We start from the raw sequence: 144179 nt of genomic DNA, 5'->3' as shown, positions 1-144179 counted from the left end.
TATAAAATTAGAATTCACCTCATAGGGGTTGCATGAAATTCATAGCTTGCCACATATTAGTATTAAACTAGTGGAAATTACTATCATAATTATTAACAATCATGTGCTTTTTATTCATTTTATTATTTTTGAAATAGTACTTTTAGACTGTTTTAGATGCAAGATATTCTCTATAATTTCTAAAGTCACATTTATGAAATGTCATGTTGTAACAAAGATTTTTGTAATTGAAAAAGTGGGTTATTTTACGGTTGTTAGCAGAGACTTAAAATGTGACCTAATTCCTTGAATCTTAGTATAGAAATTGTGTTTAGATACATATAAATTTTTTCATATTATTTTGAAAATTTACGTTCAGTGTATTCTTTTATTTCTTTATGCAACATAAAATATTGATTTGATGAATTCATAATTTCCAATTTTTGTTATGACATAAATTTCATTTGATATAAATTCACCCAAAATATTAAGTGAATATCTGTAATACATCCAATAAATACATATGGAACGTTTATCAAATATCAAATAAATTACATTGTAACAATTACAATACTTATTATTGTCATTTAATGTTTATAATTCAAAGAATTTTCCCTCCCTTACCTAGTATGGATACGTTCTAGGTCAGATAAGATCATTTAAATGTTGCTTTGGAAATTTACTTCATAGGAATGGAAAACTTCGTGTTTCACAAGAGGCAATTTGTCATATGTTAACATATGTTTAATTTTTAGAAACTGATCCTCATTATTGATACTACAGGTGCATTTTTTGAGGCAGGAACTAGCAACTGAGCGAAAACTTTTTTTTCCTATCTTAATATTAATATACAGTGGTAGAGCATTCGTGAATCTGATAAACCAATGAGGACATTTGCATGGTGAGATGCAGTATTGCAGAAACAACACCAGGTGTCTCCACACTACACTTTATGGAAAGAACCTCCCTCAGAATCGCTGTTAAAATGAATAAATGGAGAATAACAGTGACACTGCACAAAAATAACGACAAACATAAATATAATTACTTTTCAGAAAAAGAACTGAAGGAAATTGACAATAGGGATGCAACTGGATGGATTTTGTTTTCTCCAAACATCTACAATAGGAAGTGCCTAGGGCCTCGATCGCCATGAATACCGTCCTTCAACAGCAGGGCCTGGAGGGCGAGCTTCCCCGGGGATGGGAGTCCTCAGGGCTGTGGCCGAGTGTTGTGACGCTCAGGGGTGCCGCATGTGACCACGGAGGTCCCACTGAAGCAGGCGGGGAAGAGCAGCCTGATTTCAGGCAGGCATGGATCCTCAAGGGGGTGTTATTAGGGCGTTGGTAGGACATCAGATAGACAATCTCATTTTAAAGAACAAACGCACACTAGGAAGAGTAATGAAACTTTTGTTTGGGGCACATTACCACTCTGTAAATTCCTTATAGAATGTGTAAGCTGATTTGAGGGCAATGTGGTCGCTAAGAAACTTGGTTATCATTTTATTTATTTCATGGTAATCAGTTTATTAAGCATGATGAATCCCAAGTTTCCCTAATCGTATAAAAGGTGTGTTAGTCACACGTTTTGAGCTAAAATTTTTTCTCATACTGGAGGTTGGACATCCCTGAAAATTCTCACAACATAATATTCAAAATCTGAAGGCCTAATTCTTTATTGTATCTGTAAACACGAATTTTAAAATTTGGATTTAAAAAGCCTAACTTTATTTTTATATCAACCTAACCCACAATTTCAAATTTTACCAATAGCCAGAACAATTCGCCAATTGTCAAATGTTTCAAATGTCAAAAAGGAATTATTTTGCTAAAATTGTCCAACTGAAATAGGCCAATCTTATTTTCTCTTTTATGAAAAACATGACTTTTATTTTTAATTGATTTTAATCCCCAAATATCTTTAAAATATTGGACAGGAATCATTTGCTTTTTAGATTAATAAAATGTTTGGCGATCTCAGTGGACACACCTAGAATATCTCCCATGTCTTCCTTCATAAACCACATTACACACCTGACTCTTATTAGATCTATATGATTTATTAGAAAGTAGAAAGATGGGTGTAATTTATAAAACTGAAAAATAACTACTTTTAACCTATTTTCATCTTTACTATGTAGCCTACAACTAAGTGTCTAAGCTGAAATAATTTTGATAACTTGTTTTTCTTCTTTACTTTTTTATTAAAGAGCAAACTTGGGTTCGATGAATGTGTTTTTAAGTCCTAGTGGCTTTGTCACCTGTAATCTGTTTCTATTGAATTCTTATCCCTCGGTTTTCCATGAGGAGGGCGTTCTCAGAAACTGGATGTGCACAAACTGAAAATGGCTGTGATGACAGGGCCGCTGTTCTGCTGACGTGACTGAGGGAAAATCTGAAAATCTCTACCTCCTACTTTCAAGCTCTGCCGAAAAATATTTCTCTTCAGAATAATAGCTAAGGTGGTAATATGTAATAATAGAACAATTACAGAAGAAGTACATTTTTCTGTCTCCCTAGGCAGACATATCTCAACCTTCTAAGCTTCAGTTGAAATATTTCTTTTTCTTTAATATGCACATTCCTGAACCTGCATCCTGAGACATCCTCTGTTTTCATACTGGTCTCAAGCTATCTAAGTCAGTCACTCCTTCTCTTATGTAGGAGTCTTTTATTTTTCTGATCTGGTAAAATCAGCACAAATACTGGCATGGAGGAATGTCCACACATGTCTTAGTTATAGCTGAGATTGTCCTATCTTTTTACTTTGGAAAAAGAAAAACTTTAGGTGATTATATTTGTCACAACTATAACTAAACAGTTGGATGTACAAATCTTAATCACACGGAAATTTAAACCCTTAAAAATCCATAATTAATTTGGTTATAAGTAAAAATATGAGATGCATATGTAACAAAGGACAACTGGATATTTGAATATGATATTATTTCTCTCTGCTGGATTATCTGTTACCAACTTGGAATCATGCCCACCACCCTTCTGTGTTTTTCTCTGCATTGCAGAGAATAAACTAGGGACTTCAGTTCTCAGAATCCCCTTCCCTGTGTGTTCCAGGCTGCAATTTGCCAACACAATAAACGCAGGTGGAATTTGGAAGGTATTCCATCTGCGGGTGGAATTGCAGCCAGACTCTCATGCCAGTAAGAGATTATTTAAATTTTGTGATAGTGTTGGACTTGAGTGGATCACAGGATACTTAGATATCGGGTTAAATCTTATTTCTGGGCATGTCTGCGGGGTATGTTTGGAGGAGTCAGCATTTGAGAAAGGAGACTCAGTAAAGCAGGTGGCCCTCCCCAGCGTGAATGGGCACCATCCGGCGTGCCAGGGACCGGAACAGAGCAACAGCAATGACAAATGGAGGGGCTCTGGGCTTGCTTTCTGTCTAACTGCCGGGCTGGAACATTGATCCCTGCTCTCTGCACTCCTGGTTCTCAGGTCTCTGGGCTCGACCTGGAATCTAGGCCATCAGCTTCCCAACCCTCAGGCCTTCCACCTGCACATGCACAGTGGGCTCTCCTGCATCTCCAGCTGACAGACAGCAGATGGTGGGACCCCGCATCCACGTCACCTGAGCCAGTGCCTGGTCACCTCTCTCCCTCTCTGTGTCCTGTTGCTTGTTTCTCTGGAGAACCCTGAAGGATACAGCTTTCTGATAAGCTGTCAAACTCCTTCCTAATATGATTACTCCATTTTACATTTCACTGTATGAATCTTCTGCTTCCAACACAGCCCTCTCAAACGTGCAGAAATAGATGAGGAAGGAGCACCTCCTAATTAATTCTGTGTTGCCAGTGTTACTCCTTTACCAGAACCAGACGAAGATGCCACCAGAAAACCAGAGACTAGGTCCCTTACGAGCACAGATGCAAAATGTCCTCAACAAAATACTGGCAAAGCGGATGCAGCGGCACATGGGAAGGACAACACCCATGACCACAGGGAATTTATCTCAGAAACGCAAGGGTGCTTCACAAGAAAGTCATTAAAGGAAGGAAGGAATAAAATACACACCCCTCCCAGGGGACACAAGAAAAACATCTTGCAAAATCCAAAACCTCTTCCTGATAAAATCGCTCAGGAAACTAGAAACACGAAGACATTTCCTCAACACAATAAAGGACAGTCATGAAACATCCAGAGCTCACATTTCACTCGATGGGGAAGAACTGAACGCTCTCCCCTCAGGTCAGAAAGAAGTCACTGCTGTTCACCACTACGCACTACGCAGGAAGCTTTGGTCAAGGCAATGAGGCCAGAAGGGGAATGAAAGCCATTCAAGTTAGAACGGAAGGAATAACACTGTTAAGAGTCGCAATATCTGAGTAAACGCGGAAGAGGAAGACGTTCCAGGAAAGGAGCAGGCAGGAATTTTCACTGTGTGGTTGCCTCAAAAACCAGGAACCACAGCCTGAGGGAAGCCACTCCCCTTCCTGACAGACCCCGAACCCTGCTCAGGAACTGGGGTGGGGAAAAAAGGCTCCCTCTTTTCAGCGTTGACTCCCTTGCTGGATAATTATTGTGATTTTCAACTTCGTTGCATCGATGGCTATTTTCTCTCAGTTTCTGGTAAATATTTGACATTTTGGTGTTTGCCGGTGTTCATTTTCCCTCGACATTTTTACAGGGATTATTTTTAGATACTTTTAGGTAGCCCCTCCTTGAAAACAAGCTGGGAAACTGATGACAACGCAGGATAGCAAGTGAAGATGATCAATTCCTCTCATTTTAGTAGGACGCATATAGAATGAGAGATTACAACCTGAAAGTAATTGTAATAATGGAAGATATTTGGTTATTTTAAAAATAATTTTACTAAAATATGAAAAATTAACATTTTGTAGTTTGGGGTGCTTATTAAAGCAATTTTTTTCATTAACATCATGTGGAAAATAACAAGTTTTATATAATTCTTTTAATATATATTACTTATATGATCATGAATTTGCAAGGATGGGGCAGGGCACGAAAAATAAGAGTTAACCGAGAGTTCGTGAACCTCGGGTCTCTATTTCTTGTAAGATAAGCATACAAAGAAAGAGAGTTTGCTTAGAGCTTGAGCCTACGAGTACTGAATTTGAAGTCTACGTTTTTAAAGTGACAATAAACACTGGAGAAACTGCAGAGTCCTGGGGTTCATGGAATGGAGGTATTAGGTACAGGGATTTAAACCAGCCTTAGAAGTGTGTAGCTTTTATAAAAGTAGTTAAGAAGATAAATTGAGTTATTTTCACTTTGTGCTGTGCTTTGATTTGTCGCCGCTTTTCATGCTGACATCGGCTCACTCCATTCAGTTCAGTAGGCTGCATTTAAAACGCGGTACGCTCCTGACAGGTGCAACCTGGGACTAAGGCTCAGCTCCCCTGGCAGCCGAGTCTGTGCTAACTATTTCACACAACAGCACGTTCAGTCAATTCTAAAGTTTAAACACAAGCCTAAAATGGTAAACTCAGACACATTTTCAAAAGACACAAAGCTCATTTTATCAAAAGGTTTGATACATTCCCTAGAGCTAATCACAACAGGGGACTTCTGTGGTGGTTCGCCTACTTTCTCTGGGACCAAATTATTTTTGTTATTTAGGAAACATGCACGACATACTCAGCAACCTGGTAACAGCAGGTGTTTTCTTCAGTGCTCCCAGTATCCTTGATAAACCTTTAAATCTTAAAGTAAACCAAATTCACAGAGTATCTGAAATGTGTGTGTTGCCACCAGAGAGCCAAGACCGCACTCCATCCACCAGCAGGCAGGCACCCCCCTTCCCACCAGGAAGCTGGACAAGCCTCTAGACAGACCAGCCTCACCCACCAGGGGGCAGAGACCAGTAAACTACAGTAATAACACAGTATGGGACTGGCATGAAAACAGACACATGGATCAATGGAACAGGACAGAGAGCCCAGAAAGAAACCCATGCTCTTATGGTCAATTGATTCATGACAAAGAAGGCAAGAATATACAATGGAGAGAAGACAGTCTTCAATACGTGATGCTGGGAAAACTGGCCAGCTGCATGTAAAAGAATGAAATCAGAAAATTCTCTAACACCATATAAAGAAATAAACTCAAAATGGATTAAAGACCTAAATCAGCCTGCCATTATTGGATGGAATCCTTGATTAAACCAAAAATTCTGTGCAGGGTCATTGCTTAGACCGTCTCACAATGAAAACTAACAGTGATTCTGCCAAATTTTTCATTATACCTGTTCTATGACTGCAGCATATCACCTTCATCTTGAAACAATCTTAACTTACCAAACCTTCTCCTAAGTACTTTGAATAAAGTTTTCAGGAATAAATCTTTTAATAGATTACTTACATGGAAAGTCTTGCTGTCACCTTTCACTTTGCAGATTATAAATTACACTTACACGTCTTAGCAGTGACATCAGATGAATGATGTATTACAGAGGCAAGTGATCAGCACAGTATTTCCTTAATAACGCATTCCCTCAAGTCACCAGCACCGTAGCATTACAGAGATGTTACATTGATGGCGGTTCCCACCACCCCATCATCCATGCAACTGTACATCACTCCAGTCATGGGGAAGCTCATACGTCATTTGCTGCCACTTTAGTATAGAATATTAAATTAATGCTGCCATGAGGTAATTGAAGGAGTGGATTTTTCCCTCCTATTACTTACTGTTATTGAGGTGGAACACACTATATGTCTGGCTGCAGCTGAGGTACAGTGAGACTTCTGTTCAAGTGTGATAAACCCCCAGTTTTGAAACTTTTGAAACTTTTGAATTTGCATTGCCTCATCTATTGGTATTTGTATCTCAATCAACAAAATGATTTTTAATTTGACTAAAACCATTTAAAATAATTTACCAAACTAGAAGATGCAAATAGATGCAAGTAATATATAAATATTTTTATAGACAGATATTTCATAGGTGGTTAGATTCTACTGTAACTACACTTGTTTTCAGATTTATTGGTCTGCATGTTTGGTGTCTGATATTATTGCATTCCTATAAATATCCTTGAGCTCTCTCCTGGGATGAAGTTAAGTTGCTTGGAAATAGTTTGATGCTTTCAGTGCTTGTTTTTAAAGATTTATGAGGTGGGACTAGAGCTATGTTTAGGATGGGGCTAGTTGTAAACCTTTCTACCTGTTGCCTTATTAATTATGAGGTTTTACTGTCTGGCTGGGGGAAGGAAGCTCTGTGTGGACCCTGGACCTTGTTCCCTACGTTTATGAAAGGATGCTTCTGCCTCTCCAGATCTTAGGGGTTCTCTGTCCTCTGGGATACAGTCTCCTGTGAATCCTACTGACAGTCCAGGGCGTCCACGAAACTGCTTCTGGCTTTCCCCTCCCTGCACGTCTAACTGAAAATGCCCTTGAAGATGTAAGCTTGAGCATGGATAGGGCTCTCCTCATTTGCTTCCCACCTCTCAGGAATCACTGTCCATTACTGCCTGTTGACTAGTGTCTTGAAACCCATTATTTCAAAAAATATTTTGTCAATTTTTTTCCGGTTGTTTCAAGAATTTAAATCTCTTCTTTGTTGCTCCATTTTGCCCGAGCCTTAAGCAATTTAATTAATACCTCTGTGCCTGTACTTTCTGTCTGTAAATTAGAGACAAGGTTAACCTTTTCCTAAATGCTTTCTGAGATTACTAATTGGTTATTATGTGTAAAGCATGTGCAACTTTATCTGATGCTGAGGAAGGGCCAGATAAGTGTTAGTTTGTATTATCATGATGAAAGAAGTATGTATTGTTTGCATTTGTGGGGTTATATGGACTATTATTTTGTTTCTTCTCGATCTATAACCTTAAAGAAAAAGACACCGCCATAGGAGTAGCATGGATCTGTGCTACAGTGCTGTGGGACATGGTGTCAATTATTTCAGCTTCCTAAGCTTCAGTTTCCTCATTTGTTACATAGACACTGAAGTAGCACCTAACTCATAAGAGCGTCCTGAGGGATACACGTGACATTCAGGGCAAAGCACTTGGCACGGTGACAGGCTTTTGAAAACTGGTCGTGATTCTAACGCTTATCCTTAGAAATGAGCTTGTCAAATAAACACTATGAAGGTGCAAAAAAATGACTAAGAAAATTATTTCATTTATTGCAAATTAAACCTGTTTTAAAAACACATTAGGATATCATCCTGTATGTAGTTTTTTGTCAATGACTGTTTTAAACATAAATATGTTTTATCAATTCTTGAGTGTCCAAAACATGTAAGTATACTTATGTCCAGAAATTTCTGGTCCTGTCACCTCTTTTTATTATCTTTCAGTTAGTTTGAGCATCAGTCTTCCTGATAAAAGATAAAGAATGCTTCTGCTACCAGAATTCTACAGGTTGATCTATTATCTTAGATGGGGTGCATCAACAATCTGTGTGGAGAAATCAGCTGAGAGCCTTATAGGGGTTCCCTTGTAACTTACTCTTTGCTTTTCTCTTGCTGATTTCTCTACACAAACACTACAGGCCAGAAGGGAGTGGCAAGATATATTCAAAGCCCTGAATGAAAAAAAAGATGCAGCCTAGGATCCTTTATCCAGCAAGACTATCCTTGAGGATAGAAGGAGAAATAAAGAGTTTCACAGACAAAAAAAAGCTGCAGGAGTTTAGCAACACTAAACCCATGCTAAAAGAAATATTGAAAGGGCTATTCTAAATAGAAAAGCAGCAGGATGCTACAGAAATGAGAAACACACAACTGGAAAGGTGATAACTCATGAATTACAAATAAAGTAAACATGAAATTATAAAAGAAGACATACAAATCACTGAGAGTGGGAGAGGGAGGCAGGGAAATATAGAATATTTTTTTCTTTCTTTTTTAATTTTTTTAACAGTAGGATGGGTTTGAGATCATGTTACTATCAGTTTAATAAAAACAGTTATAGTAATGGGTTGATAGATTTACAAAAAAGGGTAACCACAAGCCAAAAATTTACAAAGGAGTCACAAAAATTAAATAAAATCCATGATAATACAAAGGAAAATTACCAAACCACAAAAGGAAGAAGAAAAGAACAAAGAGGATATACCAATTCAACTGCAAAGATAAGTTCAAAATGGCAATAAACACACATCTATCATTAATTACTGTAAATGTTAATGGACTAAATGCTCCAGTCAAAAGACACAGAGTGGCAGACTGGATAATAAAGCAAGAACCTTCAATATGCTGCATACAAGAGACCCATTTTAGGGAGAAGGACACATATAGATTGAAAGTGAAAGGATGGAAAAGGATATTCCATGCAAATGGAAAAGCCAAAAAAGCAGGTGTTGCAGTACTGATTTCAGACAAAATAGACTTAAAAACAAAGGCCATAAAGAAAGATAAAGAAGGACATTTTATAATGATTAAAGGAGTGATACATGATGAGGCTATTACACTCGTTAATATATATGCACCCAATATAGGAGCACCTAAGTACATACAAGAATTACTAACAGACATAAAGGGGGATATTGATGGGAATACAATCATAGTTGGAGATTTTAACACTGCATTAACATCACTAGACAGATCTTCCAGACAGAAAATAAACAAGGCAACAGAGAAATTAAATACTACAATAGAAAAACTAGATTTGGTGGATATTTTCAGAGCATTACACCCCCAAAAAATAGGATATACATTCTTTTCAAGTGCACATGGAACATTTTCCAGGATCGATCATGTACTTGGGCACAAAAGAAACCTCAACAATTTTAAGAAGATAGAAATTATCTCAAGCATCTTTACTGACCACAATGCCATGAAACTGGAAATCAACAACAGAGAAATAAAGGAGAAAAAAAGGAAAGCATGGAGATTAAACAATATGTTATTGAAAAAACAATGGATCAATGAGGAAATCAAAGCTGAAATTAAAAAATACCTTGAGACAAATGATAATGAAAGCACAACCACTCAAAACCTATGGGACACAGCAAAGGCAGTGCTAAGAGTGAAGTTTATAGTGATACAGGCCTTCCTCAAAAATGAAGAACAATCTCAAATAAACAATTTAACCCACCACCTGAATGAATTAGAAAAAGAAGAACAAAAAGCCCCAAAAAGCAGCAGAAGGAAGGAAATAATAAAGATCAGAGAGGAATTAAATACAATAGAGATTAACAAGACCATAGAAAAAATCAACCAAACCAAAAGCTGGTTTTTTGAAAAAGTAAATAAAATCGACAAACTTCTGGCCAAACTCACAAAGAAGAAAAAAGAGAGAGCACAAATTAGCAAAATAAGAAAGGAAAATGGAGAAATTACAACAAACAAAATAGAAATACAGAATATCATACGAGAATATTATGAAAAACTATATGGAACCAAACTGGATAACCTAGAGGAGATGGACAAGTTTCTGGAAACATACTGTCCACCAAAACTGAATCAAGAAGAATCTGAACACTTCAACAATCCGATCACTAGAAAGGAAATAGAAATAGCAATTAAAAACCTCCCTACAAATAAAAGTCCAGGACCAGATGGCTTCACCGGGGAATTCTACCAAACATACAAAGAAGAACTCATACCAGTCCTTCTCAAACTCTTCCAGACGATTGAAAAGGAGGGAATACTCCCAAACTCATTCTATGAAGCCACCATCACCCTGATACCAAAACCAGGCAAAGACACTACAAAAAAAGAGAATTATAGGCCAATATCACTGATGAACATAGACGCCAAAATCCTCACCAAAATTTTAGCAAATAGAACCCAACAACACATAAAAAAGATTATACATCATGACCAAGTGGGGTTCATCCCAGGGACACAAGGCTGGTTCAACATATGCAGATCAATCAGTGTAATACATCACATCAACAAGAGAAAGGACAAAAACCACATGATCATCTCAATCGATGCAGAAAAAGCATTTGATAAAATTCAACACCCATTTATGATAAAAACTCTCGCCAAAATGGGTATAGAGGGAACATACCTCAACATAATAAAAGCTATATATGACAAACCTACAGCCAGCATAGTACTCAACAGTGAAAAACTCAAAAGCTTCCCACTAAAATCTGGGACAAGACAAGGATGCCCACTATCACCACTCCTACTCAACATAGTCCTGGAAGTCCTAGCCACAGCAGTCAGGCAAGAGAAAGAAATAAAAGGGATCCAAATTGGAAAAGAAGAGGTAAAAGTGTCATTATATGCTGATGACATGTTACTATATATAGAAAACCCTAAAAGGTCCACACAAAAGCTACTAGAGCTGATTGAAGAATTCAGCAAGGTAGCAGGTTACAAAATTAATGTTCAAAAATCACTTGCATTTCTTTACACTAACGATAAATCAACAGAAGAAGAAAGTAAAGAAACAATCCCCTTTAAAATAGCACCCAAAGTAATAAAATATCTGGGAATAAATCTAACCAAGGAGGTGAAAGAATTATACACAGAAAACTATAAACCACTGATGAAGGAAATTAAAGAAGACTTTAAAAAATGGAAAGATATTCCATGCTCTTGGATTGGAAGAATCAATATTGTTAAAATGGTCACACTGCCCAAGGCAATCTACAGATTTAATGCAATTCCTATCCAATTACCCAGGACATATTTCACAGAACTAGAAAAAATCATAATAAAATTCATATGGAACCATCAAAGACCTAGAATTGCCAAAGCATTACTGAAGAGAAAGAAAGAGGCTGGAGGAATAACTCTCCCAGACTTCAGACAATACTATAGAGCTACAGTCATCAAGACAGCATGGTATTGGTACCAAAACAGACATACAGACCAATGGAACAGAATAGAGAGCCCAGAAATGAACCCACAAACTTTTGGTCAACTCATCTTTGACAAAGGAGGCAAGAATATACATTGGAATAAAGACAGTCTCTTCAGCAAATGGTGTTGGGGAAACTGGACAGCAGCATGTAAAACAATGAAGCTAGAACACTCCCTTACACCATATACAAAAATCAACTCAAAATGGATTAAAGACTTAAACATAAGACAAGATACAATAAACCTCCTAGAGGAAAACATAGGCAAAACATTATCTGACATACATTTAAAAAATTTTCTCCTAGAAGAAATAAAAGCAAGAATAAACAAATGGGACCTAATGAAACTTACAAGCTTCTGCACAGCAAAGGAAACCAGAAATAAAACAAGAAGAAAACCTACGGAATGGGAGAAAATTTTTGCAAGTGAAACCAACAAAGGCTTGATCTCCAGAATATATAAGCAGCTCATACAACTCAATAAGAAAAAAATAAACAACCCAATCCAAAAATGGGCAGAAGACCTAAACAAGCAATTCTCCAAGGAAGACATACAAATGATCAAAAAGCACATGAAAAAATGCTCAATATCACTAATTATCAGAGAAATGCAAATCAAAACTACAATGAGGTATCACCTCACACCAGTCAGAATGGCCGTCATTCAAAAATCCACAAATGACAAATGCTGGAGAGGCTGTGGAGAAAGGGGAACCCTCCTACACTGCTGGTGGGAATGCAGTTTGGTGCAGCCACTATGGAAAACAGTGTGGAGATTCCTCAAAAGACTAGGAATAGACTTACCATGTGACCCAGGAATCCCACTCCTGGGCTTGTATCCAGAAGGAAATCTACTTCAGGATGACACCTGCACCCCAATGTTCATAGCAGCCCTATTTACAATAGCCAAAACTTGGAAACAGCCTAAATGTCCATCAACAGGTGACTGGATAAAGAAGAGGTGGTATATTTATACAATGGAATACTACTCAGCCATAAAAACTGACAACATAATGCCATTTGCAGCAACACGGATGCTCCTGGAGAATGTCATTCTAAATGAAGTAAGCCAGAAAGAGAAAGAAAAATACCATATGAGATCGCTCATATGTGGAATCTAAAAAACAAAAACAAAAACAAACAAACAAAAACAAAGCGTAAATAAAGGACAGAAATAGACTCACAGACAGAGAATACAGACTTGTGGTTACCAGGGGGGTGGAGGGTGGGAAGGGATAGACTGGGATTTCAAAATTGTAGAATAGACTACACTGTATAGCACAGGGAAATATACACAAAATGTTATGATAACTCACAGAGAAAAAAATGTGACAATGAGTGTGTATATGTCCATGAATGACTGAAAAATTGTGCTGAACACTGGAATTTGACACAACATTGTAAAATGATTATAAATCAATAAAAAATGTTAAAAAAAAACAATCTGTATTATTTTATTGGCTTGAGTCTATCGCATCAGATATAAAGCATTTTAATTAAGGTATTTTGTTTAATTGGACCTTCAAATAATTGTGTGCAATATATCAGACATTGAAATTAATTATAAGTGAATCTATTAAATGTTTCTGACCAAGATTGAAATAGCAATGTTATTAAATGACTGAATCATTATTGGATTTAAATGCTTTATGGTTATGACCTACATATTTAAAAAAAAGTTTCAAATTAGCAAGTGCTGCCTTATTTCATCATTTATTAGCCCTTATAATTATTATGTTCTGAGCTTTCAGAAAAGAATAATGGATTGAAATGCACATCTCATAATTTTTACACTTCTTGTCATTAGGAAGCTTTTTAGGAAGTAACGCTCCCCTGTGGAGGACCTCAAAAATCAACCTGTGTAGTTAAAAAGACATTTTTTCTTTTTTTTGGCCAAAACATTAAAATTCTTGAAAGGGGAAGACCAAAAGTTTCAACTCATTTGATTTCAACAGAACGTTGGAAGTCCATCCCTATATAGTATAAAGCTCCTATATACAATCATTGCAATAATTTACTTGACATAAAAAATGTGCCTTGTATGGAAATATAAGATTGCATACATAATTAGAGACTATTCAGTCACAACTAGAGTTTCTCATAATAAGGCCGGTTGCTGATGATTCTAGTGTGTTCTGATTCCTTAACATCTTTTAAGCAGTCTTTGACTTAATCTTTCTTTTATTTCTATAAATAAAGATGCCAGGAAAAAACTTTGAAAACTCAAAAATGACTGAAAACAAATGCTGAAAATCAAGTTATTACCAGACCTTGTGGAAATTTCCACTAAGTGAAATATTTGGAGTAAGACACTGGTGAGATATTAAATTAATTTGGTAAGACATAAAGAAAATCATAGAAAAATGGAGTTTATCCCAACAAAGCCATATTGTCTGAACATTCAATAATTGACCAATATAGTTCACTATTAAGCAAAAATGTAAGAAAAACTCCATATAAATTTCTCATTATATGGAAGGAAAAGAGTGACAAAATCCAACATCTATTCATACTGACTTTTAGTAAAATAGAGATAGGATGCAGCTGTTTATTCTAAGAGGACCTACACAAAATATATAGATTTAACTCATTTCTTCTGTGGTAAAAAGTGAATGTAAGAACATCCATTCACATGTCTTCCATTTAGCATTATATCAGAGGCTCTAAGTGGTCCAACAAGGCAAGGGGAAAAAGAAACTAAAATGAAAAAAAAGAAAAGGAAGAAACAGAAATTACATTATACATGGTTGACAAAATTGTGGACTGGAACAACAGAACATAGAAAAGATTATACAGGGTAAAAGTGAAATTAAAAATTTCTCGATACAATTTTGAAATAAAATTAAAATTAGTCTTGATATATTAACAAAAATTAGAAAATGCAATAAAATCTCTTAAAGACTGCCAAAATCTTCAAATACCTAGGCATAAATATAGTGCAAGATATAAAAGAGTATTTCCCAGAAAACTATAATAATATTGAAGAAATTATAGAAAACTCAAAATTTGTGAGTAGGAAGATTCAAAAGTGTGAAGACATTGTTTTTCTTTAATTTGGTCTCTATATGATGCAATCTCAAAAAATGTGAAAAGAAATTATTTTGTATAATTCAAGAATCTTATCTTAAAATTTGTGAAGATTCAGCAGGTCAAGAATTGGGGGATATAAACAACAATATATCAAGCCATTACAAAGCTGAATATTTTAAAGAGTTGCAATGGCACAACAATAAATAAATAGATAAATGGAACAGATTTCTTAGCCAGACTCACATATATATAATTGAGTATATATAAGACATACTTTTAGTTATTTTTATTATTCAAATTTATTAAGGCATGTTTTATTGCCCAGATGTGATCTATCTTGGTGAATGTTCCACATGAAACCTTGAGAAGAATGTATGTTTAGCTCTTAGATGGAATATTTTTAAAAATTACTTCAGGATGATTGAAAGGGCTGTTGAGGTCAATTACATCACTACTGATTTTCTGCCTATTTGATATCCTTATTAGAGAACTGGTGTCATTTTCATTTTTTGAATAAAGAATTCTGAAAGGTATTCAAATTAATTAATCATGCAGCAAGAAAGTACTAAAACTTTTGGTTTTTCAAGCATGTATCCACAACCCCCCAAACCATTTTCTAGCCAGTGTTCCCTCTCAGTAGTCAGAAATACATGATCCTCAATAAAATGGCTAGAAAGTATAGTCCAACTTAAAAGCAATTCCACTTCTGGGTATATATCCAAAGGAAATGAAAATAAGATATTGAGAATATATCTGCACTCTCATGTTTATTGCAGCATTATTCACAAGTCAAGCTATGGAAATAACCTATGCATTTAGTAACAAATGAATGGATTACGAAGATGTACACGCCACACACACACACTGGAGCATATTCAGCCATAAGAAAGGAAATCCTGCCATTTGTGACCACATGGATGGGTCTTGAGGCCATCAGCTAAGTGAGATAATTCAGACAGAGAAAGACACATACTGCATGATATCAGTTACATACAAAATCTGAAAAAGCCAAACATCAAAGCAGAGGAGAACGGTGGTTTCTAGGGACAGAGGGCAGAGGAACTGGGGAGATGGTAAGAATACAAGCTTGTAACTTTCTCTCACTTCTTTGCATTCTAAAAATAATTTAATCCTGTTCTAGATTTAAAATCTCATCTTTATGTTAGTGATTCCAAAATTTACATTTCCCAATCATACATCATCCATGAAATTCATATTCTTATTTCATTTACAACCGGATTCTACAAGTTGCAGTGAACAAGACAGAACTTTTCTTCCAAACCTACTCATAGCTTCCAGATGTGTGCTGGGGCCAGCTTACAGTGACTTGCAAGAGGCAATTGTAAAAGTTCCAGGAATTTATGAACCATTTGTCATAAGCTGCTTGAAATAAGACATGGTAAGTATATTTACATCACAAAAATTGAGAAACAGTTCCCAGTCAGGGCTCTTTTCATAGAGGCACGTTGGTAAACGTTTACCGTCAAACCTCTGCACCTCCTAGATTTGCCATTTAAAGAAATAACACATTCACCCTTTCTGCTAAAATTTGGGGAAAAAACAAAATAAAACAAAACAGGAGCCTTCTCTCTCATCATCTCTCACATCCATTCCATTTGCATGTCCTGACACTTCTCAGAGCACGACCCATCTGGGACTCGGCCCCTTCTCTCTACTCCCTGGGGGACGATCACACTGATTGAATCATCGTTACTAGTTAAGCAGTTCAACAGCCTCCAATCTGGTCTTCCAGTCTCCACTCTGCTCTCTCCTGCAGCGTAATCCCTTTTCATATTGTAACTGGAATGATTTTTAAAAACTCAAATCAGGTAATAAAACCACCCACATCCCTCTCTCTGGTCTGCCATGGCTGGCGACTGTCCAGCTCTCCAGTTTCTTGTCATGCTCTGTCCTGACTTCCTGTTTCCTCACCAACCACAAAATAGCAACAACATGTGTGCCTGCCTCAGGGCATCCGCAGGAGTTGGGCACTGGCCTAGACGAGTCCCTCCACACTTCCCAGGATCGGCACCTTCCGCCCCCTCTGGTCGTGGCTCCAACGTTAATCTCTTTGTAAACCCCTTTCTTAAAGAGCTGCTGATCACCACCCAGTTCTCATTTACACTCAACCTATTTTACTTACTAACATCTGAGATAATCACGTGTATTACTTTGCATTACTTGTCTTCTCACCACAGAACAGAAGCTCAGTAAAAGCAGAGACAACATCTCCCCTGCTGTCTCACTCCCTGCTCTAACTTCACCTCCTAGAACGGACACTGGCTCTGTAGAGGGCAGCAAATACGCATTACTGAATGAAATCAAACAAAAAAGGTATTTAACATTCTCATTTATGACTACAGATTGAAGAACTCCTGTGTTAAGGAATAGTATCGTGGATTCCACTAACCATGAAAAACAATTATTTGTCATACCACGTAAAGTTTATTTCAGGGCTTTCAAGATTATTAAAATTTGGGAAATCTATTTCTATAATATACTACATCAGTTGGCCTAATCAAGAGAGATATTATTACAATAATAAATATCTATTAAATGTTACACTGTGATAGTCACTATCTTAAGAAATTTACATGAAATGTCCTATTTAGTCCTTTTTACTAGAATGGTATTCTTACCAACTTTATTTGAACAATACAGAAAGTTAGACATGGAGAGATTGTGTAACTTGTAATGAGGTCATTCAGCTGGTGCAGGTGGACCACCAAAACTTACAGCCTGTTCTTTAATGAATTTGCAATATCTCAATTGATCGAAAAATGTAATTGATAGAAACTAAACACAACTTCTTGCGTTTTTTTAAGTTTCTAAAAATTAGTATATAAGAAAGCTTTATTTATATTTTTATCCTGGCCAAAAACTTACAAAATACTTTTTGAATTTTAAAGGTTATTTTTTCTCTTTCCCATCTCTTGCACCTTTCTGTGCGAGCGTATGTGAAATAATGAACATCTGGATTTATACCACCAGCTTGAGGAGTAAAACATAAGTGTTTGTCCCTGTCTTTTTATCTTTCCTTCCTCCTCACTCTCTGACTTGGTTCTGGTCATTCTCAGGCATGCATTTTTAGTTTTACTTTATAGTAGATGTATCTAAAAATCTATAGCTCTGTTTTAAACCTTTGGAACTTTGTGTAAATGAGTTAGTGTCACATGTATATGTCTGAAACTTTTTTTTTTTGCAATCAGTGTCATGTGTGAGCTTTATTTATGTTAACATATAAAATTCAAGTCTCTTTAGTCTTATTGTTACGGTGCTTCATTAAATAACACAGCACTGTGTGTCTATTCTCTTGTTGGTGGTAATTTGTTTCTAAATTTTCCCTATTAAAAAGACACACCGAACACACAGACATAAATTTACTACATGTATGTTTTTTTCTCCTATATTTTCTTAACTTAAAAAATTTTCTTGGAGCATATCAGAATGTTTTGAATTGTTTTCCTCCCTGTTTTCTTCCACTTATTTTCTTGATTTTCTCCAGGGACTTATTTTGTTTATAGCATTAATAACATGGAATATGGTTGACCCCAACACTAAGTCACTTTATGAAATTTACAGCATAATTTAGTATATTCTATTCTAATTAGAAAATATTGTTTATCTTTCTACTTTGAGATGAAATGTAGTCCACATTATTATCATAACGGATCCTGTGTGGTGTGTATATATATATATATATACACACACACATACATATGTTATAGATACTGTTTTTAGGACATATATCCTAAAATCAATATCTGTAACATTATATGTGAGCTTCTTTTTTTAAATGAAGGAGTTTTATGTTTTATAATTAAGAATAACATATACCTCTAGGGTTTATAACTGCCTTCTAAAATAATATGAAAACAATACACATTTATTTATTAAGTATAAGTAAATCTTTCTTACATAGGATAATTCTTCACTTGTTTAAGGTAAATTTAAATATATTGACTAAGTCTTTTCCAGACTAAATATACTTTATTATTTCACTCACTCTGCTTTACCATGATTTCTAGATCTGAAGCTCTCTTGTCGCTCTGCTGAAGTAATTCTTGAGCTCAATAATGTCTTGTCGACAGCAGAACACGGTCCTGGAGTTTTTGCAGTAAGTGTTTGCAATCCCCGTGGAAAACAAGCATTGTTTGTGTTCTTAGTACCAGTTGTCTCACGGTCATATAGACTACAAATACATTTGCTTAAAAGTATTACTGAACTTATGGAAACCTTTGTCATTGTGCTTTTGCTTTTTGCTTTTGATACTGAAAGTTTAACTATATACATGTTGATCCATAAAGTTATTTGAATTGTATAAAGAATCTTTCTGCCTGAGATGATTGGGTATTTCAGCTTTAAAAATCATGCCTGCTTTTGGGATTCCATAGTAGGATTTTCCTGGATGTAGAAAACATGGCCACTCTGACTCTGGCAACTGCCATGTATATCTCTTTTCCGGTCAGCAGAGGTTTGCTAAGAACACTGGGCTTAGGGTGGTAATTGCTGATAACATCTGGGCTTTTTAGTAATAGCTATCATACCACAAAAATAGCTATTTTTAACAAATGTGAACTAAATCAGACCACAAGGATCTCCTGTTTGAGAAATTAACCTAAGGTGCAGAACATAAAATAGAAAATAATGATTAAAATTGAATCATAAGTTCTATTGGTTAAAGCTTGAAACCATGCCACAATTAAATTATTTTTGCCAGAGACATAAAGGGATGTTTGTGACAGACCTTTTAGACTCATCATTTCAGGGTCTCTGATGACGTTTGGAAAACACGTTTTGCCTGTAACCACTGCTTCTCACTGAGGCATATTTGAAATGCAGCAGGATGTTATTTTTCCTTATTCAGTTCACCTGGTTTTCCAATTGCTTTTCATACCTTGTTCCCTGTAGCTTTTCATTTTTCCCCAGTTGAACCCGAGGATGTCTCAGCACGAGAGACGGCTGCTGATTTGCAGGTTCAGCTATTTTCCCTGTTGAAAGTGTTTTTCACTTTGTTTTGTGTTTGGTTCCTCTCGGCTTGATCTGTTGGACTAAGAAATGATGTGTGGCAAAATATTAACATTGCGTATACTGTTACAGCTTAGTTAACGCAATTCAAGTATTTTTAATAGCAGGCTTGATTAACAACCTGGATAATCACTTAAATTATCAGCATAAAGTTATAATTTAGATTACCGTAATATCGTTGTATCTTCTGAGAACTCAGAATATTACACTTAGATCCCCTGCTTTGCCCTTTTGTGTTATAGGCAGTTAGTTAGGCATATAAAGCCTTGCTTAACTGAATGCAGAGCTCCGGAGCACATGGTCTGATTTGTATTTTTGTTAGAATATAAAGCATATTGACTGGCACATTGAAAGTCCTTGATTGAAAACATACACATACACACACAGGCACACACACACACACACGCACACACACACATACACACACAGGCACACACACATACACACACACACACACATGCACACAGGCACAAGACTTAACCATATGCTTCCTATTGGAGGCTTACTTCATATAACAAGACACAAAGAGACTAAAAGGTAAAAGACAGACTATAGTACAATGTGCCTCGTCTCCACAGCCACCCTACACGGCGTACAATGTACTGACACTAATCAGAAGCTCTTAAAATCAGACAAAGTAGGTTCAGAACAAAGAATATTACCAGGAGTAAAGTGGGCATTTCCTGATGATACAGGGGTTCATTCATGAGGAGGACGTAACTACTAGAAGCACTTGTGCACCTAAAAAACAGAGTTTCATTTTATGTGAAGCAAAGATACTGATATAATTTTTAATAAGAGAAATATACATATATAGTCAAAATTTTTAACATATCTCTTTCTCAATAATTGATAGAGCAGGTAGACAGAAAATCTGTGAGAATACAGAAGATTTGAGCAATGCTATAAAACAATTTGGCCAAATTGTTTTGGACAGAACTCTCTTAACAACGTCAGTAGAATAAATGCACATTTTTTCCCCAAGAGCGTATGGAATATTTATCAAAATGGATCATATTTTGGTCCACCAGTTGAGTCCAAATAAATCTAAAAGGAGTCAATTCATACACAATAGGACATCTGACTACAGTGGAATTAAATCACATGACAAAAGCAACATGGTATCATTTAGCACTAAAAGAAATGAGCCATCAATCCAAGAAGAGAAGTAGAAGAAACTTAAATGCATATTACTGAGTGAAAGAATCTGAAACAGCTACACATTGTATGATTTAACTGTATGTCATTCTGGAAAGACAATACTATAGGGACAGTAAAAAGACAAGTGTTTGCCCGGGGTAGAGGGTGTGGGAGGAATAAACAGGCAAGCCACAGAAGATTTTGAGGGCAAAATACTCTGTATGTTATTATAATGATGGGTACATGTCTTTATACATTTGTCCAAATCCACAGAATGTGCAACACCAGGAGTGAAATGTAAGGGTAAACTATGGTCTCTGGGTGATGACAATGTGTCAGATTAGGTTCACCAGTTGTAACAAATGCACCGCTCTGATGGGGGATGTTGACAAGGGGGCAGGTATGCATGTGTAGGGCAGAGGATATACAGGGTATCATTGTACTTTGCCCTCATTTTGGTTGTCAACCTAACTAACCCAGCTCTAAAAAACAGAATATATACAAAATCCAACTCTGTGTGCATGTATAAACACACATGATATATAGGTATTCATTATACTCTTTTCATTTTTAAAAAATATTGAAATTTTTAAAAGAAATACTTCACATATTTTATTTTAATTTATGTATGGGTGATATTAGCATTGATTGCATATATTTATGTATTTGCTTTTCTACTTTTTCTGAAATAAATCCATTTTATTTTCATTACCAGAACAAATTTGAGTAATATAAAATTTGCCTAACATTATTTCCAAACTTAGAAGCATGCAAGTAGATAGTAAATAATAATATGGTGAAAAATTACTGAATAAATTACAGTATTAGATAAAAGTTAGGACTTTGGCCACTATAATTTTCAACATTGTTTATATTTTTATTATTTATAAAAATATTTCTGTTAATTATCTGCAGTGATTTAGTTCATGGTTTAGTATAAAGTAAACATGGGAACTGAATCCAGTTTTAAGAATGATTATGGAAATTAAGAAAGTACAAATATCTTTGCAATTGAGGATGAATATTAGGGGGAATATAAATGCCTGTCAATGTGTGATTCAATTTTGAAAACATTTAGTGTTCATTACTAAACATCTATAATATAATAATACAGAGAAATTTTGTAACTAATTTGAAGTTCAATATTAGTATCAAAAAATAAAAAGTTAAATTACTGTATCCAGACAAAATTAGTTCTACAAAAAGGTTTTTAATGAGAGAATTGTTCTCTGTCTCAGAGTAGTTCTACATACAGTGTTTCACATAAGTGAGAATGGTAGATATCTTTTTATCCTAACTGAAATAGCGATTCTGTCAATGGTCTGATGAATCTTATCACATCTTCTCATTCCCAATAAAATAATTGAATTCATTCAACAGAAACTGACATAGCAATATAGGAAGTCGGGAAACTGGGTTTTCTTCTCTTTCTTTCCTTCTCTCTCTCTTTTTTTTTTTTTTTTTCTCTCTCAAGGAACAGAATCTCATCCCTGTCTTGCCACTAAGAAGCCTGTATGGCCCTGAGTCTCTACATTTCTTAGAAAATAAACAAACTAAATTTCACCATCTGTTCTACTGCTATATACCTGCTTTTGAAGGTAATGGGTGTTTTTTAATCAAGCTCCTCTGCTGATTTACGCTGATGACATAAAATAAAACAAACTGGAGAAAATACAAAACAGCTCTTTGAATGAAGTATAGAGCAATTGAGCTGGACAGAATGAAACAACCCACGATCCTTGAAGAAGGGACATGAATTCAGGCAACTCCATCATTCTCCACAAATTTGCCATTCGAGACAGTTGACCATCCACATGCAAGAAAGGGCTCAGGGTCACACTTTCTGCAGTCTTACAAAAATGGAAGAATGCTGCCGAGAGTTGCTAAGGACCTCTGAACTTGAGTAGCGAAGAATGCGGAGAAAGGGAATCAAAGCCAGGTCAGCCTGATGCTCCGCTTCACACTCCGTCTCAAAGCATCTTCAGGTACCTAACGTGTGTGGAGCAAGGGGCTGGGAAGAGAGCATCAGCTAAAAGGCTCAAGAGACAGGCAGGACTGTCCTCGGCCTCCTAGAGCTGAGAAGGGAAGGGAGCCGCGTAAAGCCAGAACCCGCGGAGGAAGTGGTGGCCTAGTTAACAGCCCAGGGCTTCAAAGGAGACCTCTTGAGGCTAAAACTTTACAGTGGGGCAAATTTAAAAATACTGCAACCAGGTTCAGGATAAAGTTTGATTTGGCCCTAGATTTACAAATTGCTAGAAGGTAATTTTATGCTTAAAGGAAGGAAATACCATTATACTAAACCTCTACAATTTTTCATACACCGTACAATTTTCATACAACATATTAAGCAATTTTCACCTTCTCCCTCAGCCAAAGAGCGTTAAAGCTCATTCTCAAACTCAAGTAAAGGAATAGTAGAGATTAGGAGAATGGTAGAGACTGAGGTAAACAATATTTATATTTACTTTGCAAAGGGCACACCTCTCTTTGTGCCAGGCTTCTCAGCAGGGCAGGGGTGGGGGGTAATTTAATCTGTTATGGCAGGAAGTGTTTTGACTCACACCTACCACACACAATGCTCATTACAATACACACCAGCCTTCACCCACCTTCAAAATCTTCTCCCATAGACATACAGTCATTTAGTTTTTCCTTTACTATTTTAAAAAATCTTACTTTTATTCTGCCTCTAAGAGCACACATACTATACTACCTATTATTAATTATTTGATTCAGAACATGAATTTTTTTAACCAAGCATAGTTCGAACAGTAGAACTGAAGTTTGAACTTTTCTCAGAGTAAAGGATTTAAGTTATGCCAAGGAAATGTCAAGAAATCTCCATTTACAGTGTGACTTACTTTGGCCATTTTATAAACTGGCATATTTTGTACCCTCCATTTGACAAAAAGAAAGCTGCAACTTAACTGGAGTGATGAAAGAGAGAGAAGAGAGAGAGTGAAAAAGAAGGAAGAACAGAACAATATTCTGGAAAAGTATTTTGTGACTTGAAGCATTATTGATACAGTGCCAGCAATTGTCAAATGGAATTATTTTGTGTCATCTTGGCAGTTAAGATGAGTGTTCTGACTTCCAAGGAGAAAATTACTTCCTTATCCTCAACTGAACAGTGACGTATAGGGAAAGTGTTGGGGAAAAATTGAAAGGGAAAAAATAATCCGTCTTTGGGAATCATATTTTACCATTTAGGATCCTGTGTCAGAGCGACAAGACAGACGGATGACCGATTAGGAGATAATAATACAGACACATGACCTAATAGCAAAGATGGACGTTTGCTCGATGAGCGATTTCTCTCCCACTAATGCTGACTTATTACAGGCAGAGGTCCCTCTGTGATTCGCTTCACGATGTTGCCAATTGCCCTGACTTTTCAGATATCATTTATAAATAACAGTTTGACCTTAATATTTCAGCAGCGCTAATGAGACTAAATCAAAGATAATACCAATTCACGAAAGGGTATACAACAGGGAATGTCAGAACAGGGAACTTTCTCTGACATATTCTGTTCAGGAAGAAAAAGTCATGACGAGTATAACAAAAAGTTTCAAGTTATATAAAGGGATGCTGAAAGCTTCTCTGGTGAGCTCTCCCAAGTCAACTTTCCTCAGAGATATGGAGGCTCTGGCTGGAGACACAGCATGATACACATGAACAGTGGTCCAAGGACAGGGTATGCACCAGGTGTCCCTCAGAGTTGGCAACCCGGGGCTGCATTCTCTTCCTCTTACTGCAACACATCCTTCACTTCAAATCTCTGTAGAGTCTTGCGAATCTTCTTAAAAATCTAACTTGGGGGAAAATGCACTAGATATTGTAAAGAAATTAAATATGTAATTAAACCTTTTCAAAAATATCCACGATGCCCAGAAAAGAAATGGACTGCAACAGGACTCCAGATCCAGAAAGATTTGCTTGTGTCGTCTTCCGTGTATGTAAGGAAGACATCATCTCAGTCTCTCTCTCAGAAAAGGGGAGAGAAGAGGAAGAACTTCCCGAATCATTTTCTCGATTCAGCATAACTGTTGTACTAAAACCCGACACAGATGCCAAGGTGCGGGAACCACAGATGTAAAACTCAATAAAAATGTCAACAAATCAAACCAAATCTATAAATATAAAAAACATAAAATACCAAAATATAAAAAAGGCGGCTCTTTTATAACCACATCATGATTATGTTTCGAACTGAAAGGTGAGTTAGCACTTACATTTATCAGCAATGTGATTTCTCACATTAGCAGGCAGTAGAAAAAGCATGAACAACTTAATGGATGCCGAAAAAATTTTTATATAAAACAAACTTTCTTACTGCGATAAAGTGTCTAAAGTAAAGAAACACCACTCATGATGGTAAACAACCGAGAACTTTTCTTCTGAACTAACGCTGTCTGTCTGTAGGAAGCGTTCTGTGTCCTTCGAAGTCGTGCCCACCACACAGCACATGCTCAATAGGTGTTAGCTCTGCAACTATTATTTCTGACGACATGAAGTGATTTTTATTACATGATGGAAGTCAAAATGCCCCATTTTGTGTTATTAGGTCCTTATTACTTCACTTCAGACTTCAATACGCAGGGATAATTCTCTATCTTACTACTCTTCCTGTTTACCAAAATGATCTTGTCCAGAAACTTCCTATGAAATAGAATTCCCCCCCCTTTTTTTTTTTTTTTAGATTTTTGAATTTGGCAATCTTACAAAGTCTTCCCAATCAAATTTTACAAATTCTCTTATACTAATTCACTGCATGAACTTTCTGATCAATTTTTATTTACCCCAGCCCTCCTCCCAAACCCCACAAATTCTGGCCTTTAATGTCTCATGGTATGTCCCTGAAATGCAGTGTCCCCCTGGTCTCCTCTGTTTGATTCTTGTACATTCTTAAAGTTCCAGATCAGGCTCCGTCCACACAATGACACTAGCTCCTCTGAAACACTCGGATCCTGCTATTGTTAGAACTAGAAAATAAATTGTATTTACATTGAACTTGCCATATGCTCGTCCTTACTGTGAATTTGCACACTAATAGTTTATGGACAAAATTTCATTGAAAATTTCTTAAGCCCAAGATCATGAGTCTGATTTTTATTAACCCCCAAGACGCCTATCTGACTTTTGCTTTGTAGATATTGACTGAGTGAATTGTACAGGGTTCTCTAACAACAAATGTCTTCCTCATTTACAGGGCTGGGTCTAGGATGCAGTGAATGTGATACTCACTTTGAGCACAAAATTAAGGGGAAAACCAGAAAAAACACTCTTGTGCATCAAGAGAAATATGAGGGCAGTACATTTTAAAGGTCACAAGTAATGCAAAAATTCATGATGAACAAAATTCAAAATTTTAAATAAATATAGCATTAGTATAACTACTCTTGCCTTGCCTCAGGCCCCAGTATTGGTCAGCAGGACAATGCTTCTTAACAAGCCAAGAGAAACTTACATATCTGGGGTCTTTTCATCGTTCTTTTAGGCTACTGGTAACTATCAGCTCAAAACTGAAATGACAAAATGACACCAGAAATCCTATGGAACATCCAGATGAATTCAATTTGTAAATACTTTTATACTGTTAGAAAATGAGTTGCAGTGGCTGGAGCTCAGATATTGAAGTCATACAGGCTTAATGCATAATTGTGGCCCTTTTAAAAAGTATTATTAACTGGAAATGCTTGAGAAAATACCTAACATTTAAGATATAGTTTCCTGATTTATAAAAAGAAAAAGATATTAATGTCTTTGTAGGGCTATTAGGAAGATTAAGGGAAAGAAGTAATACATATAAAACAATTGCTGGAAGCATTGTAATAATCTCTAAATTATAGCTATTATGGTTACTATAAGCCATTTGTAAGATAAGTTAAAAGGAGTTCTTTTGTGATCTGTGATAAATCTCAAAGTGCAGACGACTCCTGAGGAGAGGGAGGAAAATTGATCTGTGCTTTTTGGAATTTATGAGCAGCTCAAGGTAAACAGAGAAGCCGGAATTCATCAAGAACCCAAGAATTCTCTAAATGGGTCATGGACATCTGTAGGACTCCTTTGTCCCTTTCTGACAAAACCCTTCAAAGTGACAGACTCACTCCTGGAAAGAACAAGCTGCAGTTTGGATAAGACAGGCTTGTGGGGCAGGAAGGACACTGATGCCTGTGGGCGCTGTGGAGAAAATCTGGGTGAGGAAATTCAATTTTACTCTCTGCAGACTTGGAAAAACAAAATACAACATTTTCAAATCCTTGAGGAATGGTGTGGTCTCTTAGGGAATAAATTTTATTTACAATCTTGTTTAACAAGCAATCACTTTTCAGTAAGCACTTATTATGGGTCAAAAATAAAACAAACAGTAACAAATTCAGTAATAAATTTTTTTAATTATAAAATTCTGATAAGAACGTGTCTATACCCAGGGGCTCACAATCCAATGGAGGAACATACAAACATTAATGACTATAACTCAAAGAACACGGGAAAATCATTTAAACTATCATGGGTGTATAAAGAAAGAACCTAAAAAGATGGAGGGTTCCTTTTCTTAATTTCAATAAGCAGAGTTCAGAATAATGTACTTAATATGTGAACATCTGTACTTTAAAAAAGAAAGGAAAGAAGAGGAGGTAGTAGATGTAGTCAGAATATATAAAAATTTACTTTTTTATATTCACATAGAAAACACAGTGACCCTATTATATAACCAAGAAACCAGTATCATTAGTTACCATTAGTAGGTAACTACTGTAGGTGGTCACAAGTTCAAGGGTGAAGGTAAAACAAAATCTCCACATAGTCTTTGCCTTTGAACCAAGTAAATGCACTCATAATTCCAAACGATAACTACAAAAAATCTAAATTATAAAAAGGCCTATAAATGAACACAAATGGAAACAAATCAACCTAATCTTATATCAGCTTCACAGCATTAACACAGAAAAAATAATTTATGTCAAGTAATTTAAGGAAAGGTGTTGACTGCACTTTGCAATTGTACTTTCAGTTGATGCATTTGAAAGAAAAAAAAAGTACAAGGGAATTAAAAATTTCACACTGTAGTGTTATTTTTAGTTATATTTTGCAAGATAAAATGTAAGTAATTATTATGTTAATTACATTACAAATCAAGAATTTTGGGTTAGGAGAAAATATGTACAATTATAAAACGTGACAAAAGCACTAAAATGTTAAAATTAAACTGGAACTTTCAGTATGAATTCATGGACTTTAGATATATGTATATATAAGCATTTAGTAAATATAATGTATATAATTATATATATATAAATAAATACATGTTTAAATGTTTATATTATATGTTTATGTATAAAACTTAAATACATATATACACGTATATGTACATTTTTTGGCTCTGTCTACTGAAATTTCTGGGAAGCAACTTTACCTCAGTAATAATAAGAAATGCAAACATCAAGTGGAGATTTCTAATGCCATTCTACATGAAATAAAGTCAGGGATCCTTGAAGAATGGCTGATTCCAGGAGTAAAACAAGAAGCGCACAAAATGAGCCTGGGATATTATACGTGGTGGGAAAAAAGGGAACCTGGTAACAATTTAGGGAGCTATATAAACAGGATATCTGCTTGAAGGGAATTCCACTATTAAAGTTTGCCAAATAATAATTATTTTATTGGATAAATATCATTGAATTATTAAAAATCCATTAACTCCTAATTATTAATCATGATAGGGAAAGCTAGACAAAACTCAAATGTTATCATTAAAGATAGCTATTAAACCTGTTTACTCCTTGAAAATAAAGAAATTAAACAGAGAAAATTAAACATTGATCCAACTGTCACAGTAGAAAGTCTGTGTCAGGATAACCAAAGGGTATCAGTCAATAAGGGAATAAACTACTTTGAAAATTCATAATTTTATAACTCCATAATTATACATATATGTATATGAGAAAAAGAAATTATTTCAAGTATCAGTAATTGCTTTCAACAGTGTTAAGGCAATGGTTGATCTCAAAGAAATATCTACACTCCCATGTTCACTGCAGCATTTTTTACAGTAGCCACGAGAGAAAAATAATGTACATGTTATTAACAAATGAATATATAAAGAAGATGTGATATATAGCCATAAAAATGAAAAAACATAGTCATAAAAAAGAAAAATCCTGCCATGTGTGACAACATGGATGGGACTTTGAGGGCATTATGCTAAGTGAAATAAACCAGACAGAGAAAGATAAACACTGTACGATCTCACTTACTGGAATCTAAAAAAAGCAAAACCCAGATAAACAGAGAGTAGATTGGTGGCTGCCAGGGGCTCGGCGGGTAGGAGAAATGAGGAAATATAAGTCAAAGGGCATAAACTTCCAGTTATAAAATGAATAAATTCTTGGGATCTAATATTCAGCGTGGTAACGACGGTAAAAAATATTGTATTATATACTTGAAAGTTGCTAAGAAATGCATCTTAAATGTTCTCACCATACAAAAAAAATTGTGGTTATGTGAAGTGATGCATGTGTTCACTAATCTTATTGTGATAATCATTTCACAAAATATATATGTATCAAATCATCACGTTGTATACCTTAAACTTATGAAATGCCATACATCAATTATATCCTCAAAAAAGCTGGAAAAAAACAATGACTATATTTCTGCGTGGAGGTCATCGCTAGTGCATTCCAGCAGATGAAATGACTGCAAAACCAGATCCGGGGCCACTGTGTTCATACTCTGTTGTTTTACTCCTCACAGTGGCAGCCTTTGTTTGCATGCTGATTCTCCTACGAGCTGGTATCTTTTGAGTCTGTGTTCCCATCTTTACACCGTTGATTCCTGTACGCCTAGCACAATGTCTAGCTCATTCCAGGAATTCAGCAAGTATTTGCAGATTGCATTGAAGAATTCTGTAACTAAGCTCCCAGCACTAAAGAGTCTGTTGTGATTAAATGATTGATAAGCTGAGGAGATGCAGGGACAGAAAAGGAGATTCCAGAATCACCACCGTGTGTGCTAGGCGATGCCACATTATTTCCTCTCGCTGGGTTGCCAGAAGGTTGTTTCAGTTGTGATAGAGCTTTGATTCTTCACCCAACTTAGAACCTCTAAATACACTCACTGTGATTATCGTTGAGGTATTAAAAAAATAATCCAAAATACATAAACCCTAACTTGCGCTTTCTCAGACAATTCAAAGAAGCATTGCATCTGCAGATAAAGGAGGCAGGGAATGATGAAGAAAATTCAGAGCACAAATAGAATGTTCTCTATTGTGTGCCTTTCAAATTTGCATATTTACGATTCATCCACTGCGATTTCAAGTGTCACATCTCTTCAAACAAATCTCCACTTCTCTTCGACTCTGATATTAAATTCAGTTCTAGATTTTTGCACGTGTTCCTGTTTGAATTCAGGTTAAAAGGGGAACTCCTATTTTTGTTCTTTTTTTTTTTTCCTCTATTTTGATACATAAAACACACCTGACAGAGCTATACCCTTTAACTGCGAAACAAAAGCATCAACTGCACCCTGTAAATATTTGGACAGATTTCTTAAATAAAAATGCAATTTTATCTTTACATCTGGAGGCTTTATTTAATCCCTTAACTGGAAAAAAGTGAAATTGTCATTGTGTAATGCTGATCAGTATAACACTGACTTGTTAGCTATTTTTACAAGTTGTATTTTCTTCTCTCCTGTGCTCACTGGTGACTGGGAACTGAGATATACTAAAGTGTACAAGACAGAAAAACAAGGGTGTAAATCTTAAGTGCATTTCTGAAGCAGCAACAGAGATGATTTTGCAAGTGTGATACGCATAGAAACAGTAAAGGCCTCAATATGTTCAGAGCTCCTTCATCAAGCAGATACATTTACAAAGCATTGGAGCCAGCGGGTTGGCTCCTTCGATATGAGCTGTCTGAATTATGTTGACAATCTAATAATGCGGCTGAGTAGCTAACGGCTGATGCAGGCCTTCAGGAGTTAGTAATGTTGCTGCAACATTTTACAACATTAATGGCATCATGGAGATAAATGAGACTAATATAGTTTGAAAATGATCATCTCTCTTGTTTTAAAGAAAGATTTAAAATGTATAAATATTATATATTTATATGCCTAGGCCTCATCATTCACATCACGTGTCTTAGCAAACTGAGCATTGCATATAAAGTGGAAGACACCAACAGTGGTAGGGAGTCTCTGTGAAATTCAACTTAACATTTTCCTGAAAAGGGTAATTAAGGTACAATACATAATAAAGACTGATTTCAAATTCAAAGATGATTTCTAAGAGAGAAGAGCATGCACATTTTTTCTGAACATTGGCTATATCCTTGTTTTAAAAAAAACCTCATAAAATAATACATGAAAAAGTAATGAAATGTGGGTGAACATGTCGACAGAAATGATATACACGGTAAGACGCTTTATAACCATATGTGATGGCATTTTAAATACAGTCAAAATACTGCTCTGCATAGCACTTCAAACAAATGGTGGGTGATTTTATTTCATTCAATTTTAAACAGTAACATATTAAACTAAAGGAGACTTGGTATAACAGAAGCTCAAGATGATTTATTATGAACTGTTTTGTATTCAATATTACTTCCTTAACATACTTTTAATACATATTAAGAAAAACATCAGCTAGAAATGAACATAAGTATTTGTCATTTATTCTATTTTAATTAGTTTGTCATATATTCTTTTGCAGAAACAAGCATTTACTCTGAATAATCACTTTAACAATGCATTGGCTGCAAGTGAAAGATTCTAAGAAAAAAAATAGAAAAACATTGTTCAGGCATGAGATAAAGTGACATTTTTGTCTTTCATTTGACACTTAAAGAGTTAATGCGTCCATTCATTTTCAGAATCCCAAGTTTCTTTGTTTCAGAGGCTGGAAAAAATATATGTCCAAGGGAAAATAAAACAGTGAAAGTAATAAATCCCAGTGGTGATTTGATGCTGGTGAAGGAGTCTGTGAAGAGCGAGCAGGACTCCTAGCATAACTTCTCTGAACACCCGCTCACTGCAAGAGTCGGGAAGCAGTTCACAGCACCTAGAGCTCCTTGCGCATTTTGTGAAAACTTGCCGAAATAGCAAGAGCCTTATGATTTACTTTGAGACAAACAGAAAGACATTTACAGAGTCTGGGTCAGCGAGCACTGTCTTATTATCCATGTATGTATCCACTCAGCAACAGGTATTTTGCACCTTCTGTTTGGAAAGCATTTTGATCAGATACAGTGGGGGATTCAGAGATGAATAAGATCAAGTTGATGTTTGAGACAAGCGTGCAAACACCGGCCAGTTCTGTAAGTCAGGCCAGTCCACCAAGCCATGGCCATTCCATGAAAACAAATTAAAACTGAAATTAGTGGTGGTGTTGTTTTTTCCACATCAATCCCTCCCACCCTTTGCTTCTGCTTCACACCTTCTGGGCCTCATTGTCTTGGCACAGGACTCCTACTTTCTGCACTCTTTTTTAATCTACAGGCGACGTGGCTGTCCCTGTGGCTTACCCACCTTCCTCTGGAACACTTAGCATTCTTGCCTCATTTCTGACTTTGTGTGAACCTTAATTTCTGGTGTCCTTTGCTATTTTAATACTGACAAACACTTTGTCTGGATTCTTTTCGGCACTCGCGACCAGCCTGCCCTCACCTAGTTAAAACACCGCCCTACCAACGACCCCCATCGTAAAAGAGGGAATTTGGATTTTTTTTTCAGATAGAATAAAAGTGGATTAAAATAAAATATAATTTGAGGACACAGATGAAAGAGAAACACAACTGTATGTGCACTAAAAGAAACTAAAGTGAATCTTCCAGAGCATAAACTATGTTTATTTATTTAAATTGGAATTACATGCCTTTGTTATGCCATGAATTTTTTATTCTTTACATTTTCTTAACCCTGGTCCATCTACATTAGCTTGGTCATATGGGGAAACTTATTATTTCATATGGAATATAAAAGCAGCATGAGAAATAAGTGGGGATTAAAACAGAGCTGAGTGTGTTTCGGGGAAACACATTTGAGGATTGACAATAAATATTCCAGGAATTTTAGGCAAGTATCAATAACCATAGGCCAAATGTTTGGTTTTAGCATCCAAAAAATGGAAGATCAAATCTAGCAAAATACATATTTGCATCTTCCTAATTCTCTGGAGGATGGAGTTGTTTTTGAAATCTATGAAAACTTAAATAAACCTATAGTTACAGAATTACCACATTTCTTTTTAATTCCCAGGTGTTACTTTTTCCCCCTGACTGTTAACCATTTCCTGGGGGCCTTGATTCTGGCATCATCATTAAGATGTCTTTGTGTCACAGCACATTTTTATGGTGATAACTTGAGGCCGTCAAAAAAAGCCCCTCTCTATTATTTCCCGTGAAATTTTAAATCAGCATTTTTAATTTTATGCTGATATAGAAAAAAACTTGGGAACAGTGTATGAGTCATATAATAATCAACATTTAATTAGTTATCGAATAAATGACTCATCTGGAGAAATACGATATTCATGTTTAAATATATGCTTTTTATTACGACAGCATCTTGGCTGGTCTTATTTTTTCTTGGTAGAAAAATATGACTTGGTACAGTCATTTATCTCATTAACAAGACCCACAGTTTCTGTCTGTACCTTATCTTTCCATTCCGCATAATGAAACTGGCCTCGAGCAAAGTTGGTGACGGAAAATAAGTGAAAGCAACCAAGGAAGCAAACTGCCACTTCCCTCTCAGGCCCAGGCAGCACGTGGCCTCCAGCTGCACGGTGGCCTGTCCCACTGTGGCACCTCTCCCAAAGTTGACAGACTTTCCTCCTCCCCCGTGAATACACATGAAAGTTTTTTAGTGCTGCAGCCATGAGTAAAAAAGTAGTTGCTTCAATTTTCCCTTCCCATTTATTGATGTCATGGCTTCAAGCACAAAGAATCAGCAGGATAAGGAGAAGAAAATAAAATGAACGCAGCAAGGATTTAATCTCCCTAGAGTCCAGGCAAGTCTATCCTTTATTTCTGCCCTTCATTTCTGCATTCACATTTGAATTTTTTTTATTACCCATTACGTCTATTGATACAGTAAACATAAAGCCCATTAAGAAATATTTATGCACAAAATCTAGGAAGACTTTCTGCCTTGGCTTCTCTTGTTGAACATAAAGAATTTTCCAAGAGAAAAACATTAGAATGCTATTATACTGCTCTGCAGACTGGGCCCCAAGCTTTGTATGGTATGAAATGTGTCAACGCCATCTATTTGGGAAAAAAGAGGAAGTATCTAGTAATTTTAGGAAAATAAGCAAAAAATCATTTACTATTTGATATACATGCAAAGCGTATATTGTAAGTATAAATTTTAATAGTTCCAAAAGCTACTTTTTACTATGGATTACTTTAATAATCAGAGGCACTCACTTTGGAAATTTGAATTTCACAAAAAACACATCCTAGACATATGATACATTCTTTTCACTAACTATCCTTTTGAAGTTTAAAAAAAAAAAGAAGGGAAGGAGAAGATAGTTTTCTTTTTTCTTTTTTTTTAAATTCTAACCACAATTCTGTTTATACCTCAATAGGGTTTACAACATCCAAGAAGACTTTCACCTTTTTCTGTAATAATGCTATTGTTTGTTTGCAACAACAAACCTCATTGTCTCTTAAGAACAAATATGGTATTGACTGACTGACTGACCTTTATGGGGGCAAGTGGAGTGGTTCAGGTTTATGATCCATGGTTGGGTTGGGTCCAGGTCTGCTCCATCTGTCTTTGTGATCTGGGACCCCCACTCATCTACAGGATCCCAGAGAGCGAGCAAAAACACGAGCTGTCTCCCAAGACCTACGCTGAGAACAGATACGTCCTTCCCTAGTCTCTGGGCACAATGCAGCCATTAGGCAGCCCAAATCTGTAGGAAGAGGGAGAACATCCCACCTGTTATGGAAGGAGACACAAAGTCAGTGCCAAAGGGCACAGATGCCTAGTTTCAAAAGACTGAAGGAGTGAAAATGTGGAAGCAAGCATCCAACTCACAACCGTTTTCTAGGGATTTCAGAAAGGCCATCATCACAGTGAGACAAATCCACACGGAGTTTATTCAACACATTTCAATCAACGGACTTCTCTTAAACACTCGTGTGAGGCAACGGTTTTCTAATACGTAGATGTTAGAGTTAGGAAGAAGCATATAAATAAGCTTTTTTTGACAGGTTTGTTCTGAGTTGCTTTTGAAAGTTGATATTCAGCTCCTTTCTAAGATTATCAAAATCTTAGCCATGGGCTCATCATTCAAACCAAATTCTCAGGTTGAGCAGATAAGAACTAAGTTCCTTCATATATGCTGAAAGAATTTTTTGTTATTCATCAATATACTTAAATGTTTCAAATGAATGAACTTACTTTCAATCAGAAGAATTATCTTTTTTTTCTTTTATATGGGTAACATTTATAATAGAATTCCCTATGCATAGCTGTTGCTTCATAAGTGTTTATTTAATCCATAACTATCTTCTTGCCAACAGATCAATACATATAAATTTATAATGTAGGGTATATTATAGTATATTTGAATTTAAATATGTGACATTTTATTATGCAAGACTGTTTATGTATATTTTCTTTTTAAATGATTTCAGAGCACAAAATTATATTTGTGTGTCATTATATTATATAATATACAACATAATTACACATTGTTCATATAACATGTATATTTACTGTGAAGAAATAATGTATATATTATACACAATGTATATAAATACTTATGTTTTGTATAGAAAAATTTTTTTTAATATGAAGAAAAAAACTTGATTTCTAACACTATTTAAATTGAAAAGTAACATAGGATGGTAATTGAAAGAGAAAGATATTTATCTGTTTTTTTCATTTTTGAATATCATGATTAAAACTAAGTTTATTAAAATACACACTTTAATATTACCAGCAGTGTTTTAAAGCTTTGTGGAATTTTATATAAACTTTAAATGTATTCACATTCATGCATATAGTAGACAAATTTTTGATTTGAAGTCTAACTTAAGAGGCTAAAATTTGACACTCTTATAACTGTGTTATAACTGAAACACTGTTCCGTGCATAAGTAAAGCTATTCTTTAGCTTTTGCTTACACTACTGTCCACAACTACTAAAGATTTCAGAGTAAATAGAAAAGTGAAAATTATCTCTTTCTTTTTGTACATGATGTTAATTTTTTTGCTACCAGGCAAACATTAATGAATATTCAAAAATTAACTTTATACAGTAAAACAGGTGTCTACATAATAGGGTAAGATATTATAATCAAATTTAGAATGAAATATTTGGATATATCTTTTATGAAGATGGTAAGAAAACCAAGAAAACACACATGGCCAACCTAGGGTTAAGAGTCAAAAACAGATCCACTTTTGATGGAGGAGGAGTTAAAGTTAGTTTTGGAATCTACCCTAGTCTTTGTCCTGTTGCACTCATCAGGTCTGAAAATGCAATCACTTCCATTCAAAGACTTCCAAAAGTATCATCTGATTATGACATCAAAATCCCAGATCACAATTTACATCGCACCCATCACATATATCAGGTTCAGATGGAAAGGAGACTCGTCCAGTGCACTTTTTCCAGTGTGGCACCTCTTAAACTCTTAATCTAAAATCCCCAGTCTTATAAACTAAGGAACAAATGATCTTTTCACACTTGTGAATAGCATGGTGAGACAATTTGTGGATAACTGTAATAAGTCCTCACATTTTAAGAGATGAAGAATGAGATGTACTTAGCAGTTGCTGGTTCACAAAAAAGTCTGAAATTCCACTGGGCATATGGCGCCAGGCCCATCTGGGGAAGCCGCAGTGTACGCCGCTTCACTGAGTTCTAATCTGTGGGACTCGGTCCCTAGTTCACTGTTTTCTTCTTATCTATTGACACCACCATATGGGATCTTTACTCGGCCTCCCAAGATGTGCCACTTTTTGCTTAAGAAATTGCCAACGTCTGTAGCTTAATAGCTTTCTCAGCAAACTTCCTGCTTGCAGAAAGTTGGCAATTCTGAGGGCCTTTTGAAATTTGATCAATCTTAACTCCTTTTGGTCAAAGCTATGCTGTACACCAGAAATTGACACAACATGGTAAACTGACTATATTTCAATAAATATATATATATAAACTTCTGTGATGATATTCTTTTTAACTTTATAATCCATTTATGACAAAGAAAAAGAACTACAATCCTTTCCGAGCCAGACCTCTCTACTCCCTATGTTTCAACTTTGTGTAATGCCTCTTATATTAGGCATTGTATGAGATGTTTTGAAAATATTAATACAAAGCTCTATAGCCACATCTTTGAAATTAACTATGGTGTAAGTCTTCTTCAAGTCAGCCCTTTTACTTCAAGAATCTGTTACTGGGCTTAGAGACTAGAGGTAAGTAAGTTTATTTTCCAACCCAATAATTTATGCTTCCTATGTAACCCTTTTAAATTATTCTTGCAATCTTAACAGTTTCTTCCATAGTTCATCCTTCTCCTAAGGTTCTTCATCATACACAATTAGGAAGATCCAACTGACATTTTCAATATTCTGTCTGGAGATCTCTTTGGAAAACAATCATGTTTATTAGGTAGATTTTCTATCTAAAGAGTTATTGCAGGTTACAGTTCTGCCAACTGTTTTACGACGACATAAATACGTTGTCATTTTTTCCACCCTTCAGAAATAACTTCTGCACCATTTCTCCAGCCTTCTTCAACAGCGTGTTTGGTGATTTTTTATTTTCTGACTATCACCCAGTTCCAAAGCCAACGCCATATGCTTTAAGGTTTATAAAGACAACACCCTTTTATAGGTAATAATTTCTGTGCTGTGCAGGTTTTCTCTTTGTTAAAAAAAAAAACCTCAAAATTTAGTTACTTACAACAGCAATATTATATCACAATTTATTTGGATGAAACAGGCTGCAATGACTCTGGCTTGTCTGCTTTGTTGCTCTCTGCTGGGTTTGCTCATGCCTCCAAGGTGAGTGAGTTAGCTGGAAGCTGCTGTCTGGTGTTTGGCAGACTGGCTGGTTGAACTGGGACAGCTCATTATCAGTTCCACGTGGTCCCTCAGTGTCTAGAAGTCTGGTCTGGCTTTATTAATGTGTTTGTCCTAAGATTTGACAGACCAGCAACTGAGTGAGCGCTCCTGTCCAAACACTTGTCAAGCCTCCGTGTGCATCGCAGCTGGGAAGGCTCTAATTGGCCTTTGAAAGTCATTGCGTGCAAGTCACTGCATGGCCAACCTAGACTCAAGGAGCGGAGCTGTAGGTCTCATGTTTTGATGGGAGGGGAAGAATTTATGATGATTTTTAACTCTAACAATGCGTCTTTCTGCTCTGCCTTGTGCTCCTGCCCTCAGGAGGAGGAAAGCTTCTCCCAGATAGTGACTGGTCAACAGGGTGATGGCAGTGGGCTGTTCCTGGCTCAGTCTTAACAGGGACTGTGGGTTTCCATTTGCCTTCTTGCACTTCTCTCATTACTATAAAAAAAAAAAGCTTTCTCCAGGTAGTTTCTGCCCCCTTGGCTTGGACTCCAGAATATAAAATATGCACAGTATATTTATCCAACATGCAGTGGGAATCAGTCCAGCTGGGTCTGGAACATGAAGTAGAGAGCCCAGCCCAGCCCACTGTAGCTCAGCCAACTGCAACCAGACACACATACGTGTGAGTGAAAATAAATGAGATGCTATCCTACGCCACTGAGTTGGAGGGTTTTCTAATGAATCAGTGGGTGGCTAATACACACGCTTTCACTCTGATGACCTAGGAGAGGCACTGAAGACTCAGCCTGTACTGGTGGCTTTGTGTCCTTAGATGAACTGAGAATGTTCAGAATGCTGACCTAATTATTTATCTATATGAACTAATATATTTTCTTCTTCATGTTTCGATGATAAGAACTGTGTGTTATGTTAGGAACAAATGGAGTCAATCTGTTTTCATTGCTGCAACTCCCCATGATAAACGAGGAAGGAACCTGTGGCCAAATCATTTTTTTTTTTTCTTTTTCTGATGAGCAAGATATCTCCAATGAACTCTAGAAAATATCAGCATAGTATGTGTACAATCAGACACCTGCAATGAAAGCAAGGTCACATCTAAACAACAAAAGGGCAAGTTGGGTCAAGTTTTAAAAAGCTTTTATTTCTTATCCAATTTGTGCATGACGATTTTGCCTAAATAACTGCTCCAGTCTCCCTGTTTGGGTGTTTGTTAACACCGGTTGACAACAATCCTTGAAATCAGGGCTTTTTGATGCAACGAAAGTTTTGTTGAGAAAAAGTTAATGGGAACTATGGAATAAACAAGAATTACCTTCAGGATATGCGAAACAACCTCCTCCACACACACGTGCCACACACACACGTGCACACAGACCATGCACTCACACACCAAGACGTCTCTCCCTGGGCAGTGTTTAACCCCAGGAATTACCAAAGGGCGAGTCTCTGCATCAGCTCTTACGTCGCTTCACCATCTGCTGATTCCCATCTACGGTACAGGATTTTTCCCTTATATTTTTCTGTATCAAGTCACACAAAACTTGGTTACATTCCTGACTCAGTTGTTATATTTACTCAGTGCTCTCCATCCTCGTGTCTACATTTTCTCCAGATACGATCATTAAAACATAGGGAATACATGATTTGCAATAATTATCTCCCTGTTTCCTACTGTAAGGATTGGCATATTTTAAAGGCACTAGGATGCAACCCTTTTCCAGTTTAAAAGGACTCCACTAACAAATTCAACAGACGTTGTTATACAAATTATACTAGACCACACTTGGTGGTGTGCTGAGATGGAGCTCATAAAAGTTGATGGCTTTTGGAACAGAAACGATGCTTTGGGGGTTTGGGCATTGCTAGAGGAACTCCCCACTGTCTTAGAATCAGGCCCTTCAGTGGCTGTTTACAGCTAAGCTTTTGGATTATCTGGCGACCTCAGCCAAATAGATGGTGACCTTTTAAGTATTTCATGGACAGATCGTGGATATGAGAACCCCCCCAAAATTATCCTGGATTCTGTCCATTTGCTTTGGTAGGAAATCCAGAGACTGATAGAGCACTGGGTAAATTTTATTTTCTTTGGATATTTTATTTCTATTTTTCACTTTATTCTTTAGGTCTTGCTCTAGCATTTATTTTTGTGAAATGGGGTGTCAAACTTCAAAAAGGTAGGAGGGAAGGCTAGACAGGCAAATCTCTGAGGTTTCCTAGATGGTCCATGATCCCTGCTGCGCCCTGTAATTCTTGCCTTCATGTAAGTAAAGCTGCAAGTTGCCTTGGTTTAAATACTTGGGTTCAGGAAACTCTCAGGCGTGAATATAAACTTATTGCTCCTGTTTTTCTTTGTGCTCCTCTGACCCACAAAAGACATCTGGCTCAGCTGTACCATTAGGAATAAAGGGGAATAAAGATTGAACAATTGATTCAAATTGTAGTTTTAAAATTTTTTTATCAATCTTCTTCTCAACCGAGAAGAAATACAGGAACCTGGTGTTGATAGCTCTTAAGAGACATAACAGAAAGCCTAAAATAAAACATGTAACAATTCAAAATAACAATTTTAATTTTCAAAATAAAACAGTTACATACTTTTATAAGAAATAAAATGGCACTTTATATGATCTACATGGAATAGAGAGAAATAACCAAAAATGAAATGAAATACTGAAGAATAATCAGAGTAGTAGATTCTTTTTTCTTCCTTTTTCTCCAAAATTGTTTGTAAAGCTGCTACATCAGCAATTTTCAGTTTTAAAAAAGAAAAATATGTTCTAAAGATGACTCTACTTTGAGGTTTGTTGAGTTGTTTATTCTGTATCCATGCCAGTGTTAAAATACACCTAACTAAGAAGGCAGATTATATTTTCTGATGTTGTCAAATGTTCCATTTTTATTTTTAAAACAGCACTTTTTAATGCGATAGCTAACGGTTAATACGAGCAGATGGAAAATCATGTTTATTCTGCAGCAGGTTACTAGGATGGACTGTAATCTCAGATCCTGCATCCAACAATTCAGATACTTAGTATCATTTCCACGCTTTAAAAAACGTGCATTAATATGTTTACATGACTGGCTATCATGTGGCAGGTCTCACACATAGCTTATTGCTGGCTACTGACATAACTACAATTATCTATTTGTTCTGAAGCTTTTTAAACATCTCAATGACTCCCCAGCTTTACTCCATCCTATTATGCAACATACCCATTTAAACCATGTTATTTTGGGCATTCAGAGACAATTATAGAATGTTAACACAAACGGGATAAGATGATGAAGGAATGAGAAGCAATCTTTTGATACCCTGCACTTTGTAACTCTTTTTTCAACCTAACCTCAGGTAGACTATAATGGTTACTTCTGGAGGATTGTCAAGGGCTAAGAAGCAAATTACAAAGGATATAACTAGATGATAAAACTTTTTAGAGCAAGAACATTATTGCCATAAAGTAATAGTGAAAATTTTAGTTTTAATTATAGTTTTGTAAAGAAAATACAGACACACACAAACACAGATGGCTCTATTCCTATATTTGAATGGAACTATTTATCAAGGCAAGAAACTGTTAAAGAATTCAGTAGGCTTTCTGCCACTGTGGGAAGATGAATGATGAATCAGATGCAAGGCAGGATTCCTTAATAATTTATTGGGTCATGAGTTATAGTTTTGTTCAATTGAAAATTATTAGACGGGTTTGCCTCAGGCAAAGAGTATAGTGTATGGAAAAGGAAAACAGATTAAGCAAACATTCCATGGGTTTAATCATTTCAAACAGTGTACCGGATAAAGGCCCTGGTGCATTTGTCATTAATTCAGGGGACAATTTTACCTCCACACAACATAATCACAAGATGGGAGTTGTCAGCAAAGCTCTGTAAATGGGACATTCATAATGAATAGTCAGTACATGTCATTACTTTCATAAATGTTCTTCCTCATGAATTAGAGTAACAAACAGTTCCGAAGCCAAAGCTTGTGATTTTTTTTTTAAATTGCAAGGTTTTTTTTTTTTAAACTCTAGTCACTCATTAAACATTGACTTTTCCATTCATCTAACATTTTTTGAGCCCCAACTTTGTGCCAGAGACACTGTACAGAGCTCATTATAAGAACCACTTTTAAATAAAGTCTTGGTGGCTGGCATTCTGAAGTGAAAACGCCTTTTCCTGGGTTTTCTTAGACTAAGACAGCTGTAAAGTTGCCTAATTTGGCCAAAATAATGAAACCGATGTAAAGGTAAAGTTATAACCCAGTCTTTAACTAATACCCTCTTAATTTTTTGAGAAGTTAGGATATGCGTTTTCTTATATACGACAAAGCAATGCTTTGTTAAACAACTTGGTATACGTAATATTTAGTTCAAGGGTATAAATCAATGTTAAATCAACCTCTAACCAATCAATAAGTAACTGGTTTCAGGATCTGGAGTTTTGCTTTGGGAGATTTTTCATGATGCTCCAAACTGCCGTTCTTTATTGGTAATTCCTCATACAATGCATTGGTTCTGGCAAAAACAAACAGCAATGATAAAATCAGAGCAGTCTCACTAGTTCTATGTCCCTCCCTGATAGTTCTCCAACCTAGGTTTCCATGGACAGGGATGTAGGAATCCCAAAGGAGGAACAGTATGGACATATGTTTTGATTATAATGTTCCTCTGGCAGTGAGTTGTCCAAGAAATGTGTCCCTTGAGGACTGAAGGTCAACCTTCTGCTTGCTTAGAGAGAGACACGACGAATATTTCAGCCACCTGTCACCACTAGGCTTTAGGATAAACTAGTGAGTGACTATCCCGTGTTGGTCAGGAGCAGATGCCTCTTGTCTGGGGCTGTGAGTGGAATCTGGGTGCATTTATTGTCCCAGCCAGAAGGCATCCGCTCATTTTTACAGAGCACTGAGGAGGAAACCCACAAAAGCTCTTATGTAGCATGTTAAATTTTAAAATAATAATTAATTTAAACATTTTTAAAGGTCATCCAATCCCTCTTTTTCTTTCAATTATTTACTACATATTTTGCACAAGAGACTATGACTTGCTAGTGAATCATAACTGAACATACATCCCTCAGGACACGTGCACAGCTTCCTACTGTCAGCATCCCCCACTAGAGTGGTACATTTGCTACAACTGATGAACCTAGATTGATACGGCATAATCACCCAAAGACCACAGTTTACATCGCAGTTCACTCTTGGTGCTGCACTTTCTATGGGTTTGGACAAATGTGTAAAGACATATATCCATCATTATGGTGTCATACAGAGTATTTTCACTGTTCTAAATATCTTCAGTGCTCTGCCTGTTTGTCCCTCTGACCACCCAAAACTGTCAACCACTGATCTTTTTTACTGTCTCCATTCTGTTGCCTTTTCTAGAATGGCACACAGTGGGAATTATGAAGTAGGTAGACTTTTCAATTAGCTACTTTCACTTAGTAATATTCATTTAAGTTTCCTTTATGTCTTTTTGTGGCTTGGTAACTCATTTCTTTTTATTACTGAATAATATTTTATTGGCTGGATGTAACACAGTTTGTTTATCCATTCACCTACTGAAGGACATCTTGATTACTTCCAAGTTTTAGCAATAATGAATAAAGCAGATATGCAGGTTTTTGGGTGGACATAACTTTTCAAATTCTTTAGGTAACTATCAATGGGTACAATTGCTGGATCATGTCGTAAGAGTATGTTTACCTTTGTAAGAAACCACCAAACTGTCTTCAAAAGTGGATTGCCATTTTGCAATTCCAACAGCAATAGACGAGAGACCCCATTGTGCCCCAACTTCACCAGCATTTGCTGTTGTCAGTTTTCCAGATTTTGGCTATTCTTACAGGTATGTCATGGTATCTCATTGTTATTTTAGTTTGCATTTCTCTGGTGACAGATGTGGGGAATGGAGGATGGTAGACAGGTTAGCAAAACTGTCATGAGTACTGTCATTTACTGTACTGGGCTCTGTCTTCATTAAGTACTCCAATGTTTGCTGTACTTTTTTTTTTGATTGCAGAGTTCTAAAAATGTGATTCTGCCAGTGTTTGCCAGCTAAATGCAGCTTCAGTGAGGGCTTGATTTTTGTAACTCCATATTCTACCATGTTCTATCATATCACGCCAATTCTGTTTTAAAAATAAGTTTTTTGAGTTTCAGGACTCTTAAAACTGTAGACTGGAAGAAATGAGACTATGTATCTATATATACAGGGAGTGTGTGTGTGTGTGTGTCTGTGTGTGTGCACACACACAGGTACTACTATCTGAAGGATGTGTAGCTCAGTCATCCTCCTCATTAGTGGCTATTAAGCTCCAGTGTACATAGAACTGCCCTGAGACACTTGTCAGCTCATGCTTGGCCCCATCCCAGAGTTGTTGACCCACCAGTTGTGTGAGTTCACAGGGATCTGCATGACATATAAGAACCTCATTTGATAATAATTCAGGTGATCTGATGAACATGTGTTAAGCTACACTTCTCTAGATGCTATAAACTTTAACTTCAAAATAATGCTTTTCTCTGCCTGGATTTCTAGAAAACCTAGAGTCAGATTTAGTTCAGTCAGGTGTTATAAAATGAAGATAATATGCATATACATACTTATATATATACATATATGTCATTGATGAATATAAACAGATACATAATGTATGTCCCTTTTTCTGAAGAAGGCAATGGATAGAAAATAATTGTATATATACGTATACATATGTATAGGTATATATAAGTGTATACATAAACATTTTATATATATAATGTTTACATATATATGTGGGGGTAAATATATGTGTGTGTGTATATATATCTATATATGCAGTAGAAGGACAGACTGTTTTCTATAACATGTGGCTATAATGTTCAAGAATTGAATTTTTAATTGTATTTTCAGAGGAACTTGTGGGTTCTGGGTGGATTTATGTTTTAAAATTTTAGATACAGTTGGTAAATCATTTGTTAAAGTTGCATGAAGTTAATTTAGAACGTGTGACACAGATAACCTTCCCCACAACAAGTTCACAGGAGGAGAATAAGAAAGTGAAGGCGATTAGTTCCTCTGAGTTCCTGACTCCTGCATGTGTCTAACAAATGAACTAGCCGTAGAACAGTCCACATGCATCCTGACGCATCATGACAGATCTCAGGGATGGCTACGTTAACATTCTCTTTCTGGATCCCTCAGTAACTGTGCTGAAAAATTAAAGGGAAATGTGGAAAAATCATCCCTTCAGGTTGAAAAGCAAAAACCAAAAACGGATCCTGAGCATCACATTAACAAAACTTAACACATTCTTTTTGATTTCAATAACGTTCAAGAAACTAATATTTCTTTAGTGAGTCAGAAAAATTCCCATTCATGTATATTTCAGTTACTTTTCATAATATACCTGACAATCATTTTATATATATATTTATATACTTAATTACCACCTTTTACATCATATTAAACTTACAGTGTTATATATCAATTATATCTCAATAAAATTGAGAAAAAATAATATACTTGAATTCAATCTAAAAGGCTTCTCTAGGTATGGGCATGTGATTGCCCATTACAGAGAACATAATAGAGAACAGAAAAATGACTGTGAGTCTCGAGAAGATTCAGTACAAAGAGGGGGTTGTAATTTATTTTAGTAGATGTTATCTCTATTTTATATTTAAAACTTAAGCATGGAAATACAGTATTCATTTAGTACTTTTTTTTACGATGCCTGAGGCATTTATTTTGATCACTAGGGAGAAAGGTGTACTTCTCAAGGAACATGTAATGTATGATTTCATTCACCATTATGCATTTTCACTTCAGATAAAGCAAAAAGTGTTTATTTCTTTGCAGCCCTACAACCTTGTCCTAAAATCGTCATCATGACATATCTTCCTTCTATGTATTTATTTTCAGCTCAGTGATCTTTACACAAAGGAAAAGCTGCAGAGGAGAGCTGTCCATGGTAAGACGGGCACACAGCCTGTTAGTCTGTACACGATTCTGTGACTGAGCGTGTCATTGTTATTAAGAAAGGAGGAACAAAACTCAAGGAGGGGAATCACACAAACTTGTCAAGTTATAATACATAATTAAACACTTCTTATAAGGAACCAAGACAAACTGTCAAATCTTTCAAGTTTTAAACTTTTTTTTTAAGCCAGAAGAAATTTGATAAGAATATGACAATCTCACTACAATCTTGCTCTAAAATCCCCTCCTTTATGTTTATATATTTTTAAAGAATATAAATTACATCCATGAATTATATTACTTGCGCATTTCTAGACTATAACCAAAGCTGAAAGTGTTTTACTTGAAAATCTCACACTGGCAGGCCCTTTATCACACACGTATGACAGAGTCCTTGACACTTTCAGTCATTTAATGTTGCCTGTATATAGCGCTTTTGATCCTAGTGTATAACATGCAGGAGCATTAAGAACTGATGAAAATGGAGGGGAGGGTATAGCTCAGTGGTAGAGTGTGTGCTTAGCACGCATGAGGTCCTGGGTTCCATCCTCAGTACCTGCATTAAAATAAACAAATAAATAAACCAAATTATCTCCCCACCTCCAAAAAAAAAAAAAAAAAAGAAGTCTAAGGTTCTACTGTGTAGTGCAGGGAACTATATTCCATATCTTGTAATAACTTATAATGAAAAAGAATATTAAAATAAATACATATGTATAAATGAATCACCGTGACGTACATCAGAAACTAACACAACATTGTAAGTCGACTATACTTCAATTAAAAAATACAAAAAAAGAATTGAGGAAAATGTTGATAAAACGTTAGACGAATTTATCCAGAACTGACATTGCGGTATACCTGTGAGCGTCAGACTTCCCTTCCTATGAAATATTCATGTCACTGATTTGCCTTGTTTTGTCACACAGTGGAAGGAAACAGTGCGAAAATGAAAACAACAAAGGAGAACTACTTTTCCCATCGATCAGAGAGGCCAGTGCCAAGGGCCCTGCGCTGCTGGTGGAGCTGCTGCTGCTGGTCGTGACAGCTGCACACCGTACAGCACAGAAAGCTCTGTTCACGTAACTGAGTGACGCACCGCATCTAAGCCTAGGTCTGGCTGTGAGACTTTGTTTACTTCCTAGAGCTGTGTAACTTTTTCTGGTGGTCTGCAGTATTTGATCATGAGAACCATGATATTAAGGACTGTAGTTTAGAGAAAAGTTAAATAAAAACCTTGGGTAGACTTTTAAAGGAGACACTGGTACTGAGGAACAAAATATACATTGATAGTCCCAGCTTACAGTGGCTCGATTTACAACTTTTTGACTTTAAGATGATGGGAAAGTGGCACCCATTCAGTACACACCATACTTCGGATTTTGAATTTTGCTCCTTTCCTGGGCTGGGATCCTCTCTGGTGACGCTGGGCGGTGGCAGTGAATGCAGCCCCCAGTCAGCCTCCCAAACGCAAGGGCCAACAACTAGCACGTAGTCAACCACTCTGTGCCCAGACAGCCGTTCCGTTCCTCACTTGCAGTGCAGTATTCAATAAACTATGTGAGCTGTTCAACACTTTATTATAGAATAGATTTTGCATTAGTTTTGCCCAACTGTAGGCTAATGTAGGTGTTCTGAGCACGTTTAAGGTAGGTGAGGCTAAGCTGTGGTGGTTGGTAGGTTAGATGTGCAGTAGCCCCTCAGGATCCAAGGAAGATTGGTTCTAGAACCTCCCACGAATACCAGAATCTGCAGATGCTCAAGTCCCTTATATAAAATAGGTAGAGTCTGCATATAACCTACGCACATCCTTCTGTAAACTTCAAATCACCTCTAGATTACTTATAATACCTAATACAATGCAAATAGTTATAAACACAAAAGTAAATGTAATGTAAATATGTTACATTGCCTGCATTGTAGAAATTCAAGTTTTGCTTTTTAAAACTTTCTGGACATTTTTTTTCTCAATTTTTGGTTCACCATTGGTTGAATCCGCAGATGTGGACCCATGGATACATCGGGGCAATGGTATTAAATGCATTTTCAATGTATGATATTTTCAACTTACAATGGGTTTAACAGGACATAACCCTATCACAGGAAGATCTGGAGAGTTAATGAAAAGCTTCTGCTCAAGAAAGAAAACCTAAAGGCAGTAAAGATGTGAAGTCATCCTTAGAAAGTTGAACTGGCAAAACAGTCTGTTTTCCAGAGGTCTTTTATTTTAAAGTTACCTGGATCTGTGGATACGGGAAAGAAAAAAGCCAATACAATTGTAAACTGAGAGTTGGCATTTTCCTCAAAGAGTAAACATAATACAAGCAGGGCAGATTTTAAGTTAATATTTAATTTAACATAGGTAGTCAGCTGTAGATACAGCCAGTATTGTGGAGGAAAACGCACTAAAGTGCCAGATGCATGCAGATTCTCGCTCTCTCTCTCTTTTTATTTTTTGTGATGTAAAAAATCTTTGAGAAGCAATATTGTGGAAAATGCTTACAGAGTCTTAATTAGCGATATTAGCAAACAGAGCTCAGCGGTGAAATCAAGGAAGAGCAGAGAAAGAACAAATAACTGAACTATTCCCAGGAGTTAAGTTTGTTTTTAAGCTGTTGTAGTTCTAAATCCTCTCCAGTGTCTAGAACATAGTTTCTGTGACTCGTTGAATGAATTAAGTAAATATGCACTGACAGAAGTGGGGAAAGTGCCCGGCAAGCCAGGGGCATATGGACGCAAGCAAAGGAGGAGAGAAGAGTCAGGCAGCTTGAGGTGGTGGTCGACTACAATGGGTCTGTAACTCAGGAATAAAAACAACAAAAAACACAGGGAAAACTGAGCATTGTGGAAGAGCTAGGACATTCTGGTTGGCTAAGTGTTCACAGCAAATACTATGGAAGAGAAATTTAATTAAATATTTTCTATTTAGGATGACATTAAAAACGTATTTGCTGCAAACCTGTCAACTCGGAGGTTTAAAAAAAAAAAGCTTGGAAACTGTTCTTTAAAATAAATATTCTGTAGAAAATAGACAAAATCAGAAACTGCTTTGTTGAAGTGAAGGTGTGGGTCCCAGAGCCCGCGTGGGGCCCCTGCTCCTTTCTCACAAGTAAGGATTCATCAGACTCTTGTTTAGAATGTTCTGGAACTCTCTTGATCACATTTGGCATATTAGCAATTTCATATGAAAAAATTTAATCCTCCATCAGAAGAGTCCTATTAACTTCTTACCAAACAGCAAAGTTTCAGATGTTGAAAGTATGTTTGAAATGCTGAGCTCATTAGAACTCTTTGTATCCACAGACAGCAGACGTCACACACCAGTTCATCTGTGCTTGTTTCAGAGCCAACACATAAATCTAAGGACCAAGTGTGAAGTACAGTCAGCGAGTCGAGTAATTCATTGTAAACAAGAGGACACTGCCCCTAATCTAAAGGGTTTAATGTCCGTGCATACTTGGTATAAATTACACATTCCATAGAACCTTGGTGTTCACTGACAAAATACTCTGCCCTGTATAAGAACCTAGACGGTGTGAATTCTAGGTTAGGCTTTTGTATTTTCAAGACTAATGCAAAGGGAACTACATATATAGATTATAGTAACATCCCTCCCAGCTCTGAGACCGTAAATCAGAGACTTAATAGCCTATTGCTCTATATTACAATTATACATATAGCATTAATTTACTATTAGCTAAAAGGCTTGCCATATAGCCATGAAGTTAAGGGAAAATTTCATTTATATTTTAATTTTAGGTTTAAATAGATAACTCTGGGAATATTACTTAATCTATATTAACTAAGACAGATAATCAATGCCCTTATTTAAACGTAAATACTAATGCATGCAGCAGAATTAAATCCAATGACTTTGATTTTTTTTTTGTTTTCCTGGAGCTACTGTGAAATTATTTGATCCATCTTTCTTAACATCTAGAATCTGGTCCATTAAGACTTTGAAAAGGCAGAGAAATGCTGCATTAAAATTAAAAGCTCATATTCTGAGAAGCAGCTAGCTAAACTTTGAGACATTAATGTCTACATGTAATATTTTGTTGTCTATGAAGGGAAATAAGCTTCTATTGCTTTTGACCTTCAGAGTTGTGTTATATGTGTAGTTAAACAAACTCCTGTTTGCCAGTCAATAAACGAGGGTTTTTTTTTTTTTTTTTTTTTTTTGGAGTCAGTACAAGTAATTGCGTGTGTACATGAAATTTTAGGATGGTTTAAACTTCGTACCTTACAGCTATTCCACACCGTCCCTTATTATTATTCTACTTTATTCAATTTTAGACAATTACTTATGCATATTTATCCATCTAAACTAATTAACTTCTGCCCTGTTTTTTTAGCTACAAGTTTGCATGACTAGTAGAAAAAAAACCTGCTGCTTTAGGTACTGGTGAATTATATTCTTTATTAAAATAAAGTTATTTGATGCAAATATTTCTCTGACTCTTCTCAGGGTTTTGTGCCATATTTTAATGATTACACACTTTAATATACCATGTCTATGGTCCTTCCAGAGGTGTCATTTTCAGTCTAGATTTTTAGGACATGATGATGCTTGACTACATTTTCTTATAATGAGCATCTAGGAATAGATTTCTACTCCAGTCCTGTAGACCTTGCCACCAATTAGAATGAAAAGACAGAAACCCGGTAAGAATTAGTGAACTTATACTTTGGCTGAGTCATTTCTACACACCTTTTATATAATTGTTATTATTTTTAGTCTGTCCTTTTTATTCCTTAAGATGGGGTATGCCAATTTACAATTCATAACGTTCAGTGTTGTTGTTAACAATATCAAAAACCATCAAAAATTAACTCACTAATTTAATAAACAGATACACTCCACCATGTCATCTCCTTTGAAAAGGTTTCTTTCCTACATAATTCTACATTTATTATTATAGTTTGAGGATAATATGCTGGTAAGGTAATATTTCTAATGTAAGCATAATTTAATTTGTATTTTTGAAGTTTTAATTGGTTTTGGCGTGTCTCTGAAGATTCACAGAGATTTCATAGATATTAAAAATCATGTAAATATTAAGTAATGATTATGGATAATGAGGTATTTTCTAAATGAGGGCTATCAAACTGTCTTAGTAACTGATAGTCATTCTGGAAACAGGGGCAAAAGCTAAAGGACAAGATACACAGTGAAATTGTGCACCTGTGTCATTTCATCCTGATACAGAATTAAAAGAGAGAACAAAACTGAATATAAAATGCTCACTTCACCACTCTCATGGGAGGAATTTGTACGCAGGTTTTTAACGTTTGTTTTAAGAATCAAATATCTATTACAATCAATGATGAGTTTTATGAGAATGAACAGACACACATTTTTTTACAGGGCGATGTTTAGCCACGAACTTGAGACTCAACATTTCTAAGACTAGATTCTTCACATCTTATGAAGGATAAAGTATTGTTTTAGCATCCTTCAAGCTATAGTTCAAACTTCAGTGGCCTGACATTTCTTTTTTTTCCTGCAGTTAATTCATCCCCCAAATAAAGCTGTGATCATCAGAATGACGTGCCACAATCTATATGGAAAGGAATATAAGAGAGCGACCTCTGGGACCACATTGCTGAAATTTGAATCCCAGATTTGTGACCTCAGGCGTTTAGCAGCTATGATCTGTTTCTTCACATTAAAAGTGAGTGCCACTTATTAAATATCTATTCTATAGTGTCATCGTGACTTCTAAATGAGTTACAGTGGGAAAGCTCTTAGAACTCTATTGCACATGTAAACACAACCTCTTGTTAATATTATCCAAACTCAGTAATAAATTTGCAAAGAATTTCACATTTAGGCTATTCCAGAGGCTCTTGTCAGAAGTTAATATGAAAATCATGTACCAGTCTTGCACAGAACTTATATATAACACACACTCCATATTCCACAGTGACACACACACCAAAAGGTCTTTCCAGTCTATTTTTTTAAAAGATTTCCTAACAAAACCGTCATAAAGGTTCTGATTTTCACAATATTTAGGCTATTTCAAAGTATTTATTACATATCTGATATATTTAAATCAATCACAGGAATTTCATAAAGGGTTCATTCAAACAGAAGGAGGCAGGGAAGATCTGTCTTCTAGCTGGAAATTGGATATTTAGGATTTTAAGGTAAACAGTTCATCAATAGATGTTTGGGAGAAAATAATACAATAAAAATTATTCTGGAATATTATCTGTGGGATAATATGAACTGGAGATTATCCTAATGAAAAATGACATTTTCCTCACACTTTTTAATTTTCTGTTTCTGGGATAAATAGAAATGATATTTTGACATCAGCAGTTAACATAATAAAGATATTGCCAGAAAGACAAACTGAAGGCAGAAATGCAATCCTGACAGGAAGAAATTGATTCCAGCAACATACAAGCTGACAAGGTACAGACTTACCTAAAGTAACAGTTATGAAAAATTCAAATAGTAACACCTAAAATATGGGGGGAAACTATGTAACTCCTGTCATATTTCCTGTTTCTCTCTAAAAGTATCCAATGTAATATTTGATTATTTCAATTGACAAACTGGGCTTGATTGGAATAAAAATAAATTTAACTCAGAAAAGGTGGATATTTGTATATTACTATGTAAGAAAATGTAGTCGTCAAGATAAAAATGTTGTACAACAGCATTAGTCAGTCTACAGTTAACATGAATTTATCTTCCACATTTTTATTCTCCATATTTTCTATTGATTTATTTAGTATTCATGCAGGGACCTTGAAAAAAGATTCATTTTGCTGATGGATGTAGGGGGTGGAACTGCATCATTGCACAAAAAATACATTAACTGATATGATAATATAGCCGTAAATGTAATAGGATTCATTACTAGCAAGAAATAGTGCTCTGATGCCTACAAAGTTCTTCTCTGGTTTTCGAAATGTGTATTAAATAGAAATTTCACCAAGATTTTAAACCTATCAGGATTTACATTATAGGCAATAACTAAACTGAAATCAATCATCTCAAAAGGCAAAGAATTATTTCTGTTCTGCTCTACATGATATCCTTTTATTTTTACATGATTAAGATGTAAAACAAAAACAAAATGTCTGTATACAAACACATACATTCATGTCTACCTATAGTCAAACATCTACACACTATTTTCTTTGGCCTACAATTGGAAATACTCCATTGGCAAATTCTGACCTACAGTAAGAAAGTATGATCCAGCTACATTTGTTAAGGTTTCCCAGAGAAGCAGATTAGTGATTGATAGATGATAGATAGATAGATAGATAGATAGATAGATAGATAGATAGATAGATAGATGGGAAGAAAGAAAAAATCAAGAAAATAGATTTATTATAAAGAATTGTCTCATGCAATTACTAAGGCTGAGAAGTCCCACCCCAAAAATCCAACAGTATAATTCAATATCCAAGTAGGGAGGCCTGAGACCCAAGGGAGCCAATGGTATGAATCCTGGTCTACAGGAGATGAGATTAGATGTTCCAGCTCATGCAGTGAGGTAGGGAAAAAAAGGGTTGATTTCTCCTTCCTCTATCTTGTGTTCTAATCAGAGGCTCAAAAAATTAGATGAAGTCTACTCACTCTGGGGATAGCAAACTACTTTACTAAATTTACTGATTCAAATCCCATCCAGAAAAATCCTCATAGACACACCCAGAAATAACGATTAATCAGGGCACCCCAAGGTCAGTCCAAATGACATAAAATCAACCATCACACCAGCTATTCTAACCACTAGACATTTCAAGAATGCACAGATTTTTCTTCTACAATCATTTCCCCAACTTTTTTGCACTGTATTTCTTATTGCATTAGCATTAGCATGAGTCTATTGGGGTTAAGCTCAGTTTTTGTTTCTATGTATATTTTCACCTTCGACTTGAAAGATGGTTTTTCTGGGCCTGCAATTCAGAGAAGACATTGAAGTTATCTCAGTACTTTGAAGATACTATATTACCATCTTCTGGCTTTAATGTTTCCTGTTATGAAAACTATTTTTCTAATTGTCTTGACTTTGTAATTGTTCCCCACCCTCTCCCCAACCCTTTGGTGGTTTTCATGTTTTAAAACTTTGCCTTCAGTGTTTGTGGTGCAAATAAAATGAGTCTATTTGTACATTTTATCTACCTTAATTCAAACAACTTATGCCTTCTGGATCTGTGGAATCATGTATTTTTCAATTCTGAAAATGCTGGTCCATTTCTTTCTCCCATATTGTCTCTCTTCAATTCTCTCTATTCTCACTCTCCTTAAATCCAGTTTTTATTTGCATGTTAGACTTTCATTTTTTGCCCCACCTTTTGATTCTAGCAGTTTCCTCTATGGGAGTTATTTCTAAGAAGTGTTTCAAGATCATTTCCTTTACAACATCCCCTGTGCTATACATTACATCTTTGTGACTTACATATTTTATAACTGGTATTTTGTACCTCTTAATCCTCTTCACCTATTTTACCCACCTCCTAAACCCTCTTACCTCTGGCAACCATTGGTTTATTCTTTGTATCTGTGAGTCTGTTTTTGTTTTGTTACGTTTGTTATATTTGTTTTGTTTTTTAGATTGCACATTTAAGTTAAAACATACAGTATTTATCTCTGCCTGATTTATTTCACTTAGCATAATATGCTCAAAGTCCATCCGTGTTGTTGCAAATGGCAACATTTCATTCTTTTTTATGGCTGAGTAATATTCCATTGTATGTATATATATACAATGTCTTCTTTATCCATTCATCTGTTGATGGACACTTAGATTGCTTCCATATCTTAGCTATTGTAAATAATACAACAATGAACATTGGGGTGCATATATCTTTTCAAATTAGTGTTTTCATTTTCTTCCAACAAGTACCCAGGAGTATTTTATGGTAGTTCTATTTTTAATTTTTTGAGGAACCTCGTTACTATTTTCCATGGTGCCTGCACTAATTTACATTTCCATCAGCAGTGCACAAGTGTTCTTTTTTCCACATTCTCATCAACATTTATTATTTGTTGTCTTTATTCTGTTTTTGTTTTGTTTTTTTTTCTGGGGTCTTATCTTATTCTTTTGTTAGGGATATAGTCCTCTCTCTTCTCATTTTGCTTCACTTTCTGTGTTTGTTTCTATAAATTAGGCAAAACAGTTATTTTTCCCAGTCTTAAAGGTGTACGCTTGTGTAGAAGTGTCTTCTACAGATATGTGTGACGTCTGACTTTACAGCTGGACAGAGCCTAGTGCCAGCAGGGGCTTCTCCCATTGCGTGCTGGAGCTGGAGCTGGAGCTGGAGCTGGGTGTGGACTGGCGGATGTGCTAGGGCAACTGCACTTTTCAACCTGCCTCTATGCTGAAACTGGAAGCCAGTAAGTTCACATGCAAGCCCTTTAAGAGTGAGTCTTGGCTTCGTACAGCCCTCCAGCTCTTCTGGTCATAAGCCCTGCTGGTTTTCAAAATCACTTAAGGAGGCTCACCTTCCTGGTGCTGGACCACAAGGCTGGGATGCCCAATATGCGGCTCAAACCCCTTGCTCTTTAGGGAGGACCTTTGAGCTTGTGACATCCTCTTCCTCTTTTCAATTGCGCGCTAGGAGTGTGAATCCTGACCAGATTGCTTCCCTTCCCCTCCTACCTGTCTTGATTTTTTTTCTTATATTCTTAATTATTAAAGAGCTGTTCTGCTCACCTTCAGGTTATTCCAGGATTGTTCTTCATGTAGTTGTAGTTTCGGTGTGTCCTGGGGAGGGAGTGCACTCAGGGTCTTCCTCCTCTGCCATCTTGATCCCCTCTTCTGCCGTAGGTGGTCTTAAAATATCTCTTTATGAATATCTGGGACTTACAGTTGTTTTATATATTTTAGGTTTGGGGGCATTGTTGGACTCTACTTGTGTGTAGTCTCATGTGCTCTGATTTTTCTGATCTTTTTTCATTAAAATGATATCTGGGTTTTATCTTTCATTGGGAGATATTGATGTTACCGTTCAGTCTATCTCCATGTATTTCAGACAAAACTTTGGGTTAAGGAGTGATATCTGAACATAGATGGGGACCTGGTGTGACACAAAAGATACTTTTATTTAAGTCATAGTGGGGAAAACTCTTTCTGCTGAGAAAAAAATATATTTCCTTCACACTCCATTAAGACAACAAAAAAGGAGATGAATTTAATTTGTAACTTTCTTTGTGAAATTTATTTCAAATTACTCATCCTTGCTTGTAAGCTGAGCTTGTTTTTGTTGGCTCTCTTGTTTTATTCAATGGAAAAAAATATATAAATATATCAGTATAATGGAATTCACAGTTTTTTTTCTGGCATATATTTTCCATGTACTACTTCAGTAAGTCTTGTGAGCGAAGTCTGCTTGCCTATGAATCAGATGGTAAATGCACGCTGCCAAAGGTACACCATGTCCCGCCATGAAATCTTCAGTTTGGAAATGGATTAGTGGTTGTCTCGTTTAATCTTCCGCTAGTTGAAATCGTTGCTCTTTTATGATTCTTTTGAAGCCATCATTCAACAGACACTTCAAGTTAAGTGGACATTTTTCTTTTAAGTGGCAACTCAATAAACATTGTCCAACAAATGCTCTGACAAAATATTTGCCTCATATTTTTTGTTGGTTCTTAACCAACTTAAGCAGTGAGTGATCATATTTTTTAAGTAAATTATTTTAGTCATAGTGTATAAATTCCTCTCCATCTTTAAGTATTTAATGGACATGAAATCAGGACACCTGTGGCTTTTGAGCATTTGAAATACAGCCAGGGAAATGGAGGGACTGAATTTATAACAGTTTTCATTTTGAATTATTTTAAATTAACGTTAAATATCCACGCATAGCTCCAAGAAACATCTGAGGTACCAGAGGCTAGAAGAGGCAAGGAAGGATTCTCCTCTAGAATCTTTTGTGGGAAGTGCATTCCTGCCAGCACCTTGGTTTTGGACTTCTGGCCCCTAGAACTGTGAGAGAGTAAGTTGCTGTTGTCTCAGCCATCAACCTTGTGGTAATTTGTCACTGCAGCCCTAGAAAACTAATACAGATGGCTTCAGTGAGGAATTTGAAACTGGAGCAAGGGGCAAAAAGGGTCAGAAATCAGGAAGCATTCATTCCTGACAGAGGTCCAGGGACTCCATCTAACATCCCAGATCTGAGCGGCAGCAGCCATATCACCCTCCCAGGCTGCCCACGTCCTGCAATTTCACTGACACTCTGAGCCCTCGTCTCCACCGTAGCTGTCCTCACTCTAAGCCTGTCTCTTCAATCTCCCCATGAATGGTGTGTTATCCAACATAATCTATTTTCTGGCTTAGTTTAACCAGAATCTATGTATTTCAGTCACCTACAAACCAAGAACTGAAAACCTTCAATGGCTGTGAACATTTTCCAAAACTTAGTAAGTAAAACTGTATGTATTTTATACTCTTCTAAATAAATAAATAAACAAATATTTATGTGCTTTTTATCTCTCAAAAGTTGAGGTCATACAAATAATGTGTGTCTCAGAAATATGAAGTGATTTTCAGAATAAAGCAAATGAAGAGTTGTCTTGCTGTTTGGGGAAAAGCAGAGAAGTGCCTTCGTTTGTACTGAGAATTATGATTGCCATCAGGGAGCCAGGGGTGAGAATGTAAAAGCTGCCACAATAGAAATGTAGATTGAGCTGAAATATTTCTTTTGGCAGCAACTCAATTTTAAAATCATAAACACAGTAATCTGCAAAAATGTCATATATATTTGCATTCTTCTTATTTAACAATGACTGTGATTTAAAAAGCTTATTGCATTAGAGAGAAAAAATATGCTTCACTCTGTAAAAATTTAGCATGCCAATAAGTTGTAAGAAGTGTTACTTCACATTATTGTGGATAATTCATATATTTTAAAAGCATTTCTGTCTTATCAGCTAGAATTCAGAAACTGATAGGGCTAACTGCAAATTTCATTATTTTCCTAGTTTAATATTTTAAAAATCAATTTTCATTTAAGTGATTTGATGAACTAAATTGCCCTGAAATATCCAAGAACCTTGAATACATCATTCAGTTTATAGAATATAAATAAACATGTAGATATGTTTTCTTTTCTTTCATATAATCATAGCTGTGGTAATATATTAAAACATATTTTAATAAATTTCTACCATACCACTTTTTCATTTTCAAAAGTAAAGAACTGAGATTAAGTCTTTCCTCTCTTTTTTGTGTTTCTTACATGGTACCTGGCTTACATTCTCAGTTCTTCTACAATTATCTGCATGTACCTCCACCTGTGCAGTGATCTATAATTAGCCTTCATGGGAAAGAATGGGGGATGTTACATTTAGTATTTGCTAACTGTAGAATAGGGATCTCTTTTCCTTGTTTTTTTTTTTGTTTTTTTTTTTTTCCCCTTCTAGGTATATGGTTGTGTCATGGTGAAATGGTCTTGTTTTTATCTCATTCTAGTGTGATCACAGAATGTTCTCATCTGAGATTGGCGTTTTGTGAAATTATCTGTTTTACATGTAAAACACCCTGGTCCAGCTGTGAGTATCCACACAACCACAAGCTGAGAGCTGCCAGAGTTTATTTTCTTTCTATTTCCTTACCTTCTATTAGCTACATCCCTTGCAAGGGGAGGAATACTCATACGTAAAAGTTGCCATGGAAATGTCCATCTGATTTCCATTCTCATTGCATTCAGATAACATCTTCCATGAAATGCACATGGCCAGCTGTTACAGTTGGTGGCAATTCTCTGTCTCTGAGGGTGGGAGACTCCAACACTCAACACCATGCAATATCAAGTAACGAATGTATTTCTTAGGGGTATGTGCTGGCAATATGGAAGGGACTTGGGGGAAGAACATTCTTTGTCATATAGGACATTTTGGATATTTATCCTTTCATTTTATTCATGTATTCATTTATTTGCTTATTCATATATTGCTTCTAATTAAGTACCAGTTTTGAATTGTGCTACTTTGGGTAATTTTTTATAGTATTGTTAGTTTCTTTTAGGACAATCAAATCACAGTATCTCTGGGTGTGACAGCCCCACCTCAATTAGAATACTTCACTATAATAAAGGAAATTTCTGTGGTTGAAAACTTATTACAAGTTAAAGCCCTTCTGATGACTTGGGGAAAGAGATCCATGTCACCTCTCTGCCTTTCTACCTTGATCCCCCACTAGATAAAAAGTTCTGTTTCACCCAAGGGACAGCCTGCAGGGGAAGTGGCGATGGTCATATCAGTGTCATCCTTGCAGTGCTCTAAGAAGCTACACCTAGACTCATAGTTCATCTGCTTGAGGCAGATAATGATTCTGCTGATGTGTCAAAAAAAAAAAAAAAGAAAAACAGGAACAAAACAGAAAGGCATATAGAACATTGGGTACAAAGGAAAAAACAAGATTTACAAGTGAGTGCAATTATATATTCAGGCACTTAGAGAATTCACACTTATTTAAGAAGAATAATACTTCAAACTGGATCTTTAAAATTCAGTAAACAGTTTTTCACTCAGTTGTAGTAAAGGCATAAGTCTGAGATTTTTTTCCCTAAAAACTAGACAGATTATCTATAAATTATCTAAGAGAGCAAAGTCACTCAGAGAATCTAACAGCATTAAGACTTCTGATAAAATAAACTGTATGGATGTTGAAACTTACAGACTTGGAGGTACTGATATTAGAGCTGAGAATGAATAAAATAAGGCTGAAAAATTAAAGGAAAACCATGGTAACAATATGGTACCTAACAGACATTATTATTGTTGGATTTGTGAGGGGGCTAAGTGTAATCATTGTGTTTGTGTGTCTAATTTTAAAAGGATTTAAAGCATTTAAGAGAATCCATATAAAGAGCTGGATCAGTGGAAACTTAATTTATTAAATTTATAATCAGTTTTAAATGATTTGGAAAATCTAATTCATCATATTCATATGTTTTTTAAATTGATTTTTTTGTGCAAGTGATATTTGAATATTAAGACATTATGTCTAAATAGTAATGACTTTAACATTAGGCAAATTATTAAAAAGGGTAAATATTTCTGTTTATGAAATTTTTTCAAAGTATGTATTTTTCACATTAGAGCTACTGATTCTTGAATTTGATTTTAGTTCCACTGAATATAGCCCCCTTTTACTTTATTTTGCCATACGAAAATATTCAGCTATTCTTTCAGGTACAGTTTGATAAATTTCAGTCATTTAAAACTTCTCCCAGTTGTTGTCTTTATCATAATTTGTCACTCTATTACCATAAACTCCAGTGGGCATTTTTATTTGTATCATGGTTGGGACTCTATCAAAACGAAAAAAGGGAATTGTCTGAAAATAAATATTTAAAATTAATCTTTCAAAGAATAAGATTTTTAAAAATCAAAACTTTCCTTTTCTAAAAAGAAGAAATTCATTGGGTAATTACTAAGGGGAAGATTTAGGACTTTTTAAGTGCTAGAAAGGGGAAATTGAGAATGACTAAGGTAACCAAGCATTCAAAAATAGCAGTTGGAATAAGACAGTATTAGTCCTGTGTGTACACAGCTGGTTAAAACAAGTCCCTTTGTTCACTGGATAGAAAGTATTTTCATTAAGTGCAGAAAGAATCTGACATCTCAAGGTTACCAAAAGTCCATGGTCCTTATCAGCTTCAGTTTATTAGAACCTGTTGTGAAGAAACATGATGTCAGTTTTGATGTCTCCTGGGCAAGAGCTGCTGTAATTGGAAATGTTTACTTTATGATCTCCAGCCTTTGAAAAGCAGTAAAAGAAAAATAAAGCTATGTTTCATCAGTTACTTGGGTCCTTTATACATTAATTTCACAAAGGAAAACAATATGGGATCTCTGATTTGAACTCAGAAAGATACTACATGCTTGGAGTGTGGGAAAAAATCCATTGATTGGAAGCATACGGACATTGATGATGGTGGTGGTGATGATGATGGTGGTGGTGGTGATGATGACGGTGGTGATGATGATGGTGATGGTGATGATGGTGGTGGTGGTGGTGGTGGGTGGTGGTTTCTTTGGCATGTGCTGAGTAATACGCACTGTTCTGAGATCTTTGCATATATTGTCGTATTTTTTCCTTGGAGCAACCTTGTGAAGTGAGCGCTGTTATTTTCTCCATTTTGTGGATCATTAAACAAAACATAACAATACTGGGTGGCTCCCCTAGGTTTGTACAGCTGGTAAATGGCAAAGGCTATTCATTAAATCTAATTATATCAAAACAAGAGGATGAAACCTGTATCCAGGGCTGGCAGCTTATTAAGAAAAAAAAAATCACCCAAGTTTTCATAATACTAATGATTATCAGTAGTTTGTGTGTATATAACATTAATACTGAAAATGTATTTTAAACTATTTTAAAAATATAATACCTATGTTAGCTATACTATTGCTTTTAATTGAGTATATATCTACTAAATATGTTTTATAGGCAAATCTTGCTTAGAAATTTTATCATTTGTATAATAAATAAAATGAAAATAATTTTAAAAAATAAAATGAAAATAATTTTAAAAAAACATTTCCCTGCTTAAAATTAATACCGCTTCAAGTAGAAAATCAAAGGTATTAAATTGAGGTCTGAAACTTCCATTGATGAAGAGTAGGGAAAATAATTTCCTAAGAAAAATATCAGAAAACCCCCCATAAATGTATGTGTTATCTGATTTAAAGAAGGACTTTCTGAGTTAAATATGCATGGGAAATTAACACTATACTGTTATTTTCAGAATGCTCTCTGATTCTTAACATAACAATGTAAAATTTGCTTGTGGTAATTTAAGAAATGAGTTGACTTTTCTATTTCAGGTACAGTTATTGCTCAGGTAAAAATAATCTTCTTAACTGAAAAAAGAAGCACAAATCCAGCCTCACTCTCAGAGCTATCAAAATTTCAGGACTAATAGGAAAAATAGTTTAAGTCAATTTGGTATCTTGCTGGGGCCATGTGTTCCGTGGTTTCTGAACTGAGCTAGGAAGCAGGTGTAGAGGGCAGTATACTGCTCCTTCCAGCCTTTAGTAGACATAAATAATCAGAAAATAATATTAACAAATTTATCCGAAGATATCAGGAATCCAGGTGAGCTGGAGGAAGCCACGAGGTTTAAGCCAACACAGCAGGAAAAGTGAGGGGCCTGACATCCACCAGGTGGCGCCTGGCTGCTGTTTCTGCTCAGAGGTAGCTCAAACCCAGCCAGCCACAAAGGAAATCAGAAATGGGAGAAAATCTGGGGAATACCGAGGTGGAAGAGGCAATTATAGAAAAAGAGGGGCTCAGAGTCTGGTGAAATAAAAGTTGTGCCCTCGAAAAGGAAGGGGCACACAATTAGGCTTAAGAGGGAAAAAAATGACAAAATTAGGAGCCCACAGAGGCAGTTAAGCTGTGCTCCATAACTTTAAGGATAAGATCATGGTATTTTTGCCTTTTCACTAAGGAAGCATAGCAGCCCTTCCTGGGATTGAAAATGATAATACCACCCTAGAAACCATGTGATCTCTCTTGAGATCACATAAAAGTATGCAGATGGTGTTTTCTTACCTAAAAACAGTTGCTAATTCTCCAAGTAACAAGAAAATATGGAATTAATTACAATGTCCGATGAAACTGTTAACCTAAAAGTACTAGAAATTGCTTGGATGAAATTCCATGCAGTTAGAAACAAATTAATGGTCCATTTCCAGGTTGGATTTTATAAGATTATATATCACATATAAACATCATATCGGATCTTATCAACAGGGTAACTTAAAGGGATTCTGTGTTCATTTTCTAGGTTAATTGTGCAGACACAACAGAATGGGAATTGGGGAACCATGATGAGTTTTAACTGATGCAAAAAAAATGACTATTTCCAATAAACTTTCTATAACAATAATTGTTAAATTCTGCATTATTTTATGTAAAAGTTAAAATGTCCTTGCAAGGGCTAAATATCTGTAAACTTGTACATACAGTAAAAGACAAGTAAACCCAATTTTAATGGAAATTGAAACAAAATTGTGTTAGTTAAAATACCTTTGAGGAGTTATCCTTTTGGAGTTGAGAATACGGTCTAAAATATTGACATTCAGCACTGCCTCCGCAAACTCACATATTTTCCTAATTTAGTAATGGGCTTCTCTCAACATTCAATCTCAACGGGCATGAATACCGTAGAACAATTCTTTTTCAAGTTATGTAAAACTTATCTCTTCATTCAAAATATTTAAATTGAAGTTAATGGGACTCTCTTTAATCATCTGACTGTTACGTATTGTGTGTTCCTATCGTCATTTTCTAAAGAAAACACTTCACTGTTTAGGTAGTAAAACAAATTTGTAAAACGTAATGTACGACAGACAATTCCTTTACATTTCTTGCACCTTTAACAATGCTGAAGCAGTTGAGCAAAGAAATAGGATTTTAAAGGACGGATTGATGAGCTTTGTGTATTAGTGTTCTCCAGAGAAATGCAGCCAATAGGCTGTATATATAGGAATATATTTATATACATAGGAATATGGTTATTATAAGGAATTTGCACAGTTGTAGAAACTGAAGGCATATGATCTTCCATCTGCAAGCTAGAGTCCAGGAGAGCCAGTGCTATGATTTAGTCCAAGTTGAAAGAACTTCAAATCGGAGCACCAAGGGCAGAGGAAGATAAAGGTCTCAGCTCAAGTACTCAGGCAGGAAGAAAAAGGGGCACAGAGCACCTTCCTCTGCCTTTCGTCCTATGCAGACTCTCAACTGATCAGATGGTGCTGGTGTCCACACGGGGAAAGGAAATCTGCTCTACTGACTTCACTGATTCAAATGCTACTTTCCTCCATACACACCCAGAAATAATGTTTAATCTGAGCATCCAAAGGCCTGTCAAGCTGGCATATGAAATTAACCATCACTCTCTGTGACAAGACAAACTCAAACTGGGCAAGCCACAGCTTTTATCCTAATGGACCCTAATGGTGTGGGGAGGGGGCACACCACAGCGGGCAGCTCTGGATGGAATTCTGATCAGTCTTCATTTACCCTTCCAGCCTTCTCTAGTTGCCAGGTTTGCAGCTTGGGTTGCAAATAGACATTTCACAACTTAGCATAGGCTCCCTTTTTTTCCTGAAGTTCTTTCTGACTCCTCCAGGTAGAACTAGATGCTCCATCCTCCATGGTCCTATGATACCTGTAAGTACCAGTGATGAACCATCAATTACATCTTATTGTAGCCTTTAATCTCATTTTAATCTCTACCTCCACCCTGAGGAATCTCTCAAATATTTACGTATATTCACATACATATTTTCAGTTTTGGGTATTCAGCACTTAAAAGGAATTAATATTTAGTGAATATATGAATACATGAATAAAGAAGCAAAGGAAATTAAGTCACTAAGCTAGCACAAATGAAAACAAAACAAATCAATCAAATAACAAAGGATAATAAGAATAAACTCAGAGATATAGGAATTTCTTTATCAAAAAAGAAATATCTGGAAATTCCCATTCAAGGAAAAGAAAAGAGGAAAAGGAAGTGTTGGCCAAGATGGCAAAGGAAGGAGAATTAGAAATAGAAATCACAAAACCTTCATGAACTGGTATAAATGATGCTAAATGAAGAGCACAGTGGGCATCTGACAATACATCAGCCTTTGCATTGGTGACGGAGGCTGTAAGTGAGCACATGTGATAAACTGAATGGATGCTACTATCTGTATAAGTTGAATGAAGAAAGTTTTGTAAAAAGAACTCAACTGCTTCTTAATTGCTAATTATAACCCAGAGGGATATTTTGAGATAAATTTTATCTTAGTAGGACAGTTTTAAAGGCTATGCAAGTTGTAAAGGGTTACCCTCTGCTACACTAGATCAATGGAAGACACGACTGGGAATGGTGAACCAGAACCACACATCCTCTCCATCCACGTCCTACTGTTGCCCAGGAGACACCTGAGCTGCATTACACAGAATAAGCTGCTTTGGGCAAGGGGAACAGGTGGGAGGCCAGAGGGAATTCTGAAGGTTAAAAATTACTAATAATAGAATACTTTCAATATACGAAAAAAAAAATTGCATTTGAGGAAAATTGTCCCTAAGAGTAGATGGGGCCTCCATGAGGAATATGAGTGACAAGTTTCTTTACACTGACATGCAGCCTCTTTGCTCATGTATGAGATCTTCCAGGTACACACACACACGCACCCCCCCACGCACACAATATAGAACTATGAAGCCATGTGGACCTAAATTGAACTCCTGATACTTACTCCCTGAACAAATTACATAATATTCTTCATTTTGCTATCACATTTGAAAAATGCAACATTAGGGAATATCTTGCATGGTTGTGGTGAAAATTAAGTTAAATGCCACATGAAAAATTCCTTCTAAGCACGATGAGGTAATGTGAGTACAATTTATAGCAGGAGCCTAGCAAATATTAAAGCAGATTAAACTAATTCTCCTTCTGCTGCCATTTTTATTGACCCGTGAGAGAGGGTAATTTGTCTCACTCTTTAGTGCCCTTTCTCACTTAGAAACCTGAATCCTGAGAAAGAAAAAAATACAAAATTTTATAGCAATGGTAGATTTTTAAATTTTAAATTCAGTTTATGATGAAGAAATGTTGGCACACTGTAAATATATATAAAAAGTAGTCATAAGCAACATGTAAATTGCTTTCTATGAGCCCACAAATCTCCAGTTCTTAATTATATCATGGACATTTTTGTGACAAGTAGAACATAAAAAAAGGATTTATGGAAATTAAAAAAAGGCTTGCATTATTATTATTGCCATAAAAGGCTCTTTTGATCAGTAAAGTTATTTAGTTTCTGAGAAGATTACAGATGAAAGAAGTTAAAAGAACCTGTAAAACATGGTTAAACCTCTGAACCTTCTAATGCTGAACCATTATTTTCACTTACACTAATAGACAGCAGAGGAAATTTAGATACGATATACATAGACTTCAACATTGTAATGAAGCTGAAATTATTCTCATTGTTTCAATGTCATCTGTCAGATTGGCTGCAGTAACATAGAGGAATCAATCGCTGAGTTTTGTCACTTACAGCAAATCTTTGCGCTTCAAATAAAAAAAAAAAAACAGAAGCAGAAATAACTTGGTGCATTATGAATACAAGAGTTTTTATCAGCTAAATTCAATTAGACACCCTATTATAGGCTGGTGTCCTAAAAGGCCAGGAGAGCTTTTGGCACCAGATAGTTGACTTAATTTCTTTGTTAACTGTGCTATTTTCTATTAATAGTTTTGTTTTCATGTTAAAAATCAATAATCTTGTTCCCAGTAAAATCTTGCTATTTCCACTGTAGCATTTCCACAGCTGTTTGAACAGATCAGTCCTTAGTATGATTATATATTTATGATGAAATTATTTTAAAATAAAAGTTTTAAATTTATGCCATATAATAATTTAGAATTCCTTAGCAATAACATATTATTTGTACTGAACACATAAAATAATTTCACAACAAAAATATGATAAACGTATGTTTAATGGAATATTGAAAATGAAAACCAGATGTAGCAGTAAGGATAAATTACCTCTCTATTTTTTTTAACCCCTTCATCCATACATGTAACATTTTTAAACTTCTGATATTTGAATACATCTTAAAATAAGTTTCTAGGTCTATCGGAGGTAGCATCTCCCTCCCTCCCCAAAAAGCTATTGTATTATCAATATATGAGCTGTTATCAGAAGCACAATTATTACACAAAATGAGGAATGCCGTTTTAGTAGAGTGTTTCCACTGTGACCCTCCTGGATGGACATCAGCATTCTGGGGTTTCCCATTCCGGAGGTTAAGTATAATATCCTAAGACACTGACCTGAATACTACATGCTGCGGAGAGTTCTGATAATAAAGGTTAGGGCAGAACAGATGGGAAGTTAAGTTTAGGATTTAACTTTCTCATGATCAGTAAGACTGCGAGGTTTAATCTGTAACTGGAAAGACCTGAGGGAGGTTAAGAGAGTTAATTGAAACATTAAATTAAAGTAGATTGAGCTATCATTCTTTAATTTTAATTTCTTAATTATAATTTAATTACTGGTATATTATTTTTAAATATTGGAAATTTAAAGAATATGTATGAAGTAGATTCTATAAACTTAAGACACAGGAGAGGGAAATTTCTAGTGGCTTGTTTGAAGACAGCTGTTCGAGGAAAAAGAAGCTTAATGTATGTATGTCTCGAGTTTAGAATGTTTCATACATTGGTTACAAATTGAAGCATTTCAAGTAAGGAAACAGGAAGACAATTTTAATTTTAGTGATAAAATTCCTCGTTGCAGCATGGCAAATAATGTTAGTGTAAGAGTTATGATCGAATTAGGAATCTAGTGTGATCGTGTGTATATACCACAGATGATTGGGTTGTAAGTTAAATAATCAAATGACTGTGCTGTGGATAGAGGAGCACAGATAATAAGAATTAAAGTTGACTACAAATTGGGAAAATACTGACAACAAGTGAGAAATTTTTAACAAGTCCCTTCTGATTGAGAAGGTGCACAGTGGTGGTACAACCAGCTTTGTACTTGTTAGTTCAAGGTAACTGGGTCTCATCTAGGAGGAAATACTGAGGAGCTGATTCCACGTATCTGGATGTGGAGCAAAATGTAGGTAGAGGGCTCCTGACTTCACAGGTCATAGTTGAAGAGCAGGGGTTTGAGTAATTCACACAGAAAGAGTGTATGGAATTAGAAGAGAAGAGGGTCAGGTAGAAAACTGAAACCATACTCTAAGCATTCAATGTGTAATAGTAAGTCATTTAATTTTGATTTAGATAGGCAAACAATCCTTTCTCTCCAAAGATCTCCATAATGTGTCGGTAAACAGTGCCATGCATCAATAATTGCTTTGTCGTCTCCTTTTACGTTTATTTTGGCCGCATCCAGTTCAGTCTCTCTAGCTTAAATAACTTTAGCCCATTTCAAATGAAATGTTCTTTTCCTCCAAATAATATTTATTTGCCTCATTTTTTTTGCTAGCTCGTGCTTTACTTTTTGAAACAATAATTAAATTTGAATTTTTCTATTAGTTTCTTCCATTTATAGAAAACATATCTACAGTTTACTTGGGGACCTAGTAAAATCCATACTCAAATTTATTTTGCTGACAGGACTTTGGTTTTTAAATTATGATTCTTTTAATTGAGCATTAATGTAGGGTCATACACTAGGCTAGATACTGGTACCTGTACGTCCAGTTGGACGTAAGCAGAAACTGTGATTTTTAAATGAGTCGACAGAGTTCTAAATTATTTTCAATACATGTTACACACGGTTTCCTCTGAAGTCAAATTATGTTGAGGTGCTGTAAATGCTGTAGAACCTGGGGATAAATGATGGTTAAACTCCCACTGTCAAGGTACTCACGTTTTGGAAAGCAAAGAGACAGAGATGATGTAACAACTAAACTACTTTTTGCTGAATAATTTATCAGTGCTGTAAAAACCCAAACTTAAGAGTGTCTCAATAGCTAGGTGAGTTTTCTGTCTTATGTTGTACAGACAAGTTCAGTAACAAAGGTTATCAATCACAGAGAAAACACAGTTTTTTACAGTCAGTTGTTTTTTTTTTCCCTTGGGGTGGAGGGTGATGAGGTGGTGATAAGGGGGTGAGAGGAGTATAAAAATTTTAGGGAAGATTTCCCAACAGAGATCGAATTTGTGCTAGTTTTTGATAAGTGTACACTTTTCCCTGCAGATGTTGATTATGTCTGGGAGTCAGAGAGTAAAAATGTTCTGGAAAAAAATAATAACTCTTGATTCCTGCTTGCAGGACTTCCTACAATTCAGAGATGAAGATCTTTTGGGTATTTGAGACTGGGAAATCTTTGGTTAACTTGTGTTAACATACCTATCCTGGCAAAGCTGAAAAAGAAAATTCTGGTGAGGCACTCGGGGTTGTCTACATTTTGTGGTACGAACATTAGCTATTTCCATGATAGTCCAAAGTTGCATACTATCAGAATTTAGAAGGCAGAACACCACCCTCTAGTTCTAAGCCCCTCCATTAATTCAGCTTCTCCCAACAAATAGGGAGAAATGCAGATGCAAGTCTCAAGTATACTTTGTTTCTCCAAAACAAAGTAGTATATATACAAATATACATATGTAATTATATATTACATAAATATACACATGTATATACATACATACACACATAAATATATACAGCCATTGACTTTTAGTTTCTTTCTCTCCTCAATATCCTGTGTTTCTAATAATCACCAATCGAGACAGCAAACACATGAATTAGCTAAAAGAGAATCAAATCAACAAGCAGCACTCAGGTAGAAAATCCAAAAGAACTGGGAAATGGTAGGAAACAAAGGAAGGAATGAAGTTGAGTCATATTTGAAGATCTGTATTTGACAAGCATGGCACTTGCCCTCAATCCTACAAGTTGCTGAAAAGAGCTAAGTAGATTTGCATGTCGTTAATTTCATTTCGTGGGAAGTATAAAGATGTATTAGGAACTGGGATGAGAAAGATTATCCTGTTGCTTTGTGCAAGTTATTCTCTGAAGACAGGCAATCCAAAATAAGTAAATCAAGATCTTATAGGATCAAGAGAAACTTGTGTCATTTTTATAAACAGAACAAACTAACATTACTATATAACTTGAAATAAAGAAGACTTGTAGAATTCTTTGCTTTCTAATTTCCACATCACAAGTAAACACTTGTCAAGAAATATTTGTTATTGTTTAAGCTTTTAATTTAAAGACAAAGTTATTACTCTTAATCAAAATAAATTTAAGCTACTCTCATAAGTCCACATGTGTACCTCCCAATGGCATACCTCACAATTTATTAGTCCTAAGCACAGGAATTTACATGGCACACAAAAGAACAAGTAAAAAGGTGATGGGAGTTAACTGTGAGCTCTCGCATCATCTGCTTCAAGTTCCTTGCCCTTCGAATGGGCAATGGCATCCCACTGTCGTTTCTTCAGTGCTAAACCACCCGCATCCCTTTTACTTAGATTAATGAGGAAAGCTAACTTGAAAGTGAGCTCTGCTTAGAACTTTGATCTGACAAGATGCTTTCCACACAGTGGATTTGGAATTAGCTGATTTACAGCCTGTAATTTTCAGCTACATTATCTACAAAATAAATAATTTCAACTATTTCAAATGAAGCCAGAAAATGTGTATAATTTTATTACTGAATCTGCATAGTTTTGATTCTCCTGTAACATCCTTCAGAGAGCTACCAAGCTCACACTATCCTGACCATTTGTTGAATTTTACTCTTTAGGGAGTGGGAGGAGCATGTTTCCACCATTAAGGTATTCCTATAATGGACACCTACTTGTCAGTTAGTGAAAAGAATTGTGTGTTGTTAAAACTACAGAATTGTTTCCATGATTGATTTGAGGAGGAAAAGTAGTTCCTACTTCTTTCTCGTCAGCACAGAGGAAACACTGAACTTGGGTGTACTTACCCTAAGCTGACTATCTGGCACAGTCTACTACTTTGTAAATTCACCTGTTTCATCACCTGAACACCAGCAACAGCAACATTATGCCTCAAGCTAACAGTTGTGGGTTCTGACCGGCAGAAGTCCCACTGAGGCAGAATGAATTACTCGAGACTCTGGAAAGTCAAGAGAGCGAGAGGGAGTCGGGGACCAACTCCAGGAGCCTCTCAAATGCTCCCACATTTGCTGTGTACAATCAAAGGAAAAATCACTAGCAGCTGTGTGATGGAATGCAGGAATTTAGGGAAGGACAGGATGGGATAGAGATTGTGGAATCCACAATGAGTACAAAGGCTTAGTTTATCTTTAGGGAAGTCATGGGAGAGGGGAACAAGATACATTCTTTAGATACGTTCATTACAAAGCAGACCTCCAGACCAGCCAGTTCTTTGTCTTGGGGATAAAAGACTATCTAAACAGCAGGCACGCCCAGCATTTATAGCTGAGGGCCTGGGTCGTTGCTTTGCAAGGAGCAGAGTGCTATCTAGGACCTCAACTATGCAAGCAAGGCATCGTCTCTGCTTTTTACAGCAAGGAGACAGGAGTGTGGATGCACAGGCGCCTGCTAGCAAAGCAGTTACTAAGCACATTTGTTCTTCTTAAAGGCGACAAGCGGCTGGGGTCTGTTACAATTTGTTAACCCAATCATGGGCTCCCACAAATAAGGAAATGTTGGTAAAACTTAAGACTTCCTCTTGTTCTCCCCTGACTCAGCAGGCGGAATCACGTGTCACTGTACAATTCTGTGGGTGGTTTTAATACGTAACAGCCTAATCACAACCCTCCTTTTACATCCTGAAATTAAATACTAAATTGATGTAATTTATATTTAATTGTATTTCTATTTAATTATACAGTTTATTACCATTTTAACACACCTTGCATTAGATGATGGTATAGAAATTTTTTAAAAAATACAGTTAGTGTATATTGTTACATGTGTCTAAACATGGCAAATATGCACAGCTTCTCACTTCTCATTTCTGCGGCTATTTACAACTTGCTTCTCCATAAATCATGCCATGCTCCCCTTGCCCTTGCCCAGCACTTCAACTTGTTTTGTTTATTTACCTGGACATAGGACATTGTTCTATTCACGAAGCATCTGTGCAATGAGTGTGCCCTGTCTGAACTGAGTTGCTATAGATTTATATTAACTTTACCATTGAACATGGTAATAGTCATAGGCACCCAGATTATTCTCTGATTTCGGATGTACTCCACCCTGCCCTCATGCTGTAGTAGTCCTCTATTTCCCCTAAATAAACTGGATTCATCAATCCAGAGATTAAGATGTGCTCTATTGTTTCATTGGCACAAAGAGCCCACAGTAACATAACGACTATCTCAACTTACAACTCACTGGAAATTCATTATATATATATATATGTTTTGGTGGTTCTTTGGGTAATAAAATATCTAAGCCAGCAAAGCCAAAGTAGCCAAAACAGAAAGCCAAATTTTTGTAAGGATATTAGGAGAAATAGCAAAAAACCAACCAATCAAAAACGCCCGCTCACGTCAGTCACTTGCTTCCCAGGGACATGTATCCTAGCCACACACAAATCACCTGTTCTGAGTATGTACTGTGACATACAGAAAAGAACCTCAGGCCTACAAGCTGTTGCCACATCCTAGTGCCATAGCTGGATTTTGAATAAGCCACCCCACCTTTCATCAGGACAGATCCTGCAGGGTGATAGAATACAGAGGAAGATCAGTGGCTCCCAGGAGTGTGAGGTCATTTATTCCTCACCTCCTTTGCTGTGAAAAATAGTTCCTAGTTAGCAGCAATCGTGTGTGGAATATCATATAAGTGACTGATATATTTTATATGTTCACAGGTGGCCCTGGGAGAAGCAAATTAATATAAGGAGCAAGCAGCAAGGGCTTATTCCAGTGAAGAGAAGCATCACTGCTCCTGCCGGAAGGCATCCGTTATCATCAACCTGCCAGGGGTGCCTGGCTGTTCCTCTGGGAACAGTGCCATCTTGAGAGCTCAGCGTTTCCTATCACTACTGTCAAGCTGGAGCTCAGCGGGTGTCACAGCCAGATCAGCCTCAAAAAGGTTGAGACCGTTTTCTTGAGCCCATGCAGAACTTCCATCCTGCAGCCATAATGTTGTTCTCCATTAGCTACTGATCTTCACTCGGTAGCTAGCAAAAGTCAGTCACAAACCCAATGGATCTTCTTATTTAGATTGTTCTGTATGGCTGATGGCCTTTGTGAGCATTCTCCTGACACACAGATTTATGCCCATTCTTTGCTCACTGTCGTGGGATAATACCATGTAGTTTTATAACTTCTGACTCATAATTCCTTAATATCTGCCAAGGCAACCTCCCTCACCTCCAAAACTATAGCTCTTTATATTAGAAAAGTTTTCGCCCTCAATGGCTCTGTTCCTGCATGTAAAAATTTAAGTAACCTTATCAGGTATCTTGAAAAACCTCAGGGTTTTTATTTCTTCTCTGAGAGCTATAATAGAAAATCTGTAGCTTTATCTATTTATATTTATGCTCAGATATTGATATGCTTTGATACAATTGTAAAGTGTATCCAATTTTGTTAGCTCAGAGTTGCTGTACCATCCTTTCTTACCTCCTTACAGCCCACTCACCTTTGTGGCTACTTCTTAAGTGAACTTCAAATTTTACAAATTTGTGTGTGATCGCTTTCCTGCTGGGTCCATGACAAGCACATAAAATTAATATATACCAGTTTCCTCTTTGGTAAGATTATTAGTTCCGTTTATTTATTTTAAATATTAATCAATTCTTGGCATAAATATCATATTTCTCTTATATACACTATTAGATTTGATTTGCTTACATTTTGTTCAAGATTTTTTGTCTATATTGATGATTATAATAGCTCTAGCATTTTCCTTTTGCTTACAGTAAAATTTCCTGCTTTTACTGTTATGATTATGCTCATATCATAGAATAAAATATTTCTTCTTTATTTATTGTCAACAATAGTAGAAAACAGAGAGTACTACTTCATTTAAACTTTATAGAACTTGTCTGTAAAATTATCTGGGCTTTTTTAAATTTGGGAGATAAGATATTTAAACACTGCTTCAATTTCCTTAATAGCTACAGTACTACTGAATTTTAAAATATTTTCTGGAGTCAGTTCTCTTGAAAAAAATCCTGTAGTGTTTTGTTGGTTAGGTTTTGATTTTCCGTTTGTTGGTGTAGCTACTCATAGCATTGTCTTACAGTTGCATTCTCTATTTTGTGCCTTTGTGTTCTCATCTTCATTCTTACGTTGTTTATTTGTGTCTTCTCTCTTACTTGGTTCTTCACCAGTCTTTCCAAATATTTATTTCTTTTGTTAATATTTTCAAAGAATCAATATTTGGTTTTGCTGATATTCTCCATTGACATTTGTTTTTTTTTTTAAGTCTCAACTTCTGCTTTCAAATAAACTCTCTCTTCCTAGTTTACATAGATTTCTCTATTGTACATTTTCTAACCTGAAAAGAAGATAATTTAATTTATTACTTGTAAGCATTTATTTTTACAAATATACTAATTTAAAGCTAGAATTGCTCTTGAAGTACAGATTTTGCTGTATTTCATAAGTTTTTTATATAATGTTTTCATTATCTTTTTTTTCTTTTTATAATGAAAACTTTATTTGATATAAATGGGATTTTTATATTTATATCTTATTTTTCAACTTTCTCCGTGTACTTTAAACGTGTATTCTCAATTGGATGAACGGAGATTTCTGGATAATTTCTTTAGGTTAATACTTATAACTATGTCTTTCATACATCATTTATTTTCCGTGATTTTCTGTATTTCTGATCATCAATACTCAAAAGAATGTGTAAAATACATACAAATTATACATTTTACCAGTAGTTCTATCAATAAATTGCCTACAATTACTACAATCTCTAGTGAAACTCTCTATCCTTAATGATAGATTGTATCTTAAATATATATTTTGTTATCAAACCAGCTATTCTGTAAATAATTTTTTCTCCAGTGAAGGCATTTTTTTTGCTTTGAAATCAAGGGGAAAATCATCATTTTAACTAAATTAGAAGTAGCTCTGATCAAGACTGGGTTGTAGGTTTAGTTTTAGTTCAACTCTTGTTTTTTTTTTTGCTTGAGGATGAGATTTGTCCCAAGTATTACTGACTCCTCTCATAAGCAGGACTTTGGACTAGGGGATTTAAAAAGAAGTTTCTACACTCCTAAGAAAAAACTGATCTTTTTCTGTAGCCATGGTAACAATTAACCAAGTAAAAGTTTGAAATTCATTTGATTGATTAAACCAGCATCTCAACAGCACAGTTTTCTCACAAGCACAGCTCAGTTATGACAGCCTACGTACCAGTGACACGTGTACTTCTCAAAGTCAGCCAATTGGCAAAAATCTCACTTCAGTGTCTAAACTTTTGAAATTCAGCCATTCAGCAACAGCCACAATCTAGTGATCTTCCCACAGCCAAAGTTCACTCTTAAAACATTCTATCCTCAAAAAAAATCTCAAATTCTCAAACTCCGTGTTTCCCCAAATCCCTGATTTGCTGTGTCTCATGTTCATAGCATATATTTGCTTAAGTAAGAAAAGAAGTTCAGCTTTTTTTTCATGTTTCTTCCTACGTTTGTTAATGTCTCTTCTTCCGATATTTCTACTGAGCACCATGAGGACACAGAGACCTCTTTGCAGATCAGCCACCAGCCTTCTATGCTGCCATGTACTTTGCAAAAGCCCTTTGAGGAAGTTTTAATGGATAGGAATATCTCTACAGATAGGACTTCTGCAGAAGTACAGAAGAAGAGCCAGTGCAGTATTAAAAATTCCCTGTTGTTAATTCATCAGAAGCCTCTGTGTGTGACAGACTTAATCATCTGTCTACCTGTACCCAGATTTGGCAATTTGGCTACAGGTTGGAAAGCAAACATTCATCTCTGGTCCCCTAAGAGGGTCTCTCGTCTTTTTGGGGACGGATCTTTTTTTTTAAGTTCAAGTATGCTCTTGGCTTTTTGAAATTTAATTCCCTTACATTTCTTTGCATCCTCAGATACAAAAATGGTTTACTCATTTTGTCTAGTTATTCCTGCAGGAGCAGTGGATTGTATTCTCTCTGTAAGAGGTATCCTTGTCCTTTAATGGATAAGGTTAGAATTCTATTTAAGTTTTCAAAACGATTGCTAGCTTGGACCTTTTTTTCACAACTAAACTTATTATTGCAGTTTGATTTATTTTTTAATGTCTGTTAAATTCTTTACATTATATTTTTACATGATGTATGTCCTCGCTAATATAATTTTAGCATGTCCTCGGGTCTGTTGTTCCGCCACTACAATTTCAACATTTTCTGCACTTCATCTAAATGTTAAATGGACTTTCATTCTGGACCGTTAGGGCTATTTCCCCCCTTTTTCTTCCATCTTAGTTATCCTTTTAAAGACAATAAGCTATTACCAAGTTATTGTCATCTTTTTTTGACATACATCTTGCAGCATGCTCTGACTTTCATTTCTCTCTTCCTTAAGCGTGTCATCCAAAACAGTTTTCAGTGTGGTTATGTTTACGGCAAATTTGTTGAGACCTTTATGCTAGACAGTATTTCTAATATGCCTTGGCATCTGAATGACAATTTGGCTGGATATTTAACTTGAAAGCCTAAGACATTTTTTTTCTTAACACTTTCTGACAACTTTTCCAATCCTCTCTGGAGTAGGAGGACTTGCTCATTCGTCATCACTCGGCATCAGAGCACATGTTTTACCTGTAGAAAGAGTCCAGCACCACAGTGCTTTGGAGCAATTCTACAATATTGAAAAACAAAGTGACGATATATACATTCTACTTTTTAAAATAATTCTCTTTCCAAGGCTAATAATAATAATAATAAATATTATTTTCATGATTAGTTATGAAATGGCTAGACTGCTAAACTTTTAGTGCAGTAATGTACATTTTCTAGAATGCAGAATTTATGTGAAGTGCACAAATTTAGGACTTAGAAATGTCCTAATGGAAGCACACTTGTCTATTTACTGTGGCCAATTTTGGGTAGAACTAGACTGAAAAAACCACCTCTGACATTCCTTTTGCTTAATTTTGTTAGCCATAAGATATCCATTTTTGTTAGTCATAGCATATTTCCAAACCAGTAACGAGATAAAAAAGAATAGATAAACAAAACAAAAACAAAAAAACCCTCTATCATTTTAATACTAGAAAGGAAGGGAAAATCGAAACATCAAAAAATAGGATGTAAAAAGAGCATACAGATATTGCAGATAAGTTAAAAATTAACTGGTTGCTTTCATTATAAATCATTTTTCCACCGAAAAGATGTCAATGATGAGCTGTAGTATCTGACAGAGTGACACATAAAGTAAGCAAAGGAGAGGAATGAATCTTAAGTAATGCAATAAAAATGATCAGGTAAATAATCAACTGAAAGTTCTTACAAGTAGATTTTATAAATCAAATAAAAATTAAGGAAGGCGTTTGATGTTGAGTAATAACTATGGCTGTAGAAACAACAGAGAAACACGATACTGGGATCTCAAACAGGCCAATTTCATGTCATTTCTTGGAAGTGACTTATGTGTGTAAGACTCTGAGCAGAGGCCCTTGGCCATGCTGCCCATGTTGGAATCCAGCCTCCATTCTTTGCTAAGACATTCTGGCACTCAGTTTCCGCTTTGGTTCAACTTGAGTGTATTTATATTTGGAGATATATCTATATCTTTATTATTAGTTATTTATTGTATTAGTCAAGGTCCAAACAAGAGATAAAAGCCAAGCAGTACATCGAACAGAGATAGCTCAGTAAGAACACCGCCTGCACCAGGGAAGAAACCAGCCCCTTGTGAAGAGCGTGTGTGACGCTGCGGTGCCGAGAAAGGGCACAACGAAAGGAAGACACTTTGAAGCAGGCTTCCCTGCCCGTGCTCTGATTCCGACTCACTGGAGTAGTAGTCGTGGCCGTCTGGATGGCGATGTAATTACCTGGGTTTCCCAGGCCAGAGGTGGTCCATGGCTGTTGGGCAGGCTAGCCAAGGCTGGTGAGTGGGCACGCAGAGGGAGTCAGATTGCCTGGAGCCACGCACCAGCCAGGTGGTGTGGGGTCTGGATGCACGGCATCTGCGTGGGAGGGTGCCGGAGTGCAGGTGGGCTGAGGCTGGCAGGCAGTGTGAGGGTTTTTGGAGTTTGCTCATTGCAACTCGAAGTCTAGGATGCATGTTTGTGTCAGAGATTTGTGGCAGGGTGGGACCCAGAAAGGTGCCTTCCAATTTCCCCATGGTGCATACTCTCTAGTGAATATAACCCCACCTCCCTAGCCATTATCCTTGCTAAAATCTTTCCTAATAGGAACAACATCGCTCCTCACCCTCTGTTTTTTTTCCCCTATGGAAGGTTGTTTATAGCTTGATACTCTATATATCTAGAGATCACAGACTTTGCTGGCACCTTTCATATTACAGTTTAATGGTGGAAACTCATTTTTCAATTGTGTTGTCAAAAACAACCTGACTGTTATAAACGTGCCAGAAAGATCTATCATATTTCATTCTAAAAGATAAAACTCTTGACATAAGATGCTATGTTGTAACGCCCTGCCAGTGTCTTCTCTGACAGCCCTTTAGAATTAGGGCAGCGACAAATGCTGTTGTGACTATGCCAGTGAGGGGCTACAGTGCACTCCTGTCTTCTCCAAACACGAGAGGTGTTGCACTACAGTCTACAGAAGAGGAAGAAAATGCCTGAAACATACCGATTTTCTGTGTTTGTAACTTCTGCATTCCTGAAACCACTAATGGTAATTGTACTATTAGATTCTCCTTGGAACCAGTTACTTAAGGCAGATGTTGAGAAAGTAAAATTCTTTGACCCTTAAAGATGGACTAAAAAGTTCTACTTATATTTTAGTCAAGCTAAATCTAAAAGAAGAGATGAATAGGGATTTAAGACATCTGGGTTAATTTTCCTTCCAACATATGACTTTGAATTAGTCACTTAACTACCCTAAGAACTAATTTTCTTATCCATAAATTGGCTTGATTTCACAGCCTGCAGGATATTTTAAATAACCCTAAGAAATATTCTATATAAATCCTAGTCAGAAGAAGTCACTTAGGAGATTTAAGAAATAAATATTCACTACCATGAATATACAAGTTTAGTATCTTTTACTTCCTTGAACACTTAGCAAGATTTAAGCATAAATACACAGGGTCTTTTAACTATGCTAAACTAATGACAGAAACTAACTGAAGCTGAATTGCTGACAGCAAAGTTGAGAAGAGAACAGAGAAAAGTTTAATATTCAAGTCATTCAATGACTTCAAGGTCAACTGTCTGTAATTTTTGGCAATGCTGTGAGCAGCAGTTGTCATCTTCTAGAATCATTCTGGCCTTTGCTGAAAAAATTCTGAACTGTTAAATTCATTTGCATCTTTATAATAATGTTTTTTTCACTAGTATAGTGATTGAATTTATAAAGGATATCCACAGTTTGTTTTTGCGTTTTGTATACTATTTGTACACCCTAGTCTTTTTTGACAACCTTTCCCCTTTTATAAGCATACGATGAATATTACATTCATTTAACAAAAAAATAATGAGTCCTGAGATGCTAAATGACCAGCAGCTAAGTGCTGCAAAGGACTCTACGGTATGCGATACTAGGAGCTCGGGCCTGGAGGTGAGACAGTAAATTGTAAGACAATGAGCAAGTTACTTCTTCAGTTCAAGGCCCAGAATTCTCATCTGAAAAAATGGGTATAATGATAGAACTTACGTCACAAGGTTGTTGTGGGGATTAAATTAGAGATCGGCTTGGAGTGCCATTTGAAGTAGCAATGCATCTTTGAATGTTCTTCTGCTAACATTCTTTAAAAATTATTTATCTATTCATCTGTTTAACAGAAGTTTCCCAGCTTCTCACCTGTGCTACGAAAACACAGTCTGCTTTGCAGTGGGTCATTGGTAAGCCACGTGGGAAGAAGTAGCATAGAATTTTGTCTGGTGGCCTTGGAGGCTTTGTCTTCCAGCAAGATGAATCCACAGTAGAGGACGGAACAAAGAACAAAGAAGGCTTAATGTGCAGGATTAGGTATATGACTTGGACAAGTTAGTAAGTTCTTAAAACCTCAGCTTTTTATAATTTAATGGGATAATAATGCTTGCTTCCCATCAGCATTGAGTACTAAGGAAAATAATGCTTTTGCTAGGTCTTCAGAAATACCAAAGACTGTAAGGTGTGTTGATGATGACCTAGTAGTTATAGAGAAAAGAAGATACATTTGAAGTGATTTAACCAGACGCTCTCTTAGATACTTACAAAACATTGTTTTTTCACAACTGAGCTCACTTTTATAATAGCCAAATCAATTCAAGCATTAGGAAGAGGGCACTAAAGCAATTAAGTAAATGTCAGATAAGCTCATCTACTTACTAGCAATGCCTAAACCAATCTGCAAGTGTATTAGATTAGATATTAATGATTTATCACATTACCCTGTTTATTTCCATCTTTATTCTTATGCATAACTCTCTGATCTCTTCATTTGTTTACATATTCATTGTCATGCAATTAAAATCTTATGAGGGTGGAAACCTTCCCCACACTCACTTTTGTTTGGTTCATACATGTATCTCTGTAGCCAATTTGTGTGTGGAACACTATAGGCATTCAGTAGCTATTTACAAAAAGAAAGAAAGAGAGAGAGAGGGAGGGGGAGAGAGAGGGAGAAGAAAAGAAAAGAAAGAAGAAAGAAGGAAAAATAAAGGAAGGAAGGAAGAAAAGAAGGAAGAAGGAAAGAGGGAGGGAGGGAGGAGGGGAAAGATGATGTTGGCATTAAAATTATATTTTAGAAGAATGTTACTTAAGGACAAAAAAATATATAATGCAAAATCAAAGCACAAACCTATATACAATCACATAATGGTTTCATTTTGCCAAACATATATGTGTTCATGTGTTTAGGCATGTACATATGTATCTAAAAAAATTAAGTTTAATACAACAACCATCAGGATTTGTCACTTTTTGCAGAAGAGATAAAATCATATGTATTAATTTTTCTTTTGTATATAGTCTACATTTTCTAAGATTAGAAAGCCTTATCTTTATAAATAAAAACCAGAAGCAATCTAAGTTTGTATTTGTTTAAGGCTAGTTTTACTTAAAGTTCATCCATTCACCTCAGTTTTACTGCATAGAGATTACGATCATTGCCATTCCTACTCTTTAATTCATATACAGAATATTAAATTTGTTATAATATTAGAAGTGATATAACTGACAATCAGGAACCTTTTGGTTTTATTTGCTAATTTTTTTTCTTTTGTTTTTAAGTGTGACTTCATAGCATAGATTTAAGAGTACAGATTCTACAGCCAGATTTCTTGACTTAGTGAACAAGTTCTATCATTCCCTGGGAGAACTCAACCAGGGGATTATCTGGCCTCTCCATGCTTGCATGCCCCCACACTCGTGAGTTAGTGGATACGAAGCAGGGACAGCCCACCTGCCCCGTCACCTTTCCTACGCAAGAGAAGCCAGACTATCATCTTTGCACAGGACTGAATATGTCCAAATCTCAAAAAAGCGTATTTTTCTTCCCTTATGTCCATTTCCAATTTAAATATTTTTCAATTCAGGTTTGTATCAGTTGTCCACTGTATTTAACCAAACCGGAACTCTCTGAGAAGCACAGCATGCCGGGCTCTGCCTCGGTTACTGCATTTCTACCAACCAATGCCAAACTGCTGAGGGACACTGAAATCTTAAAATCTGGATAAAGATACTATCTATTTTAACATAAATTTTCTTATATATTCTTCAAACTGAAGTCGACACGGCACACTTTATTCATAGTCACGCGCACCCTACATTCTTATCACTTTCAGAACCCTCTCCCTGGCATACACAGTTGGGGGAATGTCTTCTAATATGAATTTGACACTTCTGTTGGCATTTCATATTTTCTTCGGAGTAAATGTGTTTTTTGAATCTCTGACTCCTTACGTGTTGTCGACAACAGCATGGTAACACAGATCTTTTATTTTACGTGATGTTACAGTTCCTTGGTTATGAAAGTTTCTCTCTGCTATATTATATGTTAACCCCGAGACCACATCATATTCATATTTCAATTTGGCACAATAGTAGCACTTTTTTTCACATGCTATGTTGGTGCTCCATTAATGTTGCTGAATAACTGAAATGAACACAAGATCAGGAATACTGACTCTCAATCTAAGGATTAGAGTTGTTTCTACTAACGTTTCAAAATAAACCAAATTTGCAACTTCATAGAGCATGTGTAAGTGTGACCTTCCAAATTTCTGACAATAGTGATGGAGATTAGGTAAACAAGATAATGCAAACAAAGATAATGGGAAATATTAGGTAGAAGATGAAGAAATGGGAAATATAAAAATGTTAAGAAAAACAGCTGACATTAAGTTTATGAAAATAACTTGTCCTGTGTGCATGAATTTGGACACCGCAGCCAACATCATTCAGTAATTAAACACAGTTGCTAATTTAATGTTGGAAACACGGAAGTAATTTATTATAAATAATTAAAATACTTCCCCTATCATAGTCATTTACATCATAATGAGCCAATTATTCTTTGCCATATAAATTTACTGAATCTCAAGGCAAGCAGAGAGGACAGTTAAAATTATAGTCACAGTGAAGCCAGCATGATGCTTTCCCTTTGTAATTTTTCACAATATATTTTGTAAATTATTCAGAATTTTATATAGCCATAATAATATTAGTGGTTAACCATTACATTTTACAACACTAATAAAAACTATATATAAAATGCACATGGTGAAACGTGTAGTAGTTAAGATGTGGACTCTGAAGTAATTCCATATAGTTTTATAACTTAGTTGTGCAACTCATTCTTCTGCAACTTACAAAGTGACATATAATTTCTTTACTTTAGCTTTCTCATCTGTAGAATGGGAAAATGTTTAGCTCACTGATGGGAACTTTCTGAGGGCTGAAATCAATAACATGCAGAGTTTTTACCTAAATGTCTGACACTACAAAGCACTGAATAAATAGCATTTATTATTATTAGTAATAGTAGTAGTAATATAAGATCATCTACTCAAGAGAAAAACTAAATAAAACATCAGGATAAACAATTTCAAAATGATAATGTGAAATTATACATTTATTCCTTCATTTACAATAGATCACAATAGAAAACAAAGAAACAAATATATGAAATTTAAGAACAAATAATAAAGAGGAAAGTTATCCTCAAACAACCAGAAACCTTCAGAAATTTTCATCAGTACTGAAGACAAAGAAATCAAATTATAGGGAAAGACCATAACTGCTGAACATTTGACAAAGAAAAACAATGTGTATCTTAGAATTAAGTGAAGGGACATTTTAAAAAAAGCAAAAGAAGATCCTCTGGACCCAGAGTTTAGAGGCTGGAAGAAGGATGGATCCTGAGACAGGTAATGAATGCTATAATGAGTGACTTTCTTTTGGAATATATGTCAGGGTCCTACACATGGACTGCCATGGTAATAAGTCCCAAGTTCTTATTTTATTGTCTTTTGTTGATCGCTAAGTGTGGTATTAAACATATGCAAAGAACCAAACAGAAGAAAGTCTATACCAAAGTGTTTTTTCCCCCCACCATAAATATGGCAAATGATTCTGGCTTCAATTACATAGACTGGAGTAAAATCCCACAATAGGATCTATTTTTTAATGTATCTCCTTATCTAGGCTTCATTGATAAATGAGTTTAAAACAGATACCCATATCAGAGCAATGTCTGTACACTCTAAAAGAGATAAAATGATAGGAGCATGATTTATTTTTACAGTGTGTTTCTGAAGACACTGCTAAATGTGGCTCGGTCTTTGCTTCTCTAGCAATTCCAAATGCACACACAGAACTGCGGTTCTGTAAACATGAAATATGAATTATCTTTCGAAGAACAAAACAAACAGATGGTGAATTCACAGATGTTCTATGCGTGGCTTTTTTTAAATTGAAAAATTGGAAATAATTATAGATTCACCTACAGGTTTAAGAAATAATGCTAAGAAATCTTATGCACTCTTTATCCAGTTTCCCCCAATGGTAACATCCAAAACTGTCATAAACAGGATATTGACATTGATACCATCCTCCGATCGTATGCAGACCTCCTCTCCCCAGTTCACTTGTACAGATGTGTGTGTATGTTTGTGTGTATCTGTTTAGTTCCATACAGTTTTGTCACGTGTAGGTTTGTGTATCCACCGTCATAGTCAAGGCACCGAAAAATACCATCATTACAAGGTTCCCTAGAGTTCCCTCCTTATAATTACACTCACCCCACCTCCTGAACTCAACACCCTAAACTCTAATGCTTGGCAACTGCTACATTGTTCTCCAAACCTAAAATTTTATATTTTTAAAGTGCTATTAAATAGAACCATCAAGATGCAACCTATTGGGATTGACCTTTTTTCCCCACTCAGTATAATTACATGGAGATCCATCCAAATTATCATGTAAATCCATAGTTAATTCTTTTAATTGCTGTGTAGTATTCTAACAATAAAGGTATCTCAGTTTAACAACACACTTGTTGAATGTCATTTGTTTTCAATCTGGGGCAATTATGAATGTGGTAGGATGAATAATGTCCCCACCCCCAAAATGTGCAACTCTTAATTCCTGGAACCTGTGAATGTTACCTTATTATGGCAAAGATTTTGAAGGTGTGATTAAATTAAATGTTTTGAGATGTAAGATTATTCTGGATAATCTGGTTGGGTCATAAATGCAATCACAGGGGTCCTTCTAAGAGAGAGACTAAAGGAGATCACACACAGAGGAGAAGGATTTCCACAATATTACCGCAGAGGGAGGTGGAGGTTAGGTGATCTGGATGCATGACAGGGAATGCAGCAGCCCAAAGGAAGATGGAAAAGGCAAGGAATAGATTCTCCCCCAGAGATTCCAGAGGGAGTGTGGCTTGCTGACACCTTGATTTTGGCCAAGTGATATCGATACAGGACTTCTGGCTTCTGGAAGTGTGACAGAAGAAATATCTGCTGTTCAAAGTTACCAGGTCTGTGGTCATTTGTTATGGTAGCAACAAGACACTGATACAATGAATCAGTCTACTATAAACTGTAAAGGATTTTTTATTAACGTAAGTTTTAATTTCTCTGGGATGAATGCCTAGGAGTGTAATTCAAGGTTACAAGGAAACTGCATATTTAGTTTTATAAGAAACTTTCAAAGTTTTCCAAATGGCTATTTCATTTTCACATTCTCATCAGCATTGTATGGATGGCCCAGTTTCTCTGCGCCCTTGCCAGAATGTAAGGTTATTACCATTTAAAAATTTTACCTTTGTGTTAAGTGTAATAATATCTCATTAGAGATTTAACTTGCATTTTCCTAAACATAGTTTTGAGTGTTTGTTTACCATCAGCAGATCCTCTTCATTGAAATGTCAATGTCATTTGCCCATTTTCTAGTTAGACTATTATTTACTATTATCTTTTGAAAAATCTTTAGATGTTATATATACTGGTTCTTTCTCAAATATGTGTCATACAAATATTTTCTCCAGCCTGTAGGCTGTCTTTTTATTCTCTTAGTGGTAACTTCCACAGAGCATAGTTTTCATTTTGATGAAGTCCAGTTTATCATTTTTTTAACTGATAGGGTTTTCATTGTCAAGTCTAAGAACTCTTTTCCTAATCTTTCCTCCACTGAATTGCTTTTTTCACCTTTATCAAAAGTCAGTTGATTATGTATGTATGGGTCTATTTCTGGGTTATCTGTCCTGTTCTGTTAATCTATATGTCTATATCTGTGCCAATACCACACTGTCTTATCTTAAATATATAATAATTAATATAAGGTTGAGTGATTTCTCCTACTTTATACTTCTTTTTCAAGATTGTTTTGACTATTCTACAACTTGTTAGTTTTAATAAAATTTTAGCATAAGTTTGTCTATAGATGCAAAAATCCTTTCTAAGGCTTTGACAGCTATAGCACTAAACCTATAGGTAAGTTTTACTATGTTGATTCTTCCATTCCATAAACACAGTGTATCTCTTCATTTTTTTTTAGGATCTGTTTTATTCCTTCCATCAGCGAATTGTAATTTTCAGTGCACAGAGTCTATACATGCTTTGTTAAGTTTCTACTTAAGTATTCATTCATCAGTTGTAACAAATGTACCCAACTAACACAAGATGTTATTAATAAAGGAAACCGGGCAGAGAGGAGGGTGGAAAAGGTATATGAGATCTGTGTGTCTTTCCTTGCTCTTTAATTTTTCTGTAAGCCTAAAACTGCTCTAAGAAATAAAATCTATTAATTAAAAATATGAGGAATGGAATATTGGTGTGAGTGTAATTAGTTATCCCGAATCAGACAACAGCACAAAAGAAAATGCAGTCATAACAATGATCACCGTTATCGTCTTCACATTCTCTCACTTCTACAAGAATACATGTTTAAAGCCAGCCAATCAATGACATAAGAATAGTAATGGAAAGATCTTTGATCTTAGATGTCTATACACAGTAATTATTATGCATGTGTTTAGGCAAAAGGAATGAATTCTCAGAAATAGAATAAATCTTACCTATGACCACTGTATGAGGTAACAGTAACTTGAAGTAGCCCATATATATTTCAAGAGAGAAACAGAGAGAACTTTTCAATGTAACATTTCACAAAAAATGACTTAGGAAAATCATATAACTGAAACCTAAGCTTCTATCCAAATATCTGTTGATTATAAGACATAAAGTTATAAAATTTCCAAATTTCCTCAAAATAGAAAATATGTACCGTAAATGTAAAAAGTAATAAAAATTGGAACGTAAGCTCTAGAATGCTTAAGAAAAACCTTGAACGTTGAGCTAAGAAAAAAACATACTTCATGAAACAGTTATAATCTTTTTTTCTGGTGGCTTATGAAAGAATTTTAGTTTTACATATTGATTTTAAAAAATGACTAAATGTAGTTGCTTATACGTATGTGTTAAGCCACTACTAAAAAGTCAATACGCCACAGATTTTTAAACCAGTAGGGAAAGCAAAACAAATTCAACAAAAAAACAGTGCAGTTCCCAAGGCTTTGCAGGGGACAGTGGGACTAATGTCTTTCCATGTCTTCATCATACTCCAATTAGCCTATTCTGTATTCAGCGTCCTCTTCTGTGTTAAATCAGCTACTACATCTGTGTTTGCTTCCTGTTAACCCTAAATCATTGCTCCCTTTCTAGTTTATTTGTCCTTGTGTCATTATGGCTTTTTAAGACCATTTGTCTCATGGTATTATTCACTCTCATTTTTATATCAAAATTAAAACCTAATGTAATCAAGTGGCTATATAGGAAAATTATTGACACAATGGCCATAGTAAATAGCTATAAATTCTCTCTAGTTGATATAATTTTGATAATATGTTTATCTACACACATTAGTAAGCCAGAATAAGTAGGGTTTTTGCATAGAAAAATATCAGAGGAAAAATAAGCCTTAAAACTGATGGTAGCCCCTTAACCAAGACCACTCCATATGGTTGTGGGCAAGGAAGAGCAATGCACCTACAAGGTCAAGCACATGACTCTGGCATGCGTGGTGGCCCCTGGAACTGTGTTCACCTATTTATAATTGTGTACAGGTGTACACAACCTTCAGAAACAGAGCGGGAGCCCCTTCTCTGAGTCATGAATTCTCTTTTGGTGTTTACTCTGTAAAAAGCTCTTAATGGCAACATTTTAATGAGGAAGTTTTAGGTTAAATTACGAAATATATCTTTTTAAAATATGATTAATAATGTTGCCACTTGGTTGTTTAATTCTCATAAGCTATTGAAATAATTTTCTCTATGTAACTTTTATGTAATATATTGAGATTGTCACACAGTAAGGGGAATACAGCCATTAAACAAAATGTAAAAATAAGAATCAAATTTATAATGTCATAAGCATGATACACATATCTCATTGTTAAAATAACAATGGTAAATAAGAACAATAATAATTCCATACATACGAAAAATATCACCATACATTTAGTGGTACTTCTTGTCTACTAGGTAATGTTCTAAGGAATTTATACACACACACAAACACACAAGCACACACATTCATTTAATTCTCACAAAAAACCCATGGAGATTTTATCTTTACCTCACTAGTCACTTCCCTTCTTTTTCCCACTTGTGTGGCGCAGTAAAAGTTCATGAAACTATATTTTAAAGCACCTTCTAAACTCTTAGTACAGACTAGGAGCTAGCGTATTTATCACAAATATTGTGCACTGTATTTCACAATTCTTTAAGATATCTTGCTAAAAATTAGAGGTCTCTAAATATACCACAAGAAGATTGAAATCACTCAAATAGCACACATATACAGCAGGAACCATCTCACCTTCTCATTCAATTTTGCTTAAGTTGATGATTCAACAAAGTAAACAGTGGCCAATGGAAGCTGAATAAATTCATATTTCTTGATTTACTCTATTAATGATAACATGCTCATTGGTAAACTAAGTCTCATTATATAGGCGTAGTTTCTTAATTACACCACCCATATGATTAAAATTATTTCAAAATAAGTTCTGAGATCACTGAATACTGGTATTGAAGACAGGCCGTTTGCATTTGAGGAGAAATGTGTTTTGGTTGTATTGTGATTTTTCTCCTCCAATTAGGCTAGTCAAATATGGGAAGACTCAAAGGAAAATTTTACGTAGCTAGATTATTAGAAATTAGTGGCTTTTGGTGGAAAATTTTTATTTCTTCAACACTTACACGTGTTTTTAAAACTATAAAAACACATTATTAATTGTCTAAACTCATGCTACTCAGTGGAATACAGTATGTACCTGCCACAAATCTGACATGTCTAAGTGTAGCTCTGGTAAGCAAAATCAATCTCCTCCACATATTTCTTACCAAGTCTTTTATTTCATGCACCCCATTTCCAATTTCTTTTCTGATTTCATTTTTTCACCTGATTTTCAAAGTCCTTCCCTGATAATCAAATCACTAAACACCACTCACTCACTGCACTTCTGGGGATCAGATCTGTCACCGGCTCATATACTTTTTTGCTCAGCACTGATTTTGATTCATGCCTTAGAATGTCAGAGCCTAAAAGAGCAATTCCACTTTCACTTTTTAGAGCCAGTTTCAATATCAACTTTAATTGAGTAGATAGTATTTAATATAGTTCTCCTCCAGCAGGCAATAATCTTTTACCCCAAGGTTCTCTGTCTTATATTGAACAAAAGAATGCTGACTCAGAGGTTTTTGCTTTGTTTGTTTTTACTCTTGCTACCACTTTACCTTGGCTTGAAAGTTTTATCAGTTGAAATATTCATACAAGCCTGAAATACAGATTTTTTTTTAAAAAGAAGCATTATTTAGTGTATTAAAGTTAATTGAGTTTAATATTTAAACTTCAATATTTTTAAAGTCATAGGAATAGAAGTAGTATCAGTTATAATGCAATCAACTGAATGTTTGTTCCCCCTGAAATTCACATGTCGAATCCTAACCCTCAGTGTGATGGTGTTAGGAGGTGGGGCCTTTGGGAGGTGATGAGGTCATGAGGGCGGAGCCCCCATGAACAGGACCCCTTATAAAAGAGGCCCTAGAGAGCCCCCTTGTCCACTCTGCCAGGTGAGGACAGGTGAGTCTCATCAGACATGTCTTAGTCTTGGATTCTCTGTCTCCAGAAATGCGAGAAACACATTTCTTTTGTTTATAAGCCACCTAGTCTAGGATATTCTATTCCAGCATCCTGAACAGACTTACAGAACAAGATGTATAAAATAATTCAAAATAAATTGAAAGGAATATGTTTATAATATATTGACTACTTAGAAATTATCTGAATACCTATCCATGATCACTAAGTCCAAATTTTATTGCCATATTTACGTATCAAGTAAAAAAATTAAATCTTTTTAAATAAACACATTTCTTAATTCTCATATCAACTCTGCTTTATAAATATGAGCCAATATTTGGTGCATGGCAAGTTAATTAGCATAATGCTCACTCAGAAATTCTGGAAAATTTATTACTTGAAACTGACAAAAATTCCTTAGCTTATTTTCAACTCCTCCAAGCCACTCATCCTCAAGCTTTTGTATGTATTTTCATATACTGTGGTAAAGTGAGGCTAACATTTAGAGAAAAAACGTTGTTAGAAACAGAGTTAAGATGTTAGGTTTCTGATTCTGTGTGTAAGAAGCCTGGAAGTCACCACTCTGTTCCAACAAGTAAAAAGCTGAGCAGGTTGAAAAATCAACAACTCTCGTATCCATGAGAGAGGAAGGACACTGGGGAGATTGCTGCAGCCAAGGTCAGTGAGACAGACAGCAGAAACAGGGGATCGCAGCAGAGACTCATGGGCAGAAACTACCCCAGACGTCAGCTCTGGAGAGGAAAGCCTGAACTGCATTGACAAATTGTTGGAGAATCAGTCTGGATTAGTCTGAGAGTTAACAACTCCAGGGAGGCCAGCCATAGGCGGGTCACCACAACACTGAGAGAGTCCCCCCAGGAGTTCAGCCGGGCTCTCACAGTAAATATCAGAGGAAAAAACACTGGGTTTTTGCATCAGGGTAGGGGGTCAGAAAAAATTTTGAAATATGTCAGTGCACTACGTTCTTCATAACAAGTCCTACCCTCAGAGGATACTAGTTAATCAGAGCCTGATCTGCTAGGTTTTATGAGAGCTTAACTATGCTGGGAGAAGGGAAATACCCATCTCTAGCCAGCTCTAGCCTTTCATATAAAAGAAGGGATAAAGTTAATTCCAGCCTACTCTAGCTATCCTGTCTCTCCTAAGTGGGGAGAAAAAAAACTGAGAAACACCTGACGTTCACAGCCCGGAGGCATAGACTTAACTGAAAGACTGAGACCTTACCGAGGGACTATAGAATAATTTCTCCTTTCATATTTTACCACCGCATTACTAAAGGCCTATTTCCAGTAGTTCCTTTTAACCAGTACATTATGTCTAGCCATCAAAACAAAAAATAATAACAACAACAAAAACTTGCAAAGCATACCATACAGTTTGAAGAAACCAAGCAAGCATCAGAACCAGACATGCCAGTTAGAATTATCAGACCCGAAACTTAAAACAATTATGATCAATATGCTAAGCATTCTAATGGATAAAGCAGACAACATACAACAGCAGATGGGCACTGTAAGTGGAGATATGGAAATCCTAAGAAAGAACCAAAAAAAAAAAAAATCTTTGAGTTAGAAAATATATTGATAGATCCCTCAAAAACTGCAAAGCAAAGTGAACAAAGATTGTTTTTAAAGAACCAGAATATCCAAGGACTTTGGGACAACTATGAAAGGTGTACCATATGTAATGGGGATTGCAGAAGAAAAAGAAGAAGGAGAGAAGGAAGAGAAGAAATATTTGAAACAATAATAACTGAGGATTTCCCCAAATTGACGTCAGGCACAGAACCAGATCCACAAAATTCAGAGAACACCAAATGGGATAAATGTCAAATAAAACTACATCATGGCATATCATTTTCAAGCCACACAAAATAAAACATAAACAAAAAACACCTTACCTGTAGAAGAACAAAGTGAAGAATGATTTTCAACTTTCCCGCAGAAACCCTAAAAGCAAGAAAAGAATGGATGAAATATTTAAAGTGTTGAGAAAAAAGAAACAGCAACTTAGAACTTAGTACCCTTCAAATGGCCTCTCAAAAGTCAAGGAAAAATAAAGACTTTCTCAGACAAACAAAAATTGAGGGAATTTTGTTACCTGTAGACCTGCTTTGCAAAAAAGATTAAAGGAAATTCTTTAGGGAGAAAGAAAATAATATAGGTAAGAAACTTAAATTTACATAAAGTAACAAGAAGCATCAAAAAAGAAATAAGTGAAGGTAAAATAAAAACTCTTCTATTTTTTCCTATTCTTTATTGACCTAATAGAAAATGGCTTCTAAAATAATACTAATAGCATATTTGCTTGCGTATGCGTAAGTACATATTATATATATACACATCTGTATATGTCTATAAATACTTATATATAAGTGAAATGAGCGACAGCAATGATACAAGGGGCAGCAGGAAGAAAGGGATTAGGATTATTTTGTTATTAAAAAGTACTTACACTACCTATGAAGTGGTGTAGTGTTATTCAAAAGTAGACTTGGTTTAGCTGGAAATGTACGTGGCAAAAACAAAGCCAGTTTCATAGCTGGAGACTTTAACACCCCTCTATCAGAAATGATAGATCCAGCAGGCAGAAAATCAGTAAGGACACTGAAAATCTAGATAAAATGGACAAATTTCTTATAAGACATCATCCCTCAAAATCTCATAAGAATAAATTGACCATCTGAATAGGCTTATATCTATAAAATGAATTGAATCAATAATTAACGACCTTCAAAAACAGAGAACACCAGGTCCAGATAAGGTCACTGGTGAATTCTACCAAACTTTCAAGGAAGAAATTATACCAATTCTCTACAATCTCTCTCAGAGAATTGAAACAGAGGGAATATTTCCTATCTCACACAATGAGGCCAGCATTAACATAATACCAATACCAGGCAAAGAGACTGCAAGAAAACTACAGATCAATACAACTCACAAACATAGACACAAAAATTCTTCCTCAACAAAATATTAGCAAATTGAATCTAACAATGTATAAAAAGAGTAATTTACTAAGACCAAGTGAGATTTTTTGCAGGTCTGCCAGGCTGGTTCAATAATTAAGAATTCATTTATGTAATGCATCATATCCATAGGAGATAAATCACATGATCATATTAGGAGAAGCGAATAAAAAAACATTTAATAACATCCAATACCCATTCAAAATAAAAGCTCTCAGCAAACTAGAAATAGAGGGAAATCCCTCAACTTGGTGAAGAATATCTACAAAAATCCTATAGCTAACATGATACTTAATGTTGAGAAACTTGAAGCTTTCCCATTAAGATCAGGTAGAAGGCAAGTATGTCCCCTCTCAGCACTACTTTTCAGTATTACACTGGAGTTCTAGCTAATGCAAGGAGACAAGAAAATAAAATTAAAGGTATATCAATTCAGAAGGAAGAAATAAAATTTGTTTGATTTGCAATTGGCATGACTATCTGCATAGAAAATTATAAAGAACTGACTTAAAAACTCCTGGATCTAATAAGTGATTTTAGCAAGTTTACGGGATTACAAGGTTAATATATCAGCAATGAACAAATGGAACTTGATGTTGAAAACACAGTATCATTTATACTAGCACCCAATAAAGTAAAATACTTAGGTATAAATCTAACAAAATACATATAAAACATACATGAGGAAAACTACAAAACTTTGATGAGTGAAATCCAAGAAGAACTAAATAAATGGAGAGATATTTTATGTTCATGGATAGGAAGACTCATCAAAATGTCAATTATTCACAACTTGATCTATAGATTTAATCCAGTTCAAATCAAGATCAAGATCAAATCAAGATTATTTTGTAAATATCAACAACCTGGCTATAAAGTTTGTGTGGAGAGGAAAAAGTCCCAGAATAGCCAATACAATATTGAAGAAGAACAAAGTTGGAGGACTGATGATACCCAACCTCAAGACTTACTATGAAGCTACAGTAATCAGGATGGTGCAGTGTTGGTGAAAAAACGAACAAATATATCAGTAGAACAGAATAGAGAGCCCAGAAATAGACCTACATAAATATTCTCAACTGATCTTTGACAAAAGGGCAAAGGCAAAACAATGGAGAAGATAGTCTCTTCAACAAATGATGTTGGAAGAACTGCACATCCTCCTGCAAAAAATGAATCCAGGCACAGACCTTACACCCTTCACAAAAATTAACTCAAAATGAATCCAAGACCTAAAAATAAAACACAAAAATATAAAACTCCTAAAACATATTGGTGGAGAAGTTTTTTGTGACTTGGGTACAGTGATGATTTTTTAGATACAACACCAAAGACACAATCCATAAAGAAATAATTGATAAGCTAAATTGACTGAAATAAAAAGTGCTCTGCAAAAAACAACGTCAAGAGAATTAGAAGAAAAGTCACAGACTGGGAGGAAATATTTGCAAAGAATGCATCTTAATAAAGGACTGGTATCCAACATATGCAAAGAACCCTTAAAACTCAACAGTAAGAAAACAACAACAACAAAAACCCGATTAAAAAATGGGCCAAACATCTTAGCATAAGCCTCACCAGCGAGGATATACACACAGCAAATAAGCATACGAAAATATGCTCCACATGATATGTCATCAATTAAGTAAAGATTAAAACAACAATGGGATAACACTGTACGCCCATTAGGATGGCCCAAATCCAGAACACTGACATCACCAAACGCTGGAGAGGATGTGAAGCACATTTCCTTCTGTCTTTCTGATCTTCATCCCTCTTAAAAGGACACCTGTGATTTTATCAGATCTACCTGAAGAATCCAGGTCAATCCCATCTACAAATCTCTTTTGCCATATAAGGTAATATTTACATGCTCTAGGGATTGAGACACAGACATTTTAGAGGAGCATTATCTAGCATATGTCACCTACTAAAAATAATATATAATATATGATAATAATAACAATAATAGATTTATTTCTGGGCTGTCTGTTCTGTAACATTGATCCATGTGTCTGTTTTTATGTCAACCTCATACTGTTTTGATTATTATATCCTTGTAATATAATTTAAAATAAAAAAATGTGCTCCCTCCAGCTTTGTTCTTGCCAAACTGTTTTCTAACAGTTGCTGTCAGTGATGGTTGCATCACTTGACATCCCTATCAACAGTAAACAAGAATTCCCCTCCATCCACATCCTCACCAACACTTTATATGGTCAGTCTTTTAAAGCATTCTAATTTTTAGACTTTAAAATAGTTATACAGAGGTATCTGTATGGTTTAATTTGAATTTTCCTAATGACTACCAATGCTGGCAATCCTTTAGTGCACTTATGTGTTTCCTTTGCTCATACTTTTGTTGGGTAATTTTTCTTATTACTGAGCAAGTGAAGATTTTTCAGAGTAACTTCTTTTCTATCATTTCCTCAAAATCAATGTCAAATTTCTAATTTTAAATAGTTAATTGATAAAAACTGACAAGTTATATAATATTCTTATGTACGAAGAAATATTCACATCCCACAAATGTCAATGATTTGAGCCTAGCTTGGAAATTCACCTCGTTCATAATTTGAAATTCATAGTTATTAAATAACTCTGACCTGCTTATATGTCAATTATGCATGTATTTGATAGTGTCTTTCATTACCTTGAAATCCCCAGTAAAACTCAAGCTCTGGCTATGACATGCTGGGGCACTGTGTACTCAGAATAAGAGGTGGAGATCTTTCTAATTCTCATATTTTCCTAAACACTGCACATAACTTTTTGGATTTTATATTCCATTGAAATTATTTATTTTTATAGATTTTTTTCATCAATCATCTCTTCTTCTTCTCCATTTACTCACTGTTAACTCTAGTGTACTATTTTAAAACACATATTGAATCAGCCATAAGCTAGTAGTTTAAATTTGGATGCATAAAATATAAATCTAGGAAAAATTATAATCATGTCTTATCTACCATTTTTGAGATGTTTGGGAAACATTGAACAAGATATATTTTATTCCATTCATCATTATTAGTTGTCACTCTGAGAGTAGCTTTTCATAAAATAAGATCTGGCAAATATTTTTTGATGAATTAAAATAGGATACAATTCTTGGCAGTATTTTCACAGAAGTAATTGGTGACGATGAAAGATTGCTACCTAAATCAGCAGAATAGAGACAGTGGTCAGTTGGAAGATTAGTAATTGGAAGGGAAGGTTTGGGTCGCCTGAGGAATATTTAATGATAAATTAAACTGTAGGTTAAACATATGAAATAACTTCAGTTGAGGATAATTTCTCCCTCTATGCTCTATTGAAAATTACAATGTTGAGACATATTATCTAAGATAGGTGAATATTCAAATATTTTCTTTAGAAAGCACACATTTTTTATCATGCACTTTCTAAAGGGGGGAAGAATAGTACTATTTCCATCACGTTTTCTTCTTATTGCAAATTACAGAGGTCTTTCCTCTACATGCTCTTTGCCTATAGAACAAAAGTAGAAATGGCTTTGATTTCACAGCCCTTTGGAAGACACTCCATTTCAATGGAGAAAAGATAAGGCACTTGCTTTTTATCTTTAAACTGTAATTGAAACTGTTAGTACACCAAAGCAACAGTGTATTGCCAAAAGCACCCTTCTACAGCGGAGCCTTTCTACAGTGAAAGCACTTTGCACCTGTGGAGACAAAAGCAGTATTTTTCGTTGTCTAAAATGTTATAATGTATAATGGTAATAGTGATGTTTCTAAGAGTGAACTACTGTACTATTTCAACAGTGTGTGATGTATTGAGTTCCAGATAAATAAATTGCACTCCTTGTCCAATTTTATGAAATACTGAATACATTATAGAAATGAAAGAAAGGACTGCTAAGTTACTGATAATATGAATTAAAGCAGGACTTCGGGCAGCATTGCATGCATCTAAAATTTTTATTTTCTACCTTTCCACAAAACAGTTGTCAAGGAAGGTTAATCCTTAGTTTAAAAGTCTATGGTGTTCGGTATACTCATGTCTTAGTAAAAAGCTTGATCATAATCATTTTTACTCTGTGTCATTTTAATATCTATTTCTACATGTAAAACTTGGGTTTAAATCTTAAAATTTTGAATAAGCCCTGGGCATTATGCATAGATCATGCCAACTAAACATTACTATATTTTACCTAGATTTATCAAAACAGGATTCTGACTGATTTATCAATGTTAAATAATTCAATTTTGAGGCTTTATTATAATATTATTTTTGCTTATATTGTCAATGTAGCTGTGCACAAACCAAAATAACAAAAATATATTTTTGTATCCACTTATTCTTCTTCTGAAATAAAATTCCCAGATTCAAATAACAAAATTATTGGTCTCATGGTATTTGTTCTCACAGAGGACATACTTCAACTTGATAAACATACCAATAGTTGTGTGATTTAAAACATAATAATACAAAGAACTAGAACTTGGTGCATTATGCATGGTTTTGATGAAATAAATGGCATTGCTATAGTCATCTCAATATACCCCTCACTGTAATGTGTTTGCTTATGCTGTATTCACAACTACATATATGTGAAATTAATGAAGCTTTGGGGATGCAAGCTGAATACCTAATATTTTATATGATATTTTAACGGAACATATTTAAAATGTTTAAGCATTTGTCACTTTTCAAAGGTAGTTTACAGATAAGTTTATTTTTCCAGTTTAGATTTCTGAAAATTAGTGAAATTTACTTCTGTATAATGTAAGAAAGTCACAGACAACTAGGTAGCCTTTAGATTTGCTGAAGATACTTGCAGTAAAATCCTTACCTTCCTTCTATCAATAGTATTCATATTCCAGGCAAAGGAATACTTTTGAAAGAATTTACTGGAAAAGGTGATTTGAATAGATAGCCATCCAGGTGACAAATTAACCCTTGGTATAAGCCATACCATTTAGGCTAATTACATATTTAAGAATTTGTAAATATGGTATTTTTAAGTTGTTATGGCTGTCATAGATTATCACCGTAGAGCATTATTTTAATACAAAATTTCTGCATGTACACTATAAACACTGAAATGAAGAGGAAAGATTAAAGGAATTTGATATTGGTGTTAATTATGGTAATGTTATAGCTCCCCGGTTAATCTTATCTTAGAACCTTTCATCAACAAGTCCAAGTAGAACTGTTATCAGGTATATATTATTTTTAGGTAAGTGAGAGAACATTTAATAATGTGAAGCAATTAATTCTAACCTACTTATATAGAAGAGGGTTTTGAATTTATTTTTACCAATTTTCTTCCAGGTTTACAGTCAGTAAAATACATTTAATGTCATCTTTTTAATACCTAATGTTACAATTCTTAGACACATCTAGATTCTTACTGCAATGCAAAGACAAAAATAAATTTTCTTAGAAAAATTGTACCAAGTGCTGTTGCTCTGTGCCTTATCAAAATCCTAGTGGATTTTGTTCTCCATTTTAGGATATAACTATGCAATTTGTAAAACAAGACATTCATTAAAAATTGTAGATGCAAAAGTCTTTGAATTGAAATAAAAATTCTTTTACCAAAAATAACTGGTATCTTGAAATCACTTTTACATGAGTTAGTGAGTGGATAAACACAATTTAAAAGATAATAGACATTACTGAATTATCTGTATTTGTCTACTTTTATTTATATGAGAAATTAATGGGTTCTCCCTATTGACTCATCAGACATATAACAAAACATTCCTTTATGATGACTGGATGCATGGGGTACTTCACCACCATCAATTGGATTAGTAACAAGTGCAGTAACAAGACATTCCATGTTATTACATGACTTGTAGAAATTGATTTTTATTTTTTTCTAACTATTTTTAGACACATACTGACTATTTGAAAGAAAAGGAAAGAAGTAAGGAGAAAGGAGGAAAAGAGAGGGAGAAAACAATCCAAAAGAATTATCTTAGTTTGGGCAATTACATTTTAGAAATAAAATGTAACTTGAGGAAGCCTTCCAAGAGATAATTTTAACTTCAAAGTAAAAGTTTCTTTTAGAAATGGTAAGTCCTATCCAGAAGAAATTATGTTCAAAATTCGAGGTACTAGAAGTGAATCATCACAACCAAGTCCTACTCTTTACATATATATGTGTATATATGTATATATTTTTTGATTGCCCTACTTAAAAAACAAAACCAAAATAGCAAAAAAAGACAAAAAACAAACAAAAAAAACAGGTCTCCTACTGTTAATCTCATCTCCATTAAAGTTTTACCTGTAAGCATTTGCTAAGATTGTTACTTAAGTGTTGTATCACAGGAATAAACCAATAAGCATAATCACACAGCCTTTAAGGAAATAGGAATTATGAAGAAAATTACAGTTTAAGTAAGGAGAAGAATTTAAAAATACAGAGTGCTTCTGTGGAGCCTGTCAGGGTTAAATATTAGAAAAATGAGGCTTTTATGAAAGCTGAAAGTGGAAGAAATTTGCTTATGTTTGGAGGTAACAGAGAAGTATATTTATGTGTGACAACGAAGAAGAGCCTTCATGTGTAATTATTTTTAGAAAGATGCAAGAGACAAAGGTAATCTAATTCTTAAACGTTCTCCCAGGAGTCTTGTCTAGAATATTACAAGAATTTACCTTAGACTTTGCCTTTGATGAACATTTTACCAACTCAACACACTTAAATTTCTCATTGGGTGTCTCAATGTACATGAGTCATAGACTTGGCAAAGATATTGTTTCAAAAGAACTAATAATCATCTCAATCTATTAGTCAAATCACTTTTGTTTTTCAGGTAATTCAAGTTTCTTTCTTGAAAATACTTCGTCTCTTCTTTTTTCTCCTTATACTCTTACATACAGTTAAATCTAGATCACGTTTTCTTTCTTCAAATTTATTATGTGTATTATATTTGCTCTTTTACACAGGGTTTGGTTTGTTTTGTATACAGTAGTTGCTCAATAACCATCTCATCCCTTCAGTGAACATTCTGAGTACCTATGATGGGCTAGGCAAGGTGCTGTTTACTGATTCTACCATAATGAACAAACACTGCAAGTCCCTGAACTATGCAGCCAATATAATGTTGGATTAAGGAGTTTAAACAGTGATGTGAGTTTTTCAGTTTTTTTTTTCTTTTTGGTCATTGCTATTTTCAAATTTAATCTTTATTCTTCCGTTATTTGGTTTATTGCAATAGTTTCCTCATATGTATTCTACCTAATTGATGACATGTTATAATTAACATTACATTAAGAAATATTTTGTTTATTTTTGCACGTATTATCCAGTCACTTTTGGCCTTATCATTCTTTATGGATCTCAGAAACTATATTTCAGACAAAATATTCTACTCATTGTCTTCATTATGAGAACCTTTTTTTTTTGTCTTCTTGAATTCCCTCTGCATGTTTCAATAACTCTTTATCATAAAAATATAACAAAATTATAAAAATAACAATACTTAAAAAATATTCAGTACAAATGGCTCCATAAAGCTTTTTAACTTTTATTTTAAGCTCAGTCTTATACTTCTCTGTTTTTTTAAACTACTAATTTATTTGAGTTATCTTTTAAAGTGTCATATTCCACTTAAAAATAGCAAACCTCAGGATGAAAATATTGTGACCTCACACATACACATATTTAATTCTCAGTGATCAATAAGGTTGGTTGATTTAAATTAAACAAGGTATAATCTACTAATTACCTAAGATTGATAGTGCAAAGGACTGCTGCTCTTTAATAACAGTCTTGTAACCCTATTGTATTTGACAGTTTCTATTGTTCTTACAAATTTTCCATAATCATATAACATATATAATAAAACGGTCCTTATGCGTGATGGCTTTTAAAGCAAATCATGAAAATGGTTATTTTTGCACTTAGTTCTTGGAGAGTTATTCCTTTGAAGATTAGCATCAAATATGATTCCTCTTAAAATGCAAATGATAGTATTGATTATTGGAATCTTTCGAACTTTCAAGACCTAGTTCAAAAGTCATCCTACCTATAAAATATCTGAGGTATTCCCAATAAGCAGTAAAATATCCAACATTGAAAGGCCGGCCATTGCCTAGTCTATTTTAAATATATATTTTTACGTTATTTGTGTTATTGCACATTACCTTAAGGTTTAATTTGGATCTCTTCTCCCCTAAGAGACCTTGTACAGGTTTGGCTGAATGCCTGCCCTTTCTAATTCTTTAGAACTCAGTGCCAAATGCTAGTAAAAATTCACTGCATTGAATGGAAAATATCTGTTAATGAATATGTCTCTAATAGATGCAAGCATTTGGAAGATGTTTTATTCAACTCACTCTCTATTTCCCTACATACCAAGTAGTTTGGCACAGGGAAGACAATGAATAAATATTTGCTGACTGAAGTAATCCTTGAATTATATTCTACCTAATTTCTGCTTTCCAGGTCTGCTTTAGGTTAAGAAGACATCATAAAATTTCTTAATTTGCCTTATGTCTTCAGTCACAATAGTAATACGCACAGTACTAATGTGGTGTTACACTGTTTAACTTTTTACGCTAGACTATCAACTACATAAGGATAGAGACTGTTTCTTTTTCTAAAATTCCTGACACAAATTGGTAACAAACATTTTCTGAATGAAATTAAGTACATATTCATGAGATGATTGAACTCTGTGTCTGATAATGGACTGTAAGACACCTTTGCAGCAATGCTGTTCATGTTTGTGTTTTCCATGCAAAAGAGTAGAACAACAAAATTACCAGTTGTAATAATACATTAATTCTGTGATTATATGTTGTTGTAAGTGTGAAGCAACATCCAAATATCAGGATTTGAGGGCAAAAAATGAAAGTTTCAGGGAACTCAGTGTCTGGTCTGAGAGTGGTAAAGACTTCCACTTAAGAAAGAAAAAAAAAAGTGAAGCAAGAGGAGAAATCCTGAAATAAAACGAGTAAACAAAAAATGAAAATGTTGTGTCCTGAGTACCTCTGATTTCTTCTTAATAGCATTACATATAATGCACACATGATTTATATAGGTTATTTAGTCTTTTACTCATAAAAAGAGAATATATTTAATATCCTTAAACTCATTTATTTTCCTTAGTATTTTTCACAAAATAAAAATCTCAAACCTATTTGTTTTGAAAACACAGTAGGACTGAAGTCAGTTTAGCCATCCAGCAACACTGAACCAGCCATGGCCAATGATCAACATGCCTCGGGATATGCAAGCAGCTGTCCGCTTGAATAGGGTGCCAGTGTTGGACATCGACTGCAATCGATTGGTGGGAGGGTTTTGTGAAACATCAACCGTACACTTGATAATGTTATTTCTTATTGTGTCTAAAAGAAGGCTGTTTCCACTCACAGCAATATCCTGTTGTGTTTCCCAATCTCATAAAACATCAAGATGAAGTGAGACATTGATATCTTTATAACGGTAAGAGGAAGACATTCACAGCAAATGTACACGAAAATTTGGGGGAATCAAGGCTGTCTTTTAAGAATGACCCAATGTCTGGCAGCAAATCCATAAACTGACATTTTTGTGTGTGTGTCAGTGTTGTAGCTTCTTGACATTTAAATTCCAATATTAGCAATGTGGATCAATAAATCTTAGTGATGTCCTCAATTAAAATCACTGTGTCCTTAGCATACTAACGACAGAACTACCACAAACAGTTTGCTGTAAGAGCGGTCTGAGTGAATGGAAGCATTTCACTTTATGCATAATTTGATTATCTGTGCCAGAAATGGTTAAAAGTAAAGTTAATCACTCAAATCAAGTTAGGAAACAAATGTCCTATACAAAATGCAAACTTGATGGGATTCCAGAGTGTGCCTTTGCCAAGCTATACAGTGAAATTTCACTTGGTTTTTCAGAGTTGATAATAAATAAATATGCAGTCAGACTAATAATACATGTATTTATGAAATCATAAACTCAAACTTTTTGTTTCACATACCTCTAAGGTGAATTCATTTATTCAACAAATATATAATTAATTCCAGCTATTTGACCAGTAATGTATTGAGTCTGTGAGGATAAAGATGAATAAACCTGTCTCACTACTTTAATTGAGAAATTCATGGATCCTAAACTATTTTGTAAATTATTATGATACAGTATGTTAGGCGTTGTACAGAGGGAGGTTTTAAGTTACTGTGGGATCACATAGGAAGAAGGATTTTTTAAAAATACATAGTGGTACAAGGTTTCATAGAGAAATTGACTCAGAGAAGACATTTAAAAACAAATAATATTTCAAGAAGCTCAAGGGTGGAGGGAGTATGTGAGGATAAACAAGGAGTGTGGAGAAGATACTCATATCAGCATAGGATATGTTCCTTGGAAGCCATAGGTGGTAGAGAAGGTGTGGTAACTGGCAGAATATTAGGCTGAATAGACTGACTGGTTTTGATATTGGTCTGCCAGGTAGTATCTTATAACAGTCAGAAACTATCTACAGATTCTAAAGAGTATGGATGTTGAAGTCAGACAGACCAGAAACTCTAGCATTAAAAGAAGCATGTCCTAATGGCTAAAATTAGGCCAAACTTCCTGGGTTCAAACCCGGACTCTACCGTTTTGCAGAAGTGTAGGGTTGCTTAAATGAGTCCGGAATGATGTGTGCCTGCTGGGCATGCAGTGCTTCTCCCTCTGCATCTAGCAAGCTGAGCTACAGCACTGCGGGAGACTGTGTTATTGTTCCCTATGATTCACTCCCTTTTCTGCATTAGAAGGTAATAGATTCTCACCCACTGTCAGGGACTTCAGGGTCAGTGGGATGTGAAACAAAGTCACTTTTATCGTATCCAAGCAGAAGCTTTAGGAGCTATTGCTTATTTCCAGCTCCCCTATTTTCTGCCACCCTGAGCATAGTAGATCTTCTTTCCTCTAAAATCTGGAAAAAAGACTTCTAGTTCAAAGACAGAGTCACTGCAATTCCACAACTGACAGATAACCTGAGGGGAAAACTGACCCTTCAAAATCAAGGAATAGTGAAGCTCTTAATGACGTCAGTCAGTCACCTTATATTTTACAAATTTTCATGGACCATAAATACCCTTAAATGAACTGGCTTGCAGCCTTATTCAACAGTTTGTTTTCACTTTGGCTATTATATTTATCAAATCTGTTCAAACTCATGTTTCAATTATTCATCTGGTTTTTCCTGGCTAACCTTTCTGTTTCTGCTTTTAGAAATACTAGAAAGGCTTTCCTGTCTTCCTCCGACTATTTTAGCCAAAAAATTATGGATTTGGAACGTGTCTGAGAAATGTTACTTATATGATCCCAAGCAAAACCAGTACTGCGCATTGATGAGTTTGAATGAGTAAAATGGTGTGTTATTTGGAAGTTTTTGAATGCTTCTAGGACACATAAAATGAATTGATACGTTAATATAAACTATCTCAGAAAGTCAAAATATAATTACCTGAAAAAACATAAGTGGTAATATAATTACAACTATTTTAATCATATTATAATATACACATAAGAAAGCATGCTATATTTTAGTTCAAAATTATAGAGGTAAGATTTGCATATTAAAATGTTATGCTTACGCAATTCAAATACCATTTAAAACTTCTTCAGTGTAATGAGTCTAATGTTGCTTGTTTCTTAAATATATACTTAAATAATGAAATTTGCATCACATTTTTTGACTCCTCTTTAAATTCTTTGATATCTAATGTACAGTTCACTTTCTTACGAAAATGAAATGACTTCCTTGCCTGGTATCATGTGCTGAGTATTGAGCGGCTTACTCATTCACGAGCAGCTGCACAAGTTCAGACTACATTCCCCTCATGAGAATTACTGCCCAATGGCTTATTTATATGTGGTGAAAAAGACTCTTAATACATAACTGCATCTCATCTTGCCAAAAGTTATCTTCCTCAGTAGAGTCTGGTAGCACAGTTGCGCGTTCAGTGGCCAGATTACAAAAGATTGTATCTGTACCATCAGTGTTGGATTATAAGACTATTGGGGTGTTCCCAGAATTCTGTGGCAGAATTTCCAAATTGCAAAGCTAACAGAAGTAGCTAGAAGAATCCATCTTCCAAAGTGTGGAAAATATGTTAGCAAAATTTTAACTTCTACTGAAACAAGCTTACAAAAACTGACAATTTGGTATAAAATAATAATTTATGAAACACAGGACTTGTCAGCACTGTTAAGATGTTACAAGATGCTTCCCAAAACACATTTAAAAATTACTTCTAGTAATATGAAAAGTGAGAAAAAGATCCTTAAAGTTTTATTCCCTAAAAGGAATGGTGTCAGTTTACTATATCTAATTTTCTTTTTTTCAATTTTAAAGGCATTTATGGTATCATTGTATAGTATGCCATTATACACAGCACTGAAAATGATAAACTGCCATCTATGCTTCAGTGTTTTTCAAACAATACTAAGAGCACTGAATTGTTTAAGAAATTAGGTTTGTCTTTATGAATTACTAACTCAATTATTGGAAGTACTATACAGTAGAAATTGTATTTGGGGATACTGTAAACCTTTGCCTCTACTGTTTTAGGATTATTAGAAATGCAATGCCAATGACTTTTTGTATTTGTGACTACATGAGACTATTGTTAATAGACAATTATACATTACTTAAATATGAATTATAAATAATAATGGTGTCTTCTGCTTCTCAATAACTGAAACTAAAAATCTTTAATTTTTTTGAAATCAACATTAAGCTACCTTGACGGAAAAGATCACCCATCTATTAACATCTGGAAAATATCCAAAACAGCTCCACAAATTGATTTGCCAGCAATGACTTCCCAAAGTAATCTGATTGAATTGAAAGAGAGAAGAATTAAAATGAATGAAGGAAGAGGTGAACTATCTGTGTTTAATCTCCAGTTTCATCAGAAATCGATTAACTAGCTGACTTTGGGTCCAAAAGAATTAATTATACTCAGTCTCCAGTATAATTAACAACACTATGGCCATCTCCCAAAATATTCATTAAACAGTCAGGAACAATATGAAATTCAAATTAAAATTGAAAAAGAGATTAAATAGAAGTAGTCATCTCTAAAAAGAATCATACTACATCTGAGATGAAATCATTTGAGCAATACAAAATATGGAAATACATTTTGTGTTACATTTAATTATCATTAATTCCAGCACTGCAAGCTGGCAGCTATTTTAGGCTCATTACAAGGACTAAAATGGGCTAGAATGTTAATATGAATCTATCCTCATTGGAATAATGGTAATATGCTTCAAAGTTAAAGAAAGTTTAAAAATAAAGTTCTGAGTTTCAGTTAATTCCTTACATTTTCAATTAGGAATATGCATTATACAAAAAATGCTGATAATACATTGATTACCATACAGTAACAAATACATAAAAGAATCCAGCAACATTTTTTTCTCAGAAAAAATCTTTTTAAAAAATATATATGCTTACTGTGTTTTTTTAAAAAGTTTTTGTTTTTGTGTTTGTTGATTTAAATTAAATCTCATGATATAAAATCCCTATTGTTTAATGAGTCAAATTTGAAGTATGCATCCGAACTTCTGGAGAAATATTACTGGCATATTTTGTAAAATTATAGACTATTATAGTATTTGGGCCTTACTATTTATGATTTCCATATCTGGTTGCAGACATATAATTTTTTCAGATAAATACTGTAACCATAAGGATGATGTATGTACATCTGAAGTCATATGTTCAGTAAGTTGCAAAGATACTTCAACCATAGCCAGAGCTGTTCAGAGTAGTCTGCAGTTAAAATGTAAAATTTCAATATATGGAAAATACTAGTGTAACATATTTTAAGAATTGATATCTTATGTTTTATCTCTGTTACCAGGAATCAGGTTTTGACTGTACAAGTTCTGGACATGGAACTGACTGTTCATTACAGGAATTATAATCATACATGTTTTATAGGAAAATATATTTCACATATGAAAAATATATGTGGTGTGATAGTTAATAAAACATTTTAAAATATATCGTTGTTTTATTTTTACAAAAAAAATTAAATCATGCTCTTCTCAAAGGCATAACCAAAGTTAGGTTTTGTAGTTTATATCACTTATATACAGAATCCAAAAAAATGATACAAATTCTATTTACAAACCAAAAACAGACTCATGGACATAGAAAACAAACTATGGTTACCAAAGGGGAAGGGGCAGGGAAGGACAAATTAGGGGTTGGGGATTAACAGACACACACTTCTATATATAAAATAGATAAACAAGGACCTACTGTATAACACAGGAAACTATATTCAATTTCTAGTAATAGCATATAATGGAAAAGAATTTGAAAAGAAAATAAATATGTATTATTTATATATATAAATATAAAACTGAATCACTTTGCTGTACACCTGAAACTAACATTGTAAATCAACTACACTTCAATAAAAAATTAAAAAAGAAAATTGCAGTTTTGAAATGTGTCTCTGTGTAATGTGATTTGTGTATGTGATTTGCATAAACTTTGTGAAATCCCTTTTAAAAGTCCATTACTTTCATTTTTAAATTCAATATATATTTGAAGGATTCCCAAATGGATTCCGTTTTTTTAAAAACTGTGAAACAAAATCTTAAAATGACTGGATTTAAAAACTGAGACAAACTGTAATCTGATTTAGCCAGGATTATTGATATGGTGCAATCAGTCCACATAATTGGTAGTATTTACACAGAAAGAAACCATAACTAACTTCTTCAAATAGAACTGGGTCAGCCGCGGGAGGCTGGAGAGGGATCCGAGGAGGTGAGTTGCCCAACTGGAAGAAGGCGCGAGGAGCCAACATAGAGCAAAACAGCACTCTATTGCAGTACAAGCGGGTGGCGAGCCCCCAGGTGTACGCACTTGTCGTTTTCATCATGCCCGTGCATGAGTATTGCTCATAATGCTTACTCATGCTATTGGCCCATACCTATTGTTCATAATGCCTACTTATGCTACTAGCGCATGTGTACATTTACTTTTTACCTCACACACATGCAAGTTATTGTGAACTCTGACCTGGGTTCCAAGGCCTACTCACTTAAGACTGCTGACAAACTGTGGGAAAAGGAATGTACATATAAAGATAATTTGATGGCCCATGGATCCACCGGTGTTCTAAGCAGTGACAGTGTATTTTGTAATTTATGGAGCAAACCTCTAAGTTACTTTGTTTTCTGAGCAATAAAGGAGAAATTTAAGCTATTTCTTCAAGTCACCAAGAACATGTCTTCAAAAACAGTTCAAATTTTAATTTCAGATAAAGAGGAATAATCTGAAATGAAGTTGGCTTAAAAATAAAACAGAAAAACTGAAAATTTGAAAACTAGGGGTTTTAAAGCAAGGCATTACACAAAATCTAGGAGAAAAACTACTTAGTTTTGAAACAAGAAAATATGAGCTAGATGTAAGAAGCAGTCTAAACATACATACTACCTAGAATAATGTATAATTATTAAACTAAACTGAATATTTAGGATTAAAAAATCTGTAAAAAAATGAAAATTAAATAAATCTGTAGACCAGAAGAGGAAAGATGTATTGAAACTAATCCAATACTCTGAAAAGAAAATGAGAGGCCTGGTCTTAAATTTCAACCCTTACATTAAGTTTCATGTTGGATTCTAAAATGGGCTCAGAGATTCCATTAATTCTTCAAAGCAAAGGTTTATTTTTCTATCAAAGTATTGATCAGATAGGCTTAAGAATATCACACCCTGTTTCAAAGAGGGCAGGTAGAGCATTTGCAAAATAAAATTATATATATATATATAATAAAACATTTTTTTGTCTTGCTTTTTTAAAAGAACACCCCAAAGCAACCTAACTTTAAAGCATTTCTTAAAGATACATAGAAAAATATATGGAAAATGATGTCATTTTCTATCCCTATTTAAGACACAGCTATCATACCAAGTCAAGGGCACTGAGCATATATGGCCCTATTTTTTAAAATAAACCATATGTGCCTGAATGAAGAATGTAATGGAAAATGCACATTTTCATCTAGTAGTTGGTGGCTAAATGCATCTGCTGGCACCAGCTACTGTTGCCAGGGAAATTGTTAAAATTTTTAATTTAAGAATTGATTTCCACATGAGACAAATTTATTATGCTGTTTAGCTGGCTGAATTCTCAATTTCTAAAATTTTAACCAGAGTTATTATAGTAAGTATTTAAATCACATAGCTGAAGTTTTATAATATATAAAATATGTAAATGCAGTTTCTTTATATAAAAATATGATACACTTTTGAATTATACACATATACAAATGAATGCTTTGTTGTGCATTGAAATTAGAAGAAACTTCGTAAGATCTTGTCAACATGCAAAAGGGTCATTTTTTACTATATGGTATAGTTTCTGAATAGATCCACTTTCATCAAGCCTAGAATTAGCAAGTGATAGCCAAGCTAATGCAGGAAAAACAGATGTCAGGTGTGAGAAGAGCTTTATCCCAGGCTTCACTTGAGCCCCTGCAATGTGCCCCACCAAGTGTGGGTCCTTGGTTTCGCACAGGAAAGAATTCAAGAGCGAGCCACAGTTGAGTAAAGGTAGATTTATTTAGAGAGATACATCAAAAGGCAAGAGAAAGGCCACGAGGTATGGGGGTTGGGTGCTCAGAGTAAAAGTAGGTACATGCTCCATAGACAGAGTTGCCAGTTTTCATGGGCTTAGTGGCTTCATATGCTAAAAAGTGAAAGGACCAGTCTAACTAGCCTGGGGAAGGGGCTGGGATTCCCAAGAAGTTGGCCATTTCCCACTCCTTGACCCTTTTAAGCTAGCCTTGGGACTGTCATGGCACCTGGGGGGGTGTTATTCACCCTGTTAATATATTACAATGAGCATAGAATGAAGCTCAAGATCTGCTAGAAGTCAAATCTCCCACCACCTCGAGCCTCAAGGCCTCCTGGGGGTTGAATCTTCCACCATTTTAATGTTAACTGCTGTAGCATTCCTTGAATGGCCGTGCCCTGCCCCCTTCCTGTCTCAAAGTTAGGAGAAACATCATTTAACAGCAAAAAAATCACTGAAAGATACATTCTGGAGCATAAAAACAAATTTAAAAGTTTTCTACTGTACTATGCAAAGGAACCACTAAACTGATTTAACTAGTATGAATTTCTAAACATCTTTGAATGCTACAAAGCAGTGGCTTCTCAGGAACCTATGCTGCATAATTATGAAATATCTTTTCCATGTCATACTTTACAGATTTCACTTTAAGTGTGACTGAGTCCTTCCTTAGACTGCCAAATTGTAGTACACAGATAATTCATATTTCCAAAAGTAATTCATGGATGGATACAATATATTTATTTTAATAATTAGTAAAGAAACTTACAGTTTACCAAGAATAGTGCTGAAAAAATTCCATCTGATAATCACCAAAACGTCAATACAGATGTAAAACCGATATGTGAAAATTACTTTATAGATTGAACTCTGGGCTTAGTAGTCAACAATTAGAAACATGAAGTCAGAGGTTGTCTGAATTGTAGCAAATGAATCTGAGTCAAATACCAAATACCAGAATCAGGACACCGATTTATTGTACTGGGGGAGCAGACAGAACAGACTGAAAGAAAAGTAAGTCGAAGGCAGATTACAGATTTAGAGGAGCAAAGCTGAGGTCAGAAGAAATCTGCAGCTCAATCTATAGTTGCTGTATCGACTGGGTTTTATCTTTGTAAAGTCAACACACATCTTCTAACAGGAGGTGAGAACAGCTGGCAGCCTTTCCCAGCCCCTAAATGAGTGGATCATGCTGTCAGCACACTGCAAATACCACAGCTTGCAGTGTCAGCGGCTTTCCTTGGAGTATCCTCAACATCTCATAAACTCAGCGAACACTGAGCTGGCTTCATAAAACTTTGTGGGAATGAAACCACTCCCCTCTGAAATGGCAGGGTAGACTTTGTGCTGTGCAACAACAACAAACACAACATCAAAATCAGGACGGCACCTTCAGCTACACTTGAAATTCAGTTTAACATCCATTTTCTTGTTGTTCTCAGTTGACCTTAACTTCTAAGTGTTGGTCAAATTTTTCAGTCAAGAAGTATTTCCTCTCATGATACTTGAGACATTAAGTATTTGATAATGTTGTTAGAGACATGGCACAATGTACCTCAGGGGCCAGCAAACTACAGTTGGTGGGCATAATTTTTTAAATCAAGTTTTATTGGAACACTGTCACGTCCACTTGTTTATGTATTGTGCCTGGCCACTTTCCTGCTAAAATGATGAACTTGAGTGTTTACAACAAAGGCTGCTGGGCCCCAAAGGTGGAAATATTTACTAACTGAGTCCTGTGAGAAAAAGTCTGCCAACTTGAGTGTAGAAGAAGAAATGTTAGATTTAGAATCCAGAATGTTGAAAGTAAGGTAATATAAATAATAAAGTAATATTATATTAGTTTCAAGTGCACAGCATAGGGCACCTGAACTATCATAAATAAACTATAAATCAATAAAAAATTCAATAATATGTTTGATAGCAGCTAGTTGATTATCCTAAAATCTGAACTCAAAATATTGAATCTTTGGTTCTTGTCTGTTTTGGGGTGCGGATAGGAAGAGTTGGCCTCGTTGCTGTGGAAAGGAGCGTCTTGCGGATCCCCAGTTATACGCGTCTGCATTTTACTTCCTGGTGCACGATTTGCCTGTTGCCCATGATAAGGTACAGGAGTAAGTCTTCCACCCACTTGCCTGAGATACATTCCCTGTAATCTGACCTCTACCCTACTGCTCACACTTGGCCTTTAAGAAAGTATAATTACCAACTTTCAGGAAAACTTACTTGTCCCTTCGTTTTCCCCTCAAAATCTCTGAATATGTAAGAGGACATCAAAGTATACTGTAAATAATAAATAAATCAACAACAACAAAGAAATGTGAGGGCAGATTCAGATGTCAGGGCTGACGTCTTGTCTCTCAGACAAGAAATTTCCAAGTATTATTGTAGTCGTATCAGACAATCTTTTTAGTATTCTACCTTAATTTCAATTATTTGTTAAAGAACACTGATCTTTAAATCATTTAATGCAATATTTATGTGAAAAAAGACATGAAGAAATAAAATACCAAAAGCGCTTATTTGTGTGCATGTCATATGATTATTAATTTTCTTTTAAATTCTGTACCACTTGATAAGAAGAAAGACTGTACTGAATTTTTAAGATATGTACATAGAAATGTACACTCTAGAATAGCAGTGGGAAGAATACAGATTGTTAGTAAAGAGTAAGAGATACAGCTATTTGTTTGGCTTTTAAAAATGATCAACTTTTGAATGTCAAAAGGATAATTCCACCATAGTTAGCCTCAGTCAATTTCTATCACTCATTGCATGAATTATGTCAATCACTGTAGACTGCCCTGCATTAAGGCAGAAGTGTTATTGACTAAAGTTCAATCATTTTGATTCACTTTATACAACTGGTTTCAGCCTGAAAGACAAGTAATAAACTCAGCTTAAAAAAAAAAACAACTCAACAATTCATCATTTCTATATAGCTTATGAATTTTTGTGAATTACCTGAAAATTTCTGAGTTAAATTTATTACTTTATCATGTCTGAAAAATTCTGGATGATACATTAAGGGAGAATTAATAAAATTATACATTGAAATCATTTCCACAAGTTAAAAGGGAAAACTGAAGAGAAAATTTGGGATGCAGCTTTCATTTTTAATCAACCTAGCAACAGACCTCAGGTTAGGATCAGTGATACCATTACTCGTCAGTGTATTTGCTCACCGGGCCAATTGAGCAAAGTGAGTAAAGTCAGTATTTTTTTAAACTTTCCTGTATAGGATATATTTTATTGTCTCAAAAATCCTCCAAGGACATAACCACATGTGATTTCACGAACAATGATATTTTTGACTCATAAATTTGGTCATTACCAATTCATAGGGCTAACGAACACTGGAAACTAGGTGCAATGTTCAGCCAAACCATGTTAAAAAGGAAAGAGCAGAGTGGAACTGAGAGTGGTTTGACCACTGGCAAAAACAAACCTGGCAAACATTCAAGTTGTATTACGGATGGAAAATTGTGCTGTGGTGGGAAATTGACTGTTGTCGTTGCCTCAGCATTCACTCTAGCATTAGACAGCCTTGTGTCTGATTCCCTATGTCTAGAAATATGGAGATTCTACTTAACTGCCCAACATGTTCATTTGTAAAACAAAGATACAAGGTCTCATGTCCTAGCTTTCTAGTAAATGGCATAATAGATGGAAAACTCTTGGCACAGTGCCTGGGACATAGGAGAGTAAATAAATGTGCAATATATCAGTAACCATGTTCCATTTAATTCCTCTGTTTTTATATATGCAGCAAATAGTGAAGGATGAATAGCTTGAGCTTAAAATCTATGTTTCTCAAGCAAATACAGGTTTAGAGGCACATGCTTCTGATTAGCTGATAAGAAAACTTGTATAGAGTTTTAAGTGGCTACTTAGCAGTCTAAGTAGGTCTCTGATTTAGGGAAGATAGTTTATCATTTTTAAAGAGGATAAATTAAACTTTGGATCTTTCTATCAAAGACTGCCCTTGAAAAACTCATCAAGGTAAGTAGTTTTGCAAGGAATTAAAGTCAGAGCCTGAATTATAGTGATTTTGTAACCAATAATGTACTTTCTGAAGGCTCTTATTACTTCCTAATTATATATTTAATGCCAATAGGAGTTGCAAAAACCTACTGAGAAAGAAGTATGTGATCTATAAATAGTAAAACTATATCAATCACAAATTAAAAGCTATTTAGAATGCAAATGATGTTATGCAAATTAACATCAAATAACTTTGACACGCTGTGTATTAACTGACATATTGGTTTTATTATATTTGTAGCTCTATAAAATAACTATATTCAGAAGTATTTAAAATAATATTGTTTAAAGTATTAAATAACATCTGTTTGCATTAAATAAAAAATAAACTAAACCCACGGCATCTAATCAAAGGTTTATTTTATTGTTACAAAATTAAAAGTTTTGGCAACTTTATCTAAAACTTCCTGTAGATCATAATATTTTCTAAAATTCCCTCTATTCTGCTAAAATAATAAATAAAAAGCAATATCAATGCCTAGAAGGAATGATGGAAATCAGTCCCACCTTAAAGACCTATGGAAGGCAGGATGGTACCCAACATATAGACTTGCTAGCACATGACATAACACACAGAATACAGTTCACACAGGGCCCGAGCCATAATGAGACTAAATAAATGTTAAGTATATTCATAGTATTTTTCTGTTTGAATTCTCTGATTATATATAATTCCAACAAATGGTTGAATTCATATCTACAATATCACTAATAAATTCACCACAAAACCAACATGTCCACACAGGTAACAGTGGATGTAGCTGCACAAACACAACCAAGATGTAGCCTCACTTGCAGATGTTATGCTGTGGTATCTTTGTTGTGGTATCCTCTATAGAGAACGTTAACATAGTCTCAGGGATAAAACTCTATGCAGTCATCTCCATAAATTTATCCTTTGTAGATTTATAAAACCTTGTTCCCCCCCCCAAAAAAAAATCTTCCAAAGGGAAAAAACAAATACACAGAAAGAAATCCATTGAAACGTATGCTTAAAAACACAAGTTCAGTAACCCAAGAAAGATTTGAACAGCATATTACATCTTGTTCACAACGTCATATACGAGTTTCTCTTCGTATCCATTCGCAACTATCCATTCTAGAATCCCCACATTCCTAACAAACATCTCTCCTTGTTTCAGTGGCTTAACTGGCAGTATGACCCTGAATCTCTCACTAGGTCATTCTGAGGCCAAGATTATTGCACTTGTCTTTTACCATCAAAATTGGACAACTGAGTATCAAGAACATTCAAATGAACCAAAATGGTACCAAGCATATGCTTCTCTGTCTCCAATGTGTAACAGCAGCCCTACTCTAATTAATGAAGAGCATCAGTTAACCCTCCCAAGATGATGCTTCCTGCCTGCTGGTCCATTGGCACAAGCTGTTCAAGTGTCCAGTGGTCATCTGTATCTTATGTGAGAATGAGATAGTTAAGATACTACCCTTTAAGAACACTTGTGCGCTTCTACTTGCCTCTTAATATCTTGGTCTTTGCCATGAAGCTTTCCACAGAGACGCTCCCCTGACCCCAGGCTGAGCCCCAGATTATGAACATTTGCAACAAACTTGAGCCCAGACTCAGAGAAGAGCCAAGTCCGTATGGATCCATGACATGAAGCAGAACTTCTGGAAAGAGTATCAGGGGAAAAGGAAGTGTGGCAAGTACTTGGAGGAGAACAATGATCGATACTAATGAACACTCTATAAATTTGGAGTTGAATAAATATTTTTTAATCATATTCTAAAATATGACAGGGAATGTATATTGAAACAAGGATTGATTAAGTAAATTTTTAGAGCACTTAGATTTTTGTAAAATACTATGTTAAGTCCTGAGAAAGGCAAAATTTATTCCAAGTCTAAAATGGTAAGTTCACAAGGCACATCCCAAATCTTAAATGAATGCAAACAACAGAATGGTCAGTTCCATACAAGATAAGTATGTATTTTCTCCAATGTTTTTCTTCTTATTCCCCAACATTTTATTTTTTTCCAACACAATAACCTCTATAATCATACAATGTCTACAATGCTTGGGAAACAACACCAACGACAAGAAGACAGTTCAATCTTCCCGTCCCATCACTGTCTCTCTCTCTGTGACTGTCTTTTTCTGTCACTGTCTCTCTCTTTCTCTCCTCTCTTTCTTTCCCCTTCCCACCATTATAGGTAAACCTGATGTTGGACGTATTTTTAAAGGATTTAGATTAAGTACTGGCATGTAGCCTTGATTGTCCTTTTTTTTTTACGTTGTTCAAATGATGGATTATGGATGTGCTACCTGTATCTTGCTTTCTGTGGGCTGTGATGTTTTCCAGTGAAGTTTAAAAATAAATAAATAACAAGGAAACTTTTAAAAATGCATTGTCCTATTGCTTTGGGGTTTGGAGCAATCATAGTGAAAATGCTTTGCTGGCTGATTTTGTGTTATGGACTGGGCTCTTTTCTCCAAGCACAGCCATAAAATTGCTTTGCCATTTTTTTCAATTACCAATAAAAACTGTCAAAGAGCCATGCTCAAAAGTGAGTTGTTAGCTGAAGTCAGCTCTTTTATTCATATTTAGAGGACCCACAGTACCTCCAGCATTTAATACTCCAACCAAGATGTAAGCATCCAAACAATTATCTGCTACTCTAATGCCACATAATGCTCTAATTATTTTTATTCATCTGTTCCCAATGTAGTCCATTTAGACAATTCCAAAAGGAGAAATATTAATCATTTCCAATCACAGGTGTTATTGTAGGAAAAATACCTGTAATGCAACAAATTACCATAGTATCTGAAGCACAGCACGTATGTAAGCATTTGTCAATCTAGTAAAATTGTATTCATTAAGACACAAAAGACTTTTTGATTAGTTCAGTGGAATAAAGTAGGGTATATACTGCTAAATTACATGGTATAAAGGTTTTCAAATGACAGGTATGAGTGCATATAGCATCTGTTCTTAATCATTAGTGTTGGTGGCAAAAATGTTGTCACTTATGACCGGTAGGATTCAAATAATAATGCAAAGAACAGGGAAGAGCAGTGCTAGATAAAACAACGACTTTACAGAGGAAGTGAAAACCTGGTGATGTGCCATTTACAGGACTAAAGGGTGTAAGTGTTGCTAGCACAAAGCCTGAATGATTTCTTCCCTGAAAGAACAACTCATGAAATGCATTGGACAGTGTCCTTGTCTACTCGGCATATATGTGAACTGTACTGTGATGACAAAGAATGTCTTCTGCTTCCCTATGAATTTCAAAGAATCATCTGGATGCCTAGATGAGGGAAGGCTCCTGACACCAATTCAGTCTCCATATTTTCAATATGTGGAGGCCAAATACTATGTTTGTTAAACCATTAGTCTTACTCATTTATAACGTGACCTGTGATTTTGCAAAAGCAGGAAAACCCACGAGGCCAAAGATACGTAGGGTAAAATGCCATTTAAAAGCAAGGGCAAGCTTCCATGGTTGTGATTAATTTTGTCTCCATCTGTACTCTGCACAATGAAACTTTCGTGCACCATTCTATACAAATCAGCAAACATACAGTGTTTCAGTGAAAAGAGCAGAGGCTTTGGAACAAAGCAGAATAAAGTGCAAATCCTTGCCCGCCCCCTGTCAGGCTGTGCAACTTTCTCCACCACTGCAATAAAGCTAACAATACATATTTTACAGGATTCTTGGGTGAAAGGAAAGCAATAACGTGAAAATTTCTTCCACACTCTACAATGATTGGTTCCTTTTCCTTTCTCTTAGTACCTGCATACAAAATAAATGTGATAAATCTACTCTAACTGTAAAATTAAGAAGAAGATGCTAGTAATTTAAAAACTTGCTTTAAACTTGCTATGAAGTTTAGCACTATTTTTGATTGGGAAATACATTCATAGATGTTTTAAGAACAACTAAGTAAACCAGGGTGAGCTTGTGGACCGATACAAAGCGTCAAAGATGATGAAGTTGTTCAGCATAGAAAAGGAGCATAAACTGGAGGATCTCAGGAGATCAAGAAAAAAGTGAGTGAGGCGGGCAACAGAATGAATTGAACACAGAGTTGATCAGTCAGCATGTTTCTGAGATGCGTTCCACTGCAAACCACAGCATTAGTTCTTAAGTGGACTTATAATATATTATTTTCATATGTACAACATAGGGATTTGATATTTTTATATGTTATACACCATACAAAATTATTATATTATTGACCATTTTTCCTCCACTGTACATTACATCTCAATGACTTACTTATTTAAAAATTTATTTACATCTTAATCCCCTTCACCTATTCTTGTCAGATCTTATAAGAATAAAGACACTATTAAATAAAGTGCATATATAGTACAGGGATAGAATCAGTAGGGTGCAGACAAATAGTTAACAACTGGCCCTCTGATGAGGAGTGAGCATCTACACACGTCTACACGTGATTTTACTATATGTTCGACTAATGTAAAGAAAATGTACCATAAAATTTACAAATGCTAATGAAGTATTACTGCGCTTCATAATAAACTCATAAGTCATTTTTTTTCCTGAAGAATACATTCACTGGTTTTCCCTGAACGCTTGTGTCCAAGTCTGAGCAAGAGTTGCAACTGACAAACAAGGGTAGCAGTGACAGTCTCCTTTATGTTAGGCAGTAACATGAAAATGAGAAGTGAACCCAGATGTTCAAGTGCATCTCATTTGTTAATGATGTGAACAACTTTCAAGTACTGGGAGAATAGTTTCTTAATTGTTTATGCTGTTTACAATATAACAGCTACAGATACACACATTTTCAAGTGTAAGCTTAATTAAGCACAACTTCTTAACATTTTCTCCAAAACATTTGAAGTGTAGATAGTTAGCAAAACAATAAATCAAGTGTGATTTGTAGTACTTGTTAAGCTCTGGGTATATATAGGGACATTGTGGTTGATTTCCAGATAACTAGCTGATGTTACTGAGTGTAACATCGAGGGAAAAAAGGCACATTAGCATTATTATTTTATAGTATTGTACCATGCAGACTCACAAGACATAAATAACCTCAAGAGTATACATAACATTAGAATGCAACAAAATAATTAAGAAATTATGAGTTTTGAGTATTTATTAGCTTTCATTTTAACATAATTAATTGGACTTTAAATTCATATTATTTAATTTTTAATAATGGCTGTTTTGACAACCAGCTCACACACACAAAAAAACATAAAAACTAAACAATCCGCTCTCTCAGACTGCCACAAGCCTGGCCTGGTACACTACTGGACAGAAGGAAGACAAGCAGAAACATGCTTCACAGACAACGGCAGAAACAGTAACTGTGATCTGGAAAACAGGAAGGACTGGGGAGAAAATACTGCCTTTCAACATTTGAAGGAGTTCATGTGGAAAACGAACTGTCCTGATTCTGAGTCCAGGGATTTGTTTTTCAATCAATAATGCAATTTAAGAAGGATCATCTTCAATTTGATATAAGAACCAACAGAGAACATTTAATCCTCACAAACGTACTGAGGACAACTCGCTGCAGCTGTGAAACGCAGCAAACTTGGACACTGTCACTCCTGTACTTCCAAGATGAAAAAAGCTAAATGAATTGAAAACCAATACCTTTCCTTGGAAATATCAGAGAACCAAGTTCACACAATGAACCACCACCACAAAATCTGAAAAGACATAGGAATCCAGAGAATCACAGGGAGACCTGCTTCCCTAGGGCAGAAGTCACTGGAGCCCTAAATTGACAGGATGCTTAAATGGCAAATTTTGTGGATAAAAATGAAAGGAAGAAACTATGGATGGCTACAGTCTTAGAAGGATCCCCACACTGTTGCGGTGTTTTCCTCTGTGAACCCACCAGGGTGTCACTAAGTTAAAAAAAGAGAGAAAACACCCTATGTCTCTGGCAGGGGTGGGAAGAAGGATGATAGTGTGGAATACACCCAGGGCTCCCTCCGTAACAAAAGCCTGCTTGCCAAGGAAAGGACCAAAACCTGATTTCAGCTCTGGGAGACATATCTCCACGCTCCAGCACGTTCCAGACTTCCTGCCTCACGTGAGGGGGATGGAAGGCAGGAGCCACGTGACTGCAGGAAAACTTAGGGAGGACGATAGCAGCCCAGAGACACAGACCCATTACAAGCCTGAGAATTAATCATAGTATTATAGGTCACACTCCTCCCCTACAATTTACCATCTCATCTGCAGGCTCCCACATGATAACGGCTGAAAGGCACAGCCTGTTTCTGAGGAGGAATACTTAGAGAAGCCCATAGTTAAGAGGAGAGATTAAAACAAGGACATTAAAGAAATATAAAGACTATGGAAACTATGGCTACAGCAAACATTTAAATGAATCAAACACGTTGCCAGATTAACATAAAACCTCACACTACAGGCCGACTGAACTAATTTCCTATTACCTGATACAGTAGCCCACCTTCTAACCAAAAATTAGAAAGCAAGGTACAGGTAAGGAGAAAGGGTCCAAATAGACAAAGCCTACATCGGAACAGGACTAAGGCACAGCGCAGGTGTTAGCATTATCCCGCAGGGAATTTGAAATAAATGCGGTTGATATGTTAAGGACTCTAATGCATGTTGACTACATGCAGTAACCAATGAGTAATGTAACCACAGATGTGTAAAGAAATAAAAAAAAAATGCTGGAAATCAAAAACTCTGCAACAGAATGAAAAAATGCCTTTGACGAGCTTAGCAGTACTGCACACGGCCAACAAAAAAAATTAGTGAGCTTCATGAGAGGACAATAGAAACTCCCAAACTGAAATGCAAAGAAAAACACTAAAAACCCAGTACATTGAATAATTGTGGGATAATATCCAAAGGTGTAATACACATATCAAATCTAACAATGTCTAAAAAAAATTTTACAACATGACTGAGTGGGACTTACTCCAGGAATGTGAGGTTGGTTCATTGCGAAGAATTTGATCAATGTAATCTACCACATTAACAGGCTAATGTAGGAAAAGCATATGATAATATCAAAGGATGCTATTCCCCTAAGACAGAGAAAGGACCAGGATATCCCTCTCACCAGTCTTATTCAACATTGTACTGGCAGTCCTATCCAGTGCAAGAATGCAAGGAAAAGAAGGAGGTTTTACAGTAAAAGACAGAAACTTTTACAAAAAATTCACAGGTGACATGATTGTCTATATAGAAAATTCCAAAAAATTACCAAAAAATGTTGGAACTAATAGCAAGGTCGCATAAAACAAGGTTAATATAAAACATAAATTAATTCCCTAAACACAAACAATGGACAGATGGAATGTGAAATGTTAAAAAAAAATCATTTTCAATAGCACCAAGAAAAAGAAATATTTAAGTACAAATATACAAAATATATACAAACTATACATATGGAAATGGATGAAATTCTGATTTAAAAACTTAAAATTGTCTAAAGAAATGGAGAGGTCTTCCATGTTTATGGATTAAAGGATTCAACATTATCAAGAAGTCAGTTCATTCCAACTTGATCTACAGATTCAATGTAATTCCAATTAAAATTCCAGAAAGATATTTTGTAGATATTGACAAACTTATTCTACAGTTTGTAAGGAAAGTCAAAAGACCTAGAGTAGCCATCAAAATATTGAAGACAGGAACAAAGTTGGAGGACTCACACTGACTGATTTTAAGACTTACTTTAAAACTACTGTGATCAGTCCAGAATTTTACTGGACAAAGAACAGACACATAATTCAATGGAACACAACAGAGGCCCAGAAAGAGCCCCATATAAATAGCAACAATTGTGCTTTGACAAAAGATCAAAGGCAATTCGACGATACTGGATATTCTTTTCAGTAAATGGTAGTAGAAAGTTTGGATGTTCATACGTGAAAAAAAAACACCTAGACAAGGATCTTACATTTTCACAGAAAATAATTAAAAATGATCAAATACTTAATTGTAAAATCCAAAATGATAAAGCTCCTAGAAGAAAAGATGGGACAAAATCTGTATAACTTTGGGATTGATGATACAAGCCATGAAAAATGAATTGGTGCTTTTACGTTTATTAAGACTAAAAACTTCTGCTTGCAAATATCACTATTAAAGACAAGGCACAGATTGAGGAAAATATATTTGCAAAATACATATCTGAATAAGAACATATATCAAAAATACACAATGTTTTAAAAACCAATAATAAATTTAAAAAAATTTAAAATGGACCAAATATAATATAGATGGTAAGTATAGTAAAAGATATGGATTATTATTTGCCATGAGAAAATTTCAAAATAAAACAATAATGAGCTATCACTACACGATTATTAGAGTGGTTAATGCCCTCATACCTGACAACCTCAACTGCTGTTGAGAATGCAGACCGAGAGAAATCACATTCACTGCTGGTGGAAATGCAAACTGGAACAGCAACTCTGGAAGGCAATTTGGCAGTTTCTTACTAATTTTTATCATATGGCCTAGCACTTGTATTTTGAGATATTTACCTAAGTGATTTTTTAATTTATGGCCACACAAAAAATCTGCACCCAAATAGTTAAAGAATTTTTTCATAATCAACAAAAACTAGAAGCAACCAAGAAGTTTTTCAGTAAGTGAACAAACTAGTACATTTGCACAACGTATTTTTATTGTGCAGTGAGTTCTTATTTGTATTGTACAATGAATTATTAATGAGCTATCAAGCAGCAAAAAGATATGAATGAATCTGAAATGCCTATTGCTAAGTAAAATAAGCCAGTCTGGAAAGGCTACAAACTGCATGATTCCTATTACAGTCCGTAAAGAGACACTACAGATCTCATAAAAGAGCGGTGATCTTCCCGCATGGACAGGAGAGTTTTAAGAGGTGAAATAAGAGGAATTCTAAATAAACAGTCCTCTATAGCACAATGTAATGCACTATATGATGCGGATGATTCTAAAGGAATATGGGGGCTAAGGCTGTGGTGAAAAATAGCTATTCTCTTGAAAAACTTGCATTTTACCTTTATATTCAAAATGATTTGCTTTTTAAGTGTGTGGATTAACTCTTCCTGTCCTCTTGAATAAATTACTTTTATTCTAAAAGTCGTAATAAAAATCAAAATAAGTACTTCTCCCTGTTCTGCTTTGATGCAATAGTTTAGCACGAACATTTCAGGGTAGAGTTTGACTAACATCTGGATATTTTTGCAGATTTGCCTTCAGGGATGTATTGCTGAATGGCTGCTATGAAAAATAAACACATAACTTTTCTCGTTTGAAAGAACACACTAGATTTGTTTTTTCCCCCAAATAGCGAAGAAATTCAGCACAATGGAATTAGGCAGATGTCACTTATTCAATAAACATAGTCTTAACCCCCTTCTCTAGGAACAAAGGAATGTAAAAGGTGGTTCTTCATACATGTTTGTCATATCCCTTTAAAACTCTTAAAGCTACAGTTCATTTGCACATAGACGTTTAAAAAAAAATTTCAGGGACTGATTTGCAGAACGTGAGAGACAATAAGAAAGCCCTTGAACAATAACTAAAATACCAGCTGCTGATTTTGTTACCAGAAAGGTTCACACAGACAATAATTTCTCATCATACATGCTTACTTCCCATTACTTTTCTCCCTGTGTTCAAATAAATGTTCAATGGATAGCTCTTTTTGTAATTGTAATTTCTTAATTAAGTTAATAGAGACAAGCACTGTGAATGTGCATCTCATGGTGTGAAGAAAATATCACCCACCAAGTAACACATCCCCTACTGAGGTGATTAAATTAACAGAACTGTAATTAAATGAACAGAAACTGTTGGTTTCAGAAGCTTTCTCTTGTATAGTATTTTATAGAGTGATCAAAGGCCCTCTTTTTTTTTTCTTTAAAGAGTTGTTTTTTTTTTAAATTTTTTAATCTTGTTTTTTTTTCGGGGGGGGAGGTAATTAGGTTGGTTGGTTGATTTATTTATTTACTGATTTATTTATTTTTAAATGGAGGTACTGGGGATTGAACCCAGAACTTCGTGCATGCTAAGCACGTGCTCTACCACTGAGCTATACTGTTCCCCTACAAAGGCCCTCTTAAACAGAGAACTTATACTGCCTTAGTATTGAAATAAACTCTCCAATAAAAGTTATTTTGTTAACATTTATTTACATAATAGTAACTGCTATAGAAACCATCCTAGAAAACCTCTAAGATATATACTCAGAAATAAGCCATGCTCAATGAGGTAAAAGTAAAAGGACATTTATATCACCTGACAGAAACGGCTGCAATGCAATCTATGTAAAAAATTGTGAGGTTCTTGAATATTTGATAATAAATGCTTTCCAAAATGATTGTCTTCCATCGTTTTGCAAAATACTGTATTTAATGATAGTTCTTTTGATAGAAGTTCATTGAGAAGAGGCTATAGAATCAAATACGTGGAAGCTTACAGAGTTTATAGAAGAGATTAAGTCATTGTCTTTCAGGTAAGGTGAATGAGGATGCTTATTAATTGAGAGCATAGATTACTGTCAGCAATATCTGGCTTCAAATACTGGCCCTGATGGCTTTTTCTGCTGAGATCCCATCGGACATGAGCATTTACAAACAACCCCTCTGCCCTGCCCAATTTGTTTTCCAGCTGGTACCCTCCTGTCTATGGTGGCCTAGATCCAATAGATCCAACAGATACAAAAATGTTGGTTATATCATTCCTCACTGTGAGCAGCCAACAGGGAGAGAGGTCTCTATTTTTGCATCTATTTCATCCCTTGTCCCATGCCTCTCACTGGTCTTGCAGACTTGTGATTATGTTCTTAGTTAACAGTAGACCGGGTTTGCCACTACTGAACTGAACGAACTTGGGTAAATCACTTAATCTATCTGACTTCTGTGTGTTCTACATGTAAAAGAAAATAATAATTATGTCTTAATTTGAGTTCCTCCCACCAAAAATCTTAAAGAGGCTTTTGAGTAGGAATTTTATTGAGGAGGAGATCATAGGAAACAGGAATGAGGGAGTAAGGAGTGTGAAACAAGGAATGAGAAACGACCAACAGGAAATGTTGTAATCGAAAGGAGTTCCACTTCACAAGACCTCTGAGAAACTTACATCATGCTTCCCAGAATCGTCCAGTAGTAGAACGGGAAACTGGGAAATTATCTACTAGATTTGCTACCCTCGTTACTTAAATCTCACTAAGCTGAAAGACACTTGGTGTGTGCTGAAGAGAGAAACTGCCAGGGTGCATGTGTGCTCCGGAGGAACCGTGTGCCACAGCGTTCATTTTTATTGTTGTTATTATAATGATGCTCATTTTTATTATTCTACAACGAACTGTACGCTTCGAGACAGTTTATCATCTACTCATTCTCTCACATAAATTGAAAGCAAAAGACCTTTAATCTGCCAATTTATAACCTCCCTCATATACAGACTGTGCAGGATGTGAAGGAATGGATACAGTTTATGTCACTTTCTTATTACCGGTGGTCCTAAAAAAAAAAAAAAAAAAAAAAAACCTAACAATTCTTCTTTAATTTCCACTTCAAATTGGCTGTGGTAATCACCTGCATTAAATTAGTCTCATTTAAGTTTGAAGAGCATCGTATATCCTGCTTGTCAAAATACCTATATGAAGTCCTCTAATTACTGAATAAAGTGCTCCGCCCTCCCCTCCTCCTTTCTCTCTACTCCTCCCTCCCTGCTTCTTGTACCCGTCCCCAGCCCTGCACTGGCTCTGTGCGAGCTCCTGTACCTCCTGGCTACACTGTTATTGCCTAAGTGGTGTTGTCTATCTTCTACTTTCAGCCTTGAGCCTCACTGTTGTTTCCCTTTTCCCTCTCCTACAGTACAATCTGTCGTATGTTTTTTAAGCTATTTTCCCTCTAACTTCTTCCTTCTGTTAATTCATGTTTTTCATTCGACTGTTTCATTCCAAATATTGTGCAAAACACAGAGTTTTATCCATCAAATATGGAATACTCACTCTCTGTTTAATTATACTCCTTTCCTGTTTTGTTTTTTTTTTTTTTTTTTGGACAAGTAGTGGACTAATTGCTAACCTACTTTTTTTTTCTTTTCCTTCTGGTATTCTTATAACATTTCATAACAGTTTTTACACACTGAAGGAAAAATACTTAGACATGATTTATCTGATATATATATATAGGCCAATAAAGAAAAAAAGGCAATGATTACAAAGTTTGAGTGTTTCAGAATTAATAGGTGAGCCAATTTTACTTGTACGTATTTATTCCAGTGTTCTTGCTTAATTTTTTTGCCCTTCATTGCATTTAATTTTTTCTTATGGATACTTTTCATGTTTATTGATATTTGCCTGATGTAAAAGAAAATAGTCAAATCTAAATTATATAACGTGACAGATTTGTATTTCACACCCATGTTAACACAATTCTAAGTGAGATATAGAACATTTCTCTAGCATTTTTTATAGTTAAAAAAAGTAGATATATTCAAATAAATAATTGCATAGTGATATAAACATTATGTTTTCAAGCCTTAATGATCCTAATGAAGTCTTGATCATTCAGAAACTTTATCCAAAATTTATGCTCCAGATAGTAGTTTTCTATATTAACTTCCATTTAATTTACTCAGATTTCAAGCATTAACAGTCATTTACTCATTTGAATATTTTTCCTTTCAGATTCTAGAAATGTGGAAACTTCTTTAAAAATTATTTTCATTGAAAATACTCAAGGTTAATTTTTGATATATCAATGCCAAGCTCACTGTTATGAACATTTATTCACACATACATGATAAAAGGTAATTATTTAAGATAGTATTGTTTACATTTATTGATTAGAAATTTTAAATATTTGTGCTTTTTTCCGTAAAATACATTCTGTACGGTAGTTATCCCATAATGCTACATATAATGTTGCTAGCCTTTGTACAAGATGATTTTTCTAAAAACCCTATCTAATCTAACTTTAACACTTAAAAAAGTGTATTGTTACTTCATTACCCACTCCCACACACAAAAAGTCAATTCTTGGCAAAGCATCCAAGATCACTTTTTGCCTGGCCCTCAAATTAGAACTTCTGTCTTCTCAAATCTCAAACAAATATACCTAACTTATCAACTGAAATAAATGTTTTTCAGTTTCCAGCACATTTTGTTTTCTTCTTTACATGTGTTTACATTTCATTTGCTGCTCCTTTGCCAAAGATATGCTTTCCTCTTTCTGTGTTTCTCTGTCTCTTATTTCTTTCTCCTCTGCCTGAACGTAAGATCCAGCTAAGAGGTTAAATTCTCTGTGTGGCTTTGTTAGACAACTCAGTCTGCCACTTCTGTCTGAGCACCCATGTCTTACACTACCTGGCTCAGCTGAACATGTCCAGTATTAAGTTACAGTAATTTACTTACCTGACTGCATCTCTAAGAGAATATGAAATAACTAAGGGAAGGTCCTCTGTCCTAGTCATCTGCATATTCCTAGATGCTGTTGGAATGCAGTATATTGGCTGAATAAAAGAACAAATAAATGCATCCCTGGGTACAAGTGACATAGGCTGACGTTTCCCAGTGTTCTTTCTTGGTGGAATTTTCTACGTGGAACATGTGTTTCCTTCTGGATTTTCCGTGTAATTTTGAACAAAATGTGTATCTAACCATGAAATTGTTTGTGACAAAAAAAAAATCCCTCATCTAAAATGGATCATAATAAAACTCACTATTTTAAGGATGAGAGAAGCAGATTGGAGCTGCAACATTTTTTGCATAACATTCACTTACAGATTTGTTTTCTAAGTATTTGAATTAATACAAAATGTCCCAAATGATAGAAGATTAGGTTCTCCACATTAGCTAATCCTTTGTGAAGTATCAGCATGCCCAAATGTCGTTTAGTTCAAATCAAAGACCTCAGACGTTTGGCAAAACACAGCAGAAGGAAAGCTGCTTTCATGTGCTAATGATTCAATGTGTTATTCACGATGTGTCACTCACCCTGGACGCTGATAACAACTCTAGAAGAGAAAACAGTTATTACACTTTGTTTCATTGAATTTCCATGTTTCATTTCAAAAGTGAATATGAATGAAAGGAATGCTAATCTTTGTTTTTGGAAAACCAAAGTTTCAGGGAAACAATAGATTTTTCTTTTTTTCTTAAACCCTTTCCAGATTTCTAAAGGATATATCACTGTTCATAGAAGTATGTGTTTACACTCTTAACATGATCTTTGCTTTCACAACCAGTTTTATTGAGTGAACAAGTCTAATGCTATACTATATACCAATTTCTACTAATGATACATACATTTTATTGAATGTCTTCTATACTAAGTGTTTTGTGTGTATTAGGTGTGTATTGTGACCAATAATAACACTTCTTAGAGAACCGACTCAGAGTGTACAGAATTCCCAGCAGTCACACACACGAAAATGTACCGAGAAAGGATTTAAACCTGGCCCCTCTTTCAACATCGATGCATTAGTTGGGATGGGCTAACTTTTACTGTAGACTCAAACAACTGCTCAATCTCAGTGAACAGCAAAAAGTCAGTTTATCTCTTGCTCATGTTATAAGTCCCGTGTGGGTCAACTGAGGGACTCTGCTAAGCCATATGACAGATCTCCTGTCACTACAGCAGCGGGCAGAAAATATAATAAAAAGCACTCTGGTCCTTCAAGTTTCAGCATGTAAGGAGCACATTTTGTTTAAAGGACATTGACTAAAGCAATTCCCATGGTTACCACAAACTCTGAAGAGTGCTGGAGAGTTCAATTTTTCCATTAGCCTGGAAAAACAGAGCTGTAAATATTTGTAAAACTGTATTGATGACTGTGCACTGTGTTATGTCCCAAATGCATTCAGAAATCCTGTCCTATTGCTAGCATAGTTTAAATTACTATATAACATATATATACTCGTATAAACCTGACACAAAATAAAGCATCTGATAAAGAGTGTGTGAAAAAACGTATGTGCAATATACATTTCCAGTGCTTCCTGGTAGCGGCCTTTGAATACTCTGTTCCAGTCTTTCTATTTTATCCCCATTTTAGTTCTCCATTTGTTAAAAGTGAAAATTGTTTCTTATTCTCTGTTCTCCACATTTCAAATAAGGCTTAAAAAGTGTTGCCACATTACCTGCCCTGAAGTTCCGCTTGTTCCTTTCATTGTTATGCATATAACTTTCAAGCACCTCATTCATAACAGGATTGGTTTGAGCGAGGACTATAAACCAGGCACAGACACATGTTTCATACGTCCTGATTTTTGTCAACCTGGCTCCAGCACTCCCGCAGAAGACTGGTGCCTATGTTTTCTGAAATCCTACTCCCCTGTGGTTTGCCAATGAGATAAAGTCACGTGTAAATTGCAAGGTGGAAGTAAAGAAGAAGCGGTGGTCGCTCACACTCACACACAGCTGCTTACTCAGACATGATGGTCCCCGTTCGTCGCCCCAAGGACTGCTGTCACAGTCAAGGTAGATTTCACAGAGCTCCCCAAATTCCACCTAGTTGTCCCAGTTTGCTTACCAGATGACCCCTCTCCATGCTCTTCTAAACTCTCTAGCTTTCCTGCCTGCACTGATGTCACCGGATGTCACTGATGTTCAGTGATTGTCCCTATGGCACTCTACCCAGCCCTCTGCGAACTTCTCTCACAGCTCCTCCCACGCTCCTGTGGGTACCTCATTCCCTCATTTGGCACCTGTAATATGTGTTTTCCAGACCAGTCACAACTTGGTACACCAGCCACGTCATTTTAGCCCAGCATTGCACTGTCTTCCACACTCAGGCACAACCATATTTTCTTCTACCTCTTTTTAAACAGGTTACACTCAAAATGGAATATTTACTGTGCAAAAATTCATATTTTCCTCTACTTTACATCCCAGTTCTGGTTATTGGTTCTGCCCCTGGTGATGACTTTCCTCACTTCCATTTCAATTTATAGAGTTCTTACTAATTTTTCATGACCTATTTTAAATCCCTTATTCTTGGTATTTCCATAGTCACTTCAGATAGAGGCAATGACTCTCTTTAGATATTCATAAATCATCTCACATACCTTCTTTCTCTTTTTCATTATCGTGTTAATCTTGTCCTTAAAATAATCACATACATATTTAGTAAGCATAAAAATGCAAAGTAGGATTCAGGATTTCTTGTTTTCTTTCTTTGCTTTTCTGTTTTTATTTTGTTTGTTTGTTTGTTTGTTTTTTGGTTGTTGCTTGGTTGAGATTTTGGGAGTTGTTGTTACAGTGATTTAGAGTCCCGATTAATGAGAAAAATGTTTGAGATAATAAAATAATTTTGATACTACTTGTCGCTTGTATGATTTATCTCTAAACAAGAAATGTTTTGTGGTGACAGTAATACAAATTAGTTGTAAAAGGGAAGAAAGCAAACATTAAATGTATTCAGCCTTTTCACAAGATCTGGAGTAAATTCTGAACTTAAATTTATGCCTTCGAGCATAAGAACCCTCATCTTTTAACGGAAGTGGCACTTAATAGATCTTAGTTTAGTGACCCCCCCAATAGTACCTGACACTTGTAATCAATAATGAATCTTTCTCAAAAGACTCTTTTCTTTACCTTAATAACAGGTCTTTGGTCAGTCATTTTCAACTTTTTTTCACTAGAATTCTCTTTCCCTCGTAGACACTAATGACTTTAATGATCATTTATCCATACCCTAATTGTAATAGGCTATGCTTTGCCTCTGTTCTCCCAACATATATATTTTGATGACTCATATCTCATGAATGTCATGCAAACACCTTAAGTTAAAAAGGTCCGTGTTGAACCCAGACATGGTCCTACTCCAGCAATACTCATTTTAGTAAGGAGCATCAACATACAAAGATGTAAAATCCACTTGTACAAAGGAGTCCACCATGGTAACTTTCTTTCCCCTCACTATCCACTCCCCAAAAATAACTAATGACTTCCAAAATCATATAAATTTCACCTTATAAACATTTCGTGAAACCTTCCATTTTCCTTCACCTTTAGTAGAAATACCCTTGTTTCTCCTGAAATACCACAATAGCAACAATTTTTTTCCCTGTATCTGTCCTTCCTCCTTCCAATACATCCTTCAACAAGTGAGATCTTGTGAAAACGCACATGTAAACAAGCCTAAAATCTATAGAGATGACTTTTCAATTTTATTAAAGAAAAATCTGAATCAGTACAACAGCGTCACTGTTTCTTTACAATTTTTGCTTCCCCTAATTTACCTGATCCCTCACTGGCTTCCCACATCTTCCCTTTTTTATTGTACTTCAGTATCACTGTTTCAAGAGAAATCCTTGTCTGTTTTAGCATCTAACAATTATGCTATGATATGAACTTCTGCAGATCCTCAGTGCCACCTTTGTCTGTCTTTACCAGCTAACATCCAGTTCTACTTTCGGGGTGTCTTCACCACTGTTACTTCAGGGCAGCCATTTGTGACCACCTCCTTCTCACCAGGTCAGAGCTCTAAACTTCTGAGACAGGCACGCACCCAGTTTCTGGAGAAATCCTTGCTGAGGAGTGTTCATACTTACAAATACAAACAGTAAATTCTAAACATAAGTTACTTTTAGTTTTTACGTTTTGGACATACACTTGTAAATATGGCATGTATACATACATGTGTATAGATATGTATGTTATATAAATATAATTATATTTAACTTCTTCACATGTAAAACAGGGAAAATAAAAATTACTTGTTGAGGTGAGGCCAACCATAGGGGTTGAAATTACAAGTCAGGAAATAAAAATCAGTACTTGATAAGAAGAAACTCTAGAGACAAGGAACATAGTGCAGTTAAATCATGGTTTGGCGAGACCAGAAGTAAAATTCAGGAAATCAGCGTCTGCCCTGTTAAGAATCATTTTCTATCAAAAACATGTGTTCAAATTACGTTAAAGAAAGGAGGTTTTAAAAATCTGTCTTGGAGACTGTTATGGGGTTAAAAACTTCTAGGCAGAGGAGACTGTATTTACACAACAAATATGTACCCTTCCACAAGTTATATTTATTGTATAGCTCCTTTCATCCTGAAGTGCTTCACAAATTGATTTACAAGCTCTGTGTACTGCAATCATTTTCATTCCTGAAATGCACCTCATCCGTTATGCATACATATATTGCATTTTATGAATTTCGGGATGTGGCATAATAATCCCCAAATATCACTTTGAGTCTGAAATACTATTTTATGGCTTCATGAAAACAACATGACAAATTGCTTACTCTGGTTTCTGTGACAAATCTGTCTTTGCAGTAAGTGGGGCTCTAATTGAAATGTACACTTCAACTTGCAGGCAGCAAAAGACAAAAAAGTATCAACTGGGGGCTCATGAATGGGTGATGCATTAGTTAGCAGGAAATTTATTGGGTTACTATTGTGTCTAGAAAACCTATTTAGGTGTTATACGGGGGAAATAAAAAGTGCAGCCTCTGGCCTTGATGGTCATACAAATTAATTTGCACAGACAAAACATTTCCACATCTGGATTTCAGTACTGTTTTTACATAGCATGTCAGCAGATGAGAGCAACCATGTGGTTTAAGCTCAGTTCACAAGTGCTGAATTAATGCCGTGAGACTGAAGTAAGCAGAGTAGGACTGACTTAGATTCCTGAAGGAAATAAATTTGAACTAGGTTTTCATTGGTAGAAAGGTTAAAACACTCCTACCACTTACTGGTAGATTTATTAACACACACATAAGTATACTAGTATCTTTATTGTAATAGCACGGTAAAATTAGTACAATTTGTGTATTTTTCATTTGTTACCTCAGGAGATGACTCATTTGGTGATGACTCAATTCTATCAATTAGCCATACATTCAAACCATCATTTATTGAATACTTTATATATGTCAGAAAATCTGAAAGAAGTCAGTGATATATTTGGAATAAAAAACAATCTATATCCTCAAGAGATGATTACTATTATTAAGAAAATATGTTTTTATTATCTGATGACAAGATTTAAACCACTAGTATATTTAAGATCTTAATAGCTGAATAATGGTCTATCCCTGTTTGTATTTACAAATGTAGATGTAGGCTGAATTGTGCCCCCCACCCAAAGTCATATGTAGAAGTCCTAACCCCTTGTACCTTAGATTGTGACTCTATTTGGAGACAGGACCTTTAAAGAGGTAATTAAGGTAAAATGAGGTCATGTGGGTCAGCCCTAATCCAATATGGCCGATGTCCTTAGAAGAAGAATAGGTTAAACACGGAAAACACACAGAACATGTGAGGAAATAGTGACAAGACAGCCATCTGCAAGCCAAGGAGAGAGGCCTCAGTAACCAAGCCTGAGGTCACCTTGATCTTAGACTTCCAGCTTCCAGAATGGTGAAATACATACATACTGCTGTTGTTGAAGCCACACAGACTGCAGGATTTTGTTTTGGCAGCTCTAGCAAGCGAGTACAGGAGATTGCATCAGTATGTAAATGAACTTCAGTAGGATCAGTTTTTCCAGATCCCTATGCATTAGATTGTTTTTTCAGCAATTGACAAAGTATGATAGTGATTAAATTCTTAAATTGCATTTTTGAAAGTGTATTACTAACAACACCCATCCAATATCATGAAAATATAGGTAGAGATACCCTTTTAAAAGCTGTGGAGGAAATTTTAATATAGTGTGTTATATTTTCAAATTGATTTTCATTATGAAACTGGAAGTGCATAGCTACAGATACAATAAATTACATTTTAAAATGCAGAGAAAGGAAACAAGGGAGCCCAGGACCAAGTCAGAAATAGGAGAAACCAGGAATGTGGAATGTGTGAAGAAAACAATTAGTAAAATAAATACCCAAAGAAAACATGAATGTAGTTTCTATTAATATCTATGATTACTTTCCTAAAATAACTTTAGGAAAGCAGATGATAGAAACAATAAAAAGATAAATTTCCCTAGATATATTTTACTTCCTAAATGCATTCTTCTTTTATTCTTTCTCTGCCTGTATGTTTATTTTGAAAACATATTTCCTTTTCTTTACAATTTCCTAAGTATACACAGAGCTCTTTGCTGCTACATGAACATAAATATGATTTCAGGTATTATGGGAAATTTGATATGTCTGCCATCAAATTTATGAACATCAGTATATTATTTTATATATGTTCATGAACAAAAGTCATGTGTATAATTACACTCATATATATACTTGTATATACACATTATAGAGCCAAACACACAGCACTTTATTTTGTGAAATTTATAGTTCACTCACTCAGTCTCCATTGTTAGGCTATTAAAAAGTTGTTCTTATAGACCATTGGAAGATCTTGCAACTTTCAGAGGCCAAGTTCATGCCATATATTTGGTCATTAATATAGATAGCTATAAACCAGAAATTATACCTATAAAATTAAATTTTATATTACTAAATTGTTTTTTAAACTTTTCATTATTGAGAACATATTGTGAAGAATATTTATCTTCATCTGCTGTTTTTATATTTAGTCATAAATGCCCTCAATATGAAAAGATTATGTCCATGAGCTAAAGAATCATATATAAATTACTGTGTTGGAAAAATTAGCTGAAGATGATTTAATTAAACAGAATGGAAGCTTTAAGCTTTATGAAATATTTGTGAGTTTTAACAAAATGTCTTAATTATTGAGTGTTTTAATAAATAAATATGATAAAAGTAGTTCTTCTAGACTCCTGATGGAACTTTATTAATATAATTTTATATACAACTGCATATATTTTTCAGTACTTTATAAATTACTATTTTTTTCTAATTTTGATGTTAGATGTATTTGGTAGATTGTGCAACTGAAGGAAATGAGTGTTAGAATTGTGAACACATTATACCTTATTATGTATCCAAGACGAATTTGTGCTCTGACTAAACAGAGAACAAATTTTAAATTTATTAAATGGACAAATCATATACTTTGAATTTTATCAGCTATAAAATACATAGTATTTATATATAGTATTATATTTATGCTTTTACTGTCACTTTATCCATAAATGTGGCTACATTTTAAGAAGTGTGTGATTCCAGACCACAATATCTTAGACCAGCCAGCATACTTGTGTTCATAGCTGACCTTTGGGCCATCAGTTCTCTGCCAGGACCTGTCATTTACCAGGAGGAGGCTAGTATAAGTTCCTACATGACAACAAAAATATATACCTTCAAACAAATTAGTAAATCCACATGAAAAGTGGGCCAAGGTGCACGTTCTCGGAAGTCAGAAAAGGAGAGGTACTCCAAAAAAACGGTCAAAATATGCGATAGGAGAAAACTCTAAGGGTGATCATTTGAGTTGAGCTTCAAATAATTTCTGAAGCTTTTAAAAGTTGTTAGTTTCTTAGCTTTGCATACTAAAACCGTTAAACGTGTTGACAAGTGCAGAATATACAACACTAAGAAGGATTCTTATTTCTTTTACAGCCATGCACAGTCTTCAAGTAATAATAATGTCAGAGATTATTTGCATGAGTATCTTTTTACATGTAATTTCAATTTAAATTTAAGAATATAAAAAATGTGATATTTACGGCTTCTGAACACAAGTATTATCCTTATAGTTAGGATTGGTGATTCACCTGTTTTGCATTAAAAGAGCCATGCCAGGTGGTTAGAGCCATAGAAAATTCTGAATTGCTCATTGCTCATGTTCCGTCAGCTAAATGAGTTGTGTCTACTGTGGATAAAATATCATAGTATACATTTGTGATCTGCCTCTACAAATATTGACAGTAAGAAATATTGAAAACAATACCAATTCTTTGAACTTACTTAAATAATAAAGTCTAAATTTATATACAATTTCCCTAGTCCATATATAGTTTTATTCATGCCCAATATTGTATTTGTTCATAATAGCAGTCATATTACATATGACAAGTATCAACTACTTTCTTTTACAGATGAGATTCCAAGGTATGTAGGAGCAGAAACAGAAAACTTGATGTTCTATGTTTAGGCTTCTGTTTTTCTTAAAGTCAGTGGTAATTGACTAGTGAAATTAAAAATATTCCCTGATAAAGTCTTTTAAAACATAATGATTGAAACCTATCTGGGACAGACTCAGAGGAAATTAAATTTAGTTGAGTGAAATTTAAGTCTACAGTGGATTCTGATGCACATATTTGGCAATGAATCAACATTCTTTATAATGCTTTATATTTTATAAATGTAATTTGTATTTAAAGTTCTTTATAACTTGTTTATTCCTTAAAATTATATGATGAATTAAACATCAAAATGATTCAATAACCATGCTTCCATTCTCAATGAAAATAATTCAATTATTTTTTGAGCAGTTCCATTTGTCCATCAGGTATTCATAAAGATTTCTCATCTTTCTGGAGAAATCACAATATAGATATAGTAAACTAATAATGAACACACTAAATAATATACTTGAATATTATGTGTAAAGAATCCTATATTGTGAATACTTTGTTTACACACCCACAAACATGTGTATACAGTTACCATTTATAGATATGCGTAAATATATATCCTCTATTCATATATTTTACTTATAATTCATATTTCACAATATAGGGAAGTAATTCATTTTCAAAGTATTAGCTTGCACCAAGGTAAAATTAATTTCTTTTTAAGAATAGTACTTTCAACAAGAGGGATAAGTTATATCCATTCACATAACAAGAGAAAATTTATCTCAGATGTAACTCAGTGAGTCCAAAAGGTTTTTTAAGCTGTAAAAATTACTAGTTTCCTCAACTTCCTGACAGGCTTTTATAATGAGTGGTGATTAAAGGCCCATGGAATGAATGTGAAGGATAATAGGAAACATTAGGTGTCTAGAAGAGGAAATTAAAGAGAAATGGAATTGCAGAGATATCAAAAAGGAGAGTGGATAATTAGAGTGAAGGCAAATAGCAAAAACTGAGCCAAGAAAGAGGAGATGACATATAAATTTAGACAGAAATTGCTAGACTGTCCTTTCCATATGAAGACAAAACTCATTATTAATATGAATTCTGTGACTGAGTCTCCCCTGTTAGAAACTAAATGAGTGGTACTTCTCTGTTTTTAAAACATGACATCTCATTTATGTCATTTAAATTTTCAAACAAATTATAGAAAATTCAGTCAAAGTAAGAAATGTTCATATTACAAGTTTTAATATATTTTATTCTTACTATTTGTTTACTTTGGTCATTTGAAGTCAATCTTTATGTGTGTCTAGCTGTGTGCCGCTAACTGGCCAACACAATAACGTGAAAAATAAGGCAGGGCTGATGAGTCCTAGACATTCCTATTTCAACCTTTGCCAAATGCTTCGTCTTCGCAGCTGGAAATGGAGAAGTGCACTCCATCACTGGTTGTAGATGGAAATAAATAGATAATGATCCGTATAATCTACTCACTTCTTTTGGAGTAAGCAAAGATATATATTATAATTTTCCAAAGTAATTTTCTAGAACTTATCCCTGAAAACTAAATCAAAGGAATTCCTAAAACTCTTCTACGAGGTGTCTCAATCATGACATAATGGAAACATTGCCTTAATTCATCCTGCAGACAGAATTAATGAGAACTGAGTTTTCCTTCAAATAATTTGCAAGAATCTGGGGCTTGAGGTATTCATCAATTTGAAAAAGTGAAGACACTTTTCAGAGCAAATTTGCAACATCAGTGACGGGGGTTTGCAATAAATACTTGAAGTGTATCACACAGAAGAGTGATATAAGTGTTTCCTTTCTAGAACTTCTAGTTCATTGTAGTCAAAGCTTTATATAGTCTTCACCTGTGACAGGTTCTTCTGAAAAATGCAATTTTTTAAAGTATGAAGCAGTTGTTTCCCAGTTATTCCAAAACCAGGTAAGCTTCTACCTTAAACTTATAAATCCATCGAACTACATTTCCTTTGACAATCAAAAATAATCTACACGGGATAAGTGAAAAAAAAATCTGGGCTTAATGTTCAAATCTTAAACCAGAAGTCATACCTAAATTACGCTATTTTCCTTAAAAATTAGACAATTAGATAAGTATGACATTTCTCATTAATCATACTGTCAGTAGTGATGACACAGTTCATCTTAGAAATAGATGTTTTTTCCCATTAATTTTTGCCAATAATATTGACTGTGAGTCTAAGTTTGAAAGATATTGTATAATTTATGCTTTTAGATGTGAGCATCTCACAACATAATCATTAGCCTTATTCTGACTTATAATCCATTAAAGTTTGTGTTATATTGCCAGAAAGTGACCAAGGAAAAATGAACTAAATGTACTGAATGCTTTCTTAAGTATTTCAGGCATCTCCTTTATGTAGATAATGAATCAAAAGATCAGAAAGGAATACTGGGTAAAGACAAAGTCAGGCGAAAACCCCAGCTTTCAGTCCTCCATATTTATATGCTTTATATTTCAGTATTTATATTCTATATTATATATAAGAAATAAATATTTATATTAACTCAACCACATTACATAATTTTCTGAAGAGTTACAATTAGATGCATGTTATAATTTATTAACCCTTATAAATCTCTTTCATATAACTCTTAAGCTCATTTAAACACACTTAGCATATTAATGTTATAACTTTCTGAAGTCAAAGACAATGTGTTTCATATCTGTATCTGTACAATATTAGCATAGTACCTGAAATATAATTTTGTCAGTGGTTGGCTAGTTATATGTTTTTATGAACTGTTCTTGATGCAGAGGGTTTTCTTTCATGCTAATATTTACCCAATTTCTGTTCACTTTGTAATACTGAAAAGTCATATTTTAATCACTAACCCCCAATTATTATCTGCTTACAAAATATGAAAACTATTTGCTATTTGCCATCTACTAGTTACGAAATTTATTTAGTAGCAGAATTATATTTTTTAATTTGAAATTTGCTTTCTGTATATAACTGATATTTTCTTGAATAACTACTTGAAATTATAAGGTGATAACATTTGCTTACTGTAAATTCCATATTTGAAAACCATGAGATCGTTGCATCAAGTGTATTATTTGAAATAGGGAAGAATGAATGACATACCAAAATCAATTTATTTCTTTTTTTACATTCAGTTAAGAAGTATCACAAGAATTTACTCATGTAAATATTTGAGAATATTAAGATATGATAAATACGTCTCTAAAATCTCATAAATTTCATTAAAATTTGATGCAAAAGCTTGCAAGAAGTAGAATGATTCACCTTTGTTTGTGTATTTGTTTAAAAATCATATCACTATCAAACCCTAACAAGTCACTAATTTATTGTTGAATGCTCATTTTAAGGTAGTAGCTAAATATCCAGCCAATATGAATTTTTAGTATTTATTACAGTATTTCTTAAAAGCTTAGTGGATATTAGGAAATATCTATTAAAATATATCAGTACTTCAATGACTATATTTGTCAAACTTAAAAATATATATCTATTCTTCTTTTTATTTTTAAAATGTTTACTTTATTCCATATAACACAGCTAATATCATTTACATCTGAGGAAGAGATGGCCACAAAACTGATTTATAGTAAAACACTAAGTCTTAAGAACTGTAGTCCAATTTTATCCATGTCCTGGCACCCCTAGACAAGTGTATCATAACGCAGAGAATGGATATTACTACTATATTTTACTCAAGATAAAAGGGAAATATCAATAAACTTCAGAAAGTGGTAAATTCACCTGTCCCTTAAAATATGAGTATGCAATTGTAACAAAGCCATAGAAAATCACTTATAAAATGTAATTTTATTTTATGTTACTCTGCTGTCATGTAGGACACAACGTTTTCACATGGCTTTTGGGGGACTCCAGCCAATGATTAGCAACACACAATAGTGGTCCAACTCTCCAAATAACAATAAATAGTCTAGTGACTTTTACATTTATTCTCCGTGCTACCATAAGCCATTGTACAGACGGCACAGTGAAGCTCTAATGACCTACCTAAACTCTTGTCAGCTTATCAAACATTATCAAAGGCCCCACAAAAATAAAATAAAAATGGAAAAGCTATCAAATTAAAATTCCACCTCAGAGTGATAAAACTTTGAGCCTAACATAATGTCCCCAAAATAGGTTTGAGTCTTGAATTTTGCAGTGTTGAAACTTTATAATACTGAACTCATAAACATTCTTTTCATGTAACATGGAGACTTTAATGTTAAATATTCTTTATTTTGTAAAATAAAAGAAATAGTGTGTACTTCTCAGGTTTTGTCACATTTGACTGTGGTTACAAATGACACACAAACCCCATTAGTTTACAAGGGAGGTATTTATAACTCAGCCAAGTGCATGTTCTGCTGACAGAGCTTGGCTGCGCTCCGCACATTTCCTTTACAGCATCTAAATTGCCTAATACATTTTTAAGAACATTATGATTGACATACCACCCTTTCAAAGTGTACAATATAGTGATTCTTACAGTATTCACAGAGCTGCATCATCATTACCATTAATTTTTAACACATGTTCATTTTCTGAAAAAAAAAAAAAATCCTCTGCGCCTTATCAGCCACTCCCCATCCCTCAGGCCCTGGGAACAACTATTCTACTTTGTGTGTACATTTTACCTGTTTTGAACATTTCATATAAATGTAATTTATGGGCCTTTGTGACTGACTTCTTTCACTTAGTATAATGATTTTATGGTTCACGCATGTTTTCGCATATTTAAGAACTCCATTCCTTTTTCTGTTTGAAAAAAATCCCATTGTATGAGTACACCATATTTTGTTTATCCATTCATTGGTTAAAAGACAATCAGTTTTCCATTTTTCAAATATAAGCCATGGTGTGGAATTACTGAATCATATGGTAACTGTGTTTAACAATTTGAGTCATGGGCAAATTGTATATTAATTTCTTCATACCTCACCAAATGTGGAGTGGTCTAGAGAAACTGGAACACTTCCACACTGTTGGTGGGGATGTACGGTGGTGCAGCTGCTGAGGAACACAGTATAGAGGTTGCTCAAAAAATAAAAATAGAACTACCAATAATCCAGCAACCCCCCTTTTTGGTGTACACCCAAAAGATTTGAAATCAGCATCATGAAGAGAGATCACACTCATCATTGTTACAGAATTATTCACAATAGCCAAGATACGGAAACAAACCAAATGTCCATCAACAAACAAATGGATTTAAAAAAAGTTGTATATACATGCAATGGAATACTATTCATCCTTAAAAGAGAGGGAAGTTCCACTACTTGTAATAGCATGGATGAATCTGAAGACATTATGCTAAATGAAATAGGTCAGTCACAGAGGACACATACTGCATGACAGCACTCATATGAGGCATCAAATAGTCAAACTTACAGAAGCAGAAAATAGAATGATGTTTTCCATGGCTGGGGTGGGGTGTGGGGGGGAATAGAGAGTTATTCAATGGGTATAAAGCTATACAAGATGAGTAAGTTCTAGAGCTCTGCAGTAGAACATAGTGCCTATAGGTAACAACATGGTACTGTACACTTAAAAATTTAAGAGCATAAATCTCACATTACATGTTCTTATTACCAAGGGGGGAGAAAGGTAAAGGAAATCAATTAAATACTTGGAGATCATTGATATTTATTACTGTGATTTTGGCTATGGTGTGACTTGTATATGCATAGAGCAAACTCATCAAATTGTATACATTAAGTATGTGAAGCTTTGTGTATGGGAAAAAATTGTATTTCAAGGTGGCTGTACAATTTTGCGATACAACCAGTAATAGATGAGACCTCTAGTTATTTCACAGCCTTTTTTATTTTTATCTTTTAAGCAATCCTAGTGGGTATGAAGTGTGTTTCATATGGTTTTGATTTGCATTCTCCTACTGACTAATGATGCTGAACATCTTTTCACGTGCTCACAGGCTATCTGTACATCCTTTATGTAGTGATTTCTATTCAAGGCATCCAAGGCAATTATCCATTTTCGGCAGATTTCTTTCTTTTTTTATTGAATTGTGGAATACTTTACATATTCTGGACATATGTCCCTTAACAGACACATCATTTGCAAATATTTTCTCCAATATGTATGTTTTTTCACTTTACTAATAGGGTCCATTGAAGTACAAACTTCTGATTTTGATGAAGTCCATTTTATCTATTTTTTTTTCTTTTGTCACATGTATTTCTGGTACCATATCCAGGAAATGATTGCCAAATCTAAGGTCAAGAAGATTTTCATCTATGTTTTCTTTTAAGATTTTTATAATTTAACTCTTATATTTAGGTTATTAATTTAAATTAATTATTTCATGTGGTATGATGTAGAGGTCAACTTAAATTCTTTTGCATATGGATTTCCAGTTCTTCCAAAACCGTATTTGAAAAAGACTATTTTTCTCCAGTAAATTGTCTTGGTACCCTAGTCAAAAATGAATTGACTATAAATGTAAGGGTTTATTTCTAGAATTTTAATTATATCTCATTGATTTATATGTTCATCCACATTGTCCTGCTTACTTCCTGTATCTTTATAGTATGTTTTTAAATTGGGAAGCATGTGTCCTCCAAATTTGTTCTTATTTACCATTGTTTTGGCCATTCAGGGTCCCTTGCACTTCCATATGAATTTTGAGATCACCTTGTCCATTTCTGTATAAAAATCCAACTAGGACTTTCAAAGAGATCAGATTGAATCTGTTGCTCAATCGGCAGAGTACTACTATCTTAATATTAGGTCTTCTGGTCGACGAGCATGGAATGTCTTTCCATTTATTTAGATCTTTAATTTCTCGGTGTTGTTACATTGTCAGTGTACAGTCTTCCAAAATGTTGTTACTTATTTTTAAGGATTTCGTCTTTTTTACCTTTCAGTTTTATTGAGACATAATTGACCTGCAGCACTACACATGCTTAAGGTGTACAGTACAATGATTTGACTTAACATTTTTTTGCAAATGGCAAATTTTCATTCTTTTTATGGCTGAGTAATCTTGCATTGAATATATATACCAAATCTTTATCCATTCTTATCCATCTATCCATTTATCCATCTACTGACGGCCACTTAGGTTGTAAACAATGCTGCAATGAACATAGGGGTACACACAGCTTTTCAAATCAAAGTTTTTATTTTATTCAGATATATACTCAGGAGTGGAATTGCTGGATTAAATGGCAGCTCTATTTTCAATTTTGTGTTTTACATAGCAGCTGCAACAATTTATATTCCCACTATCAGTACATGAGAGTTCCCTTTTTACCAGATCCTCAATAACACTTGTTGATTTTTGTCTTTTGGATAAATAGACATTCTGACACGTTCGTGGTGATCTCTCATTGTGGTTTTGGTTTGCATTTCCATGATGATTAGTGTGTCATCTTTGGAAAAATATTTATTCTGTTCCTTTGCCTATATTTAATCAGGTTGTTTTTGATTTAATTTGGATATTAACCTTTTGTCAGATATATCATTTGCAAATATCTTCTCCCATTCAGTAGTCAGTCTTTTCATTTTGTTGGTAGTTCCCTTTGCTGTGCAGAAGCTTTTGAGTTTAATGTAGTGTCTTTTTTTTTTTTTTTTTTTTTTTTTTGCTTCTGTTTCCCTTGCCTAAGGAGACATATTTTAAAAATATTGCTATGACCAATGTCAAAGAGCATATTGCCTGTGTTTTCTTCTAGGAGTTTTATGATTTCAGGTCTTCTTGTCTCTGTCCCTGCAGGACATCTACAAAATTGGTTGTATTGGTATTGTCCTTGTGGTCTAAGCAGAGACTGGTGTTCTCAAATCTGGCATCGTGGTCATGTTTGCTCCAATCAGTGTTACAACTGAAGTAAAATCTGTTAACATGCACCACAGAACTTTGGGTAAAGCTTTCCCTGGGGTCATTGTGGGCTTCAATGTCAAAGATGTTCGTCATGGCAGCATGGCTGGAAACAGCAAAAATGACTCATCAGTTGAAGCAACTGGCTTCACAGCTCAGGTGATTATCCAGTACCGTTCAGCCTAGGTTAGTGCTTCTGTGCTCCTGCAGTGGACTATCAGCTCACATTCCTTGCAAGTTTGCTGAGTTGGAGAAGAATATTGATCACTGTTCTGGGAAGAAGCTGGAAGATGGCCCCATTCTTGAAATCTGGTGATTCTGCTTCACTGATGTGGTTCCTGGCATGCCCACCTGTGCTGAGAACCTTTCTGACTATCCTCTGGGTTGTTTTGTTGGTCATGTCATGAGACAGACAGCGGCTGTGTGTGTCATCAAAGCAGTAGACAAGAAGGCTACCAGAGCTAACAAGGTCACCAAGTCTGCTCAGAAAGTTCAGAAGGCAAAAATGGATGTTATCCGTAAACTCTGCTATGCCAGTCTTAGTTATGGAAGAAGAATCTCAGGACTACTTGTGTCAATTGGCCATTAAAGTTTAATAGTTATTAGTGGCAAATAAAAACAATGCATCATAAAACCTTCAGAAGTTAAGGAGACTGTTTTGTTGGGAATTTGATTTGTGTATGTGTGTGTGTGTGTGAGCACGCGTGCACAGGTAAGCAATCCATTTTTAAAATTAGTACTTTTTGATAGAAACAACTTGACCAAAAATCTTTGACAGAATTCTGAGACCCATTAAAACAAGGTTTAATGAGAAAATAAATAGATAAATTAAAAAATTTCCCTTACATTTTCTTTAAACCCTTTTTCTTCAATATTCTATTTTATATATGTTACCAGATGAATATCTGATTATACTATGTGTATGGGCAAAAATCAGATTCCTTTAGTCTTGTTTTCTTATTTTAATACTTAGCACAGCATTCTCCCAAGTATGTGCTTGATAACACACTGCATAATAACTGGCACATAAGTGATTTTACTAAAGATGCACAACAATCACATATACTAAATTACCATGGAATTAAGTAAATGAGAGAGCAAAAGAAGTTAAAGCCACAACCCAAAGCCAGCTCTTACTCGGTCTTTAGATTTTATTCAGAGTAAGGAAGGAAACCATTGATGGGATATGAATAAATAATAACTGAATTAATAAATAAAAATAGGCCATGCTCTGATTCACTTAAAAGAGATTTTATAACCACCTTTTCAAATAAGAGGAAATTGCTATAATCTGTTGAAAGATAATGATGGTTTAGACTAGGATATTTAAGGAGGAAATGGAGCAAGCAAAATAAATACTAGATATATTTCTGAGGTAGAGTCAAAACCTTGCAAATGGTTTAGGTCTGATGAGACAGAGTCAAAGATATCTCCAGAGTTTTGCCTTGGCAGCTGGACCAAATGGAGCTGACAGCCCTTGAGACAGAGAAGTCTACGGGAGGGACACACTAAATTGGTTGGAAAGGAGATTTGAGAAGTTTGAGTTTCAGCCTCTTTTAATACATTCATGTAGAGGTGATAAACTGGACATTAAGGCTTAGAATTTAGGGAAAGGTCTGGGGTAGTGTTATTTGGTAGCTGCAGTACCATAGATGGCTGGATTATCAAAGTAAATGCACACAGATAATAGATCTAACTCAGCATCAAAC

The 144179-nt window shown here is 35.1% G+C and overlaps 1 pseudogene; it reads left to right on the top strand.

Annotated features, from left to right (window-relative positions):
• The first annotated feature begins 24818 nt into the window (after positions 1-24818).
• Positions 24819-143059, top strand: LOC123614556 (elongation factor 1-alpha 1-like; annotated as a pseudogene).
• The last annotated feature ends 1120 nt before the right edge of the window (positions 143060-144179 follow it).

This window comes from Camelus bactrianus, chromosome 30 (genome assembly GCF_048773025.1).
Source record: "Camelus bactrianus isolate YW-2024 breed Bactrian camel chromosome 30, ASM4877302v1, whole genome shotgun sequence".
Taxonomy (NCBI): Eukaryota; Metazoa; Chordata; class Mammalia; order Artiodactyla; family Camelidae; genus Camelus; species Camelus bactrianus.
Note: the sequence above shows the minus strand (reverse complement) of the source record. Positions and strands in the feature narration are given on the sequence as shown.